Source organism: Eurytemora carolleeae, unplaced genomic scaffold (genome assembly GCF_000591075.1).
Source record: "Eurytemora carolleeae unplaced genomic scaffold, Eaff_2.0 scaffold552, whole genome shotgun sequence".
Classification (NCBI taxonomy): Eukaryota; Metazoa; Arthropoda; class Copepoda; order Calanoida; family Temoridae; genus Eurytemora; species Eurytemora carolleeae.
The window spans coordinates 69,955-194,853 of NW_019396455.1; the positions used below are offsets into that span (position 1 = coordinate 69,955).

The following is a 124,899-nucleotide window of genomic DNA, read 5'->3' on the forward strand; positions in this document are numbered from 1 at the left end:
GGGGGGGGGGGGGGGGGGTAAGCTTGCATAACATGGACACCCCCACCCCCTTCCTCATAAATAAAATTGATAACAATCACAAAACGTATAGTTTAGGATTTTATAAATTATTTTCTGATAAATTCTGATCAAATTTAATCAATTCAAATAAACATCCATGTTATTTATTGTTAATTTAGGATCCACTGTGGATCCAGGATCCATTTTGTGAATCTAGAATCTAGGATCCATATTATTCATTGTGGATTTAGGATCCATTTTATTCATCATGGATCCAGGATCCATGTTATACATAGTGGATTCAGGATCCATGTTATTCATTGTGGATTCAGGATCCATGTTATTTATTGTGGATCCAGGATCCATGTAAATCATTGTGGATCCAGGATCAATGTTATTCACTGTGGATCCAGGGTCCATGTTATTCATTGTGGATCTAGGATCCATGTTATTCATTGTGGATCCAGGGTCCATGTTATTCATTGTGGATTCTGGATCCATGTTATTTATTGTGGATTCAGGATCCATGTTATTTATTGTGGATCCAGGATTCATTTTATTCCCTGTGGATTCAGGATCCATGTTATTTATTGTGGATCCAGGATCCATGTTATTTATTGTGGATCCAGGATCCATTTTATTCACTGTGGATTCAGGATCCATGTTATTTATTATGGATGCACGATCCATTTTGTGAATCTAGAATCTAGGATCCATTTTATTCATTGTGGATTTAAGATCCATGTTATTTATTGTGGATTTAAGATCCTTGTTGTTCATTGTGAATATGAGATCCATTTTATTCATTGTGGATCCAGGATCCATTTTATTCATTGTGGATCCAGGATCCATGATATTCATTGTGGATCCAGGATCCATGATATTCATTGTGGATCCAGGATCCATGATATTCACTGTGAATCCAGGATCCATTTTATTCATTGTGGACCCAGGATCCTTGTTATTCATTGTTGATCCATGTTATCCATTGTGGATCCAGGATCCATGTTATTCATTGCAGTAACAGGATCCATGTTAATCATTGGGGATCCATGATCCATTTTGTGAATCTAGATCCGCTTGAAAATGAAATGAATCCTAGGAACTGTTTAAAAAATTCAAATGTATCTAAATAATCTAGACTAAATAGTTATTTAATGAGATTAATTATGTGGATAATTACCAGCTTAGGAACCTTTTTCCAGGATATTTATAAAGTTAATTACAGGCTAATTAAAGGATTTCAAGGGATATACAGGTCTATTGTACGGTACAAGGGGTTAAAGTACGAAGTAAAGGTTAGTGTAATGTACACTGTACAGTTTACAGTACAATGGGAAGTCTGCAGTACAAAGAGTAGTGTTCGATGTACAGTATAAGGGTTAGTGTACCGCCGCGCATGTTCAAGGTTTAATGCATAGTACATGGGATAGTTAAAAGGAATCTTTGTACAGTACAAGGAATAAATATATATATATATTTTTTTTATTTTTACTTAAAGGGGATGTTAAGAAAAAATGAAAGGGGGTATAGGCTAAACCCCAAGCACTCAAGTGAAACCTATACGAGTTCTATCTGATGTTCCTATCTCGAGAAATTGATATATAACTGTGTCAAAGTTATACAAAAAAAAAGAATCTAAGTTTTAAACAGACCATATTTAGCAAATATGCAACCAATCTGAAAACTACGATAACCAGGAAGAGCCTGAATAACTTAGGTGAATTTACGCAGCAGAAACAAATAAAAATTTGACAGAATTTCTCTTTTTTCAAGAAATAAAAAACTCGACAATAGACAGATAAAGGTTTAAAGGGTACCGTTGTGAACCGGGTATGGAACTCTTTAAATGGATGGTCAGCGTTCACTAGAAATTACGACCCCGGTCCCTTTACGGCTCATTTTTTTGTAGTAACCCCTGTTTATTTAACCTACTTATAGACATTCAAGTGTTTTAAATCACACTCAATTGACGTAATTTAATAAATAGATATGTTTAAACATATTTTATTATTATATTTCTAAAACTTAGTTTTTTATCAGAAATCTCAGAGAAGCCCGATAAGAGATAATTTCTAAAAAAATATATAATTTTTTTGTTGGTTTAACATGCGGATAGTTTTAGTAACATTAAGTATTTTTTCTGGCCTTTAAGAAGTACCACAACATTAAAGAAATTCAGTCTTGTATCTTCTGTCAAAGTCAACATTTTTATAATTTTAACCCTATAAAGGTTGGGGGGTCTGAACCTATGAAAAAAAAAGAAAAAAAATGCTGATCAAAAATCCTTAAAAGTCAACAATTTCACAGTGATAGTGTCAAAAATGAGAGTGCTAGGGCAAAACAAACGACAGGTTGGGGGGGGGGGGGGGGGAGGGGGGTTTCCGTGAACCCCCCCCCCCCCCCCCCTCCAAGAATCCCTCCTGCCTTCCAGGCTACCTCCTCCCGGCCTACAATGATGCCTCCTTCCCCTCCTCCCGGGATCCCCTCTTTTCCAGGCCTCCCCTCACCCAATTTAAATAATTTTTCCTCTCCAAAATGTTTTTTTTACAATAGGGAATTGTTGATTATTATTTTTTATGGGTCGTACAAATTACTTTTAATAAAATTAACTTTGCAATATTTTTATTTTTTAGAGCAAAGAAAAGAAAAACTCATTCACTTTGCCGGAAGGCAAAACGGGTGAGGGTCGGTTGGCATAGAGGTAAGCGCTTGCCGGAAATCCCATTTTGTTACGTCATCTGTGGGTCGGAGGTAAAACGGGTGCAGGTCTCCTTCACCCTCTGGCTCAGCGCTCAAACAATTGAAGTTAATTTGTAAAAATATTCTTAAAGAAAGCTGGCCTGTAACATTTTTTTAACAAATATGTATTAAGAAATTTGCCGAAAAGCAAACGGGTGAGCGTATCGAGGGTCGGACGGCATAAGGGTAAGTGAATGCCGCAAATTCCGTTTTTGAAGTCATCTGAGGGACGGCCAGGTAAAATGGGATTGGGTCGCCCTACTTCCTTCGCTAGGCAGATTTTTAAAAAACTTTCAAAGTAAATTTTTTTAAATTCAAGAATATTTTGTTTTGTTGTGAAAATTTACAAATGTGTGAAAATTTTGCCAAAAAATCAAAAACCTTTTTTTCCCCGCTTTTTAACAATTATAAAAGAGTTTGAAGAGAGTCTAAAAATAACAGTAAATAAAGAGTTCAGAAAAATAAAATACTTAAATGCAATGTTTAATATACGACGGAAACAGAGAAATTTTATAAATAGAAATATAACGTTCAAAGGATTGTTAACAAGAAAATAGAACGTTCAAGGGAGTGTTAACAGAAAAATAGAACGTTAGACGTTGTTAGCAGGAAAATAGAACGTTAACGGGAATGTTAACAGGATAATAGAACGTTAAAAGGATTGCTAACAAGAATATAGGACGTTCAAAGGATTGTTAACAAGAAAATATAACGTTAAAGGGGTTGTTAACAGAAAAATAAAACGTTAAAGGGACTGTTCCTGGAATTGTTAGAAAGAAAATATAACGTTACAGGAATTGTTAGAAGGAAAATAGAACGTTAAGGAATTGTTAACAGAAAAATAGAACATTAAAGGAATTTTTAATAAGAAAATAGAACGTTAAACGGATTGATCCGATAAGAAAAAGTGTATCATACCATAATTGTCTAATCCTAAATAACAAGTTGTTAGTCTTTTTAGCTTCGTTACGAAAATGCGATGGATATTTTCGCTAAAATTGTAGACCATTCCGGGGCTTAGGAACTTCTATGAACGGTGAGATGGAAACGTGTTCCATAATCCCAAAAAATGGAGGGAATTATGAGTATGAGTGGAGAAGGAGAGGGGGACTATATATATAAAGTTGAAATCTCTGTTTGCTTGTTTGAATTACCGAGCATAACCAAGAAACTCCTTGACCGATTTGCCTCAAACTGTACTTAAGGAACTCTGGAGAACGACGGAAAAGCTCTTATCTTGGTTTTGAGATTCTAAGTGAGTGCAGGTTCACTTTTGTAGTGAAAAATCGTAATTTACGACCGAGTGCGGGTAAACGGCGGGAATAACAATGAGTAATCTAGGCAGCGCCGGGTTCCCAAGCTAGTATGAAACTACAAGTGCTAAAGCATAGAGTAAAACGAGGATTTAAAAAATCATATAATATCTGATTAAATGTGAATAAAAAGGCTATAATTTTTTAGGTTTAAGATTTGTTCTGTCTTAGAAACTTTTTACAAAAATTTGTGTTTCAATAAACTAAAGCTAAAATGAACAGTTTAGCCTTAACAAGAAATCATTAATAATTCTAAATATACTTTTTACTTCACAGGGGACGTTCATTAATGATTTAATATTATAAATAATAAATATGAAACCCAGCTTTGCCTGAAATAAAAGTCCCCGTAGAGTTTTAAAACCAAACTAAGAAGATTCCTGTGAGTCTACCAAGTTCTCCAATCAAAATTTGAGACAAATCAAACAAGGGGTTTATGAGTTATGATCCAATCCCATCCAATCCAATCCAAACATACAGAGATTTCTACTCATAGATACAGAAAAAAGGAAAAAAGTAGAATGAGTGAGAATTAATAAGAAATATCCAAAACATTTCCTGAACTTACTTTTCCTGATCGAAGTTGCGTGATGTTTAGGATGTATTCCTGCCTTATCAGTTAATGCATATGAGTAGGTCCCTTTCTTATATTTGTGTTTATTTAAAAGAGTAGTAGGATATCGTTGAATTTGATTAAATTTTCACAAGAAATGCACAACAAAGAAGTTTATGACATCGCTTATCAAAATACAGTGATAAAAGACCCTCTTTCATTTGCTTATTTTAAAAAAATGCGGCCTTCAGTGGTCTTATAAATCAAGAACAAACTTTTTTTTACAAATGCATGCTTTATTGAAACAAAATTTATTTTCATTTTTAACAATTTACTTGTATTCCCTCCATTCAAAAAATATTTTCTTTTCTTTAGAAGTTGTCCGTAAATTTTATTTGAATGAATGACATTTTTTCTCTTATTCTTTGTCAGTTGATCTCAGTTTTTCTCAAAGGATGAAACTTCAGAGACGATTGTATAGGGAATTAACGAATTAAGTTTTTTTTCTTATATTTACATTTCTTTCTTTCACTTTCAAATAATAAAGATAAATACCTCTTTAAAACTAGGCTTTTTTTCGCGCCCATCTTCTATTTCAACTTTAAATTGTGGTTCTGTCTGTGAGCATTTTCTCTTCGAAAAATAATAACAAATTCGCATATTTTAACAAATTTTCTCGTGGATTTTCATAATTTTACGAAAACCATTTTTTTGGCGACACATTTTTGTAATTCTGAGCATCAATTAACCTTCCTTGGGATCATGTTAGGTCCCACACAAAATTAGGGCCTGATAGATTCAGTTGGTTTGATGTTTATTGGACAAACAAACAAGCAAAGTATAATTATATATATTTATATATATATATATATATATATAAAAGAAGAAGAAGGCAGAGAGTAAAATTTTCCCTCAGTCAGTCATATTCGACATTAAAACAATGAACCAGGTTTTAAGGGCGTTCTGAACATCTGAATCTCTGGAAAATTATGATCAATAGGATAATTACTTTTTAAATATTAACCTTGTCCTAAGTCCTTGTATGATGTATGGTCTAATAAATGATGTAACTAGAAAAATAATTGTACAGCTGCAACGAACTAGAGATGGGCGCCTTCGTTGGTTCATGATGTAACTAGAAATATAATAGTGTACAGCTGCAGCGTACTAGAGATGGGCGCATTTGTTCGTTCATTGTTCGTAAATAACCCATTTCGTAGTTCATTTTTCAATCATTCAAAAAAATAGTATTTCGTTAGTTCTCAACATTTTCGTTCATTTTTCATTTATTTCGTTCGATTTCTCACTGAACGATTGTTCATTATAAAAACGGTAATTATTAAAAATGTTTTTAAAAAAACTATCGTTTTAAAAGTTTGTTAAAAAACCCTTTCGTTTATTAACAACAATTGTTTTCTTTTTTATTTGTTTGAACGATCCAAGTCATTCGTACATCGTTAGTTTCATAGCGACCCACCCGATTGTACACAAAAAATGCCTTTATCATTTTATTGTTGTAGAAACTTTCTACTTCTGATTTCGAATATGTAAAATTCATCAAATATTTTCGGAAGTGAGGGGGAGCTTTCCCTAAAAGTATAAGATTCGTAGTTTCCCCATGACTCAGATTCCCCCTGTTCAGCTTTCCCTGGATTCTCACACTGCTGGGAATTAATTTTAACATGAGAAATAAGTAAAAAAATCATTTTTTTTAAAAAAGTACTTTACATTGCGGTATGTTGATGATCGAAGCGTGGCTTAAAATTGCACAAAAAACGGAAATTGAAGCGTTTTATGAAGCTATCATTATGGCTTAGATTTTACCGCTCTCTTTCAATTATGCTTTTCAGTAGCCCTTACCATGTTCCTTGTTGGCAAAAACTGCTTAATCATTAAATAAACCAGCAAAATACCTAATTAAATGCAGAAACCAAAAATCAATTTCTTATTAGTCATATTTTTTGGAGTTTTGGATCGTCTTCATAGTCTCAACCTTTGTGGGTAACCCTGTATATATATATATATATATATATATATATATACACATATATATAAAAATGTTTTTTTCATAACTTCACAGAACATCATTAAACTGCAAGGCACACTCTGCTCCAGAAACTAAAATTTACCCATACTTTAAAAATTTATTTGAAAAACAAGAAAATTAGGATAAATCTAATATTGCTGGATGTCATGACACGAGTTTTGTTAAGGAGAAAAGTAAAGGGTACATAATATAGGGGGGGGGGGGGGAATATCCTTTGATCATGGAACAACAAATATCCATGCCATTGAGATATGAATTTAAAGATCGCAGAAAAATTATTTTGAAATAGACCCATTTTTTCCAATTGATAAAAGATAATATCAAAACTAACATCTTTTCATGATGTCCTATATGTTATTTATTAATAAATGATAAATCAATTCAATTGAATTATGAGTTTGTTTGAGGTTCTGTTGGATCTTCCTGTTTGCTTTCTGAAACCATTATTCACATTTTACAAGGAAAAAATTGTTAATAAAGGGACTGTAAGCGAAATTTCAAGTAAACCTCCCATGTCCGATTCAAAACAGTACCGCTGAAAGTTTTGTCTGTTCAAGGATAAATTATATATAAATGTTTAATTTTGCAACCTGAGATGGAATTTTAATATTAAATTTAAATTTCTCTACGTGAGTGATTTGCACATTCAACTGAAGGAAAACTTAAAGGAATTATTATAAATTCACGTTGAATTTATAAAACGGTACCGTTGTGATTTGGGCGTTGATATCTTTGCAGAGGGTCACTTAAACATAACAATTACAGTCTTAAGTATTTTCTCCAAAAGACACTTTTTAAAAACCTTTTCTCTAAAACTGTGGAATAGGAAGACGACTTTCAGACAATGAAGATGAAGAAAAAATCAATGTGTCAATAGGAAACTGGAAAGTTGATATTGAGAAAATGCCTGTGCGAGAGTAACTAAAGTCAAAAACGTGAGTTGTCCCTTTTTTGTTGATTGATTGATTATGTGATAAAAAGATCCTCGGGTTCTTCTACTTTACTGTCTAGATACAAAACACATTCATTTTCAGTTTTTTCTACAGTTTCACCCAGTACCATGGAGACATCAAACGAGTTTATAAAATGTCGTCTCGAACATTTTTTCCTGGGTTTTATACTTTAATATCTAGATCTCAGTAATTAAAAAAAATAGCACTGAAATATGCGAGGACAGTTCTAAAGCGCTCTAAACAAATATTTAATTAAAAACTAAGTATCTTCAGCATTTCATTATCGGTAGTTAAAGAATATGACATCTCATAAATTATTTCAATGACTCCAAAGTTCCGAGTTAAACTGTAATATTCTTCAAATTGAACTTATCTTAACATTCAAATATTAATGTAAATCAAATCAGAATGTTAGGGACTTCCTACGGACCATTTCCGAAACTGTAGTGCCGATACTAAATCAGCATTGAAAGTCTTATAGCAGTTATGGATTTTTTCTAATTATGTCAATAAAAAATTTGACATGTTATTAAACGCAATTTTAATATTTCTTTAAAATTTGTTCGTGAATTATGCCACAACGGACGTCCGACAGATATAAATAATTACATAAATGATATATAAACAGTTTTTGTATTTTGAGATTCAAAGAATAGATAAATAGCTTTTGTTTTTTTAAATGATCCCATTTGCTTTTAGATGGATTTTTTTAATTAATAATCAGAAAGTTGTTGAATAGATTTAGTATTCAATTTTGATGTTAAATGATTTTATTTCATGGAGTTTAAATCGTGTTGATAAATGTATTTGAATGTATTAAATTCAAAATGCGGTCAAATGGTTTTAATTTTTAGAATTTGAAATATGTTATTTTATCTACCTTTTCGATTATGTATTTGATTTTTTAATTTTTTATTATTTTAGGGTTTGGTTAGGTAAAGACAATATATGGACCGAGTGCTGCGGCTAGGACAGGCTAGGGAGCCGAGTTCTGCGGTTAGGACAGGCTAAGGGGCCGGGCACTGCGGCCACATGACCAATTACATCTATGTGTAACATATGAGATTCATGTACAAAATTGATAGGAGGGGGAGGGGGTAGGGCGGAGCGGGGCCCCCGTCCAAAAATCGTTCTCTAGGAAATCACCAAAAATCACCCTCCACACCCGATGTTTGGTATGTTTGCATTGAGAGGAATTGTCTATAAGGTTTTATTATTGTTGGGTAAAAAACCAAGTAAGATCCGGATCTGGCTTTAAATCCTGATCCTAATCATCAAAATGTGTTAATTGTTCTAGACTATGTGAATGATGTGCCTAAAGAGAATGGCGGAATCCTGCAGTCGAAAGCATAACCATCCTCTCTCTCCATTCTAAAGGTTCCCCTGAAAAAAGGTTTAATATGTTAGAATTCAGATCCGGATCCGGATCCGTCCCCCCCCCGCATGATCCGGAAATTCTAGACTAAAACCAATTTAGTTACGAAAATATATTTTTCCGGATTGATTTATTTGGAAATATTGTTGAAGACAATTCCGAAATAAAATAAATACGTAACTAACCAGACTACATTTAGTCAACTATTACACGCCCCACCGGTTTATACATTTGAATATCCGAGCTGGGTCAACCTTTGCAGTCCTATTTTGGACTGTACCGCCAATTTACAATCACTAAAGCGGCAGAGAAGTGTGATTACATAACGTCAAGTGATATATTAGACGCCAATGTTTGCCAGGCTGATACTCCCAAGAAATTAAAGAAAGCTGACCAAATTTAAAGCAATTTTGACATTGTCACAATTGACGTAATGAATGAAATGACTAAAAGTAGTTATGACGAAATATAAATAGGCGAAGTAAATGGGCGAGATGTAAGTTGTAAATTGATGACATGTGTTGTAAATTGACGAAATGTAAGTTGTAAATTGACGAAAACTGAGTTGTAAATTGAAGAAATGTAAGTTGTAAATTGATGAAAAGTAAATTGTAAATTAATGAAATGTAATTCGTAAATTGACGAAATGTAAGTTGTTAATTGACGAAAAATGTAAGTTGCAAATTGATGAAATGTAATTTATAAATTGAAGAAATGTAAGATGTAAATTGTTCAAATGTATGTTAAAAATTTACGAAAACTAGGTTGTAAATTGACGGAAATGTAAGTTGTAAATTGATGAAATATATGTTAAAAATTTACGAAAACTAGGTTGTAAATTGACGAAATGTAAGTTGTAAATTGACGAAATGAAGTTGTAAATTGACGAAATGTAAGTAGTAAATTGACGAAATGTATCCATATCTCCCTCGTAACTAACCACATATGTCCAGAGGGAGCCTGCAGACTAACGTGAGAGCTGTATTGGAAAGCTGGCTGATCCCTGAAAAAGAATAAAAAAAGGATCTTCAACGTAATTTAAATTTTAGTAATTAGTATCAAATCAAATTTTAATGAAAGACTAAGTAGAACCCTTTAAACCTTTGTCTTAAAAATGTGTTATTATGAATATTTTATGTTTATTTACCTTGATAGAACTGGTTCCTGACCAACTACCCCCTGACTGCAGTACGTTATGTTTATTTACCTTGATAGAACTGGTTCCTGTCCAACCAACCCCTGACTACAGTACGTTATGTTTATTTACCTTGATAGATCTGGTTCCTGACCAACCAACCCCTGACTGCAGTACGTTATGTTTATTTACATTGATAGAACTGGTTTCTGACCACCCAACCCTTAACTGCAGTACGTTATATTTATTTAACTTGATAGAACTGGTTCCTGACCACCCAACCCCTGACTGCAGTACGTTATGTTTATTTACCTTGATAGAACTGGTTCCTGACCACCCAACCCCTGACTGCAGTACGTTATGTTTATTTACCTTGATAGAACTGGTTCCTGTCCAACTACCCCCCTCCCTCTCACTGTTTCCAGTGTACCAGATAAAGAGAAAATTCTCCAATTTCTTTCTCTAAATCAAAATAAACAAATGTTACATGTATCATACAAAGAATTAAGTCTTTGCCACAAACTCCGATTTTCTAATTTTTTAATGTTTGAAACCCAATGTCGTATGACCTTAGATATTTCAAACTAAGAATTTTGCTAGATCAAATAATATAAGTGTGAAATCTCAAAGGTGTACACCATCAGAGGCGGAATTTAAAGAATTTCAGCCGTGACTTAAATTTGAGACGCGGCTCAAGTATGGCTGGTTCCACTTAAATTGTATTCAATGTTTCAAGATTTAAGCCGGCGCTCGACTGAAACCAGCTTTTGGCGGATTTGAGATGCGGCTCAAATTCATTAAATTCGGACTCTAGTTGAATTGCGTTTGTGGCGAAAACTCAATTCCTTTGTTTTACATGATTCTTTATTTGAAAAATGGAAAAATTGAAAATTTTTATATTTTTCTGATCCTTTTCTTAAAGGGATTTTTAAAAATAATTTTAGCATCAACAGTTTTATTTTGAACTTGTTTGATTGAAAGAATCGTCACTCTTTTTGGATGAACTTGAAATTTAGAGTTGAATCTCGGGGCCGGGTTCGAAGAAAATTTGTAAATTAAGTTAATTCTGAGAACTGAACCTGAGTTGAACTGTAGCTTCACCAAGATTCTCCAACCTGGAAAATTCAAACTTAAAGGAACTGTTAAGGTAAAATGAAAGGGGTGCAGGCAGAGGCGTATTCAGGGGGGGGGCTTTGGACCAGTGAAATCTATTGATTTCAGGGGGCTTTCAGCCCCCAACGGGCGCTTAGCCCCCACATCAAAAAAAAAGTAAGCCCCCCTGGACAAATTCCTGAATACGTCCCTGGGAATGGCTGAAACCTTAACGCTTTAGGAGTTGACCGCAACCTCTAATGTCTCTGTCTCGAGAAATTGATGTAAAACTGCGTCAAAGTCATACCAAAACTCTGAAAATTAGGATAACCCAGAGTTGCCTTAATATTTTAGGTACGCTCCTATTTTAATTTGAACAAAATACTAACTCTTTTTTAATAGATATAATTGATAATATAATTGGTTAGTCTGTATCACATGACCAGAATTGACACCAATGACAGTGTAGTGTTTGGTCACGTACTTTTGTCTGTATCACGTGACCAGAATTTCTACCATTGGCAGTTCAGAATTTGGTTACAAGGCTCCGTCGACCAGATTACGTTAATATGAGTTTTAATGTCTCGAGACTGGGACATCAGACAGAATATTTACGATCAACTCTTAAAATGTTTAAGCTTCAGCTTTTACCCCTTTAATTTTACCTCAACAGTCCCATTAAAGGAATGAGAGCGTAATTTCAAGTGACCCTTCATGTAAAGAGTTGCATACTTGATTTACAAAGTTATCCCTTAACCTTAAGTTTGAGCAAATTATTTAGTAATAATAATAAGATTATATAATAATAATAATAAGATTTACTATTAATCCGGTCACATCAAAATGTTTTAGACGGATTTAATTATGATGAAATAGCTGAAATTATTGACGATATATGTAAAAGCTAACAAGTTTTTTTTATTGTTTTCGACTATACATTAATAATATACTTATATGTTATATATCTCATTCCTCGTTGATTTTGAATTGTACCATTATAATTGTGTAATAAATAGAATAATAATAATGTTAATCTTGATTTTCAATCTAAAACTTGATTATTTTCAATCTCGGATCTGACTTTTGGATTTGTCCGGCAGACAACATAGAAAATGTAAAAAAATGTGTATCTTATTATGAAAGAAAAACGACGATATCTCCCTTACTGTTAATCCGATCAAGGGCTAAAGGACAACGTTGTGAATCCAGCATGTAACTTTTTATATTGAATATAACTTGAAATTCGTCGATTTAAAGGAACTGTAATTGCAAAACTTTATGTAAGAATTAAATGAATTGTAGGCAAAACTTTATGTAAGAATTAAAGAAATTGTAGGCAAAACTTTATGTAAGGATTAAAGGAATTGTAGACAAAACTTTATGTAAGAATTAAAGGAATTGTAGGCAAAACTTTATTTAAGAATTAAAGGAATTGTAGGCAAAACTTTATGTAAGAATTAAAGGAATTGTAGGCAAAACTTTATGTAAGAATTAAAGGAATTGTTGACAAAACTTTATGTAAGAATTAAAGGAATTGCAGGCAAAACTTTATTTAAGAATTAAAGGAATTGTAGGCAAAACTTTATGTAAGAATTAAAGTAATTGTAGACAAAACTTTATGTAAGAATTAAAGGAATTGTTGAAAAAACTTTATGTAAGAATTAAAGGAATTGTAGGCAAAACTTTATGTAAGAATTAAAGGAATTGTAGACAAAACTTTATGTAAGAATTAAAGGAATTGTAGACAAAACTTTATGTAAGAATTAAAGGAATTGTAGACAAAACTTTATGTAAGAATTAAAATAAAGAGAATGTAAACCAGAGATATGGGTTCTTTCCATATGTTTTTAAGTATTTCTTTAAAATTTTCCACACATTTTATTAACTATTTTTTTCAAAATTAACCTGATGCAGTATCTCCACCAGTAGACATTATTCTAAAAAATAAAATTATACACATTTTTTTTAAAGTATCAATTATATTTTAATAATATTTGCAAGTGTGTGAATAATCATTAAATCTAAATATAAGATCTAATCTGGTTTTTGCAAATGTTATTTTCAGGTTAATTCTAATTAATTTTAGGTTAATTATACTGCTCGATTTACAACAATACATTAGCCTAGCTACAAGTGTAAAATTTCAAGCAATGCGCAAGTCACTTTTAAAGAGAGACGAAAAGATACAATAAGTTTTCATAAAGCAAGACGTGGATATCGTTGCGAATCGGATATGTCACTTTAACAAAAGAGGTAGAATTAAAATCACTTTTTCAGTCCCTTTAATATATATATAAATTTAGCTTGTCTCTCTGTTTGTTTGTTTGTTTGCTTGTATGCAATAAACGTCAAAACGGCTGAACCGATCGGGCCCAAATTTTGTGTGGGACGTTACGTGACCCCAGGGAAGGTTTATGAATGATAAAAATTTAAAAATTTGTTTTAAAAAGTTTTTTATTTTTGTAAAATTTTGAAAATGAGCGAAAAAATATTATGAAATCCGCAAACTCTTATTGTTATTGTTTCATACTGTCCAAAAGTGAAGATGCTCACAGATAAAGCTACAATTAAAAATTGAAATAGAAGATGGGCGCGAAGCGCTCTAAAAGCCTAGTTACTATAAACAGTACCTGCTGGTTCTCTCTGAACCCCATATAGAACGGTATAACTGTTACCCTGGAATACCAAAATGTCAGTTAAAGATAAATTTCAATTTCAACTTAAATCTTGGTTAATACTAATGTGGCACCCATAAAACTATGTAGAAGAGACGGATAATAAACTCAAGTTCTGATTCTAAAAAGTCCAGTGAAGATGAAACACAGTGTTTGTACAGAACTGTCTCAGTTGATTTTCAAGCTACTGGTAAACTAATTAACGACATCAAATACTCGATTAGAAAAATTCCCTTTCTAAAGTTATATGTCTCTCACTGTATATCCCAGGGGTGTAAATTAAAAGAAATAACCAACCAATTAAAACTGATTGGTAGCAGCAGTTTGAATCTTGAATACGAAAATAAAATAAGTCACTTTTTTGTTTAACATACCTAATATTCTCAGTCGTTTCTTTGTGAACATCACTTAACTCAAGCCAGGGGTGATTCTTTTCCTAGGTAGGTAGGTAGCTAGGTAGGTAGGTAGGTAGGTAGCTAGGTAGGTAAGCAGGCAGGTAGGTAGGTAGGTTGTTAGGTAGGTAGGTAGGTAGGTAGGTAGGTAGGTAGGTATGAAGGGGGAAGGTTGGTTGTTAGATAGGTAGGTAGGTAGGTATTTAGGTAGGTAGGTAGGTAGGTAGGTAAGTAGACAGGTAGGTGGGTAGGTAGGTAGGTAGGCAGGTAGGTAGGTAGGTAGGTAGGTAGGTAGGTAGGTAGGTAGGTAGGTAGGCAGGCAGCAGGCAGGTAGGTAGGTAGGAGGGAAGGTTGGATGTTAGGTAGGAAGGTAGGTAGGAAGTTAGACATGTAGAAAGGTTTACAGTAGGTAGGTAAGCAGGTGGGAGGGTAAGTAAGTAAATATATTTATTTGTAATGAGGATGGGTAAGAAAAATAGAAAGATAGAAATATAAATTATTCAGTGTTTAAAAGAAAGGAGTGTTATCTATATAATAAAACAAGACATCCGTATGTATGTTCCTTATAGCCGGTTAAACGGCTGGACCGAATGAACTGACATATTTTGTGGACACTTATGGATAGCCTGTGAGTGACAGACTAAATTTTTTTTTTCACGGGCAAAGCCGGGCCTTTCAGCTAGTCTATAATAGAAGACATTCCTTACATTATATTAGACGTTCCTTACATTATATTAGATTTTTTTTCAAATTTTTTCACGGGCAACGCCGGGCCCTTCAGCTTGTTATTTATAAATACTAACCTGCCATGCTTTCAAGGTATCCTGAGCCACGAATGGAGGATCTAAAAAATAAATAATATAATAAATACTATTTTCATTATTATAATAATTAATATAACTAAAGAATTATTATCATTTATGGTAATTATTTGTAAGCAACATGACATGATAAACTTTATCTGAACGATATATAAGCCTTCGAGTGTCTTTTTATTATCTGTTTGTGGTTTGTTTTCAAATATTCAGTAAACTACAATCCTAATCACATTCCAATAATTGTCATAATCCATTATTTAAAACAATTAATTACAATAAATCGCTAATTACGAGGATATTAATGCAACATCTTTTGTCCAACATTACCAACCTATGATTCCCCCAACTGAGGGAGATTAACTTCTGTAAAAAAAATCAACCCCTCTGCGAAGTTAAATTCGCGCATTTTCATCTCAAAAGACGATAAAATTGTGTACAACTACTTTTTTCGGGAAATTAAAAATTTTACTTAACTTCACTGTAAAATAGTTGTAAATAATTATTACCGTCTTTTGACCAACATTGCCGACCCGTTATTCCCCCACTAGCGGGATGTTAAGTTATCTAACTGTCCCTGGGGACATAAAAAAAATGCAGTTTTCGTAAAAAAATTCACGCATTTTCACCTCAAAAGAAGAATTTGTTTGGGATATTAAAAATTTCATGAAGATGTACGGGTTCCCTTTCTACGCTTTGCATATTTTGTAGGCAAAATGGGTCTTGGGAAAATTCCATTCCTTCCGTAAAGAAATAGAAATAAAATAAAAAATTCATATATTAAAAGCAGAAGTAAGCCATTTTATTTTTCATGTATTTTTTCTAAAAAATATCATTAATATTTACTAGAAAGTAATGAAGGGACTGAGTGAGGAAGAGAAGGGGGGGGGGCAAATGGTTAACGAAGTATAAGTATTTATGAAAATGAACCATGATTATTTATAATTTATATTGTTTGCTTGATGTTCCCCCAGGTTTGATAAACTACCTGTCCCTAAACCCTATTCATCAACTTTACTTCCCTTCTCTGGATAAATAAATCATTTACATTTAAATATCATAGATTTTCTTTAACATTTTTCTTTTTACTTCCAGGACCGAATTTAACGAATTTGAATGAAATTCGAAACACCGGTTCAAATCCTACCTTAATCTTCTACGTTAAAATCGGAGGTTCACATTTGAACCTGCTGTAAGGTGTTCAGCGAGGTAGCAAGAACTAATTAAATTCGGCCCCAATTTTGGTTATTTTTTTTAAATAAAGAGACTGAAGTCGTTAATTAAAAACCTCAATATAAAAAATGTCCGAATCACAATTCAGTTTCCTTTAAAGCTCTGTCTCATCATGTATAAAGAAGATATCCAAAATTTCAACGGACTTTTTGCTGTAAAAAATGAAGATAATTTTGAGAATTGAACAACTTGAAAAACGACGAAATCTTCCACATTAATGATATGATAAAGAATTACAGGGTACCGTTGTGAATCGGTCATGACTCCATTTACAGAAAGACGTAAAAACGTTTTGTTTTATTTAAAAGATTTTCAGAAAAAATAAAAGCCCCCCCCCTCCAGTAGATTTAGANCATATCTCTCACATGACTTAAATTACAAATTTCAACTAAATATATATATATACACAACATACATAAATATTTAATATATTAAAAATAATATACTATACATACATAGAATTTAAAACAGTTGTTTCAAGCCCACAGGCAGATAAGCCTGCATTGATTATAGTATTAAGAGACTGTTCTTGCAATTAACATTAAACTGCAATTGTAATTTTAATTTTTTTCCATGATTCATGAACGTTTGTCAAGATTTTTTTTTAAATTTAGCAATTTGAACAGTGATTTCTTTGCAAGGACGAAGACAAAAAAGTCTAATATTCGAGAAAAAAAGTGCACTATTTATAACAAAATAATATTGTGAATCATTGATGTCCCATGAAATAAAATGTTATGCAATGCTTTGAGTCCATAGTTTTCAGAATGAATACATTTTGTGAATGAAAATACAAACAAGAAAATCTTCCAGAATGGATTTAAACTTAATTCTGGATGGGTTTGGACTCTTAATAATAATATGGCAGGTTAAACGTGTTTATATTCCAACCCCCCACTTCATTTTTTCCTTTTTAAAGGACTGTTCCGTAATCGTAAGTGATCCCCAATTTAACAATTTTTCAACGGAAATCTTGAAAACCTAAACTTGATTAATAAAGTGTTTTTCTGTGTTTAATTTTAATAATTTTTCATTTGTAGTGAAAGCAAGAAATGCGCAGGTCACTTTTGCAGAAAAACCGCAAATGAAAAAAAGTTTTCTCATTCATTCCTTATCAGACAAAGCTTTTCACTTTTCTGTATATTTTACAAACTAACATGAGCAAACGTTTAAGAAATCCTACTATTATTTCACATTTATTGCTAAAAAAGGTTTATTTGTAAAAAAGCAAGTTTTTTCCTTTCAAAAAGCTTGTTTGTAAACCAAATAAAATAGTTACAATACTTTATTTTCTACTAGCTTGGGAAACCAGCATAGCCTGAGCTGAAAACTTTAGAATGGATAAACTTTAATCCTGACTTCTTGATTCGAATATCCACTGTGGAAACTTTTCATTTTAGTCCTTAATCCACTCTTTTTCTCTCTCCTTGTATATCCTTGTTTTCTCCAATGAGAATATTTCTGTTCTCTCATTGGTTGCCCGCTTTTCTCTGATTGGCTGCTACAGTTTCTCAGATAATTAAATATTAATTTGAATTTTATCGTTTTTCATACACTTTTAAGATAATCTTATCTTGCAAGATTATGTTAATCTGGAGATTAAGGAAAAGAGTGGATTAAGCCTTAATCCCGATATCCACCATTCAAAAGTTCCCAGCTCTGGATTCTTTCAAGACAACCAACTCAATTAAGAATTTTTAAAGAAACCAATGAGCTTTTCTCGTGATTCTCTCGAGTTCCCCACAATCAACATTTTAGGAAATCGGTCATTTGTTATGATCGGACAGACAAACAGAGATTACTACTAGCTTTATATATATAGGTAATGTTTTTATTTCTATTATTTTGTTTAGATAGTTTATTTGTTCGGCTGGGCGTTCCTCTGCACTATTGGTAAATCATTAACTAAAGAATTAAATAAAACAAAAACAAAATCAGTTGATACCTCCAAAATATCAACATAAACATAGGAAAAACAAAACAAAACAAAGATTAAAAGTGTCAACTAATGAGAGATCGTAAAAAAATCGAGTTCCTACAAAAAAATAGCAAAAAAGACAATTTTGAAAATTTTTCAATGGTAAATGAAATTAAGCAAAACTTAAAAAAAGTTGTAAGTTGCAGATTTTTTGTAGGACACTGGTTGGTATTTTTGGTAGCAACTAATTCCTGGTTTAAATATGATCCTAAAGGGACTGAAAGCATAATTTGAAGTGACCCTTCATGCAAATATGGCGCTGGCAGTTTCACAACGGTAACCTTAAACTTTGTCTGATTAAGTATGAAATAGATATTAATGTTTTATCATTTTAAAAACAGATTTTTTATCATTGTTGTTTCTCTTTAAAATGACTTGCGCATTTCTACTGCAGGAAAACATCTTGGAATTATCAGAATTAAACACTTTTGAACCTAGAAGATCGACAATATCTTCCAAAATATTTCTCAGATAAAGGGATTATTTTCATCCTTGCAGTAGGGGAGTCACTTGAAATTACGCGTTACTAACTTTTTGCGAACACTCCCTTTAAGTGGACACATGTCAGCTGGTTCCAACCTTAATTATCTATGAGCACGGAGTAGCAATAACATCAATATTCTCATTTATAGGTAATAACTGAACTTAAAGGGACTGTAATGGAAACATGAAAGGGGTATAGGCTGAAAGCTAATCACTTTAGCTCTCGATCGCGACCCATGAAAGTAAATCTGATGTTCCTATCTCGAGAAACTGATTTACAACTTTGTCAAATTTATACGAAAATTAATATATATACAATTTTGTATGTAGTGGGTTTAAAAAGATCAAATTCAGCAAATATGCAACCAATCTGAAAACGATGATATCCCAGAGAAAGCTAATTGTAACTTAGGTTTACTCCAATTCTAATTTTATATTTGTTATTTCTATTTTTTATAGATTTATTTCATAATATTATTTATACGTCCGTATTGCTTGACCAGAAATTCTACCAATGGCATTGCAGTAAAGTAGTCACGTGATACAAGCGGAGACACGTGGCCAGTATACTGCTCTGCCATTGGTGATAATTCTGGTCACGTGATTTAAGTTTAAGATTTTCTAAATTTTACATATATGAACTTTCGTATAATTTTAACACAGTTTTATATCAATTTCTTGAGACAGGAACATCAGATTAAACTTTCATGGGTCACGATCAAGAGCTAAAGTGATTAGCTTTCAGCTTATACCCCCTTTCATTTTTTCCTTTACAGTCCCTTTAAGAGAAGCAGTAAACAATAAAAAGAATACTACTTATATATCTAAATTTCAACTGCAAACTTTCATGCTAAAATAAAATAACTAATTAAAAAATCATTTCTTTTTAAAAACCTAGTTTTCTGGAATGAAACTATTTTTTATCGAATCCCGCTAATTAAATTTATTCATGCAGGACACTGCAGGTCTATGTTAAAACCAGCTTTTTAAAAAGAAATGCCATTTACTCACAGAAAAATGATGACCAATAGAAATACAAACCCCATCTTTATTCAATGAAATGAAACATTTTGTAAATATATTCCTAATGCATATTTCGCGTTTCTTTTCAAACCCCTGATTAAATTTTTTTTTGCAAAAAATCATTTCAGGTATACAAATAAAATAGCGCAGTTCAGGGTGGGTCGTTAATTAAATTATTATTTTTTAAATTTCAGAATAATTTCTTTTTAGCATCTTTGTATCCAATCATAGTCTCAGATCCCTTGGAGGTTAATTTCTATAGTTTAGAGGCTGATACAGGTTAGTTACTACAGTTAAGAGACTGATACAGGTTAGTTTCAACAGTTTAGAGACTGATACAGGTTAGTTACTACAGTTTAGAGACTGATACAGGTTAGTTACTACAGTTTAAAGGCTGATACAGGTTAGTTACTACAGTTTAGAGACTAATACAGATTAGTTACTACAGATTAAAGGATGATACAGATAAGTTTCTACAGTTTAGAGGGTGCTACAGGTTAGTTTCTACAGTTTAAAGACTGAAATAAGTTAGTTTTTACAGTTTAAAGGCTGATACCAGTTACTTTATACAGTTTAGAGGCTGATACAGGTTAGTTTATAATGCTACAGGTTAGTTTCCACAGTTTAGAGGCTCATAAAGGTTAGTTTCTACAGTTTGAGAGGCTGATACAGGCTAGTTTCTACAGTTCAGGCTCATTAAGGTTAGGTTTAACAGTTTAGAGGCTGATACAGGTTAGTTTCTACAGTTTAGAGGCTGATACAGGTCAGTTTCTACAGTTTAGAGGCTGATATAGGTTAGCTTTCTACAGTTCAGTGGCTGATAGAGGTTAGTTTCTACAGTTTAGAGGCTGATTCAGGATAGTTATTACAGCTTAGAGGCTGATTCAAGATAGTTATTATAGTTTAGAGGCTGATTCAGGATAGTTATTACAGTTTAGAGAATGATTCAGGCTAGTTATTATAGTTTAGAGGCTGATTCGGGATAGTTATTATAGTTTAGAGGATGATTCAGGATAGTTATTACAATTTAGAGGCTGATTCAGGATAGTTACTACAGTTTAGAGGCTGATTCAGGTTAGTTTCTACAGTTTAGAGGCTGATACAGGTCAGTTTCTACAGTTTAGAGGCTGATACAGGTTAGTTACTACAGTTTAGAGGCTGATACAGGTTAGTTTCTACAGTTTAGAGGCTGATACAGGTCAGTTTCTACAGTTTAGAGGTTGATACAGGTTAGTTTTCTACAGTTTAATGGCTGATAGAGGTTAGTTCCTACAGTTTAGAGACTGATACAGGTTAGTTTCTTCAGTTAAGAGAATGAAACAGGTTAGTTATTAAATATACAGGACAGATTTTTCTTTCTTTAAAATTGGTAACAAGCAAGCTAGAAACTGTGGCTTTTCAAGAACACTTTAACAATTAACAAAAATTAAATAACATTTAAGATAGAGAAGTGACAATTTGTTTACTATTTGTTAATTATTAAGCTGAAGGGTCATTGGAAATTACAATAACAATCCATATAAAGTAAAATTTTAATAGTTACAATTATTAATTGTTATTATTTTAGAATATTATGGCACTAGGCCTCACTCAAACAAATACAGAAATGATCAAAAAAAAGCGACAACGTTAAATATAATTTTTGGCAGAAAAAAGAATAACTTATAAAATTTTCAGAAACTGATAACGGACCAGAGAAAGTGGACGAGGGAAAAGATCCGAAAAAAATTGAAGAAGACGAAGAAAGGAAAAGTGATGAACGTGATGAGAGATTGAGAAAACAAGGGTTAGAAATTAAAGATATCTATAAAGACAAATTAATTAAATAACTTTAAAATACTGTGTGGAGATAGCCTAAACATTGATGAAAAAAATGTAAAACAAAAATTTAGGAATGAGGTTCTTTTAGAGGTATCAAATATTGAGAAAGTACAACGAGGAAATCATGTTCAACATCTCGATCATGTTGATCATGTAGATTATGTAGACAACAGGAAAGGTTTCTTTCTATTATGAGTATGCAGTATGCTATGTTTCTTGAACAATAAAAATATAATTTCGTAGATTTTCATTTCAGATTCAAATCAATGACAAAATAAATTTAGCAATTAATTTAAGCAGGGTCTTAGTTAAATCTAGAAAACCTCTTTTCGTACAGGGATGATCTTGATGGTATAAACACAGTATTATTAAGGTAAAAACACTAATAAGGAAAATAAAATTAACTTTTTAAAGTGTGATAATCAATTTTTAATCATGTATGTATACCCTATTTAAAATTTTTTTTTCACTCCCTAAAAATTCAACCAATTTATTCTGATTTTCATATTTTTTTTACATAAATGTTTTTCTTCTAAATCCTTAATATTTTTGAATATTCTAGACCGAGGGCAAAGGTTTCAAGGAAGGAGACTAAGATTACTCAGAAGATCTCAATCATCTCACAAAAGGCAGGAATCTAGTTCAATTCTATTTTGAAGGTGGGGTGGGGGGTTCTAATGAATTTCAGACATGATTTTGGCTTGAAGTAAATGAAAATAAAAAGCAAAATTTTTTTAATTGATGTAAAATAAAAATGTGTAAGATTGCACGAGCAAGTTCTATTTTCATGTTTTCCAAAAAAAGATGAAACCCTGAAAAATAAGTTTAACAATTACTACGACCTAAAAAGTGTTAACATATTACATATCTCATGTGCCAAGGCTTTATCCCCACAAACAACTATGTTTCTCTAAATTATGTTAACATATTACATATTTCTGTAATAGGCCAAGGCTTTATCCCGACAAACAACTATCTATCTCTAAATTATGTTAATATATTACATATTTCTGTAATAGGCCAAGGCTTTATCCCGTCAAGCAACATATGTATCTCTAAAATTGTGTTATCATATTACATATATCTCTGTATTAGGCCAAGGCTTTATCCCGTCAAGCAACATATGTATCTCTAAATTATGTTAACATATTACATATCTCTGTATTAGGCCAAGGCTTTATCCCGACAAGCAACATATGTATCTCTAAAAGCTGCTCAGGCCAAAGACCAAGAAGATCACAAGGGGCCCAAAGATGTTTTACAAGAACGGAAGATGGACGTTTTATTTCTAGGTTAGTTTGTAAAGAAAACCATTTCTGTCAACTTTTTTCTTAACTATGTCAGTCCCCTGTTATGAGAAACTACCAGGGGGAGGGAGAATTTTCTACACCCCTGCACTGTATTCATCTGTGCTGGTTACTTACAGTTCCTTTATCCTATTCATTAATATTCATCTAATAGGTATATTCATCTGTGCTGGTTACTCTACAGTTCCTTTATCTTATTCATTAATATTCATCTACTAGGTATTCATCTCTGCTGGTTATACTACAGTTCCTTTATCTTATTCATTAATATCCATCTACTAGGTATTCATCTGTTCTGGTTACACTTCAGTTCCTTTATCTTATTAATTAATATTCATCTACTAGGTATTCATCTGTTCTGGTTGCTCTACAGTTCCTTTATCTTATTCATTAATATTCATCTACTAGGTATTCATCTATGCTGGTTACACTACAGTTCCTTTATCTTATTCATTAATATTCATCAACTAGGTATTCATCTGTACTGGTTACACTACAGTTCCTTTATCTTATTCATTAATATTCATCTACTTGATATTCATCTGTGCTGGTTACACTACAGTTCCTTTATCTTATTCATTAATATTCATCTACTAGGTATTCATCTGTGCTGGTTACTCTATTGTTCCTTTATCTTATTCATTAATATTTATCTACTAGGTATTCATCTGTGCTGGTTACTCTATTGTTCCTTTATCTTATTCATTAATATTCATCTACTAGGTATATTCATCTGTGTTGGTTACTCTATGGTTCCTTTATCTTATTTATTTGGTGGTTAGGTTCTACTTTCATTAGGTATTCATCTGTGCTGGTTACTCTATTGTTCCTTTATCCTATTCATTAATATTCATCTACTAGGCATTCATCTGTGCTGGCTGCTCTACGGTTCCTTTATCTTATTCATTAATATTCATCTACCAGGCATTCATCTGTGCTGGTTACTCTACGGTTCCTTTATCCTATTCATTAATATTCATCTACTAGGCATTCATCTGTGCTGGCTGCTCTACGGTTCCTTTATCTTATTCATTAATATTCATCTACCAGGCATTCATCTGTGCTGGTTACTCTACGGTTCCTTTATCTTATTCATTAATTTTCATCTACTAGGCATTCATCTGTGCTGGCTGCTCTACGGTTCCTTTATCTTATTCATTAATATTCATCTACTAGGTATATTCATCTGTGATGGTTCCTATACAGTTTCTTTATCTTATTCATTAATATTCATCTACTAGGTATTCATCTGTGCTGGCTGCTCTACGGTTCTACAACTTTTATCCCTGTCTTCTTTATCTACAAGATGTATGGAGAGGGACTAAGGCTGCAAGAGACAAAGTAAGTCATTCGTCTTACTTAACATTTTCATTGATTTAACCCTTTATAAAATCTATTTTTTAAATAGCGCCATTTAATTTTTATTCAAATATAACCTTTTTTTTAAAATTTCATTCAAATGTAAAACTTAAAAAATACTTTTATTCAAAAATAACCCCTCTTTAAAATTTTCAGTCTAGTAAAACCTATAAAAAAAACCTTCCGTAAATAAAATAAAAATTATAAATCCTGAGAACGTACACACTACACACATTGGACGTTTTGATCAGAGGTCATAAGTTATCATAAGTTTAATAGTTGTTGTTAAAAAACAAAGCCAACATTTTTTGCTTTTAGGAATTGTAAATCTCCAATACATTTTTGGTTCTACTTCCTCCATATTCTCATCGGTAAGATTATATTTACTATTTAAAAATATTTCTATAAAGAGGATGTACCATGATAAAATTCCCCCCCTCCTACCTCCCCCAGGGCCCTTTTCAGAATAATTTAGCCATATGGCATCGCTTGATTTGGCAAACTAATGATTTTAGAAGAAAATTTTTGTTGGAACAGACATTTAAACGTTCAAATCTTCATCTTCCTGCCTAAATCTTTTAAAATTATTTGTGGTTCTTTATAAAATAAGTTCAGAGTTTTTTTTATTAAAATACTATGCATTTCCATCAATTTTAATCCAATCTAAACTTTCTTGATTACATCTCTGTTATAATGCAATAAATCTTTAAAAAATACGCAGCTATTGCTGATGTTATGAGTAACTTATTGAAATACTTGATAAGTGGTCTCTTTAAAATACTATTTCTAGAATGGTTGCTAGTTGTTGTGCTCCTAGTGTTCGTCTACACTGAGTCAAGGAAGAAGATGAAAAACAGAAGATTGGAAATTCAAACTTAACTTTTTATACTTATTAACAAGAATATAAATATCATTTGCAAATGTACGATTTTTTTTGAGATAGGTTCCAATTTGTTTAATTATTTTAAAAAGGGGGTTGAATCAAGATATTTAAACATATGTTGAGAGAGGTTCCAATTTGTTTATTTATTTTAAAAAGTGGGTTGAATCAATATATTTAAACATATTTTTATCAACTGTCTTTTGGATTTTTAAAGTCGAAGCGAAATCATTTTGATTAGTGGGTTGCCTAACGTAGAGAGTTTTGAAATTTTCTGACCTATTGGTGGATACTTATTTAACCTGTTTATTTTTATATCTCAATCTGCAGACAGAATAATTCAATAGACAGACATTTTAAAAATACAAATCATCTTTGTTTTTCATGGATAATGCAGATTATCTCAAACAATTAAATGTTTACGATTTAAATACTGATTTCAGGCTTTGTAGGTAAATTGTACTAGCTCATTCAAAAGTTTCGAACTCATGACTATTACTTCATTATCCCTCTAAATCTGATACAAACGATGGACTCTTTAAGATTTAACTAGCACTTTATTTAGTTTAAAAAGCAGTATTTTCATCTTTTTCCCTTTATAATCAAACTTGCTTTAAAGCCCGGCGTTGCCCAGGTCTATATTATTATTCATAGTCAGGTTACTTTAGCAGTTTAACCCTGCTTGGTATTAAATCATAAATTTTAAGTCTATGTAAACAGATTAATTTTATAATAGCAATAATGATAATAATAATATCTAAAATAAAAATCAACATTAAACAGTATAAAGTATGATCTCAAGTATTACTGCACCAAAGTTTGACTTCAGAAATGGATGAACAATCAAGTCATACATGAACTATTACATTTTATTCAGTATATAACAGAACATGTACAACAACACAAACGCTGAACATTCCATATATGTACCAAATTTCCGAAGTAGCCACCATTAACTTTGACACATAGTTCAGCTCTCTTCCTGGTAGAGCGTGCCATCTCGATGTGCTGATAGTTATGTGCTCATGTGTATCCAGAGGGAGTTTTTTTTTACATAAATCAAATTGCTCTATAGCAATGGATAGAAGAAAACTGAATACAGTTTAGTGGATATCTGATGTCAAACTTTGTTCCAATATTATTTAAGCATACTGAGTCCAAATTTAATGAATTTGAGCCGCGTCTTAAATCCGCCAAAAACCGGTTTCAATTGAGCGCCGGCTTAAATCTTGAAACATCAAATACCATTTGAAGCGGAACCAACCATATTTGAGCCACGGCTTAAATTTAAGCAGCGGTTCAAATTCTTTAAATTCGGCCTCTGTAGTAATATATTAGTTCCTACCTTGTCCCTCAGCATAAAGAAGAAACTTATCAAACAATTCATGCTGCAACGGAGCTGTTTCCTAAACAACAAATTTAGCTTAGAAATAAGGAAAATGCAATTTCTAGATTTTAAACTTTTTTAAAGAAACTAATTTAAAAACTAGTTTTAAGTTTCTAAATTGTTTAAGAAATTTAATGAGAAAATTGTCGGATAAATCAAGAGAAGGGGGGTTATTGATGAATTTTAATAATTCAAGAAAAGTTACCCAGAATGAATTTTCATCATTTAAAAATTAGGATACCATTACCCGATGTTTCATATTTCTAATTTCACTTGATATCATAATTTGCTTGGCAAGTTGAAAGACGTCACTCATAAAAGTTTTGATTACTGCTATGTTAATTTGAAAAGAGAGAATAATTGTTTTAAAAAATTGACGAAATCAATTAAACTTCGATTAAATTCCCAGATGTGACGATAACTTGCTTTATTTTGAACGTGCAGAGTGTCCCACAAAACATAACGGTAGAGAAAATACTTTAATGTTTTTGATCTTTGAAAAAATGTCCGCCATTCATTTACTGACCTAGTTATTCTTGAATTAATAATCGATTCTGAACACATCTCCGTTTTTTTTAAGCACATAAAAGGCTTACCACATTTTGGAAATACCAGGACTATGGAATTTTTGTGAAAATTATTTCAAGAATTTAACTTCCAAAATTAGACTGACAAATAAATGCAGCAAAATGTTTCAAAGATAGACGTCTCTTTAATAGCATAAAATTCGCAATTAACTTAATCATAACAAGAAATTTTCAATTTGAGAAAGAAATAAGAGGATATTTTCATAATTTTTACATGGTACCGCTGTGAATTGCACATGCCCGCCTTTAATGAAATAACAAGTGCAGTCCTTATAAATTATACCTTGTTCGAAAATACTGTGCCATCTGTGTGCAAAAAAAAAAATGGATAATGGTGTGCGATCCCCTTATGAATTTAGTTAATTGCAAGAAGTCAATGAACTACGTAACCGTCTACTTAAACTTTGAATCAGTGATTCAGTGATCCTATCAGCACTTGAACCGGCGGTGGGTAGTTCAGCGACTTCTCTCTAATTCATTAAATCCTGCCCCTGCTGTATCATGATTCCTGACCTGAGTTGAGTAAGGTAGAATATCTTCATGAGCTACATAATCCAGCCCTGGTATAGCGTACAGGTTCCTACAAAAATGATCATTTAGGCACATTTTTACAGTGATATGTATTTTTCTTAAAGAGACTGTTATGGTAAAATGAAAGGGGTCTCGAGAGATTTGAGAAATTGATGTAAAACTCATATATAAGGATGCATAAGGAAGTGAAATCTGCAAGAGGCCCCAATGTGGACCCCCAGATATGGTGTTTATATAAAAGTTTTAACAGATCATATTAAGCAAATACGGAACAAATCTGAAGACTACGATAACCAAGAGGTTCCTAGAAATTGTAGGCATGCTCCTACTTTAATATGAATGTTGTACTTCTTCATTTAAATTGGAGATAAATAGATTTACTAAAGATTTTTCTTAATCACATGATCAGAATTTCTACCAATGGCAGTGTAGTTTCGGGTCACGTGGCTCCGTTTGTATCAATTGACCAGAATGTCCAACAATGTCAATGCAGTATCTGGTCAAGTGGCTCCGTCGACCATATTAATAATATAAGAGTTTTTGTATTAGGAGTTACGACACAATTTTATTTACTTTCTCGAGACAGGGACATCAAATATTATATTATAAAGATTTATTCATACACAAAGATATAAATACATATATAAATGGTGTAGTTTAAATTTGTTTAAATAATTTTTTTTTTGAAAACACAGGTTTCCAAAAGAAAAGAGAAAAAATATGCAAAATTATGCACAAATAGAAAACATTGATTTTTACTCACTATATAACATATTTATTATTTCAGTTATTACGTAATCATCGAATCCTTCAACATATAAATTATTCATTCTTGTATTTAAAAGTTCTTGTAAAACCGGAACTTTCCATGCATGTTCCAATGGGACATCAAAATATTTCAATTGTTTCTTAACTAACATTTTACTAAGATCCGAAGGATTTACAGAACAAGGATTTGCAATAGAAAATAAATTTCTGCCAATAACTGTGTTGAGGTCATTTTTACATAAATTAGAAAGAAATCTAATGCAAAGCTTAGAACTTGCTTCAATAGTCTCATAGAAAGACAAACATCTGCTAGCTAACATAGTTTTTACATGTAAACATTGTGAAATACTTTCAATCAAGTACCTATGCGTATCTCTAGGTACATTAAAAAGAATTCTAATAGCAGTATTCCATGCTGTATACAACACTGATAATTTCTAGGCTTTAGCCTATCCCCCTTTCATTTAATCTTCACAGCCTCTTTAAGAATTATCCCCCCCCCCCCTATCTACAACTCCCTCAGAAAATAATTTCTCCCACAGATATTGGCGAGTGCAAAACTTTGTCGGATCAAGATATGAATATTTTTCCTTGTTGAAACCTGATTATTTTCAATTTTGGTTTCTCTATAAAAGTAACATGCGCATTTCAACAACAGGAACAAATATAAGATTGATTAAAATTAAAAACTTAAAAAGCTAGAAAAACGACAATATCGTCCACATCATTGATCAGATACAGGTTTCAAGGGTAGCGTTGTGAATCGGGCATTGTCATTTGGGCATGTAGGGTAAATTCAAACTAATCTTACAGTCCCTTTAGCCATGTTCTGTCGGATACCCTACCTAGTATTTTCACTGTGGTTCCCCAAGAACGTCACTGATTCAGTTTGTGCACGGTGGGTCTAAAATTTAAATATGTTATTTATCGAGATGAAAAAAATCTAAAACAATATAAATTACTTAAATATTGCTATTGTTATTAAGAAAAACCTAATTATCTCCTAGATTAATACTTTTTAATTCGATCCAATAAAGCTTAGGGGTAGGTAATGACTGAGTCCGAATATAGGAAGCCCCAAAGTTACAGTTCTAGAAAACATAATTTCTGTGTTGTGGATCACAGGATCAAGCATTAATCTCCATTTTATTCAGATCTACGGATTAAATAAATGTGGGTCTCAGGATCAAGTATTATCTTCATCTTATTCAGATCTACGGATTAACTAAATGTGGATCTCAGGATCAAGCATTAATCTCCATCTTATTCAGATCTACGGATTAATTTAACTCCACTAATTTCATATCCCGTAATGGTCATACCCTGCTGGGATAACTTTATTTGATTTGTCATGCATTGATCCTCAAAAGTGCTCACATTGGATATCGAGTATTCAAGATTAACAATTTTCACATATTCCGATTTTAGGAACCACTAATAAAAACCTTAAAGTTCTAAAATGACTTTATATCAAAGAAATGCTTCGTTAAAAAACTTAAAATTAAAAATACAATGACAACATAAGTTTTAAAATAAAAATACATTCTGATATTTCTAATCCAAAATAAATCGATTATTAACTTTCCCCAATTGAGCGATAAAAACATTTTCAAATCGGATAAGTACTTACAATATATGGGCAATCCCTTCCATCAATTAGAACCTGGTAGTAAGTATGTGTTCTTCCTGAGATTACAACAAATCTTAGTTTATGAGAATTCAAATTACTTTTACAAAAAAACACCCTTTTTGATACTTTTCATCCAATCATACCCAGAGACTCTCATTTCTTACACAAATATTGATTTTTAGAAGAGAATCCAGTGGAAAATAAAATAATATTGATTTTGAGAAGAGAATCCAGTGGAAAATAAAATAATATTGATTTTGAGAAGAGAATCCAGTGGAAAATAGAATAATATTGATTTTGAGAAGAGAATCCAGTGTAAAATAGAATAATATTGATTTTGAGAAGAGAATCCAGTGGAAAATAGAATAATATTGATTTTGAGAAGAGAATCCAGTGGAAAATAGAATAATATTGATTTTGAGAAGAGAATCCAGTGGAAAATAAAATAAGTTTTGTTCCTTTTATTTCTTTAGCCGGTGCTCCTACATTGTTGGAAAATGTTGGCAGATCTGGCTCTGGTAATTTATCCCTTAAATAGTAAAATAATAATTATTTTAATTTGATTGATTTAGCAATTGATTAATATATTGATCAGGCTCTCATAATTTACAATTTATCCCTTAAATAGTAAAATAATAATTATTTTATTTGATTGATTTAGCAATTGATTAATATATTGATCAGGCTCTCATAATTTACAATTTATCCCTTAAAAAGTAAAATAATAATTATTTTATTTGATTGATTTAGCAATTGATTAATATATTGATCAGGCTCTCATAATTTACAATTTACAAGTGATCATGATCATGATCATTAATCATGATCTTGTAGTTTAATCCTAAAATATAAAATTGTTTTAATTTTGATTAATTTAACAGTTGATGTTTATCCCTTAGAATAATAAAATGATAACTATTTTGACTTGATTTAACAGTGTATTGTTCGATAGATATATTGATCAGGCTCTGAATGTTTATTCCTAGAATAATTTAATGGGATTATGGTATATAGCTGTATATATATATATATATATATATCTGTTACCCCCTCACTCCAATCCTTATATCTACTATTCCTTTACCTACCTCAACCCAACCTATTTGTTACAAACAGCATTTGGAAATAAATTCTTAGTGGACAGATGTTGTGGGCCCCATTTTTAGGAACACTCGGCGGAGCTAGGATTTGGACACAAACTCAAAGTAAAAAATAAAATTTAGAACAATTGCCTAAACCTCTGCACTTGCTAGCCTGGCCAACTTTTAAGGATTAACATTTCAGGCAAAGGCATAAAAATTTGCAAACTAAAGAAAATAAGTCTGCCGAATCTGACACCTACTTGAGCAGAGTTGAGTGTCCATAAAATACCGGTTTCGACAAATTTTTTTTTTCTTCAAAATTATTAGGATCGAGGACAGTCAACAGAAGAAAAAGAAATAAAGGAAGAATGAGAGAAATGATGGCAAGAATAATCAATTTTTCTATATTAACTGTACCCAATTTATAAAATAAAAAATAAAAAATTGTTAACAAATTTGACTTCTATCCCTACCTGATGAAGCCCAATTCCTTCTTGTTTGGCAGGTCTCGGTCATAGACCCGGGCAAGCCAGGGGAATAGGATAACACCACGGTAACCAAACACCTAGGTTCCAAAAATAATTTTAAAAATCAAATTATCAAAAATTTAATTATTTTTATCTTTTTAAAGGCAATTCCCTTTATGAGACTGTAGTGTGTTCAGGGACATGATATTTAACAAAAAAATATTTCCCCTCATCCATTTCTGAAAATCACTTTTTTCTCCACATCTTTGGAAAGTGAAACTATATTTTTGGCGATATTATTATCTGAATTGGGGAAAATAAATAATTTTTAGGTGAAAATAGATCAATTTTAGGGGAAAATAGATCAATTTTAGGGGAAAATAAATCAATTTTAGGGGAAAATAATTAAATTTTAGAGGAAAATAAATAATTTTTAGGGAAATATAAATAATTTTTAGGGAAAAATAAATAAATTTTAGAGGAAAATACATAATGTTTAGCCAAAAATAAATAAATTTTAGGGGAAAAGAATAAATTTTAGAGAAAATGGATAAATCTATAGGTAGGTCTAAGAGTCAAAGAAGGCGTTGCCTTTGATTTTCCTTTTTGCTTACCTTGTGAAGGAAGAGTTGTCCAGTATCATAGTTGCCTCCAAGCTTTGGGGTGTCTAGTCGACCAACCTCAGATAAACTAAAGAAAACAAAAACAGAATTAAATTCCTCATTTAATTTTTTTGCAATTACGACAATAATAATCATAACTTTAACAGTACAAGTTATGTTATGCCTATAAATCATTTACTCCATCCTTATAAATTAATTCTGACCTTGCCTTCCACCCTAATAAACTAATTAAACCCCTTTTTAACTTAAATCTTTAGATCCACCCTTTGAGACTGATTTAAACACTTCACTTTTTTAACCTTTCACTCTACAATATTAAATTATTTAAAACTTTTACACATCACCCTACTAAAGTAATTCAATTCTTTCACTCGACTCTATCCTCCACCCCTAGAAAATACTGACTTGTTAGATAAGCATCTAAAAGCGGGAGAACAAATTCCAGTCAAATCTCTATTCAAATAGAGAAACCTGCGCCCCCACAGCGCCATTTTCACAATTTAATTAATCTATAAAATATTTAAACAATTAAATTCAACAATTTAAAAATTAATAATAAAATAAATATAATATAATGAAATAGTAAAAAAAAAACTTAAGTAATTTTTGGGACCCCNGTATTTGAACTTAACATGTGGCCTATAGATATTTGTAAATAGACCAGAGCTGAAAACTTTAGAATGAAATATCCAGATATCCCGTCGGATAATTATTTAAGTATTATATTTGATTAATATTTAAAAATAAAAAGAATACAATTTAAATTTTTTTTTAAGAATTAAAAAACTCAACCCCATATATTCTGTACCAATCAGTTCAAAGTCCCAAAAATTGTCGAAATTTTACCAACTCCCTACATTTTTGATTACGCCCTGAAATTGAGAAACATTACAGATTTTATTGACTGTACTAAACCCAGACGTCTCGAGTTTGTTTTTGATAGTCTCAAGTGTCATCATCTTTTTTTAGTGATACTACGCATATTATTGCAATCAGCTTTTTAATGAAAACAGCAGAATATATGAAAATATATACAGGTTTTTTCCTAGACGAACAAAATCCTTGCGTTTTTTGTATTTTCATCGGTCTTATGAAAAGTTTTTTTTTCCATCATAATGATCATCATTAATAACTAATCACTGTTTAATGATTATTGAAATTGCACATTTTAAAACGTTAGATAAATGCCAAAAAGAGTTGTAACAATTTAGCCATGGTTCATCTCTTCCAATAATTGCGCATACTGCCTTAATTATAGCATTGCATAGCTGTTTAGTGTTTTAAATTCCAAATGGATTTTACATTGCTGAACTCGACAGCACTAACTGAATGTAGATGGGTAAGATCTTGTTTATCTTTGTATTTTCAGATGATTGAATATTATGTAATGGATTAGAGCAAGAAATAAAGGATGGCTGTTGATTTCGCGGATTATTTCTGGGGGGAGAAGCATGAAGGCTTTCAGGTGAGTGAAGAGAACATTTTGAGGACCCCCATTCTATCAACTTCATGTACATGTCATTGTCAACAAATTTAATAATATTTATCTAGTATTACCCGGCTTTTAGGGCGCTTTGCGTCCATATTCTATTTCAATTGTGAACACGTTCTCTTTGTATACATTGTAAAACAAAAACAAATAAAAATTTCGCAAATTTAAAAAAGAAATTTTGTGGATTTTTTAAAGTTTTCAAAAATCGAATTTGCTTTGCTAGAGACAAATATTTGAAAATTAAATCATCCAAAAACTCTTACTTGGGTCACGCGAGGTCCCACATAGAATTAGCAGAGGTTTATTCCTAGAGAACGAATTTTGGACCCCCCCCAGGCCCCCCCTCCTATCAATTTTGTCCATAGGTCTGACAGAAAGTGCATCTACTAACTAACCTTACCCGTGGCCGCAGCGCTCGGCCCCCTAGCCTGTCCTAGACACGGCGCTCGGCCCCCTAGCCTGTCCTAGCCGCAGCGCTCGGCCCGTAAATTGTCGTAACCTAACCTAACCTTCAATAATAAACAGTCGGGGAGGGGGGTTCCAAATCGTTCTCTAGGACGGACCCAATATAACTCTAATTGCACGTGAGTCTATACAGGAACAAGGGAACTACAGAGAACCTCGGTCTGAAAATTGGGTTCCATAAATTGAGCGTAAATGCCGAGATTTATTAAAGTCCTGGCGATATCTTTTGTCGATAAAAACTTTGCAGACTCTACGAAGTATAATTGAAAATTTACGAACATTTCGGAACAAATCGTCTAATATCTAAGGTGAGAAAACTAGCCATTAATAAATATTTTAAAAAAGAATTTTTTTTTAAAGATAATCAAATAAAAAAATAAAATAAAAACTGCGTAGAGACTGACCACCTTAAATAAGGTCTTATAAATATAAAAATATTAAATATACAGAAAAAAACCATCTTTAATTCATAAAATATATATATATTTTTTACATATTTTAAAGCTCTAAGGCTGAAATTGCTTTATATTCCGTTCACTTTAAGGATTAATGCTAAAAAAAATAGATTTAATTAAAATAAANTCCAAAAATCGTTCACTAGGACAGACCCCCTTTTTGACTTTATTGGATACAAACAAACAAACAAACAAACAAACAAAAAGACTAGCAAAGTATATTCATAGATTTCAGGGTTATCTTAGGTTAAGACAAATTCTGGGCCGAGCGCTGCGGCCAACTTTGACCATGTGTGTAACATTTGAGTTCTATGTACAAAAGGGGGGGGCAATTCGGCACATTGTGACACCAAATTTTGTACAGGCTACATTTGGTCCTAATAATTGAGATAGAAGGCTGAGATTTTGCATGCAGCCTCTAATTTTAGCCATCTACATGGATCACGAAAAAAAATTTGAGATTGGAGGTCATCGATCTCCATTTTGGCCTCCATGAATTCAGAAAATACGGGATAATGCCACTGTTTTCCTCTTATTCAATTATTTTAAGTAAATCAGACATGTTTTCATATTTTTTTGCTTCCCCATAAATCATGTGCTGATATTGACACATATATCCGACCTCCAGTTTGGCCTCCCTTCAAAAGCGACCTCTAAAAAGGTCAAAATATTAAATCAATGAAAATGGGTCATGTGAAGCATCAACTCATAGGTTTTTGGTGTTCTGATTCCATTCTGAGACCTTTTTTTGATCTCAGATGACGACCTCCAAGATCTCAGATTATCCTGGAGGTCGTGACATCCAAATATCAATGACCTCCGGAGTTCCAAATATGAAATCAATGAAAATAAGTCATGTGGGGTATCAAATCATAGGTTTTTTTGTGTTCCGATTCCATTCTAAGATGCCGTTATGATCTTAGATGATCCCGGAGGTCGTGACCTATAGATATTAATGACCTCTGGAGGTCAAAATTTGAAATCAATGCAATTAAGACATGTGAGGTATCAAATCTTGTATGTTGTTAATTCTCACATGTTAATAACACTGAATCAACAACAGCTTCATGCTTCAGAGAGAAAATTTTCAATGGATTTGTTGTTAATTGGTTAAAAGAATTGATCATTATTTAAGATGTTTTATTCATATCCTTTCAATTCTAGTTTTTTAAGAAAATCCGCGAAAAAATTGAGGGGAAATCTGCCAGTTCTGTATTTTCTCCATATGCAGTTTAAACATCTATATTTAAATTTGGCTTGTCTGTCTGTCTGTCTGTTTGTATCCAATAAACGTCAAAACGGCTGAACCGATCGGGCCCAAATTTTTTTTGGGACATCTGGGGACCCCAGGGAAGGTTTATGAATCATCAAAATTTCAAATATTTGTCTCCATCAAAATTCGATCGTCATTAAATTTTTAAAAATTTTGAAAATCTGCGAAATTTTTTGTGAAAATCCGCGAATTATTTTTGTTTTGTTTTACGATGTACACAAAGAGAACATGTTCACAATTAATTTAGAAGATAAGGCTAGAAAGAAGGGCGCGAAGCGCCTTGAATTTCTAGTACCTATATAAACTACGTTGTAAGTTGTCTGAGGATCTAACTGCGTTAATCCTTAAATGCGCAAAACTTTTTATGCGACTAGACTAGCTACGTATTGTGATTAGCTTAATATTGTGAAAACGTATTTGAACTTAACATGTAGCCTATAGATATTTGTAAATAGACCAGAGCTGAAAACTTTAGAATGAAATATCCAGATATCCCGTCGGATAATTAATCTGAAGATTAAAGTCATGAGGAAAACAAGCAATATTTAATCTGGAGATTAAGAAAAAGAGTGGATTAAGCCTTAATCCTGATATCCACCATTCTAAAGTTTTCAGCTCAGAGTGTATAGAAACTCTGCTTTTACAGTGTAAAGTAATTGCGTCCTTATTGAAACATACGGGCTGAGATTGTACCTCGGTATTTGGTACAGATTGACTAAGAGATTGTTTGATAGCAGATTGTCCCTTTGTGGCATTTAGAGCTAACGAGATTGTGACCAGTGGTGGTGGCGTTGATAGATCACTGGATTGTAGCCGTGTAGATCATGTTCTGATTGAAGCATTAATCATTTAATTGCTAGTGGCCGTATTGACACCGATAGCTAACGAAATCTCACCCAGTGGTAGTGGCGTTGATAGTTCATGGGAGTGTAGCCGTGTGGATCATGTCCTGTTTGACTTTTATAGCGGACAGGTTGTACCTGGATTGATACAGTTCGGGACGAAGTTTTAAGAGTACGGCATTTACTACAACTCTTCTTATGCATATTTATGTATTTATCCATTTAATTATTTATCTAATCTAATTATTTATGTATCTAATCCTTTATGCATCTATTCACGCATCCCCCTATATCTAGGTGTTGATGCAGAACATGAAGGCAAGTCTGCTGGCCTCTAAGGAGCTGGGGGAGTATGTTAAGGAGGCTTCAGTCATACAGGAACACAATACAAAGGTAGTCTTACTCTTACAGGGAGAGTTCGTAAAAATGGTTTTTTTGTAAAACAATATCATGGGTGATTTAACTCCTGGGGGGGGGAGGGATTTTTTTATTTGCTAGGGATAAAAATATGACAAATTGGACATCCAACGGCAAGTTGGGGTTTTTCATCCTTTCTGATACTTTTTACCCAAAAAGTAATTTTTTTAATTTTGAGGGAATTTATCACACCTAATATTTCCCGTTGTAGGGTGATTAAATGACTTTAACTTAATTTCCCCCAATACAGTGAATAAACCTTGCCAATAACTTACCAAACATATAAAGAAAAATTTTTCAAAGAATGATTATTATTTACATCCCTGACTAGTGACTGGACAATAATTTAATTAGGAATCAACAGTTTATATTTTTATCATCTTTTGGCCAACATTACCGAGGTTAGGCTACTTAACGTCCCTTCAGTTAGTATTAAGGATAGAAATGTATATTGGCGTTATGAGGTCATAATGAAGCTGGTGGACTGCTTTTTTAGCCGCTTAACACTGGGCTACACTGTTGTAGTTAACGGTGACAAGAAGTAGGGACAGAAAAAAGATTCAATACCTATTTTGTGACCAATTTCGAAGAGCCAGCCTAAATTTGTCTTATGTCTTATGTCTTATGTTAGGACTTAAAATATCAAATTTTTAAAAAGATGTCTCAAACTTTTAACTTTATCGAAAGCTATAAATCATCAGTTCAGAAACAATCATTATGTGTTATTTTTTATGGTGAGGGGACAAGAGGTGGGGGGGGGGGAGGGGGGCTGTTTTCTTCAAAAACGTCTCCGTTAAAATTTGAGTGTTCTAGGCCTATGGAAAATTGAGTAGACAGCTGGGAGGGAATCTATACTATGGAACATTCTCTCCTATTATTGCAGGAATATGTCAATCAATCATTCAACTATAAATTAAACAATTATTCAATTAATTATAAATCAATCAATTCATTACAAATCAAACAATTAATTATAAATTAATCCATTAGTTATAAATTAATCCATTAATTTTAAATTAATCAATTAAACATAAATTAATCATTTTATTAATAATCGATCAATTATTATTTTAATTAGTCGAATCATTTGATAATTAATGAATCCGCCAATAATTTGATCAATTAATCAATCGTTTATTTTCAATTGATTTTTTAACCAACTTTCTTAATTTATCAGATCTTTCCCTTATCTTGCTATCAATACATTTGTTTATCTATCCAATTTTATAATTTTATAATTGAACGAAATAACGTTTCAAAAACTATATATATAAATATCAAGTCACTGATTTATTGATTGGAAAATTAAGAAAACATTTTCAAACATATTTTAAACTAATCTTTAATCGATGAATCACATTGACTTGTGCAGCTATGAAAACCAGTTCTGAGAAACTAAGCCAACTCCATCAATCTACCCTCACTAGAATTAATGACCTTCTGAAGGCAAGAAACAAAACTAATTGATAAATCAAAAATAAACAGAATTTTAAAACAACAACGACATGTTTTCAGTATTTAGAATAGTTGAAAGGCATTTTTGAAAACTGGAAAAAACTTGGATTTTTCTGTAATTTACTTTTTAAAAACATTTTTTCTCTTTTTTTTAAATTCATCATTTAAAACCGAAATCTAAGAAATATTTTCCGTTTTGGATCCAAATTCCTGAACTCAGGAAGAAAAGTAAATTTATTTTAATTCAGGATATATTGAAATATAATGAGGAAATGAATAAGAAACATAAACAAATGAAAGGTAAGTGTTAAAAAGTTAAAGGAGAGGAGAGTGCAATTTTGAAGTTACATAATCGATGCACAACGGTATCCTTTTATCACTTGGTTTTTCGGAAAAAAGGCACAGTTAGAGAAATACAAATGTTCAGACAGAAATATCATAGATTTGACAGTTGTGGTTTGGTTACGACTTTCAGGGGATATATTTTAATAGAACTAAATGAATCGATTAAGGGTAGGAAAAAAGAAAAATTTGACCCAAGCATTGTTCTGATTTTAGGTCATTTTCTCTCCCGTTTTTTTGAAGAAAGGTCAGTCGGGGATTTTCTCCTTCAGATAGAAAAATATTTATATAAGATAGGTCAAGGAAAAAATGAAAAATTTGACCTAAGCTGCTAGATTTAGAGGTATAATGATAATGTATAAACTACTTTGCATAAGATAAAATCGCACCCTGATCTCTAATAGTTCTCCTCAACTCAATTTAATTGAAATTTGTTGTTATCATTATTGAAATTAGGTGGAAAAAATTGCTGTAGTAATTGTAAACTCGTTCTGTATACAGATACATGTATTTTAGCAATAAACTTTATCTATCAATCTATCTATCTATCTATCTATCTATCTACCTCTGGGCATTCCTTCATTAAAGGGCCACTAAAAATTGCGGTAATAGTCCCTTTAACCAGTAACACAACTAAAAATTAAAATTAAATTTTTTTCAGATGAAGAATCCTCGACTGCTGATTGTGTAAAAAGTTTACAAGATATTGGAACTTTACTTCACAAACAAAAAGAATTTTTCAAACAAAAAGTAGCGGAGCTAGAGAAATTAAAAAGGTAAGTTGTCAATCGGGTTCTTCAAATCAATTTTCTGCTTAATCTGTTGATTTATTTCTATAAATTAATTTTGATATTTTTATTAAAAATTGGTTAGAGAAAATTTTTATTCTAAATCCTTTTTTGAAAATTTTATTTACTTTATTTATATTCTTCGCTGATATAATTTTAAAGTCTAGATTTTCTTTTAGAGTAAGTTATCGCAAGCAAAAAAATTCTTTAAGATTTGTATCACGCGCTTTATCCAATCATAAAATTTGGCATTTTCTGTTCTGTGAGAATTGCAAAACTAAGTGTACATTATGTTGTTTTATTGATTGATTGATTGATTGATTGACTGATTGATCTGTATTTGTCCAGGGACAACACGAACAGCAAGGATATGGAGAAGGCCGAGTCTAAAGTGAAGAAAGCCCAGGAGGACTACAGGGATCAACACATCAATAACTAATAAATTGATTATTTTTATCTTTTTAAGATGTATTATCTTTATTTTGATTAATAACTCGCTTTACCCATCAGCACCCCTTCTACTGAGATGTTAGCCTCAACTTAATTTCACCTCCTTAAATTTTTGAGCTTCCTCAATCCTGATTCACACTTTTCATTATCTGAAATCTGATTCACACTTCATTATCTGGAATCTTATTCACACTTTTCATTATCTGGAATCTGATTCACACTTTTCATTATCTGGAATCTAGATTCCGGTACAACACTTTCCGGATCCAAATCCGGATTTCAGTGAAATTTTTATCAAATAATCTTAAAATATATTGTTTTAGTAGCGTGTAAAGAACATGAAGAATAAGAAACAAACAAATTAACAAATTATTTGATTTAACTGCCTGATAGCTGATCTTGGTTGATGATGATATTTTTTATATTGTTGATCTGGTTGATACATATATATCTGATGTTGGTTAAAGTTGTTGATCTGGTTGATACATATTTATCTGATGTTGGTTGATATTGTTGATCTGGTTGATACATATATATCTGATGTTGGTTGATCTTGTTGATACATATTTATCTGATGTTGGTTGAGGTTGTTGATCTGGTTGATACATAAATATCTGATTTTGGTTGATGTTGTTGATCTGGTCTAGGAACCTGGTGGATAAGTATTCCAGTGTGCTCCAGGAGTTTGATAAGAAGATGGGAACATCCTGTAAACATTTCCAACAGGAACAGAACATTTATATTTTGTGATATTTATCATTTTCATGATTGGTTTACCACCCCCTTGATTCCGGTCTAGGGGTTCCAAAATGGGGATCTTTCATTATCACTGTTATTATTATTATTATTAATGAAGAACGAGAAAACAAATTTTTCAATTTAAAAATATTTCTTGTTCAAAAAATTTGGGGACCCTGCCGTCAACGGTTCTAAAAATATCGCAAATAAAGACAGAATAATCTTGATTCATCTTTGAACCTACAGTTACGATTGAGTTTAGACTTGATTTCCACAATTTCTTCAAAATAGATATTCCCTAGGTGGCATTTTCTGAAAATTTAGATTATATCTCAGAAGCCTGCATATTAATATTTTCCGAAAAATAAAATTAGGTGTTTTGACTTGAAACCTGGTGGTTCATTTTCAGCAGTGTACGCACCAAAGTCTTTGGGGACTGGGTGGTTCGTGCGCATCGTGATTGGTTATATTTGGCTTTAAGGAGCCCCCCCTGAAGATGCCATGGGGGGGGGGGTTATTTCGGATCTTATATTTATTACTTAATGCCAATTTTACAAGGCCAGTTTCACATGTGGGAATTTAAAAATTTCAAAGAAAACATATGTTAGTTGTTACGCTACTTGAATGTTCCAAAATTTGCTAGCAGCCTCGTTAAAACCTAATCTTACCTGGTATAAACGGTAAAATGCTTACCCCTTCACTGACAATGATACTTTAGAAAACATATCTGATAAATGTTAATTTTGACAAAGTTTATTTAACATAAGAGTTTTCCTCATAATAATGAAGTAAAAGTTTGGACAAGAAAAATATTAAAACATAGATGACTGTTTGTTAACCAGGCTGAGACATTATATTTAACACAAATGGCCGACTTTATGCAAACCTACTTGGAGTGTATTGATTCAACTCACAATGAAGTTGGAAAGGTAAATTTTTAAAGATTTAATAAATGGATTTTGTTTTATTGTTCTATTGTTTCGGTTTTACCTAGATACCATTTTTGGTAATAGAAAAGTGATTCTGTAACTGGACTTTTTTTGCAATTTATTCTTGACAATTTTAATCATATCATGGTTATCATAACTGTTATTAACATGTTTAAGGATTTAGACCTACTTTATATAGTCTGGCTAAAGGTTCAACGGGTTTATCACTCTCACAGAAAAAGATATTTTTTTGTTAGAATTGAATTTCTTCACATTTAGATTCCACATGAAATTATCGTTAGTTGTTCTAAAAAAAGCAGTTTATGTAAATAAATACATGGACATTTTTTTTCCAAAATCAATATAATTTGTTTTACTACATAATTTGTTTTACTCCGCGCAAACTTTCGTAATATGATTAAAAAATCAATAATTTTTGAAGAAGGTATGGGGAATATGGGGGGGGGGGAGGGGGGTTATAAAATTTTAATCTAGGTAATACTGATAAATATCTAGGTGAACCTTGAGCTTGAGCAGCATCTAGCTCATAACAGTGTGGAGAAGTTACTCGAGACTTTTGTGCTTCAAAAATACACAGGGCTAGAAAAACCAGGTATTAGCATTTAAATAATTGATCTTGTTCCAGCTTTCATTAGCTGATTGTTTATTTCATGCCTTAATTTGATTATTTATCTAGTTTCATGCTTCAATTTGATAATTTATCTGGTTTCATGCTTCAATTTGATAATTTATCTAGTTTCATGCTGGAATTGGATAATTTATCGAGTTTCATGCTTTAATTTGATAATTTATCTAGTTCATTGCTTTAATTTGATAATTTATCTAGTTTCATGCTTTAATTTGATAATTTATCTAGTTTCATGCTTGAATTTGATAATTTATCTAGTTTCATGCTTTAATTGGATAATTTATCGAGTTTCATGCTTTAATTTGATAATTTAGCTAGTTCATTGCTTTAATTTGATAATTTAGCTAGTTTCATGCTTTAATTTGATAATTTATCTAGTTTCGTGCTTGAATTTGATAATTTATCTAGTTTCATGCTTTAAATTGATAATTTATCTAGTTTCATGCTTGAATTTGATAATTTATCTAGTTTCATGCTTTAATTTGATAATTTATCTAGTTTCATGCTTTAATTTGATAATTTAGCTAGTTTCATGCTTTAATTTGATAATTTATCTAGTTTCATGCTTGAATTTGATAATTTATCTAGTTTCATGCTTTAATTTGATAATTTATCTAGTTTCATGCTTTAATTTGATAATTTAGCTAGTTTCATGCTTTAATTTGATAATTTATCGAGTTTCATGCTTTAATTTGATAATTTATCTGGTTTCATGCTTTAATTTGATAATTTTTCTGGTTTCATGCTTCAATTTGATAATTTATCTAGTTTCATGCTTGAATTTGATAATTTATCTAGTTCATTGCTTTAATTTGATAATTTATCTAGTTTCATGCTTAAATTTGATAATTTATTTAGTTTCATGCTTGAATTTGATAATTTATCTGGTTTCATGCTTGAATTTGATAATTTATCTGGTTTCATGCTTTAATTTGATAATTTATCTAGTTCATTGCTTTAATTTGATAATTTTTCTAGTTTCATGCTTGAATTTCATATTCATATTAATTCATGCTTTGATTAAATTATTGGTAGGATGTCGGCTGATAATAATAATAATAATAATTGATTTAATATTTTACTTAAATTGGATTATTAATTTAAAAATTCAGGTCCTATTGAGTTCAGTGAACTTCTTGCTACTGGAGGGCCCCCTTCAGATATATCAGACAGGTATGCTCCAACCCTGAATTTAGGATTTTAATTAAGATAAAGGACTTAATTTAAAGTGACTTTAGATTGGGCCATGGACTTGCCCTTAACAAATTGAAATAGTGGCTTGGTTGGGTCACTTGAAAATACATCGACACTCCCAATGTTAGTTCATTAAACCTCCAAGTGAAATTAATAAATATATCATTATACTGAAATTAATAAATATAAATATCATTATAGTGAAATTATTAAATATAAATATCATTATAACCTTATTTTTAGATCGGGAAATTCTGATAAAGTTTCTGTCAGCTCCTTACCTAAAAAGGAATCCAGTGGAGGTAAAAATAATGCATTTTTTCTTCTTTTCCTTTTCAAAAGTACATGCTGTAATAAAGGGGGTCTTCTTGACAGTTGATAGAGTGAATTAATATCAAATTATGATTCAATAGGGAATCATGTAATGTGTATTTTGAAATCCAATTACTAATTGTAATCAAATCAGAGAAGGGTCAAGATGACGGGTTTATTAAGGGTCATTTCACAGAAGAAGAAAAAAATGAAATAAACTCATGCCACTTGTCAACTGAATGTTGTTTCACAATTGTATATTAAATCACCCTGTAACCCTCCTTGCAAAATTTTTGTGTCACTTCACATTTTGGATAGAAAAATCAGATCTTAATGCTTGCCCTTGATGATTAAAAATATTCTTATGCACTCCATGATAACTCTTCTTTTATATTTTCCATATTCTTTTGATTCTCAGCATGTACAGTTCAGTCTCTTTCTCTAGCATAGTTCCATCATGTAGTTAGTTTGACTCTACGTAATCAAGATCAGTGATATCTACCCTTGCAGACATACCTGGGATTCTTTTCAAGTTTTAATGTTTACATGATTTTTACATTTTTCTTTTTTTAAGGTTTACATGTGAATTATTTTATGTGTAATTTTGCTTTATTGTAAGCAGGTTGTAATACAATTTTAAAATGGTAATACCAGTGCTCAGGATCCGGATCCGTTGGATCCGCAAGATTTTGGCTTCCTGGATCCGGATCCCCAAAAATATGCGGATCCACGGATCAGGATCCAAGGGGTAAAATATCAACCAAAAACCTGCAAGAAAAACTTATTTACTCTTTACTCCAAAAACCCAAATCTGAACTTTTGAAAAAAAGAGAGATTATAAAAATTTCCTCATTTCTGAATGGTTTAACAAGTTTTAGGATGAAAATAAGCGAAAAAAATAAAACAAAAAATTTGAAAATTATTTTTTGTTAAAAAAATTCAGTAAATCTTAAAGAATGACCTGGATCCGGATCCGTTTTTTTCCAGTGCGGATCTAGGATCCGGATGCGGATTCGGATCCGAATCAAAATTAAATGGATCCTAAGCACTGTATACTACAATTGTATTAAGTTTGGTTTCATCAAGCATTTGAAGCTGGAAAGTCTGGTTTTAACCCATAAATTTGTTCTTGATGTCATCTTTAAATTGATGCTGTTTTGACTAATCACAGCATGGGAAAACAAAAGCATAAATGGTTGATTGAAAGCAACCAATAAGAGACATATCTCATATCTCACAAATTATTCAATTTTTATACTACATGCTTTGGTGTTATGAAGCACAGGTGTCTCACTGGGTATTTCAAGTGCATGGTCTGCACCTCCTCTTGCTACTAGGTTGTCCTGTAGAACTGGTGTTAGAGACGGACGACGGAGTTCAAGATCTTCCTAATACCTCTTTACCCCTGGGGGAACTCCCCTCCCCGGGGGGTAACCCCTCCCCCGCATCCCTTCCTAGTCAAAAGGTTGAGAATGATAGGTCTCCGTATGCTAGTCTGGCAAACTGGAGTGTACCAGGTGAAGGGACCTAGAGTAACAATTAACAATTAAAGAGAGTGTACTGGATTTACATTAGGGGGTAGAAGGTGAATCAGAATTAAAATACCAGAGGCCAAATTTATAGATTTTAAACTTTAGTTGCTGAACCGCCATAAACCGGTTCCAAATGAGCGCCGGCTCAAATCTCGAAACAATGAATACAGTTTTAAGTGGAACCAACCATGTTTGAGCCGCATTTCTAATTTGATTAAATTGATTAAATTCGGCCTTAGTTGATTTAAATGAAACTTTTGAAGACGACCTTTTCACAGCAGGTCTTCCTAATTCTTGCTCTGCACAATTTGACTGCTTCACTTGGTTGATGTAGTTTTTCTCAAATATATTGAAGACATGTTGGAACTTCCACCATCAAGATTGGTCAAATAAACTTTAATTTTAATCATGACTTTGCCTCTACCCCTTTTTAGAATTTATTCACACACTTGTTAAAGAATACCTTAAGCATACACAATAGAATCGCCATTTTGTCAACAACAAAATAATGACCGATTTTTGGTAACCCTATCAAAGAATCTACCATAATATCAAGTTTACTTTATCAAATCATGGTCATTAGTTTTAGTTGATAAATACACAGGGTATTTTCTGAAGGTGTATGGTGTTTGTTGATTGAAAAATCTTTCTAAGTTGTTAAACTACTATAGATTTGAACAGCTTTAAACTACTATAGATTTGAACAGCTTTAAACACTTAATTTAGAAAAGCACTTTTCAAAAGCTAGCAAATATCAGAGGTACAAAAAATCACCCCCATTTGGCCTATTTAAAGAAGTCCACTTATCTCTCTTTACATTTTTTCTTTGGACAATTATTCAAAGGTTTTTCTTCATTATCATTTGTAATAACCAAGAGTTGACGCTAACAAGTAACAATAAACCTCACCTGAGTTAACATATCACTCACCTGAGTTAACGTATCACTCACTTTAGCTAACATATCCCTAGAGTAGAATTAGGACTTTTTCAACCCTTAAAATTTTTGATTTAAGATTTTTTTTAAGTAAAAGCAGTAATTTTAGGTAATTTTTTATGATAATCTTTTTAATGATGGTGACAAACCACAAATAAGAATTTTTTGTGGTGTCAGTAGTATTATATTTTAGAATTTTTTTTCTGTGTGTTATACCGCAATTGTGTTACTCATTAAAGTGAGTGACCGGCAATGTATGGTGGTTGAACTGAGAATGTAGTATTGTGGAGAAATTTCTAGGATTCATTTGAGACATATTAAACGTTTTAATTATGTATAATTACTGAGTTTGAGCGCATAGTCGACGTTCAAAATCATCCATTTGGGTTGTTACGTTTCGAGAATCAAATTTTAAAGTTATTAAATAACAACGGCGAAGAATGTATAGAAAATTCTACAGTTAACTAATTAGATGTTAAGGAACATATTTCTCAGAAGAAATTTGTGAATAAATCAATGTTAGAATCAATTATTTCTTTTTCATCATTATATTGAATTTCTTATTCTTTACGAATTTGTTCGCAGATTTCTACAAATTCTTCAAATGTCGTCTTTTCAATAAAAATTCCGGAAGATCTACAGAAAATGTTTGTCAACAATGAGAGATTAAAGAAACTAATAACTGAATTAGATTACTTATTTTCGATGCTAAGAGTTAATTTTTATTTTCTCAACCTGTTCCTAAACAACTTATTAATTTAAAAAAAATTTATTTTCAAAACATAGGCATCCAAATGGATGATTTTGAAAGTCGACTTTGCACTCAAACACAGAAATCATGCATCATTAAAACGTTTTATGTGTCTCAAATTAATCCTAAAAAATTTCTCCACAATACTACATTCTCAGTTCAATCACCATACATCGCCGGTCACTCCCTTTAAGGGCTTTTTTAAAGTAATAGATAATAGATTATATGTGATATATGAGCATGGATCATGTAATTAATACATATGTATTGGTAAACATAGGTACAAATCAGAAATATCTTCGAGAATTGTCTTAGTGTGTGTGCAATTTTGAATTTAGACCCTGATGTAGAAACTAAAATTATTCACTCTCCAGTTTATTTTTTTATTTTTAATCTTATTAATTGGATACAGTTGATAAAGAAAAGTTTTGATTTGATTCTTCTTCTTGTCATCGTTTCTCTCCTTTTTTCTTTTCCTTCTGTTGACTGTCCCTGATTCTGATTCTGCTCAATTGTAATTGTCTCTTCTAAGCGGAAATGCTCGAACCATTTTTATTTAAAAGAATGTATCTAGAATCAATAAAAAATCTTTGCATTTCCTTAAAAAAAATCTGGTTGATCAATAAATTTTTAGTTAGATAATTAAAGATATCTGCATCTTTTATGGCTAGAAATAGGGCTAGGCACGTTCACACTTTTTTCCAGCTGTTTGTCAAGGTTAAGTAAAAAATAGCTAACAAGTATGGGTATTAACTTACCAGGCAGCCGTGAACGGTCATTTTGTTTGTTAATAATTTTAAAATTAACAGTTTTTGAAGTTCGTTAACGAAACTCTGTCTTTGCTAATTCCTGGATAGAACTAAGATTTAAGAAAAACTACTGTAAAAAATAATGGAGGTTTTAATCAAAGAGATGTTTTTATATTGAAGAAATCATGACGAATATTTTACAACTGGATTTGAGGATTTGAAACCAGAAGAAATTGATTTCAATAATCTTAGCCAAGAACTTATTTCCAATTATTAAAGAAGTTTGTAGGAAAATTTAGAATAGAATACAGTAGAGTTTGTTCAGTATTAACTTCTGCATCTATATATAAATTTGGCTTGTCTGTCTGTCTGTTTGTATCCAATAAACGTCAAAACGGCTGAACCGATCGGGCCCAAATTTTTTGTGGGACATCTAGGGACCCCAGGGAAGGTTTATGAATGATTGAAATTTTAAATATTTGTCTCCATCAAAATTCGATCGTCATTAAATTTTTTAAAATTTTGAAAATCCACGAAATTTTTTGTGAAAATCCGCGAATTATTTTTGTTTTGTTTTACGATGTACAAAAAGAGAACATGTTCACAATTAATTTAGAAGATGGGCGCGAAGCGCCCTCTAAGGCTAGTGCTTTTAAATTATTCCACTGTGTTATTTCTTTGCATGCCAAATATAATATTCTTTAGCATGCTAAATATACTATTGTTCTGCATGCTAGATATACTATTGTTCTGCATGCTAGATATACTATTGCACATATAAAATATACATGAATTCACAGCATGATATATCAATTAACAAATAACCCTGTTTTTATCGCTACATTACCTGTTAAGGACTAGACATTAGACAGTAAAAAAAACAAGACATGAACATGACTTCTTATGGGATTTTTAAAGACTAAAAATGTGCATTGTACATCGCATCATATTTGTATAAAAATCTAATCGTATTTTTTTAAGTGTTAAAGCTTACTTGTAAAAGACAGATATCTACTCCTATTTATAGTAGACCTAACAAACATCCGATCTTCTTAATAGACCAAATATCCAATTTTATTAATGATCGAGCAAATATCCAATTTTATTAATTATAGACCAAATCTCCAATTTTATTAATGATAGACGAAATATCCAATCCTTTTCATAATAAGCCAAATATCCAATCCTTTTCATAATAAACTAAATATCCAATCCTTTTCATAATAAACCAAATATCCAATCAGACGAGGCTGTGTCCCCAACCTCCAGCACTTCACTCTGCCCGCCTGGCCGGCGGATCCTGTAGATCCTGATGATACCGACGATATGGCACCGCCTTCGGAGCCCGCCCCTGCTCCTCCCTCAGGCAGCCCGCCCCCTGTTCCTTCTTCTTTACCGCCCTCTGTCTCTGGTGAGCAACCACCTTGGTCAGATGCAGCGTGGACGGAAAATTCGAAAAAGGTGATTTTTTATTTACCAAGTTTGTGGATTTATTGTCCTAAACTTACAATCTACATACAGGGGAATATAATTTCAAGAATTACCCTCCCCCTGGCGGGAAACTACAAAAAATTGAACACTAAAAAGCAAGTTTTTTATTCTTGTTGACACTTTTTACCCAAAAATAATAGCAAGTATTAGTGAACATCGCTCAGAATTAAAAATAGTTTTTTTGTAAGATTCTGTATTCATAAATATCTTTGGTACAATCCACAGTAGACTAGGAAAACGATCGTGCATTGTGCAGTTTACACAGACAAATTTTACTTAATAAATTAATTTTCCAACAACTGGCAAACTATTTGCTTTTAAACAGTTTAACCGACTATATGCGCTAATGAAGGCGATGAGGTCGGGTAAATAATTCTGGATTTCAAATGTTCAACATCATTTTGCCGGAGACAAAATGTTTGCTGGGACAATAAGATTCTGAAATGTCGTCTTCATAATCAAGGGTTTTATTGTTTTTCTTGTAAAAAGGTCAATGAATTGGTTTTTGATAATTTTTCTCTTCAGGAGGAAATATCCTGGGCTACTGCGTGGGAGGAGCCGGTACAGCCCGCCCTTCCACCCAAACAGAATGCCCGCCCCGCCTCTGTTCAACGGGAGAAGATAGCCAGCAGTTTAATATCATTACCTAGACCTCCTTCACGGGCACGCCCAGAACCTAGGTAATAGACCAAATATCCAATCCTATTTATAATAGTCGAAATATCCAATCCTATTTAGAAAAGACCAAATATCCAATTCCATTCAACATTGACCAAAATTTCAATTTTATTCATAATAGACTATATATCCAATTTATTTGTACATTACAATAGATTTGATATCCAGTCCTATAGATAGATATATAATCCTACACATAATAGTCCAAATGTCCAATTCAAATAAACATAATCAAATATCCAATCCCATACATAATATTAGACTTAATATCTATTAAAATTTACAAATAAAAAGGGACCAAAAATGATCAGCAAGAAGTAGTGGAACTACATTGACTTAGTTGAACCCATTCTCTAGATTTTTAATTTGCAAACAAAAGAAGGGGTTTAAATTAGTTTAAGTAGTTCAACAACTTCTGCTCAGTCATCAAATCTGGCCCCAGATATTCTGATATTCATTAAAACCAGACGTTCACTGACAAAGATATAATTTCAGCTAATAATTATCATTTTAATATTATTATTTTAAGATTAGATGTTAACTATTAAAAAGTAGTTTTTTTAGGGTTTTAGGAATTTAGACATTTTTTTAACAGTAATTCCAAATTTAATGGATTTGGTGTAGGAATCTTAAAAACTATGATTTTGTTTTTACAACTTCTGTTTTCAGGGTTTTTGAAAAGTCGGAAGAAGAAAGAACGAAGTAAGAAAGGGAAAAGTGGAAAAGAGGACGGAACAGAAAACGAAAATAAGGTCAGATTAATTCTCAAAATTTATTTTATAAATGAACTCAAAATTATTTTCATGTTTTAAAAAAAGGTTGTTTATATATTTGTGATTAGTGTGATTTATTTTATTTTATCCGAGTTCAACGGAATTTACCATTATCTCATAGAATTAATTATTGGTACTTCCATTTTACTGAAACAGTCCCTTTAAGCACTGCCTTAAACTTTTGTGTTTCAGGAGATAGGAAGTGATGGTGAGGAACGAAGACGAAGTGAAACCCCAACTCCTGATCAGGTCTATCTCAAACTTTAAGTTAACTGTAAAATCCGAATTGGTTAAAAGCGTTCTCTTTACGTAGAATACTTCAACGTAGGAAGTATAATTCGATGTTATATTGCATCACCATCAGTCCTAATAGGTTATTAAGTATTCGAATAGACAATTATAAAAATATTTGGAAAATTAAAAGATAATATATTTATGAGAAAAGAAATTTAAAATATTATTAGTCAACCTTAAGATGGGAAACTTGTCTTAAACAGTTAAATATAACTAGATTATGAAGAGGAATGGGGGGAGGGAATTTCGAAACATGAATAGCTGACAGAAAGATCTGAAGATTGAAGGGACGGAGGGGGGGGGGGGGGCGGGTGTAGCCCCAAGAGATAATTAAGAAATTATTAAAAAGATGGGCAATTCATTAAAAAAAGGCAAGTTTGTTCCTCCTTTTTCATACTTTTTGCGCCAAAATTTCTTAATTTTAGCCGAAGAAAATTCATTTATTTTCCCGATTTAAGGGAATAGAACATTCCTAACTTCTGATGGAAAAATGATTTTTTAGGAAAAATATTCGTCCCTGTCATCTTTCCGTATCTAGTGTAAATACTTCTCGTCATTCATTAATTCTAACCTCTGATTTATTTAGACGGAAGAAGGATACAGTGAACCCCCGCCTGGACCAGTAGATACGGATCCATGGGCGGATTTTCATCAACCTCAGAAAAAAAAGTTTTATTCAGACTCAGATTCAGATTCAGGTCAGTTTTTTCTAAACCGTGCAAAAAGAAAAGCATTTTTAACTTTTCTAACCATTAAGTTATGCTGATTGAGATATGTGTTGGATTAATTTTTATCTGCATTTGGGGCGTACACAGGAATTCTTTGTGGGTTTATAATTTCTATTCCAGACAAAAGATTTTTCTTTTGACCACCCAACTATGCATTAACCTTCCCTTGGGTCAGGCGTGTTGCTACAAATAATGTTGGCCTGATCGGCTCAGTCGTTTTGACGTTTAATGATTACAGACAGACAGATAAACAAACCGGAGTCGGTCTGGGGATCCCACATTGGGGGTCTTCCACGATCTTTTTCATTTATTTATTTATTTATATATGATTTATTTAATTTTTTTATTTTAAAGGGACTGTAAAGGAAAAATGAAAGGGGGTATAGACTGAAAGCTGATCACTTTAGCTCTTGATCGCGACCCATGAAAGTTATATCTGATGTTCCTGTCTCGAGAAATTGATATAAAACTTTGTTAAAATTATACGAAAGTTCATATATATGTAAAATCTTAAACTTAAACCACGTGACCAGAACTATCACCAATGGCAGAGCAGTATACTGATCACGTGTCTCCGCGTGTATTTCGTGACCACTTTACTGGCCATTGGTGGAATTTCTGGTCAAGTAATACGGACGTATAAATAATATTATGAATGAAATCTATTAAAAATAGAAATAACAAATATAAAAGTAAACCTAATTTACAATTTACAATTTCTCCGGGATATCATCGTTTTCAGATTGGTTGCTTATTTGCTGAATTTGATCTTTTTAAACCTACTACTTTTATACAAAATTGTATATATATTAATTTTCGTATAAATTTGACAAAGTTGTATATCAATTTCTCGAGATAGGAACATCAGATATGACTTTCATGGGTTGCAATCAAGAGCTAAAGTGATTAGCTTTCAGCCTATACCCCTTTTCATTTTTCCTTTACAGTCCCTTTAAAATAATTATGTTTTATCACTGTTGGATAGGGTTTCCAATACTTGCGTGCAAGTGACTTTAATTGCTCGCAACTCCGTAATATTTGCGCGCAATAAACACAACGGAATTGCGTTGGTGTTTCAAGTTTTTGATAATATTCAATTTAAACCTTATGGCACGCAATAAATGCAATTAATTATCGCGCAATTCCTTTAAACAACAAAAAATTCACAATGAAATTGCGCAAGCGAAAGCATCAATTACGCGCAATTCCGCGCAACGGAATTCCGATTGGAACCCCTACTTTTAGATGATGAGATAAAGAAAATTAAAATAAAGATTCGCCCAGTAACAGCCCAGAATAGGTTAGTTAATTTTATTGATTTTCCTTTCATAGATTTATGACATTAGTTAGTCATTCATTTTTCTTTCATCCTTCCACTTATTCATCTTTTATACATTCTTTTATACATTCTTTTATACATTCTTTTATACATTCTTTTATACATTCTTCTATACATTCTTTATACATTCTTTTATACATTTTCTTTTATACATTCTTTTATACATTCTTCTATACATTCGTTTATACATTCTTTTATACATTCTTTTATACATTCTTTTAAATATTCTTCTATACTTTCTTTATACATTCTTTTATACATTCTTTTATACATTCTTTTATACATTCTTTTAAACATTCTTTTATACATTCTTTATACATTCTTTTATACATTCTTTAATACATTCTTTTATACATTCTTTTATACATTCTTCTATACATTCTTTAATGCATTCTTTTATACATTCTTTTATACATTCTTTAATACATTCTTTATACATTCTTTTATACATTCTTTTATACATTCTTTTATACATTTTTTATACATTCTTTTATAAATTCATTCTTTCATTCATACTTATTTTAATTCTTTCCAACTTTTATTCATTCATTTACTCATTCATCCTTTCATTCATTTATTCACTTATCCTTTCAATATTACTATCGATGTTAAATTAATAACGACAAAATGTCAAATCGATTGACTGATGAATTGGCTGATTGATTGATTGATATATCGACTTTTGGATGACTGATTGATTGAATAAAGTTTAACTTTATTTTCTCTCTCCAGATCTGCGACTTCAGCTAGCGTGGATGAATTACAGAAAGCTATTGGGGGAATAGATCTGATGGTGGCGACACTACCGGTAGGTTTTAAAACTAATGTGTCAGGGGTACATATTTCTTGTAAAATAATTCCCCACCCCCCTCGGGAAAAAATTAGTTGTTTTCCAGAAAATGAATTCAGAAAGTATCAGAAAGCTTGACATTGATGTCCAATTTTTCATTTTTCTCCATAAGCATCAGAAATCAAATAGGGGAGGGAGGTATTCTTGAAAACATATACTCCTGTAGTAAATTAATAATAATTAATTTTCAATGAGGAGCAAACACAGTTTACTGTAAAATAGGGGGTATATCTAGTATAGTATAGTCTGGGAGACGTTGGGTTCCTTTTCAGATTTAAACTTGATTTGATTTGATCTGAATACAGCTATTTAAAGGAAAATAAGTATTCAACACAAGATTTGAATATTTTTTTATATATATTATATATATCCAGGGAAATATAGCTGGCAAAACGGCTGGACCAAATGGAGATTAATAATAATTATAATTGTGGTCCAGCAGAAATATTCTTCTCATTTTATCTTTATCTCAAGACAAAGGGAAGATCGAAGAGTGTGATGAAAGAAATGATCGGTAGTCATACTCTCAAGTACAAGGTCTTATTAACTGTTTAACATTCATCAATCAATCAATCAAACAATCTAACAATTGTTTAATTAAAATTTGATTGGTTGATCTAATCAATCTGTTCTGTGTTAGATTAATCCAACATAATTTTCTTTCCTCACTGATTTCTAAATAACTTTTTTTCTAATGCTTATTTATTTTTTTTGTAGTTATTAACCATTAACCAAAGTTTGTTTTTAATTTCTGTTTTTCATCTAATTTAAATTTAATTATCCACCACCCTTCTCCCTTCTTATTCTTGGGAAAGGAAAACAGAGTTGTAATGTTTTAGCTTTAATGTTAAATCAGATTTACAAATATATTCTGATAAAAAAAAAAATTGACGTACGACGGATGTCCACAATTTTTGCATACTTTAAGTAGTGTACTAGGACACAAATGTTAAATTTTATTCAGTTTTAAATCGGTTAAAAATTATTACAATTGTCTTGGGGTTCCACAATTGCTGCTCTTTTTGATCTTACAAGTTTTTGTGTATAGTTTATCCATCAGAGAAATCTTGAGAGTGGTAAAAAGGTTTTTTTTTATCCCAAGAAAAATTCTTTAAGTGTACCTGAACCCCTGCATGTACAATTAAAACCACAGTTTTTATAGAATGTGAATTGTACATACGTTACACATACACCATGTACAAGTTATCAGCTCAGCTTTACATAGAATGTACATTGTTCATACATACAGTATACTCCATGTACAATGTACTAGGGTGACACAGGAAGATGAAAAAAAAATAAAAGTTGGGTGGATAGGTTGTTTGGGTGATGTGGCATTATGGCTGCATTTTGACAAAATTTTGGTAGGATAGGACCATTGCATCAGGTGGAAACAGTTTCTGCTTTTTTCAGAAAATTTCTTGATTTTGACGAGTCTGAACAAAAACATGATGAATATTTATAAAACTTGTGCTGATAGAGAAATTAACAAAAATGGGACCAAATAAAAAGGGGAAAACTGATCTTCATCCACTCCGTGTCATGAATTACAGTCAAAGAAGACCACTTTATTTGATGAAATCCCCTCTGTCAAACGTCAGTTCAAGTAAACTGCCAACTAATGGAACAGTTCTTAGGTACTTCCAGTATGTAATCAGCGGCAAAAGTGTCAGGTTTAAATCTACAAGTAACAACTTTTCCTGTTCCATGGCTAGGAATACATCTGACATGATCTGTAAATATTCTGATGGACCCTGCAATGAAGTTACTGGAGAAGAATGTGTGCTTAGGAAGATTGTAAACATCTGGGTATCTTGCGGATTTGGAAGTTAAATCATCACAGAGCAGTCGATTAAGATTAAGTTTGAGAAATTACACAAACATTGGAATAATCTCAGCAAGGTACAAAATATTCTGAAGAAGAGAACAACCAAGCCAGCACATGAAGTTAATATTCAAAAGTTTAAGGATATGAAGAATGGGTTTTTTGATATTGCCTCTCCCAACTATGAACAAATGCTGAGAAATGATAAGCCTATGCAAAGATCCAAGGAGAGTATCATGGAGGATATGCAGTTTTTTCAGGATCAAAGATCTGCTGGGAAAATGGGGATGAGCCATCAATGTGATATGGAGCTTGAGGAAGTTATCAAGAGAAGAACTGAGAAGTATAGGAGGCATGATGAGTATAGAAAGAAGATTGCTGCTGAAGGTTTCTGTGATCCGTTCCCAGATGAAGCCAATGATATCTTATATGATCCTGCCCCAGTTAATAAAGGTTTGTCACTGCAAGAAGCAAAGTCACCATTCGATGATGATGATAGTGATGATTCTGACATCAATGATCATAATGAAACCCAAACATTTGTATCAGAAGTCAACCTAGCAGGTCCTTCAAATACATCTATTTCAAGTACATATATTAAAATTTGCATTACATATTTTTTTTTTAAAATACCAATCTTATCAGAATTACATTTGGTAAGCTGCAAACCCAACTTTTAAACTATTTGAAATGTTTTCTTTATCTTCAATTTTAAATAGGTTTAAATGAGACTTCCAGAAAGATAAGAATTGAGAAAGGTTCAACTCTAGTTACAGTTGAGAAAGATATCTCACTAGAAGGACTAGTGGAGGCAACAACTTCCCTCAGCGTAAGAAGTGGGCTAAGCTATAGAGACCAAACAATGTTTTTTGCAGCAATAGTAAATTATCTTGATATCCCTCTCAAACAAGTTGGTCTAAACAGAGAGACTGTGAGAAGAAAGCGACTTGAAATTGTTCAAAGAGAAGGCGTGGGTATTAGGTCTGACTATATGAAAGAAATGGCCGGTAAACATTTAGTTCTACAGTGAGAAAAGTCAAGGTTTTTCAAAAACTGTTTCCACCTAAGAGAATAAAGTTAGAACCATAAATTTTTTTGGATTTCACCACTAAGGTTAGACATAACACATAGAACCTATCCACCTTTTGATTTTTTGATTTTTGATTTTTTGGTGATCTTCCTGTGTCACCCTAATGTACATGGTACAAATAATCAGCTCAGCTTTATATAGAATGTACATTGTATACTTATGTATAGTGTACAAACAGTTTTGCATGTTTTCAGTTTTTGTTGTAGTCCATTGTACTTACAATTTACAATAATATAATAATTCTGTTTTAAACAGTAAGAACCATAAAGTTGTGGAAAAGGATGACAACATGTTAACAATGTTATGTGCAAATAGTTAAACTAGAAGCTTGAAAATCTTTTTAAAACTAAATATTTTTTATTTTCGTGAACATATTTAATTTTACAATATTATACATATATTGTTAAAGAGTTTACACGAAAAAAGCATTTACAATATAGGGTTTGCTATAATGTGTTTATAGCTAGTGTTACAGTTGAACTATTTAAGATATTAAACTCTGTGTGTCTCATTACACAGAGACGTTTTACATCATGGAATGCCAACCAAAATTATTTTTTTTTATTGGGTTCCTTTAAATCCGTAAAAAATCAATAGTGAACATAGTGAATTCCGAGATCAGTCTGTAATTTCGATAAGCTGAGTTGCTATGAACACTGATCAGGGTTGTATAATTTTAAGAACGTTGGGATTCTAGTTAATCCAAACAGTTAAAGAGAACAATCCGAGTTAAAACCCGAAAATTAACAAATATTCGCTGAAATATGAATGCGAGGAAGGCTAACACTGAGGGTAACCTCTCGCATACAGTTGACCGATTTTAGATCAGAATGGTAGAGATAGATTTTCAGGTAGTGTTTGGCCCTCCTTTCAGTCCTTAATTGTCTTCATATCCTTGCAGCCGGGTGCGAAGCTTGAAAATCAACTTATTAAGTGAAGTTGGTCTGTGTTCACTGCACAATTTCAGTTGCAGGGAATATCTAAAATCATAAGTTCAGTCTTGAACAGTCGTCCTTTTCCACACTATTTTAACAGACAATATTTTAGAAAAAATTACGAAAAAATAAAATCCAACAAATTTGATTGTTTGTTGCCACTAAACTACCAAAACGTTAAAGGCTATGATTTTGTTTAGAAACGAATGACCCCAACAGTAGATTTTGATGGCGGAGTGAAGAGATCTCAATCGAGTAATCTTGTTTCCAAACATTCTCACGACCTTCTGGGACTCTTCAATACACAGGATCCAGGTGAACCCATTGTGCAAGTACCTAAGGGATTGTCCAAATGTCTGATTTGCAATGGTTTCTTTAAAATTGATACTTACTTGATAATTGAGAGGTTATTCTTCATATTCTGTCAATGTTGAGAACATCTTGATTTCTTCATGTGTGGTCTTCTATAGATCAGATGTAGCTTAAGTTTTTTTCATATCAACAAGCACTCCATTCTCAATGATTCTTATCATACAGTTGTTTAAACTGTAGTGGAATTTTGCATGTTTAACATCATGAGTCCATAAGTCAATAACTCGGTGTGAGAAAAAATTCTTCCTAATCTGGAGATGAAGATATCCTATTTATTTTTAATTTTCCATGGCGGATCTATGCAGTGAATTCAGGTTTGCCATAAGTTTTATTTTCTAATGACCCTCCTTGACTATAATAATGATTATAATAATGATTATAATAATAGTGAGTGATATGAGCGGAGAACCCCCTGGAGCTATTTTCTAATGACCCTCCTTGACTATAATAATGATTATAATAATAGTGAGTGATATGAGCGGAGAACCCCCTGGAGCAGAGTCCACTAGACTAGACACCAGCAATAATAGTAACGAGGTAAATTCAAATTATAAAATACAAATATTAAAGAAAAATTTGTTGAGTTATTGATTGATTTATTACTTGGTTAATTGATTTATACTTCATACATTTATGACTTTCATGTTGAATCCTATAAATCCAGGTAGGATGATACCAGGAGATTTAGTGTGGTATTTTGTATTAATTGATTGATAGTTTGATTCATTGATTGATTAGGTGTCCTCTATCCTGCATGATATTCATGATCTGAACGCGGCCTCTAAAGACGAGGCTGTGTCCCCAACCTCCAGCACTTCACGTGACCCGCCTGTCCGCCCCGCCCCCTAGATCCTGATGATACCGACGATATGGCACCGCCTTCGGAGCCCGCCCCTGCTCCTCCCTCAGGCAGCCCGCCCCCTGTTCCTTCTTCTTTACCGCCCTCTGTCTCTGGTGAGCAACCACCTTGGTCAGATGCAGCGTGGACGGAAAATTCGAAAAAGGTGATTTTTTATTTACCAAGTTTGTGGATTTATTGTCCTAAACTTACAATCTACATACAGGGGAATATAATTTCAAGAATTACCCTCCCCCTGGCGGGAAACTACAAAAAATTGAACACTAAAAAGCAAGTTTTTTATTCTTGTTGACACTTTTTACCCAAAAATAATAGCAAGTATTAGTGAACATCGCTCAGAATTAAAAATAGTTTTTTTGTAAGATTCTGTATTCATAAATATCTTTGGTACAATCCACAGTAGACTAGGAAAACGATCGTGCATTGTGCAGTTTACACAGACAAATTTTACTTAATAAATTAATTTTCCAACAACTGGCAAACTATTTGCTTTTAAACAGTTTAACCGACTATATGCGCTAATGAAGGCGATGAGGTCGGGTAAATAATTCTGGATTTCAAATGTTCAACATCATTTTGCCGGAGACAAAATGTTTGCTGGGACAATAAGATTCTGAAATGTCGTCTTCATAATCAAGGGTTTTATTGTTTTTCTTGTAAAAAGGTCAATGAATTGGTTTTTGATAATTTTTCTCTTCAGGAGGAAATATCCTGGGCTACTGCGTGGGAGGAGCCGGTACAGCCCGCCCTTCCACCCAAACAGAATGCCCGCCCCGCCTCTGTTCAACGGGAGAAGATAGCCAGCAGTTTAATATCATTACCTAGACCTCCTTCACGGGCACGCCCAGAACCTAGGTAATCCCCCTCCCCTCCCCACCTAAACCTCCTTCACGGGCCCGACCTGAACCTAGGTAATGCCCCTCCCGCCCCTAGACCTCCTTAATGGGCCCGACCTGAACCTAGGTAATCCCCCCCCCCTTCCCCACCTAAACCTCCTTCACGGGCCTGGCCTGAACTTATGTTATCCCCCTCTCGCCCCCAGACCTTCTTTACGGGTCCGACCTGAACCTAGGTTTTTTCAATTAGGAAGCGGGGGAATTAATAAAAAATATAAATTTTTTTCCTAAAATTAAATATTTTCTATAAGATAACCTCGTATTTAGATTACGGGGAACCCCATCACCTACTCCTACATCCTTCTTGCAAACCACAGCTCTCTCCCTGGCAAGGAGTGATAGTATAGGTATGTAATCCCGGGTATCCTTCCTAATTGAATGGCATGTCCGATTTACAATGGTACCTCTTAAAAACGTTGTATGAGAATTATTAAGAAAGAATAAAATATAATTTTTGATTATTGTCATTGGTTCTTTCTTTTTAAACATGTCTTTTCGCATTTCTTCTTGATAAACAATGAAAGAAAAATGTCACAATTAAACATCTCAATCTAGAAAAACGGATTTATGTTCCACAATATTGATCTGATAAAGATATAAAGGGTACCTCAGTGAATCCGGCATTCCCCTCAGTAAATGTGTGATTACTGATAATATCAGAGACAGTTCCTTAAAACGCGAAAAATATTAATAATTAATTAATTAAATTTAAAAAATTAAATTTCATTAATTTTAATTTTTTTTGAAATTAAATAAGTGTTCTATGAATCTTGTAGTAGTCTGATTTCATTTTATTTGATTTACAGCCTTGCCACTCATAGGATTGATTTGATTTGATTTTCAACCTTGCCACTAATAGGATCCACTGGAAGTGATGGTAAATCAAGTGGACGAAGTGGAAATGATTCATTTTCATCCAAGTTCCTTGAATCAAAATACAGGAGTGATAGTTTAGGTAAGACTCGGAGATGATAACATATTTTCTTGTCCCCCCCCCCCCAGTCGAAAAAGATTTACATTTTTAGTTTTAATATATGATGGGGAGGGAAATTATTTTCAAAGATGGGGTTAAAAATAAAAACTTATGACTCAAATAAAAAAATAACCCACCCCTTTTTGATGCTTATTTCCCAAAAAATGTCATCCATTTTCCCCAAAAAAATCATTTATTTTCCTTAACCTCACAGAAAACATTCCTGATTTATAGTAAAAAAAGACAATCTTATATTTTTTTATAGAAATTATAATTTGCAAGTTGAAATGCCGCCCGTGGAATTTTATAAAACTTTGGGGGGAAAATTTCGAATTTAGAAAAATATTATTTTCAGGATACCATTACCCGTACCTTATGGGTTGCATCAAAAGTTATCCAATTTGGTCCCGATGTTTTGCCGGCCATAACTAACATATATATGAGTAGAGAGCTGTTCATAAAAGATTATCGTTTTTGAGCATTTAATTATTTAGCGTTTCATGAAATTCATGAAAAAAGATCCCATTCTCTAAAACGCTAGAATTATAAAAGAAATAAATAAATAATCATAAATGTATTCAGGTTCTAAATCAGACAGTTTTTCAAGATTTGAGACTGAAGGATTAAAGACTGGTAGATCAGGCCCCATCATGCCCATTCCTAGTTCAGAAAGTCCACGCCGGGCGGACTCGGCCACACCCCCTTCCGGTCCCGCCCCTGTCCTTCACTCCTTCGCCACCAGTCGGGGTCCTTCCCCCCTCACACTGGGCGGGGCAGAGGTGGTTCCTCTAGCTGTTGCATTTCAGGTCATATTATTAAAGAGACTGCACGCGAATGCAAAGATTGCTATGCCCGATTCACAACGGTACCCTTTAAACCTTTATCCGATCAATAATGTGGAAATTATTGTCGCTTTTGTAAAAAAAAATCGGTTTTCTTAAATTATATATATTAAAATCAAATTAATACTTGATCAGACAAAAGAGAGAGTCAACCCAGACCGAAATATATTTTCAACAAATGTGGAACTAACATCCACTTTTTTACTCTACGGAGGTTTGGTCCATCACAACCACCGAATTTTAGATCAGACAACCGTTTGAAGGGAAACATAGTGAATCGGACATATGCCACCTGAAATTACGCCTGAATCCCCTTTAAATTATTGTTTTAAGGCGATCTTCTTCATTCTTGAATTAGAGTTATTTTCTAGGAGGTGGTACACGCGGCGTTTAGGGGAAGAGATGAATCCAGGTAAAAACATTTTAAATTTTTTATTGTCAACTATTAAGATTAAACATTATTATTATCACATTTTTTGATTGGTTTAGTGCAACAGTTATGTTCACCTATTCTTGTCCCAATCCTAAGAAGTTCATAACCATTTTATGAACACAGTCCAAATCCTAAGCAGCTCATAACCATTTCATGAACATAGTCACAATCCTAAGCAGTTAGCAGTTCATAACCATTTTATGAACACAGTCCCAATCCTAAGCAGTTCATAACCATTTTATGAACACAGTCTCTAAATCCATTTATTTACTTGGTTCGTTTATCCATTTTCTGAAAACAGATCCTTGCTTCCCAACATTTATAAAATCCTTTTTTTTATCCCTCTTATTTTTTATCTAGACACGATAAGAAAACAAAGCCTTTAAGTTCTGCAGATCGGCCACACGAAACATTAATTTCCATTATTATTTGGCCTGACTTTGTTATTTTTTTTTTGTAATTTTACTTCTTCTGTTATTTGAGTTTAGTTCTGTTTACACTGTGTCTGAGAAAACAGATATCCTTTTTTTCTATTGTTAACTTATACATCAGGTTAAAAAGTACCCTCGTTAATCCTACACGTAATTCTAGATGCATCACCTGAATCAAAACATGAATTGTTCAGGTGTTTAGTAAAGCAACTAGGAGACATGATGCTATCCTTCCCTGCTGGTATAGTAGCAGTACTAGCTTCTAATCCATACCCAGCTCCTCTTCAGTTTAGGTAATTCTAGACATGATGCTCGCTTACCCTTACCTTTATCCTTACCAAGACCTTTATCCTTACCCTGACCTTTATCTTTACCATGACTTTTATCCATACCCTGACCTTTATACTTACCCTGGCCTTTATCCTTACCCAGACCTTTATCCTTACCCTGACCTTTATTCTTACCCTGACCTTTATCCTTACCATGACCTTTATCCTTACCATGACCTTTATCCTTACCCTGACCTTTATCCTTATNGCCTTTATCCTTACCCTGACTTTATCCTTACCATGACCTTTATCCTTTTTACGACATTTATCCTTACCCTGGCCTTTATCCTTACCCTGACTTTATCCTTACCATGATCTTTATCCTTTTTACGACATTTATCCTTACCATGACCTTTATTCTTACCCTGACCTTTATCCTTACCCTGACCTTTATCCTTACCATGACCTTTATCCTTACCCTGACCTTTATCCTTATTACGACATTTATCCTTACCATGACCTTTATACTTACCATGACCTTTATTCTTACCAGAATCTTTACCTATCACCTGTGCACTGTTTTAAACTTGGTTTTGACCTTTCCTTGATCTTCACATTGATCTTGGGCAATATCTTGACATTGATCTTTCCTCAATCTTAATCTTGACTTTCACCTTTCCTTGATCTAAACCTTGATCTTAGGAAATATCTTGACCTTGATCTTACTTCAAACTTAATCTTGATCTTACCTCAATCTTAATCTTGACCTTGACCTTTTCTTGATCTTAACCTTAATCTTAGGCCCAATCTTGAACTTGACCTTACTTCAAACTTGACCTTGATCTTACGCCCAACTTGACCTTTACATGGACCTGGCAATGAGTTTTAAATTGACCTTGACCTTAACATTGACCTTGACCTTGACCTGGACCTGGACCTTAACTTTGACCTTGACCTTGACTTTGATCTTGACCTCGACTTTGACCTTGACCTCGAAGTTTACCTTGACCTCGACTTTGACCTTGAACTCGACGTTGACCTTGACGTTGACCTTGACCTTGACCTCGACTTTCACACTGACCTTGACATTGACCATCAATCCATTACCTTATCCCTGAATAGAATAAAGAATGCTGCTCGGCTTGAATCTGTTTTACCGAACAAGCAGTTGATTAGCAAGGTGCAGAACCTCTCAACCATATCAACACTCGTCTTCGAGTTCAATATGACAAACCTCCAGGTTAACACTTTATCTTTTCATTTTAAATTTAATTTTTTCTTCTCTAATTGAAGTTTTTATTAAATTTTATATCTTTTTTTAAAGTTTATCTTAAAATTTGTTTGAAGATCCCGATAAAATTATTTAATATCCTGAATGTGAAAGGAAAACCCTCTTTTTAAAAATTTAATAGAAAATTTAGTGCAACAATAAGATAAACTAAACTGGCAATATAAACTATCTCTGACCACTTCCGAACAAGAATTCTATCCAATCCATTTGTACAACGGTATCCCTCAAAGCCTTAGCTGATCAAGTATGAATTAGAACTCCCTGTGTTCGTTGTTTTAAACTGTTTGTTTTCATCTGCGGGTTTCTCCTTAAGTGGCTTGCACATTTCTTGCTTTGAGTGAGAAAATTTTTTGATTATATTAAGGTTTCAAGGGTACTGTTGTATTTCTTTACATGGAGGGTCACTTGAATTAAGCTTTTAGTTCCTTTAAGTTTTTACGAATGCCCAATGATTAAATCATACTTTTGTAGGACCTGTTAAATAAACAATCTCAGATAAACCCTCATGCTAGTTATTTCAATATAGACATTCTTAAATATCAGGTAACTAAAGATTTGCATAATTTTAGAATTTTGATTTATCATTTCCAAACTTTTTTTCATCAGATTTCACCCTTGCCAGGCGCCGCTTCTTGTCCCTTCCAGGTTAGATTTTAAATACATTGTATATTGTTTTCAATATCTAATTTGATTCCAATTCTTTTTCTCTTTTTATTAATTCAACAGTTTCAAGAATTTCTTTTTTGCATTTTTTTACATGGAATTGTGCATATAGATTGTTTCCTACTGAAAGTACAGGGATAGGGGGGAAATTTTTGATTGAAATATATATCCCTGGTTTGTATAGATGGTTTCCTACTGGAAGTGTGAAGATGAGCATACAGACTTGAGGCTGGACTTCAAGTACAACCAGCACGCCATGGCCAGGTAAATTTAAATCAACGTTTAAAAATAGAATTAGTATGAAACCATTTCAAATCCAATTCTAAACTGAGCTCTGTAGCTCCCCACCAAGCATAATTTTCATAAATAAACCGCTATTTTCTTTTTAAGTTTTTGAAAATTATATTATACATTTCTGTCGAGCTTGTTCGCTAGTTTAATTTTTACATAAAATCTCGAGAAAATAAGTTGATCTGGATTTATTTGCGATCCATGATCCGGTGTTTTTGTATTTGTGCCAAAATGGATTTTAAGCACTTTATTTCAATGAACAGTTATAACAACTAGTTCAATTTTGCAAAAGTGAAAAAAACATTTTATAAATCTTGTAATAATGTTAATGTTTAGGCCAACTCCGTTACTGAATCTAACATTAGCAGTTCCAGTGGATGGAGGAGTTCAAAATATGACAAGTCAGCCTAAAGGAACCTGGTGAGAATATATACATGGTTGGTTGGTTGGTTGACGTCAGCTTGAATAGAGTTAAAAGCTTCAGGTCTAAATTAGAAGTGATTTAAATCCTCTTAATGATCCATTTCTCATTGCAAGAGAGGGGTTTTGACGGATCAGAGACCAATCGGTTAGAGCATGGTTGATTGAGGGTGTTTTGACGGATCAGAGACCAATTGGTTAGAGCATGGTTGATTGAGGGTGCTTTGACGGCTCGGAGACCAATCGGTTAGAGCATATTGAGGGCGTTTTGATAGATCGGAGACCAATCGGTTTGAGCATGGTTGATTGAGGGTGCTTTGACGGCTCGGAGACCAATCGGTTTGAGCATGGTTGATTGAGGGTGCTTTGACGGATCAGAGATCAATCGGTTTGAGCATGGTTGATTGAGGGTGCTTTGACGGCTCGGAGACCAATCGGTTTGAGCATGGTTGATTGAGGGTGTTTTGACGGATCAGAGATCAATCGGTTAGAGCATGGTTGATTGAGGGTGTTTTGACGGCTCGGAGACCAATCGGTTTGAGCATGGTTGATTGAGGGTGCTTTGACGGCTCGGAGACCAATCGGTTAGAGCATGGTTGATTGAGGGTGTTTTGACGGATCAGAGATCAATCGGTTAGAGAATGGTTGATTGAGGGTGCTTTGACGGCTCGGAGACCAATTGGTTAGAGCATATTGAGGGCGTTTTGATAGATCGGAGACCAATCGGTTAGAGCATGGTTGATTGAGAGTGTTTTGACGGATCGGAGATCAATCGGTTAAAGCATGGTTGATTGAGGGTGTTTTGACGGATCGGAGACCAATTGGTTAGAGCATATTGAGGGCGTTTTGACAGATCGGAAACCAATCGGTTAGAGCATGGTTGATTGAGAGTGTTTTTACGGATCGGAGATCAATCGGTTAAAGCATGGTTGATTGAGGGTGTTTTGACGGATCAGAGACCAATCGGTTTGAGCATGGTTGATTGAGGGTGTTTTGACGGATCGGAGACCAATTGGTTAGAGCATGGTTGATTGAGAGTGTTTTGACGGATCGGAGATCAATCGGTTAGATAGATAGTACTGTGCACTAATAAAATTATTTAGCCTTCTAACGGCATTTTACTGTCTCATTTCATATCTGGATTACACACTGAATCCTAAAAAAAATGACTAAAACCCTAAAATACTAGTTAACGTTCAATGTGACAGACCTCAATTTAAGGGGAGTGTTCGCGAAAAATGAAATGGGGTATAAGCAACCTACTGAAACGGACACTAGAGTGTATGTCGAATGAAAATAATAATGTTAATAATTATAGATAATTAAATGAAATCTGTCTTTCAGGAATGGTGAATCTGGAAGAGCTTTGTGGAGATTCCCTGACTTGAGTGCAAATCAGAATGGAGGAGTTGGAGCAGTCAGGTAAAGACGGAGAAGGGTTATTTTAATTATTGATGAAACAGGAAATTTTAGCAGTAAATATTTGAAAGAATTACCTATTCTCCCTTTACCTTGAAATGGGGGTCAAAGATTAGCAAGGGTGTTTACAGGTGGGGGGGGGGCAGTGCCTCCCCTAGACCTGTAAAGGGGGGAGGGTGTGGCGTGGATAGCTAATAGGCTATATGGTTTAACCCTCAAATAACCCAAATAAGTAAACAGTCCCTTTAAGTGCAATTAATTTTAGTTTTACGCGAAAATTCCTTTAATTACTAATGAATAAGATTTACAGTACCCTAAATTTAGAGCGAGGTTTCAGCTCTCCCAGGGTCCAGGCTCTCAAGGTTCTATAGCAGCACAGTTCAACTGTGAGGTAAGAAATCATGATTTTTGATTTTATTGAAAAACAGTCGTTGGGCCGGCTTTAGGGAACACATATACACATATCTTGTTTGCTTAAAGAAGACAAACAATAAAGTATAGATTGAAGAAATAGAAGAAAACGTATAAATTAAATATATATTGTCTAGGGTACTACACTATCTGGAGTAGAATTTGAACTGTCTGGGGTAGGATACAGGGTCTCATTGGTCAAACGAAGATTTGTTTCAATTTTCTTCTCAAAAATTCATTATTTTATTTTAACCCGAAAAGCCAAAATTAGCAACAAAAATTTAAGATAATTCAGTGCTTAGGCTCCATTTCATTTTGATGCGGATCCGAATTCAAGAAGCCAAAAAGTTGCGGATCTAACGGATCCGGATCCGAAGCACTGGAATAATTATAAAACTTGCAAACATAATGATTGTGAGACGGCTTTATTATTTCTTTGGCGAAAAGTATGTACATTGAATAATATCTATACTGCAGGGTTAAGATATAACTTATTCTTAAACTAGCTTGGGAACCCAGCTTTGACCGAAACTTATTTTTTCCCTATTAATGTCAACTCTCTCAACTGAGAGAATTTTTAAACCAAGCTAAGAACATTCCGGTGGTTCTACCTAGTTCCCCAATTAAAATTTTTGATCCGACATACAATCAAACAATCAATTGAGGATTAGTAGGATTATTTTTGTCTTAGTTTAATCTCCTTATTATGTTTAAAGACTTGGGCAAATTTTACTCAAATATAAATAGATGTGTTCCTGAGCTTGAAGCTATTGTGTTGGATAATGGATACCCATAATCCCGATAGTTTGACCTTTATATCCACAGTGGACAGTTTTCAATTTTACGGAGAATCTGATTGAATACTTGATTTTGGATATCCCTGCTTCTTCTGTTCTCTAATTGATTAAAACCCAAAATACCCAAACTTCCGATTAGCCGCTTGTTTTGATATTTAACGGGATATCGAATAAAGATTAAGTAAATCATCGGATTAACAAAAGATCGAGATCAATCTTTGATCCGAGTTTATATTCCAGGCAGCTATGTCTCTAAACCTGAGGGTGCTCTGCTTATATCTAAAGTCTAGGTCTTATCTCAGTAAATTTATCTGTTCAAGAGACTGTTACTGTTTTTTTAAAAGGGTCCAAAGAATGCAAATGAGGTCATTGTTAATCCCCATTAATTCGAAGTCGATCTGATTGTAATTAAAGGGACAGTAAAGGAAAAATGAAAGGGGGTACAGGCTGAAAGCTTATCACTTTAGCTCTTGATCTCGACCCATGAAAGTCATATCTGATGTTCTTGTCTCGAGAAATTGATAAAAAACTGTGTCAAATCTATACGAAAATTAATATATATACAATTTTGTATAAAAGTAGTAGGTTTAAACCGATCATATTCAGCAAATAAGCAACCAATCTGAAACGATGATATCCCAGAGAAAGCTAATTGTAATTTAGGTTTACTTTTATATTTGTTGTTTCTATTTTCAATAGATTTCATTCATAATATTATTTATACATCCGTATTGCTTGACCAGAAATTCCACCAATGGCAGTGCAGTAAAGTGGTCACGTGATACAGGCGGAGACACGTGACCAGTATACTGCTCTGCTATTGGTGATAGTTCTGGTCACGTGATTTAAGTTTCAGATTTTCAAAATTTTACATATATGAATTTTTGTATAATTTTAACACAGTTTTATATCAGTTTCTCGAGACAGGAACATCAGATAAAACTTTCATGGGTCGCGATCAAGAGCTAAAGTGATTAGCTTTCAGCCTATACCCCCTTTCATTTTTCCTTTACTGTCCCATCAAGAGTTTTTTTTAGATAAACTATCCGTAACGTACAGTTCAAAGTAAACGACTTAAGATTTAAATTTTTGATTACTACCAAGCTTTTAGACAGCATGGACACACATACATTTAAACATGTCAATTAACAGTTTCTCTTTGTTTACTTGTAAACTTTTAATTTGTAAAAGCCTTGTTAGAAATCAAACTTAAATAGAAAGTCGTCTTTTGTCAATGCCGACCATGGTATACAAAAATTCCGAGAAACCTCTCTGGTAGCCTATGCTGGTAGCCTATGCTTCCACTGTCACGACCTTCTTATTGACGATGTTTATTCTCAAATAATCTTCTAGGAAAATTGGAAAATCAAATAAATTCATCACTAAATAGGATTTGTACTTAGGACTCTTTTTCAAAAACATGAAGATTCCCTTAAGTTCAAGGACTCTGGTCAAAAATCCATTTCTTAAATCAATGAGAACTTTCAGTATCCTTGATATATCAGATAAATCTACTGTCTAGTGTGTTGAATCCTTTTAGAGAACCCAGTAATCAGTTTTTATTAATAATCATATCTATCTATCAATCTATCCATCTATAAATCTATCTATCAATCTATCCAATCCATCTATAAATCGATCTATCTATCTGTCAATCTTTTTTTTTAATTGTCCTTTAATCTTTTATTCTATCTCATCATGTATTTCTCCATCTAACACTAGGTTAAATATACTATTATTATTTCCATGTTTATATGGAAATAAGTTTTTAAATAATTGTATTTTAATTAGAAATATGTAAATTTTGTTCTTTACTAATAAATGGCAGAAGTGCTGTTATCCCTTTTAAGTTAGTTTGTAGCTTTTTTAAGGTTTTACTAACAACAAACTAACTAAAGGTTTATAATTAGATTTTCGCTAGATTCAAGTTAATTCAGTTTAATTACAATAAAGTAACTTTTTCTCAAATACTCAAATCTTATTAACGTATTTTTTTATTTAATAAACTTTCATTATTTTTAAATGTTACTTAAAACCGGTTACTTGAGATAAGAATGATGAAATGATACTAAAAAGTGATATTAAAAGTTCATGTTTGAAGTGAAATACTACTGAGCCGACTCCTGGTCTTTTATGAATTTTATAATTTAAATTTTTGTATATTTTAGGAAAATATGTGAGTGAACCTGATGTTTCCCTGGATACGAATAGGTAAATATTTTACATTTTGTATATTTTCCTACTATAGCAATTGAGAGACGGCTTGAAGGTCGTCTTTGACATTTTTAATTGTTTTCATTCGTTAATTTGTCAATCATCATTTTGACAGGGTAGCCAAAATCTGGTTTGTTTTCTATGTTCATTCAAAATCTATATTTTTTTTAGACTACAATTTTATTAAATAAAAAAATCGTCTAAATTTGAAATTCTTTATAACTCCGATAGTCTTAAAGCCCTAGAAGCCAGGCCAAGATTTAAATGCCTGGACAAAAAGAAATTTTGAATAAGTTTAAAAATTGAGCTTGTTAGATTAATTTTACTGATGAATGCCGCAAATAAGTTCAAAGATCTTAAAGACGTCTTTAAACTGGTATGCTCGTCGGAAACCCTGATTTATTGAGACCAATGTGAATTTTATTAAACCAGTTTACTTAAAGTACTTCTAAAATTGAATAAAAATTGAGAACTTACTTTTTGCCAATATCTAGAAAGGGAAATTTCAATTTTAAATGTTCAGTCTCTCAATGAAACTGATTTCTTGCCTCTTAAAGGGTGTATCTTGCTAGACATGGTAGGGATGAGAATGCAGAAAATTTTGTTTATAACAAATTTAAATCCTCCTTGGATTGTCCAACCCACCAGGCAGGCGTGTAGGGCAACACTGAAATCTAGACAACTCTAAAACTTTATCATCAAATCATTAGACAGCCTCGACTTTTAAGTGTCGCACCGACTTTGCATTTCTTTTTACCTCACGAACTCACTTATAATTTTTGTATCCCTAGAATATACATTTCATAAATGCAAAGTGCTTGTTTCTAGCTTAGGTTTAAAAGGAGTAATTGGCTAAATACTGCTCGATTTTTGTTTGAGCCATCTACCCTGCAGGCCTGTCTTGCATCGACTAAGTGGGCAGTCGGGTTGGACAATACAGAGGGTCAGGGATTTCTCTACAATACTACATTATCAGCTCAACACCCATGTCTAGCCACACACTCCCATTAAACTAATATTTAAAACCTGTATCTGAGTAGTGTGTGTACTTGTAGCCTTATGATACTTCAAACCTCGACCATTTGATTTTTTTTTATAAAATGTTAAATATCTAAGATCTACAACGTCAGGTTGCGTAGATATGAGGATTGAATTTTCAACAACAACAAAATATACTAACAAAGTTTTAAAAGAATATTTTCTGTTTCAGATACGCGGCCCCGTCTTCTTTTGATACAGAGTACTGAAATATTTATCTTGTGTGTAAACAATAAGCAACATGGAAGATAGAAACTAGAAAACATAAAATTATTTTAGTTTTCAACTTAGGAACCTCGTTATACATTATTTTCTTCAAAAATGGATCATCAGAATTACTTTTATCTTTAAAAATCCTTAGAAAAGTTGAAGATGAATCTTTGACAAGATATTCTAGATCCCTAAATCTCTTCCATTAAAAATTGACGGACGCCTTAATTTTTTTGTAACTTTGAATAGAGATCTGTCATTATTGAGTTCTTTTAAATCTACATTTTCTTGTTTTTATATATTTAATGAGTAAATGCTCGGATGTAATTATTCCATATATAATCAAAACACATTTTGCATTTCATCTTCTTAGAAATGATTCTTAAGTTTGCTTAAATTTAAATTAAACAGCAGTCAAGTAAAAAGTTCAATTTTCAATATTAAATCTAAAATACCCGCCCCCCCCCCTTCCTCTTATCTAACTGTGAAAAACATTTTTATTGATTTTATTTGAGATCTGATCTGGCTCGAAAATATATAACATAGACAGTAGCTGTTTCATTTAAAAAGAAACAAAATAATATTAATTCAGAAGTGACAAATCAAATGAAAATCTAATCTGCATTATTTTTATGTCGATCTTTAATTTCTGGATCTGGAAATTAAAGGTGTTTTTGTCAACTTAAACATCGATTTTAGATTATTTTAGATCAAATAACATTTGATTTGATTTTTTTACCTCCCCCCACCCTCTCTTCAAATTAATGACTATTCCCTTTGCACGTTGCAAAGAGGGATGGATCGTTTTCATTTTATTTTCAAAAACGATCGTTTCGTTATGAAAACGATGACGAAAAAACGAAAGATTAAACGATAATTTTTAAAAAACGATCTTTTTAAAAAAGAAATCGTTTTTCAAAAACGGTCGTTATAAAAACGATCGTGTTTATAAAGTATGTCTTTTCGTTAACGACAACCCTTTGTTTACGATCGTTAACGACAACCCCTTGTTAACGATCGTTAACGACGAAACTTTGTAAACGATCGTTAACAAAGAGAGAAGGAGAGAGGAAACCGATCTGAAGGGCGTCGGAACTTATCATTGAGTAGTTTTAAAGGAAATATATAGAAGTTTAAGCCAGCTAACTACCGTTTTTATAAAGTTCGTCGTTTCGTTAACGAGCGGTAATGATAACTCTGCATTAACGTTCGTTAACGATGACCTTTCGTTAACGAAGACCCTTCGTCAACAATGTCGTCGAAAAACTCCTATTTTCTTTAAAAACTATAATTTTAAAAAACAATCATATAAAAACGGTCACTAATAAAAACGATCGTCATTCATTTTTTCAAAGTTCAAAACGGGTGGGTCGTTTTCAAAAACAATTGTGTTTTCCGAAAACGAAAAAATCGTTTTTGAAAACAATCGAAAAACGATTGTTTTCGAAAACGACTAACAACCCTAGTTAAAAATATGGCAAGTTGTAGAAATTATGTTTTAACTATCTTCCAGATTTATTGTCAATGTAATTAGGGTTAAAAAATATTATTTTTATTAATGTAAAATTGCAAACAGTTCGACTGTGTAGCTACAATTTTTATTCAACCAAAAATCTAAGAAAACATTTTTATAGAAACGGATTATTTCCTCACAGAGTGAATTATTTTTTATCTTTTGAAGTGATGTCAAACCCATCTTTTTAGTTCATGTTTAAAAGAATTTATTCGTAATACACATAGAATCCTAGTAAATTATTTTATCAGAAGATACTTTGCAATGTTTTAAAAATTTAGATTAAAATGATGTTTTTGTAACTTGTAAGATCTTTTAATTACTGTTTATGTTTGTTCTTCAGATTGTACTGTGATACAATATTTATTACGGATAAATATATCAATGGATAAACTTGGATAAGTTATTTATTGTAAAAACTATTATTTCTTCAAATTGGACAGGTTTTACCTCTAATAGGGTTGGATTGTTTTTACTTTTCTGAAAAACGAACCAATCATTTTTATTACGACGTAGTAAAAACAAAAAAAATTATTGTTTTAAAAAGGATCGTTTTTAACAATAAAAAGGCGGACGTGGGTTTTTAGTTTGTAGTTTTGTTAGCGAAGGTATGTCGTTTTTGATTTTTGACGATCATTTTATAAACAACCCTTTGTTAACGACCATTATAAATGGTGGAACCTTACATGGTAAGTATGCAGCAGAAAATTTCCCTTAGTCGAGGGGAAGGTATCCAGATATAGAAAACGGGGGAAGTATCCAGAAAGGGGCTCTCAATATAGAATAAATACGATCAAGGAGCTGGAGAGGAAACTGTCCGAAAAGGGCATCAGAACTTATTGAGTAGTTTTTAGAAAAAAATATCAAGACTTAAAAGGAGTTTTCGCGAAAAATTAAAGGGGGTATAGGCTTAATGCGATAAAAAAGCGCTTTTGATCGCTACTAATCTTACTTCTAGATAATCGATGACTATAGGTTGTAATATCTGAATGATTTGTTTGAAATTAAATTGATTTTTTACGTTCTAAGTCGTATGTTGCAATTTTAACAATTTTCTCCATATAGACGCAACAGATAGAAGTAAGATTAGTAGCAATCAAAAGCGTTTTTTAATCGCATTAACCCTATACTCCCTTTCATTTTTCGCGAACACTCCCTTTAACTACCTGCGTGGGTTATGGTTTTATCCACATTTATCCACCATGTAAATACCGAACATACCCGTTATCAAACTCAACCTGCTATGGAAACGCCTCACCACGGAACTACCTAAGAACGCGGAAACCCCTCAGAATTGACATTTTTGAGTTGTTTTCGTGATTTGGGTCCGTCTTAGTATATGATTTTTTTAATTAAAAATTAAAAAAACATCAAAAAGATTTTTCCCTTCCAAACTAAAGTTTTTTTTTCAAAGAAATAAACATATCTTCGTATCTCGTTCAAAATGATTGATTAGTTAAATTTGACCTATATTGTTTTCGCAGGGCTCTAAACCATCCCGGACAAAAAAGTGAGTTTTGACAAAAATTACAGGAATTACACAATTATACGTAATTACGTAATTAAGTAATATTGGAAGGATAGAAAATATTGTAAATGTAGAATTAATTTAGTATTCTTTACAATATTTGAAAATATTATCAATTTTAAATATATTAAGCAATATTTATTTAAAAACATCAAACATTATCTTATCGTGTTACATATTTTGTAAAAAGCACAATATTTTCTTTTCAATTTACATGTATTTGTGTTATTTATCACAAAAAAAAATGTTTTTCGGCTAAAATCTGATGATATCAGAATCAAATTGAATAATGTTTTTTTTCTTTTTTCTATTTCTTGTCTAGTAATTCAAACCATTTTTGTTCTGTAATATTTACTCAACATAAGATGGCAAAACTGTCTAAACTTAATATTTACTCAACATAAGATGGCAAAACTGTCTAAACTTAATATTTACTCAACATAAGATGGCAAAACTGTCTAAACTAAATATTTTGAAGTCCTCTTCCATTTATAGAGTGGTATGTCCAAATCACAGAAATCACATTGGCCCCTCCTCCTTTCTTTGATCGTCAAGAACTAAGAATTTGAATGTACAGTTTGAACACAAAAAAGGAGGGAGTATCACATCCCTATTTTAAACAATTACCGGATTTCAGCTTATGTCGCATTTTCGGAACAAATCCTGGTTTTGAGACATTTTACCGGAATTCATATCAATGTCAATTTTCAAGTATTTATTCACTTATGAAAAAAACAAGATTTTTTTGATAAAGTAAAATAGAAACAAAATAGAAAATAAAAACAAACTTTTCTTTTATAATTTAAAAATCATTACTGCAGCATTTACAAATCAAAATATTAATATCAATATTAATATTAAGAAAATCGTTCAATTTGTGCCCATTTCTAACACTCAGTGTTAGAAATGGGTCAAGTGTTAGTTTTGGAACTACTGTCCCCTGAATCAATTATGAGAAAAATATTTAACAGTGAATTTAGAGAAATATTTTAACAATGAATTAATAGAAATATTTAACTATGAATTGACGCACATATCATTAATTATAATTGGGGATATCAGTAATACAGGGTGTCCCAAAAAACATGGGAATTCAGTGACGAATTCGATATCGTCTTTGTTATGAATTAGCATTGTAATACATAATTTCAAAAGACATAATATTATTATGTCTGCTAGAGTTTATTTAATGAAAAGGGTAAAAGACTGAAAAGATGTGTCTATAATGTCTCCGCAAGATGAACAGTGAATATGGACAAGTTTACTCTGTATACTGTAATTTTCTTGTTTTACTAAGTACAACCGGTTGAAGTCAAAACATAAACAAACAAAATGTAAACATAGCAGACGAAACTCTTACAGATTACAGCTTTCTCAGTAGGTATCACTATACTAAATCAAAGAATTATTCATAAAGACGATATCAAATTCGTCACTGAATTCCCATGTTTTTTTGGGACACCCTGTATATAAAAAACATTCTGATATCAATCTTATTCGTTGAAATATTTTCAAAATCAATTTTTATTCTCTGCTTTAATGTCATTCATTTTTCATTACAGTGGCACTCATAAAATGTGTAATAGGTAGACGACATTTAAGCAATTTCATGTGCATTTGATGTTTATATAAAGCAAATGGTTTCCACAGTGCCTTGAAAATCAGCGTAATAAGTGAAATGGGTCTGTGTACTCTGCTCAAATGCTTTGTTAATTTATACATATTTATTAATTTGGACTAATTAAATCCATAACTTAAGTCTCATTACTAAGAATAAGTTAAAATTATAAAAACGTTTTTAATTGCCTGTAATTTCAGAGTGGCATTAAAGTACAAATTGTCAAATTGTTAACTGTTAAAGTGTGAACTGGTAAATTGCCACATGGTGCATTGTCAACTGGCAACTAAGTCAAGTGGCAAAGTAGTCACTTGGCAAGATGGATACCTGGCAACGTTGTCACATGGCATAGCGTCAACTGGCAAAGTGTTGCCTGGCAACTTGTTACATGGCAAAGTGACACATGTCAAATAGCCGCCGGGAAAGTGATACATGGCAATCTTACAACAATTTACAATATATTAAGAAAGTTTTTTTTAATATACACTATACCACTGCAAGGTCAAATTTATGCGACATTAACGGTATAACTTTTTGACCTCGTATCTCCTCCTGTTTTGATTTTTACGCACAACTATGGGGAAAGCTATTTTTATTCGGTTACATACAGGGTGTCCCATGAACCATGACAGTTGGTGAATAGTTTTGAATGTCTTCTTCCACATACTGTATTAGATATTAAAGACTTTTTTCAATTTATTTCTTTTAAAAAATGTTTACTCATTTATATTTTACTGTGAAATCAATTTTACAATAATAAAACTGTCATATAAAAATGTTATCAGTCTCTTCAGTATCAAACAACTTATTAAATTATGGAAGAAGACATTTTAAACTATTCACCAACTGTCATGTTTCGTGGGACACCCTGTATTAGAAATTAAAAACACATTTATTTTTCTCAATAGCTCTGTAATAAGAGGAATTATGGTTGAAAACAATATAGGAATACAATCTTATGTGGAATTTACTTTAGTTTAACCTACGAGGTGTAATCAATAAGAGGAATTATGATTGAAAACAATATAGGAATACAATCTCTTTAGTTTAACCTACGAGGTGTGATCAATAAGAGGAATTATATTGAAAACAATATAGGAATACAATCTTATGCGGAATTTACTTTAGTTTGACCTACGAGGTGTGATCAATAAGAGGAATTATGATTGAAAACAATATAGGAATACAATTTTATGTTGAATTTACTTTAGTTTAACCTACGAGGTGTGATCAATAAGAGGAATTATGATTGAAAACAATATAGGAATACAATCTTATGTTAAATTTACTTTAGTTTAACCTACGAGGTGTGATCAATAAGAGGAATTATGATTGAAAACAATATAGGAATACAATCGTATAATGAATTTACTTTAGTTTAACCTACGAGGTGTGATCAATAAGAGGAATTATATTGAAAACAATATAGGAATACAATCTTATGTGGAATTTACTTTAGTTTAACCTACAAGGTGTGCTCAATAAGAGGAATTATGATTGAAAAAATATAGGAATACAATCTTATGTGGAATTTACTTTAGTTTGACCTACGAGGTGTGATCAATAAGAGGAATTATGATTGAAAACAATATAGGAATACAATCTTTACTTTAGCTTGACCTACGAGGTGTGATCAATAAGTTTCGCTAAAATTTTCTTATGTGTACTTCTAGAAGTCTCAGCTCTAAATTTTTTTTTAAATTTCACTATACTTGTATTGGATACATTTTTGGCCAGTTGGAGTCAAGCAGATTGTTATTGTGATGTAAGAAGTGTTCTCCTGAAGGTGGAGTAGCTTCGTTGTCACAGTAAAGGAATGTCTATAATTTTAACCAGAGAAAGGGGACACTCTGGATCTTTTAATAGACGATGCAAATACCAAATCCAAAAATGATCCAGAACGCATTTTAAAACGATTTTATGAACTTTAATGGTGGTGTTATGGGGTTAAGAAAGAAAAATAAATATTTGAAGGATTATGACATGTCTGGGCGGGAAAAGACCATCCAGACCAAAAAATAGTCCAAGATATTGCAAAAATTAGCAAGGGTTCAAGAAGTATGTTTGCCAGATAGCTTGAAATATGCTTTTACATTGTAAACAAAGTTGTGAAGCAAGATTTAAAAATGACAAAGATCTGGATTAAGGTTTGAGACCATTCTGAAAATTTTCTTGCAGTGACGAACTAAGCTGATAACTTTCGAGAGAACACTTCTTGCATTACAACGAAGATCTGATTGATACCAACTGATCTAAAAAATAATCCGGTTTAAATAAAGTGAACTTTAAAACAATTACCGGGCTGAGACTTCTACAAGTTCCCCTTAAAAAATTTGTTTGCGAAACTGAATTATCGCACCTCGTAATACATTCCAAAACACATTCAGGGTGTCCCACGAAACTTGACATCTGAGAGACGACATAAAAGTGGTCTTCTATCTTTGAAAATATTTTTGCAGCAATTCATCAGTACTCAGTATCCAGACTAGTGGTAGAGCATTAGTTTGGAATCGTATGATAAACATTTTCACATGAAATAATATAAACTTGAAGTCTATTGTTTCACTTATGGGAACGTTGTCAAGCATTATGGTTGTCATAATATCTAGTGACGCCATTAACAGGGTAATGTTCCTTGATAGCTTTCTCTCACTAGTGTTTTGATCTTCTTGCTGATTTCCAACCCCAACTCCATGAGCTGCTGGACCTGGATTTCTAACCCAACCTCTATGAGCTGCTGGACCTGGATTTCCAACCCAACCTCCATGAGCTGCTGGACCTGGACTTCCAACCCAACCTCCATGAGCTGCTGGACCTGGATTTCCAGCCAAACCTCCATGAGCTGCTGGACCTGGACTTCCAACCCAACCTCCATGAACTGATGGACCTGGATTTCCAACCCAACCTCCATGAACTGCAGGACCTGGATTTCCAACCCAACCTCCATGAACTGCAGGACCTGGATTTCCAACCAAACCTCTATGAGCTGCTGGACCTGGATTTCCAGCCAAACCTCCATGAGCTGCTGGACCTGGAGTTCCTATTGATGGTACAATAAAGGCAATCGGGATTTGCACAGGCACAATGTTTACTCTTTGCTGCCAAGCTCTGTACTGTTGCACAATGAATGAAGTTGACTCTCCAACAGTCAGAATAATTATTAGAAACCAAGGAACAGATTTGAACGTAGACATTGTAACTTCAACTCCAATTTCATTTGCTAGATGAAAGGAAAACCTAAAAAGGCAATAATGGCCATTCAGTCCTGTGTGAATACAAATGTCAGCCGCTATGACTATCAGTGTTAGACCTATGCCTGCTCTGATCCACTTTTCATGTTGTAGATTAAAGAACTTGTGTGGGAACAAAATTAGAAATGTTTTTGATATCGTAATCCAGCATAATGTTGTAAATGCCCCTAATAAAATCCAGCGGGGAGTAAGTATACTACATATCAAGGTTGGATGCTCTATAAACAGCGCCTTGAAGATGTTCACAAACACATTTATTGCTATTGATTGGATGTAGTGTTTTATCACACCAAGGAGGACAAAAAATACAAACATTTTCATTAGTCCAATGATAACAGTTTGCTGTGTATAAGGTCTGGATTTGAAAAACATGTACATTATATAGAGTGCAAAAACTGATACTACTAAAGCTACTGTATCCATGATAAAAGTTAGAGGTCCACTCCCGAAATAAATACATGTCAACAAAGTGTAAATTAAAACACATGCTTTAAGCTTTAGATTGTTCACCATCTTATAATACTTTTTTTAAGTAGACCCGAAACTACCAAGTGTAATGTTAAAATGATTCTTGCAAGTTAATGCGCTGTTTAATGATAACACTCCTCCTGCCAGTTAATAAGTTAACTTCTCTGTCAGACGAAATTCATCACATAACATCAATTGTTGAATGATCCAAACCGATAACAGGATACAGGTCAAATTTTTACTTGTACCAGCCCATCTAGTTTACCCAGTTTGTACAGCACTGATCTGTATTGTGTTCCAATAAATATGTAAATTACTTAAATTTTTTGGATAGATTTTTGAAGATATCTTAAAGATTAACAGAGATGTTAAATATTTAGACATTTTCATTAAATAAACTTTTGATATCTCCGTTTTAAGATTAGTTAAATGTGAACCCATATTAAATAAATCCAAAGACTTGTGGTTAAATCAAAGTTTATTGGGACACCCTGTATGTGAATGAAATGTAATTTTCCTCCAATTTAGAATTTTATCTTCTCCTTGTAAACTATCTCATCTAACTGATGGTTACGCTTGAAGAGAAATTTAGAGAAAAATGGAATCAGAGCAAAAGAGAGAATTAGGAGAAAACCAATTAAATTTGAAAAATAAGCTAAGGATCAATTTTAACATGCAATTGAGAAAGACTCCTTCAGTTATCATCAATTATTTGTAATGACTTTTTTCAGGTGTAATTTCATATAAAATTATTTATAAGATGGTAAGCCCACAGATTCAGAAAACTATGAAAATTCTGCGTCAATTATTGAGACAAGATCAACATTGATTTGATTTTGTTGGCATTTGCTTTTCGCTTTAGATGAAAAGTAGTAATTAGCCAAATTGCACAAACATCCAGGCCAAGGATCATACAAAATGAAATCAGAGCAAAAGAGAGAAATCCCCCATCCAGCTGCTCAAAAACTCTGAACATAAATATCTCATTTGGATGCTCCCAGTTTGGACTTATTAGAGCAGCTGCCTCATCTTTATCTAATTGTTCCTGTACAGGAACTATACTTTATTACATGGTTCTGGAGTGCAGCTGCCTCTAACTCCAATATATCCTCTAGTACTATCTCCAGACTAGGAGTCCTGGGGTTTGAAGATTCAGAAGAGCAGATATCGTCCTTCAACTAAGGAAGCAGTCCTTCCATTGAAGTACAAGTCCCCAGGCCTTAAAGGGGATAAACATGAGCTAAGGCTCAAGCGTCTATCCTGTGTAAGATCCCGGAGTGTACTAATCCTATTCTCCAAGTTCTCTAACATATTCTCAGACAAAAAAGGTTGAGGGTTTTGCATCGGGTCATTAATTAATACAACATACTGCAATGCAATTCACCCCACTGCACTCGAAAAGTTGCATGATGCAAGCCGGTACAATGTGTACTTTAAATACATACACTGGTACTATCCAGTCTGGACTACCAAGCGTAGAGTCGAACCATTAAGTTTTTCTAACAAATATAGCCTGGTGCAATATTGTATAACCTTTTTTGTGCAACTCTCCTGAATGGTGTTTTTTAAAATATTTTTCCAGAATTTTTATTTTTTTTAATACTCCAATGGCCCAAAAATGTGTAAATAAATTATTTCTATCGAAATCTAAAATCTTAAAAAGATTGAATCACAGAATCGCAAAACAATTTGCAAAATTGTAATAAGAAATTTTGCAATTTTCAGTTTCGTCTAATTTTTTAGGAAAAATTGTTTTTAATGGTTTTTAATGTTTTAACTAAACAGCGTGTATTAATACTTTTGAATATACTAAGGAAGAAATGGAACTAGAGAATTTAAATAAATTTTCCTTACAAAATTAAACCAGAACTTAAAATTGCGCGAATTTTCTGTGATTCTGTGATTTATAAACAAACGTAGGTTGACAAAAATTACGAACTTCTATCATTGGAACCACATAAGTTATTTTAAAATCTCGCAGGTTTATGCAAATTCTTTCAGCTAGGTCTCCTCTTTGAGGTTTTCTTTATTTTTATTGAGAAGACGACATTTGAAAAAATCTGCAAAAATATGTTTAGAAACAGTGATTATCGATTCTACGCTTCTACTATGGATTTCGATTACTTCTTTTAAGAAATATGTTTCTATGTTCCTAAACAGCAAATCAGTATTTAAATCATTTTTTTACGTGTTTTGTCCGAGTTATTGAATATAATTGTAAAAAACGTCTCTCCAAGCAAGCTGAAATAACTGGTAAAATATTACAAACGACTTTACGCTCTTGTTTAATAATTGTACACTGTAAAAATGTATCATATTGACCTATCAAATGAATCCTAAAGTTTTTGTCTACAATACTGCACACTTTCAGCTCAAATATGTTACATAGACGTTCTCTCCCTTGAAAGTAAAATTAAGGTTAGGTATAAAAAAGTTTTGTTCTTCTAGATCTAGCAGAATATCTTGTAGTATATATATAATAAATCGATATTCGTGAAAAATCTTATTTTTATCAATATATCTACTTTCCAGTTAGTTTGCCTTTCATCTCAATATAACCTGATTATCAAACTATATAAACTAAACAGAAATATCTTTTGAAATTTGAATATTTTCTTTTGCATTTACATTCAATACATCTATTTCTGATCACATAGATCCATACTTATATTTTTGTATTTACATTCAATACATCTATTCATGATCACATAGATCCATACTTATATTTTTGCATATACATTCAATACATCTATTTATTTTTGCATATACATTCAATACATCTATTTCTGATCACATAGATCCATATTTATATTTTTGCATATATATTCAATACATCTATTTCTGATCACATAGATCCATACTTATATTTTTGCATATACATTCAATACATCTATTTCTGATCACATAATCCATACTTATATTTTTGCATATACATCCAATACATAAATTTCTGATCACATAGATCCATATTTATATTTTTGCATATATATTCAATACATGTATTTCTGATCACATAGATCCAATCCAGCCTCATATTTTTTGCCTCAATTGTCAGAACTGAATCGATTTTTAAGTTTCGCAACGCGACGCCTTGATTTTACATCAAGAACTCACTGGTTTTCAGATTTTTAAAGTAAGTTATTGGCAAAATTCTCATCTAATTTTGCGCGAAGGATTGCATCCTTTGATTCACTGTGGGATGAATTTGAGATTTGTTCAGATGTAAATATACAACATTTTTTATTACCCATTGTTTTTTTTTGTTTTTTTACCTTTCCTGTAACCTACCTGACCTCACCTCTTTCTGCTTAACTTCCCTATCTTCCCTACCCTTTCCTTTGCATAACTCTAATATATTCTTATATTCTTAACCCCGATTACCCCCTCTGCACCCCTCCTCATGTTGAAATCCATTTAATCTCTAAATACACCGAATGTAAAACATGGATTAACCTTTAACATCATAGAATTACTTGGAGCTTCTAAACCTACCATATTCTTCTCCCCTTCCATCCTCTCATAATCTTCTCTCTCCCCCCTTCCCTTCCTCCCATATTCTGGTCTCTTCTCCCCCTTCCCTTCCTCCCATATTCTTCTCTCTTCTCCCCCTTCCCTTCCTCCCATATTCTTGTCTCTTCTCCCCCTTCCCTTCCTCCCCTATTCTTATCTCTTCTCCCTCTCTTCCTCCCATATTTTTCTCTCTTCTCCCCCTTCTGTTCCTTCCATATTCTCCTCTCTTCTCTCCCTTCCCTTCCTCCCATATTCTTATATTCAATATTTTTCTCCCCTTCTTCTTTAACCATCATTTCATTCTTCTCTTCTCCTCCTTCCCTCTAATATTCTTCTCCCTTTCTTCTTTAACCATCATTTCATTCTTTCCTTCTCCTCCTTACTTCCCTCCAATATTTTGCTCCCCTTCTTCTTTAACCATCATTTCATTTTTTTCGCTTCTCCTTCTTCCCTCCAATATTCTTCTCCCCTTCTTCCTTAACCATCATTTCATTCTTCCTTTCTTCTCCTTCCCTCCATTTTCTGTTTTTTTTGTTTAACTCTTCTCATTAGATATTAAATAAAAAAATATACAAGAATTATTTATTAACATTTTTTTATTGCTCTCACATTTAAAAAATTTAAATATTTTATGAATGACATTGTATCATAGCTATTCTATAGTTTTATATTTGAAGAAGATAAAGAAAGGTATTTAAAATATTGCATTAATCTGGCTTCATTCCTTTTATTTAGTAATAGTATTTACATTTCCTTTAATTCCCTTGTAAGCTCTTGTAAGCCGTAGAGGCTTCTTGTTGCACCCTTCTATAGTTCAATATTCAGCCAATAGGCCAACACCCGTATTTTTAACCCCTTCCCTTACCAAAAGTACCAACCCCTAATATATGTAGAATGAAAATTTAATGATGACCAAAAATTCTTTGAATATGACAAACATACAAATGTTTAATTTAGACTTTTGTACTTTATAAAGTTCATTAAAGATGAGTTCAAAGATCTGGCAAAATTGAAAAAAGTTTGAACCTGCAGAAAACTGCGGGTTAAAAAAAGATATTTTAAAAAATCATAAAATGCCGACAATTTTCTCTGAAATCCTGTCATAATCACGCAACCTCTTTATCTTCTAAATTCAAGCAAATGGATGCATTTCTCATCTTTACATCTCATATATACCTCAACCTACAGGGTTACCCACAATGGAAGAGACTGTAAAGACGACCACAAAATTAAATACTAGTACAATATCATGGTTAAATTAACGCTTATTTATATAAAATTCCATACAATCGTATCTCAAGTCTCATCCTTTGTGGGTGACCCTGTATATCTTTCTCCAATAAGCTTTTTATTATTTTCTATTTATCTAGAAATAATTAAATTCAATGGATTGAAAAAAGAATTAATGTTTTCTAGATTTAATATTTTTGGTTTAAAATATTGTAAAGTTGACATAATAGAGACAGCTGATAGATAGATGTAAATAATATTGACTGATTGGTCAGCATATCACCAATATTTTACCAGATTTTTCAGATTTTAGTTCGGACATTTTTATCAGTTTAAGAAAGAAAAATAAATATTTGAAGGATTATGACATGTCTGGGCGGGAAAAGACCATCCAGACCAAAAAATAGTCCAAGATATTGCAAAAATTGTTCAACCCATATTAGCAAGGGTTCAAGAAGTATGTTTGCCAGATAGCTTAAAGTATGCTTTTACATTGTAAACAAAGTTGTGAAGCAAGATTTAAAAATGACAAAGATCTGGATTGAGGTTTGAGACCATTCTGAAAATTTTCTTGCAGTGACGAACGAAGCTGATAACGAAGATCTGATTGATATCAACTGATCTAAAAAATACTCCGGTTTAAATAAAGTGTACTTCTACAAGTTCCCCTTAAAAAATTCGTTTGCGAAACTGAATTATCGCACCTCGTAATACATTCCAAAACACATTCAGGGTGTCCCACGAAACTTGACATCTGAGAGACGACATAAAAGTGGTCTTCTATCTTTGAAAATATTTTTGCAGCACACTCTCAGAAATTTCAAATTTTGTTGGAGCACCGGCATCAAATTCACCTTAGCAGAATCATTCAACAAAATTTAACGAATGATTCTGCTAAGGTGAATTTGATGCCGGTGCTCCAAGAAATTTTGTTAGATGAAAATTTGAAATTTGAGTGCATTCAGTTTTCCACTTTTTTCATGAGTTAACTTCTTGATTTAATAATCAAGAAATGACCCTTGTCCTTGCATTTTCAAAATGGGAACTTTCTATTTTTTACTTTCAAATTTACAGGAAGTGTAAGAGATTTCATTTAGATTTCCACAATTTGGTTTTATTCAATTTAAGTTGAAATCCGAACGAAATTTTTAATAACTACAGTAGATTGAAAAACAAAAAAAGCAGACCACATTTTGAAAATGCCAGGACTATGAGAATTTTTATTGTGGTTTTAAGAATTGTACATTTAAAAGTAACTTGACGAATGTATGCTCCAAATTATTTCAAATAATTAACGACAACCTTCAAGTCTTCAATCAACTGTTGTGTTTTGTAGGACACCCTGTATAACTAAGGGGTGTTAATCGTTTTTTAAAACTAATATGAAATGTATAAATGATGAAATATATAACAATTCTCCGTGTTTTCACGTTTTCAATTTTATTTCAAAGTTAAATTTCTATTGTAGTTTGCCATCAATAAAATTTTAAAGGTTTAAAGAAAAGTAATCTCTAATTGCTTGAGGCCAAAAGTTTAAGTTCAACATTACTCTACACTGTTGAAATGCAAATTCTAAGGTTTCATCAGTACTCAGTATCCAGACTAGTGGTAGAGCATTAGTTTGGAATCGTATGATAAACATTTTCACATGAAATAATATAAACTTGAAGTCTACTGTTTCACTTGTGGGAACGTTGTCAAGCATTATGGTTGTCATAATATCTAGAGATGCCTGTAACAAGGTAATGTTCCTTGATAGCTTTCTCTCACTAGTGTTTTGATCTTCTTGCTGATTTCCAACCCCAACTCCATGAGCTGCTGGACCTGGATTTCCCATCCAACCTCCATGAGCTGCAGGACCTGGATTTCCAACCCCAACTCCATGAGCTGCTGCACCTGGATTTCCCATCCAACCTCCATGAGCTGCTGGACCTGGATTTCCAACCCCAACTCCATGAACTGATGGACCTGGATTTCCAACCCCACCTCCATGAACTGCTGGACCTGGATTTCCAGCCAAACCTCCATCAGCTGCTGGACCTGGAGTTCCTATTGATGGAACAATAACGGCAATCGGGATTTGCACAGGCACAATGTTCACTCTTTGCCGCCACGCTCTGTACTGCTGCACAATGAACGAAGTTGACTCTCCAACAGTCAGAATAATTATTAGAAACCATGGAAGAGATTTGAATGTAGACATTGTAACTTCAACTCCAATTTCATTTGCTAAATGAAAGGAAAACCTAAAAAGGCAATAATGGCCATTCAGTCCTGTGTGAATACAAATGTCAGCCGCTATGACTATCAGTGTCAGACCTATGCCTGCTCTGATCCACTTTTCATGTTGTAGATTAAAGAACTTGTGTGGGAACAAAATTAGAAATGTTTTTGATATCGTTATCCAACATAATGTTGTAAATGACCCTAACAAAATCCAGCGGGGAGTAAATAAACTACATATCAAGGTTGGATGCTCTATAAACAGCGCCTTGAAGGTGTTCACAAACACATTTATTGCTATTGATTGGATGTAGTGTTTTATCACACCAAGGAGGACAAAAAATACCAACATTTTCATTAGTCCAATGATAACAGTTTGCTGTGTATAAGGTCTGGATTTGAAAAACATGTACATTATATAGAGTGCAAAAACTGATACTACTAAAGCTACTGTATCCATGATAAAAGTTAGAGGTCCACTCCCGAAATAAATACATGCCAACAAAGTGTAAATTAAAATACATGCTTTAAGCTTTAGATTGTTCACCATCCTTTAAAATTTGTTTTAGTTTAATGTTAGAATGGTTCTTGCAAGTCAATTGGGCTGTTTGATATCAACACTGCTCTTGCCAGTTAGCAAGTTAACTTTTCTGTCCAATATAACTAGCTCATGTAACATCAATTGTTGCCAGTCAAAAATTTTCCTTGTACCAGCCTGTCTAGTTTACCCCGTTTGTACTGCACTGCAGCTGGATATTTCAGAAGTCCAAGCTCAGGTTGAATAATCATCTGTTTTCACTGATCTGCATTGTGTCCCAGTAAACATGGGAATTATTTAAAGATCATGAGTTTTTGCCACAAAATCTAAGTTTTCCCGCCTATATCTTAGCAACCCGATTAGTAGACCTGTGATATTTCAAACAATGATTTCTGTTAGATTAAGTAATCTAATTTTGAAATATCATCGGTTTACACCATTAGGTTGCAAAAATTTAGGGCTTAGAAAATTTGAGCTTGTGGCAAAAACTCAAATCCTTTGTTAGATAGGTAAGAAGGTATAAAAAAATTAGATATTTTAAAAAATGGCCAATCTTTTACTTATCGTAAAGACAGAGATTTTAGAAATTTAGACATTTTTATTAAATAAATTTTTGATATCTCTCTCAATTTTAAGAGTAGGTAAATGACAACCCATTATACGTAAATCCAAAGACTTGTGTTTAAATCAAAGTTTATTGGGACACCCTGTATGTGTATGAAATGTAATTTTCCTCTAATTTAGAATTTTATCTTCTCCTTGTAAACTATCGCATCTAACTGATGGTTACGCTTGAAGAGAAATTTAGAGAAAAATGGAATCAGAGCAAAAGAGAGAATTAGGAGAAAACCAATTAAATTTGAACAATAAGTAAAGGATCAATTTCAACAAGCAATTGAGAAAGGCTCCTTCAGTTATCATCAATTATTTGTAATGACTCTTTTTCATATTTCATATAAAATTATTTATTAGATGGTAAGCCCACAGATTCAGAAAACTATGAAAATTCTGCGTCAATTATTGAGACAAGATCAACATTGGTTTGATTTTGTTGGGAGTTGCTTTTCGCTTTAGATGAAAAGTAGTAATTAGCCAAATTGCACAAACATCCAGGCCAAGGAGCATCCTGATTTCTCACAATTATAAGTAGTTAAATTTTTATCAAGTATATTTCTGAAACTTGTGAATTAAATCTCATTTAACAGATTTTCATCCAATTACAAAACTGTTCAACCTTCCGGGATTCTATTCAAGTCAAGAAAAAAAGGCTTTTAGTTTGGCAAACTTTACTGTCTAGGGGCGGGCAAAGTTTTGTTAACAACAGCAACACAAATTAACAGAAAGTGATGTTAATGAACAGAAATAAATCTGCTAATCTACTACAAAAATTAACAGAAAGTGATGTTAATGAACAGAAGTATATTTGCTAATCTACTACAAAAATTAACAGAAAGTGATGTTAATGAACAGAAATATATTTGCTAATCTTCTACAAAAATTAACAGAGAGTGATGTTAATGAACAGAAATATATCTGCTAATCTTCTACAAAAATTAACAGAAAGTGATGCTAATGAACAGAAATATATCTGCTAATCTTCTACAAAAATTAACAGAAAGTGATGTTAATGAACAGAAATATATCTGCTAATTTACTACAAAAATTTAAAGAAAGTGATGCTAATGAACAGAAATATATCTGCTAATCTTCTACAAAAATTAACAGAAAGTGATGCTAATGAACAGAAATATATCTGCTAATTTACTACAAAAATGAACAGAAAGTGATGTTAATGAACAGAAATATATCTGCTAATCTACTACAAAAATTAACAGAAAGTGATGCTAATGAACAGAAATATATCTGCTAATTTACTACAATTAACAGAAAGTGATGTTAATGAACAGCAATATATCTGCTAATTTACTACAAAAATGAACAGAAAGTGATGTTAATGAACAGAAATATATCTGCTAATTTACTACAAAAATGAACAGAAAGTGATGCTAATGAACAGAAATATATCTGCTAATTTACTACAATTAACAGAAAGTGATGCTAATGAACAGAAATATATGTGCTAATCTACTACAAAAAGGCACTGCACACATATCTGACTCTTCATTTAAAAAAGTCACCTTAAAATTTTGATCTAATAAATAGTGTCGAGATATTGTCGGTTTTTTATCTGAAAAAGTTTTGATTTTTTCTCCCTTTTATAAATAGACAAACAAAATTGAAAAAAATGAATTATAAGTTAGAAAATTAGGTAAAACTCTATCATTTTCACTCAGACTAACACAAACACGTTTTCAAATATAACTCATCACAATAAGCTAGAGGTCCTGGTTCAAGGTTTAGGGAGTCTTAACATTAGAACCACTTTAACCCATTTTTTTATTTGCTATTTCATAATCTCTTGGTGGGTATATTCATTCAAAGTTCACATAAGAAAGATTTTGTTGTAATTTTCTTTAGTTTTTAATGATTTATCCTTGTTGACAGCAAGGCATGTTCAGAACCAAATTGTTCTGGCTGAAATTAAGGACTATATGCTTAACCCCTGAAGGGGAGTAGGCAACATAATCCTACAATAGGGAAAGAGAAAAGTGAAAGAACACAGAATTTTTTTTACAATTTTTTGAATCAATGATATTTATTTTATTTTTATAGCTGCCAATCGATACAGATTAATATTTCAATTACTTAAAACAATAATTTAGTCTTAAACCCCCACTTTAATCATCAGGATCATCAGGAACCCCCTCATAATCATGGCCATCTGGAATCCACTAATCATAATAGTCATCTTAAATTCCATGACTATTAGCGTCATCTGGATTAATCCCATCAACATAATCAGATTCAGGAATAGCACTTATTTCTGAAACAAACACATTGTATTGATTATCTGAATCCAGTGAGAAGCTGAAGCCTTTTCCAGCAGTAGACAGAGTTATTTTCATTAGGTGATTCTGCCTTGGCTCTCCTTTGATCTTTGCTTTTATTGGTGATATAGCTGGGAGCTGAGGAATACTGATAGTCTCTTCTATTTCAAGAATCATGCTGCTAAGGTCCATGGTTAGGTTACTGGATATTGATACTCCTTTTGCTGATAAATCCACGTTGAAGGTGTTCAGCCTTCCTTGTGTGTAGTAGGGCGCAAAGTCCCAGTTCACATTTGCCACAACTCCATACATTTCTATACTAACGTGTTTTTCAAATAAACAATATTGATACGTTGCAATATTAAGACCATTCAGAACAAGATTCTTCCACTCTCCTTCTGTTACAATTTCCAAAGATTCAAAGCCAAAGAAATTGTTTGATTTGATGCTTAAAATGTTTCCATCAGCTGGGTTGGATAAAATTTCTATTTGACTATTATCTGGCATATCTAAAGTAAATTCAAAGTTTGCAAATTGAGGATCACACTTCAGAACAAAATGCTTTTGATTGATTTCTACCTCAAAACTATCTGGAGAATAAATGCCAGACATGACACTCATGAAGGTCCCAGTAGCAGGATCAATATCAATGTCCAAATATGTTTGATCTGGCATTGGAGCACTCAACTTGAATTGATAGGGCCCAAGTGTATTCAGTTTCAGAATTCCAGAAGGAAAAATGTTGGATGACAGATTTCCTTGAAGATATAAATCATGAAGTGAATTCATGTCAAGCTTTAATTCAAAACTTTCAGATAATTCAATCTGAAAGATATTGAAAGATTGGTTTCCACCTGCAACTATGCTAAAATAAATTCCATTGTTTTGAACTGTAGCGTGACTGTTCCATTTAAATAATGGAGATCCCCCAAAGACAGTTCCAAATCCATCAATCTCAAAGGAATCCTGAGATGTTTTCCTTACTTCCAATGAAACTTTCAAGTCAGTTTCTAATTCTTGAAGAAATACTTTCACTTTATTGTATCCATTTACCAGCATTAAACTTCCAGACCTGCCAGAATAATTAGATGTGAAGAAATTAACTTTATAAACATCTAGGTTTATATTTCTGCTCAGTTGCTTTCTGCCTGAGATTCTATTGACATGGTGCCCGCCCCAAGATATATCAAACTTTCGAAGATTACGTTCAACATCAATATCAAAACTTCCATCTAATCCTGTCAACCCACTCACAATAATCTTTTTTTGATTAACTTCTATAAGGAGTGGTTTGAGATACAAACCATCAATTGATGCTTCTACTTCAAGTCCTTTAGTGAGATTGTAATAATCCGTATAGAACTTGATCTTCATTAAAGATTTGAAATCTATCAATTCAACAGTTATTTCCCCCCTTTCCAGTTCCTCTCCTTCTGATTGTGTTACAGCATTCAACTCAAAATGTCTTTTCTGATTCATTTCAGCAAACAAATGCAAAGAATGTTTCGGCATATTCCCAGAGGTTAGTCTGGATGTGCGAGAACTTTTTGGGAATTTTCTTTTTTTATGTGATGTTGATGCACATTTAACCACAAATCTACTATCAAAAATAGGAGAAAAAAGTTCCATTTCATCAACTTCAGTAATGTCAGTATATTCTTGCCTCAGAGCTATTCTTAACAGAGGAAGATCAATAAAAAGATCTTCAGGATCTTCAAGATCTTCAAGATCAAGATCAGTTCCTGCAAATATTTCAAATGCTTGATATTCATCCATATTCAGTAAATATTCAGGAATTTCTCTGAAATGAAAGGACAAAATCTTTTGTCCATTGTGGCCAATCTTTAGATGAAAAAAGAAGTTCTTCAGTTTGTTTGAAACATCTAGATTAAAAGTGAAACCTCCTAATTGATGAATAAGTAGGGTCCCGCCTACTTGAATGCTCTCTTTATGATATACAGATAAAAGTTCTACGTAATGAAGATGACTATCAAAATACAATCTTGATGAAAATGTCTGCATGTCAAATTCAAACTCTATGATATTACTTTTATTCTCTGGATGTTCAACAATCAGGAATATTTTGCTATACAATTTCTTGATCGTAATTGGGCATCCATGATAATCCTGGTCTGTGTAGCTTCCTTCTATTTGACTGAACTCTGGATTGAACTCTGTATTTGCTAATGTGAGAGTAAATGGATGAACAAATTGTTTCTCTTTGTCTAAGGATGTTTCAACATCAAGTTTAAGAGTATAATGTCGGTCATTGTCTAGAGATATCACCAGAGCTAGTTTTCCCTTCTCAACATGGTCATGATGAAGTTCATAATCAATCTGCAGATCAAAGATGCTATCTTTGGAACCTTCGCCTCCCACAAGGACAATGAAAAATTTAACAAAACCTATTGTTGTATAAGGAACTAGAACTGACAGATCTTTGATTTCAACCTCAGCTTCTACTCCTTTAAATGGGTTATCCTGATTTTTTAACTCTAAGATGACAGTTATCCCAAGATGATCCCAAGTAAACTTCTGTTTACTGGTATCTCTACGTATCCTGGTAATACCAGCTAGGTCTGCAATCATGTCAGGCTGAAGCAGAAGAGATTTTGCTAGGCTAAGTATGCTTTCTGTGTCATCAGTGATTTTTGCACCTGCAATCAAAATATGATGATTTCACTGTCTAGTCATGCAAAAAAAATGAAATTCAAATAACATCATAGTCCGAATTAAATGAATTTGAGCCGTGTCTCAATCCGCCAAAATCCAGTTTCAATTGAGTGCCAGCTTAAATCTTGAAACATTGAATACGATTTAAAGTGGAACCAATCATATTTGAACTGCATCTCAAAGTTAATCCACGGCTCAAATTCTTTAAATTTGGCCTCAGAGTAATTTTTATATCCAGCAAATCCAGCCATGCAAGGAGAAGAAATCAATTGAGTTTATAAATAAGCCATTAAAATTTCAAAAATATACCCAATTTAAGTTGTCTGAGTGATCAAGAGGGTTTAAAAAATGTCAAAGATAGGGAAAATCGAGCCTGGGCTGAAAACTTTAGAATGGTGGATTACTTTAATACGCATTCGGTATCCAAGAAAGAAGCATAAAATTCAGCCAATCAACGTATCATGTTAAGATGTACTCTTTATTTTTTGTAAAACCGGTTTTTTTCTAGTGTTGATTGTGTCATATCAACTGAACTAATTACATCGATTAAATAAATGTAAATTTTGGATTAATGTTTGTTAAGACTCGTTTAAAATGATGATAGTCCTAAAATCTGATAAAATATATTTTTAGTAGCTGTTCATACTAACATGATTAAAATTATATTTGCTCAATCGCTCTAAAAGCCGGCTTGTGAACAGCTAAAAATTTAATTCAATTGGATATTAGTTCAATCGATGAAGCATTGTATCTGTAATTGTTATCAAACGTAACTTTTATACAAGTGATATAAAAAAAAGAGGATTAAGAATAAAATCAAAAGTGTGTACATTGGATACTCAGATTAAGCGATCAGGATTAAGGATATCTCATTCTAAAGTTTTCAGCTCTGCATACTTGAAAAAGTGGGTAACATGCTATAAATGTGAAAAGTAGATTTTATCCTAACAGAACATAAACCTACCTTCAGAAATGGAGACTCCTATTAAAATGCTCACAGTAAGGAAGGTAATCTTCATTTTGGTCTAAATATCAACAAGATGAAATAGTTTGATTCAAGATTAAACTGTAAAACTGTGAACCTAAAGTTGGAAAATAAACAAAAAAAATAGATGATTTTTTGAAATTAAAATTTAATTGAGACTAAATTTTGAATTTTGATAATTCATGTTGGGCACTGTCTCATTGTACTCTCAATAGTCTAAATGCATCTTGTACTTCTTGTTTAAGCCGATACAGTATTTAAAATAAATCAGAATTTTCAGTGAATGGGCCATATAACTTTTGCTTGGGTCATTTGACTCAGATAACATGGTAAAGAAACTGAGTTGTTGACAGTAATTCAAATAGAATAAGACCTATATCTTAGATTATTTGGCAAAGAAAGGCACACTTTTACAGTTACGGGGAATCATGAATGTAAAGAAACAGACAGTATACATTCTGTACAGTCGTCTCAGAAGTCTCATCCTTTGTGGGTAACCCTGTAAAATAAATCAATGTCTACGACATTGGGTAGCTCAGATATAGGGATTAGAAAATCAGAGTTTGTATCAAAGATTCAATTTCTTTTGGCCATATGAAGTTCATTGGATATAAACACACTTAAAATTTAACGCAGAAACATTCAAACTTGAGGAATTGAGTCTTTGCCACAAACTCTGATTTACTAATCCCAAAATCTTTGAAACAAAATGTCGTAGACCTTAGATATTTTAAACTCTGAATTCTGGTAGATTAAATCATCTAGGTTTTGAAATATCAAAGGTTTACGCCATCAAGTTGCATAGATATAAGTACTAGAAAATTGAAGGTTTTGACAAAGACTTAACTTATATATAAATCTAATTAAGATTTTCTGTACGTCAGATATAAAATAATATTAATAGAAATGTAACTTACCCCCATCTTAGCTCAAAGTCATCAAAATATGTGTGAACAATTAAACTGAGTTTTTATATTAAAGATAAAAATCAAGAATTTAGGAATGAATATATTCTACATTGATTTAAACAAATATTTACTGTATTTATCTACAATAAAACATTTAATTAAATACTTAATTAATTCTTATTTAGAAGACTCTGAATTAATTTTTTCAAAATTGTTGCAAACTCGTTCAAGCCCGGATTAAACTGGAAATATTTAAGAAAAAACAAACTATGCATAGCTATAACGCAAACATTTTACAATAGTTTTTATTTACCTTGAAAATTGTATAAAACTCAAAAAGTCAGGTTTGATGTTATACAAGTATTTGCCATTTTCTGTTGTGCGCACATGCCCCGTAAATTGAATTTTGTAGATCCAGAAAAATAATTAAATTAGTATTTATTTAGGGTTAGGTTTGGTTAAGACACTTTCTGGGCCAAGCGCTGCGGCTAGGACAGGCTAGGGTGCCGAGCCCTGCAGCCACGGGTTAGGTTAAGATGACACTCTCTGGGCCGAGCTCTGCGGCTAGGACAGGCTAGAGGGCCGAGCGCTGCGGCCACATGTCTTACATTTAAGACCCAACCAGCTGGCAGTCTCTACGCAGGCATCCCACAGATATTTGTTGACAGAAAACAGCAACACGCTAGACAAATCAGGATAATAGGCCAGTTAGGATTCTTGTGGGGGATGTTTATTTTCCCCGGACAATTCTTTCCCGATAGGCCGCACAAAATACACACAACAGAGTAACCCCGTCTCAAAAATTCGATAACAAAATCTTTATTTCCTAAAAAATAACATAAATTATAGGTCATGGTTACTTGTACAATGTTATAATGAATATTAATAGTAGAAAAAATCTTACGAATTATTTAGGGATGGTCGGGGGTGACTTATTGTTGATCAGTATTGAAATACGTTTTTTTAACTTCTGAAAAATTACAGTTGAATATTTAACGAAATTCACTAATGCTTCTTATGAAAATATTTTGCTTAACTTTAATGATTTCACAACAACGAAAATATTTTAAGCTCCGTGGGAGAAGTACAAAGGGAATTGCGGGCTGAAAATTTGGTTTGGCCTGTCTCCGAGAGGAAATTTTACGTTGAAGACGACATTATCCGGAGTCTTAAAGTTAATGGTTAACAATATTATTTTTCTGTATCTACAAAATTCAATTCCCCTCTATCTGTTTTGGAATTCTACGGGGCATGTGCGCACAACAGAAAATGGAAAATGCCTGTAATACATAGGCACGGGGAACAAAATAGAGCAAAGCTCTGTTAAGGGAGCGAGGGAAGTTGCACCAAACCAGTTTTTGTTTGGACCAATAATGGCGTCAAAATTCATGATTATTTTGTCTCTCCACTTTTTCGCCCAGCATTGATTATTTTCTTTTTAAGCACTTTAAAGTATTTTATTATAATTTTGAGCCATGTCATTGTGTTTATAATTGTTCAATATGTTTTATTCTGTTTTTTTTTTAAAGAAGGAACCTATTATGAAGGTACAGTAGGCATAAAGCAAAACATTATTTTTTTTATTTTAAATCTCTCAAGCAAATCAAAACCAATTACTATGTTCTTTAATAATAAAATGTAATTCCTAAAAATCCCAGCTTATACTATCACATAAAAGTTGCAGTTTAGTAGTAAGATAAGAAAACATCATTTCTTTGCTTACCAGTTTTGATCCCAAATCTATCTTTTAAAAAAAGTTATTTCCAGGTGAAAACAACCCATTCATTAATCGTAGTACAGCACATATACCACTATTTTAAGATTTTTTTTATGGATTCTAAGTGTTTGGAATAGGATAAAAATCATTTAAATTCTTTAACTTATATAATTAGTGCCAGGGGTGATTAACATCATCATTCCAGTAAAGTAATTGGTGTCATTACTGGTTATTATCATCCCATCAGTGAAATAATAAGTGTCCCCATTGTTATTATTATCCCTCTGGTGGAGTAATTAGTGTCCTTAATGGTTATTATCATCCCTCCGATCGAGTAATTAGTGTCCTGAATGGTTATTATCATCCCTCTGGTAGGGTTGTTAATCGTTTTTGAAAACGATCGTTAAACGATAGTTTTTTCGTTTTCCTTTTTTTTGTTTTTTTTTGTTGAAAAACGAAAAAAAACGATCGTTTTAAAAAAAAATTAAAACGTTAACATCCCTACCCTCTGGTGGAGTAATTAGTGTCCTTAATAGTTATTATCATCCCTCTGGTGAAGTAATTAGTGTCCTCTATGGTTATTATCATGCCTCTGGTGGAGTAATTAGTGTCCTTAATGGTTATTATCATCCCTCTGGTGGAGTAATTAGTGCCCTGAATGGTTATTATCATCCCTCTGGTGGAGTGATTAGTGTCCTTAATGGTTATTATCATCCCTCTGGTGGAGTAATTAGCGTCCTTAATAGTTATTATCATCCCTCTGGTGGAGTAATTAGTGTCCTGAATGGTTATTTTCATCCCTCTGGTGGAGTAATTAGTGTCCTTAATGGTTATTATCATCCCTCTGGTTGAGTAATTAGTGTCCTTGATGGTTATTATCATCCCTCTGGTGGAGTAATTAGTGTCCTGAGTGAAAATTACTATCCCACCAGTGGGGTAATTAGTGTCATGAGTGTTAATTACCATTCCTTGGGTGGAGTAATTGTGTGCTTAGTGTCATTATTCATACTGTGGAAAATTTAGTGCTCAGGGTGATTTGCAGCATCCCTCCAGTGAAGAAAATATCCCTCCAGTGAAACTAATATCCCCTAAAGCCCGAAAAATAAATGCTACTTTTTTCTTCCAGAACCCGTACTAAATGAGATTTCAGTTTCGGCTAAATAGTCTTGAACTAACCATATTTACTGTTCCTTGGAGAACATTCTCCTTGAAGGTTTAAAGTAAGAAAATATAAAAACTAAAATCTGTACCGAGTGGCCAATAATTTAGCATTTGCAAATTTTTTTATTTTTGATATTTGATTTTTTTCGCGGATTTTTAGAAATTTTCTCACTTTCATAATACACTTTCCATTAATATTTTCATAACGGAAATATTACAAAAATTTAAAAGTTATAAAGTTTCAAAATTGACAAGATTAAAAAACACCCTGTACATGTAATCTATATTACAAATTCGAAACAGTCGTCTCTGAAGAATCTTCCTTTGTGAGTAACCCTAGACAGTTGGACGTGTAACATGTAGAAAAGGGCGCTTTAGTTTAGATTTAATTTTTGGAAAATTTCAAACCGATCGTTTTGAAAAGTTGTCGTTTTTAAAAATTATGAAAACGAAAATTTTAAAAAGCTTTAATTTTGAAAAATCTTAAACGACGTCATTAAAAATTTTGTTTTCGATAATTTCAAAACGGTCGCTTTGAAAAAAAAAATATTCTTTCAAAACTTATCAGTTAGTTTGTAGCAAAGATTAAATTATTTTTTCAACCTTTAAATATAGCAAAAACTGAAATGATTTTCCATCTGCGTTATCACGAAAAATCTTATAAATTTCTAGTATAAAATTGGTTCATGGTGGTCCTTCATTTACTGTCTTACATTCATCACGTCTCATTTTTAGTCATTATCTTAAAATTTTCTTTTTATAATCAAAGCAAGAATTATACCTAATCACCAACAAATGAGGAGACGGCAGACATTTATTTATTTCAGTCAGAATTTCAACATTGGTTATCTTAATCTCAAATCCATGGACTAGTAATATCTTCGCTTCCTAGATCAGATCCAAGTGTAAAGTATATACACAGGACAAAACATCAACCAAGACATGCAACCATGTTTTGATCTCAAGAAAGCTAGAAAAATAATCTCAGGGGTGAACTTTACCATAAAAGCTGAAGATTTAATACATCCTTAGCACTGATTTCCAATATACAAAAAAACTTCTACGAACACTTCGACGTATTGCTAAAAACATAAACAAACTTGATTTTAAGATCTCATTGCATACAGTTAATGTATATTTCACATAATATATATAATATAAGATTTATATTTAAATAATTACAATTCCTAAACCTGGCTTGGAGTGTACTATCAAATAAATGCGACTCGACTAAACTACCCACCCCTTAAGATTGAACCTATTTTTGTCAAATTTTCTATATTTGGATTGCTCAAATAAACAAACAAGAATCTGGAAGTTGAGTCTTTAACAACATTTCGTCCGAATTAAAACTCCGGAGTGACATCCGTCCGTCCATTTCGTCTTTCTTGGCCGAATTCTCCTCTTTAATAATCGTCCAGATCAAACTCTTCTCCGTCCAGATCATTCAGCTGTAACGACTAAAAAACACAAAAAATACTTTTTTTGAATGGTCTAAGTATAAGTTTTTAACACAAATGTCAGATTTCCTTAAATCACAAAATAATTCTAATAAATTGTAAATAAGAAGTACCTGGAAATCGACTGTGTACCGAAGCATTCCTCCGATTCCTCCGAATCCTCTCACGTACTGGGATCCCTCCTGCGATCTGAAACAAATACAAACGTTGAGCCAAATAACGCAAATCCATACGACTCCAGGGCACAGATATCTCCAAGAAATTCTGACAACATTGAATTTCACCATATTTCATTTCTACGTTCTTCATCCCACATCCATCCACCGAGGGAGGGGCTGCAGGGACGCCATGAGCCCCGCGAAATGATTTCCAAACCTCCGGATTCGCAATTAGGTATTTAATATGACCCGGAACTGTCACCATTCATTAAGATTAGATATTTAAGAAGTAACGTATAAATTTTATAATTCTTTTCTTTGAAAAATGATTTTTTGTCTTCCATTAACTCAATTCATAAGTGCAGGACTGCTGCCAGGTTATTTTAATACAGAGGTTTAACCACAATTTTGTGGCGCTCATGAAGGCTTTATCCCCCCCCCCCCCCCCGTCCCCACCCCTCACTACTCCAGCTTAGCCAGTGCAGTTATGTTTCAACCTATCCTAACCTGTCCGTAATGATTTCTAGTTGAGCTCCAAAGGTTTTATAATTATTAGCCAACCATTCCAGGAGAGGCAGGTTGTCTTCTAATTCCATTTCAACTCCAGTCTCCTTTAAGAAAGAACAACATTAGATAGTGACAGACCAAAACGATGTGGGGAAAAATCACAGGGAAAATAGAAAAAGATTTCCCCCATTGCATAGCCAAAATATCTTATGAGAAATAAAAAATATTAAAAAACATTAAATTATAAATCGACATTACAATCAGAAATAAGAGTTACAGATTTTTAACCCTTCTCCTAAATAAAATTTGAAAGATAAAAAATTTAAAACTGGCAGTAACCCACATCCCCCATTTTCTAGTCTAATATACCTGATCCATGAAATGAGTTTTATCCTTCTCCTGTTCCGAGTTTAAAAACAATATCTTCTCCTCTCCCGTAGAATGGTTTTTCAGTGTCACTCTCTAAATAAACAAATATCCTAGTCCGATATAAAGAATTAACTATACAAATATCATTTCAGAAATATGGAGATCTCCTAACACTTTCACAGTTTGAAAAAAGTGATTAAATTACCCAGAAATATAGTTCAATTTAAACCAAGTCACTGAACCGCCAAAAAACCGGTTCCAATTAAGACACGAATCGAAATCTTAAAATTCGGCCTCCATACTAACCTTTAAATTTTTAATTAAGTATACCTTTTATAACATATTCATCTAAATATACCCTGACTAACCTTTACATTTAGGTATACCCTTACTAACCTATATATCTAAATATACCCTGACTAACCTATATATCTAAATATACCCTAACTAACCTATATATCTAAATATACCCTTACTAACCTATATATCTAAGTATACCCTATATAACCGTTATATCTATATATACCCTGACTAACCTATATATTATCTAAATATAACCTAAATAAACTTTATATCTAAATATACCCTGACTAACCTGTAAATCTAAGTATACCCTGACTGTTATATATTATCTAAATATACCCTGACTAAACTTTATAGCTAAATATACCCTGACTAACCTATATATTATCTTAATATACCCTGACTAACCTATATATCTAATTATACCCTGACTAACCTGTATATCTAAATATTCCCTGACTAACCTGTAAATCTAAATATTCCCTGACTAACCAGTATATCTAAATATACCCTGACTAACCTGTATATCTAAATATACCCTGACTAACCAGTATATCTAAATATACCCTGACTAACCTTTAAATCTATATTATATCTAAATATACCCTGACTAACCTATATATCTAAGTATACCCGACTAATATGTAAATCCAAGTGTACCCTGACTAACCTGTATATCAAAGTTTACCCTGACTGTATATCCAAGTGTACCCTGACTACCCTGTATATCCAAGTATATCCTGACTAACCTGTATTTCAAAGTTTACCCTGACTATATATCAAAGTGTACCCTGACTACCCTGTATATCCAAGTATACCCTGACTAACCTGTATATCCAAGTATACCTTGACTAACCTGTATATCTAACTATACCCTAACTGTATATCAAAGTGTACCCTACCCTGACTAACCTGTATATCAAAGTGTACCCTGACTAACCTATATATCAAAGTGTACCCTGACTAACCTGTATATCAAAGTGTAACCTAGCTAACCTGTATATCTAAGTATACCCTAACTAACCTGTATATCTAAGTTCTCCCAACAGATCAATGTTTCTACAGCACCCATCTCTAAAGCCTTCAAAGTATCCTCAACTCCAAAACAATATTTTCCAGTATCCTGGAATAAAAATTATTATTTTTAGAAGACATACAATTCTCAGAACACAAGCTTTTATTTCTTATTTGCCCAAGTTTAAAACTAATTATTAAAACCTTATATTTTCTACTAGAACATTCTGAAAGCCAACACTGATAAAATCCATGCCCAATTCCAAGAACTGCAGTGCGGCACAGAACTAGTTCACAAAAAATGATAATTTATGCAGCCTGCTTTTGATGGGGTCCATTATAACAAGGAACTTTAAACTACCTGACTGATCTCATCAAAGTATCTGCCGATCAACTTCTTCTCCTGAATAAACTTGACGTTGGAGAGGGACTCGGCAGAGAGTTCAATAGCCTGGTTAAACCCATTCTCACCACCGTAGGATACATCAACTAGTTTGATGATCTAAACATTTGTCATTATTCAAGAATCCATAATTAAGATACAAATAAAGAAATCCCGCCTGATAAAATCAATATGTAGGAAGGTTGTATGTACTATTTCACCAATTATGAAAAATTCATAACATTTTTAGAAATAAAAAAGCCTATGCTATTCCATCACACTTTGTAGAGCAACTGCTTTAGATTATTAACAGTATTTGGTACAACACAAGAAATATTATTTAATCCAAAATAAAATTAAATCTTTTACCTTGGCCTGTAGTCTCTGATCAAACATGTCTGACTGAGAGAGCTCGGTCTTGAAATCAGCTGATCCTGCCAAAATCAATCCAGAGCAGTTAGGCTTATCATTAGAGATAAACAGCGTCACAGCTGTCTCAGCGACTTTACGCACGTAGTTATGACGCTTTTCCATACGCAGACGGGCGAAACGAAGCGCCGACTGTCCTCCTCTACCGTGCTTCTTAGGCAGGTCTACAGTGAATTTGTGCAAAACCTCCCTCGTGTTCCCTTGAAGAGTTCCGAACAGAGCACCGTTTCCATCCATGATAATAAACCCGAACCTTAACATTTAGTTTGGGTTAAAAGGATGCAGAAATTAATTGAACGGTTTACTGTTTATTAGATAATACAAATGGAACGCTTAATTAGAAACTTCTCTAAGTGAAAAATCTATTTTAGATCATGAGCCAACTCTTTTAATGAACAGATTTGTTTAAATTGGATGAATGTAGGAAAAATTGTTTTCAAACCGAATTTTGAAGGGAGCAGTATCCTAAAGGGGCATGTCCAATTCAAAATGATACCCCTTAAAAGCTTTGCACGATTTTAATTTCCATAATTTTCCTTCAGCCTGTCAACTAAAACCAACGAGATTTTATCACATTGTGTCAGCCGCTGTGAATCAGATATGCTATTCTTAATAAATGTCTTTTGAAATGACTACATGAAATAAAAAAATGTTTGAAATAAATTTATTAAAATAAATTGCTACCTATTGTCATCAGCTAACAATGCTGTAAGAGCTTCTGTATGGAATTTGTTATCGCAAAGGTAGAGAGAAGTATTGATGGGTTTAAAAGGCTCAAAATCAATATTAACCTAAATAATGGTCGAATGTTATTCAATTTTCGCAACTTGTGAAAACTCCCCCCCCCCCCCCCCCATATTAACTAATAATTAACAAGTTTTAACATCCAAGTTGTACCTTTTTCTCTTTCCCTTCCTCAGTCACAATTGTTCCACAGTAAATAACCTAAATAATCATGAATTATCTAATCTTGAAATATTAAGATTAACTTCTCATCCAGAGATTCACTAAATGCGAGTTCATGATAAATAGAACTATAATGTATCAGGTAGGGATTAAGGATAGAAAAAATATATCTATTCTAAAATATCCCTCAGGAAATAATTTAGCAACATTGTCTTTGAAGGATAAACATATTCGTCATATCATTCATTGCATATGCTGCATAAGTCGAAATTTACAAATTGTATGATATAAAATTATCAAATATCATAATTGAAAGAATTGTCCCTAACTCTGCGAATAACCCCAAAATTGCATAAGCAAATGTCCCAATTCCGAATTAATGAATTAAAAAAATCCATTTAAGTTAATAACGGATACTGGATATGGTTTTATTAATTTAGCATAGTGTCTGGCTACATCCCTTATAATAAGTAGAGTAGAATTTCTCTTTGCAGATTACAAATTATTATGATGTAAAATTATGAAATATCATAAATTGAAAGAACGTTGTCCCATATTCAGCGAATAAACCCAAAAATGTAGACGCTTCGCGAAAACATTCTTTGTTACTCAAATTTCTTTATGAAATGTCCCAATTCCGAATTAAATGAATTATAAAAATCCATTTAAGTTAAGAACGGATACTGGATATGGTTTTATTAATTTAGCATAGTGTCTGGCTACATCCCTTATAATAAGTAGAGTAGAATTTCTCTTTGCATATTACAAATATGAAATAAAATTATGAAACATCATAAATTGGAAAAAGTGTCCCCAACTTTGCGACTAAAGCCTAATTTTCAAAATCAAATGTTCCAATTCCGAATTAAATGAATTATATAAATCCAAAAATGCTTAGAACGGATACTGGATATGGTTTTATTAATTTAGCATAGTGTCTGGCTACATCCCTTATAAGAAGAAGAGTAGAATTTCTCTTTGCAGATTACAAATTATTACGATGTAAATATGAAAAATCATAAATTGAAGGAACGTTGTCCCCAAATCTGCGAATAAACCCCAAATTTCATTATCAGATGTTCCAATTTAACTAAAACCTATGAATTGTAAAGTAGGAAAATAAAAAAAAGCTTGGGCATTGATAATATGAAGGTTATGTTACATCGTCGATACGCAACATCCTCCCTACTGAACTTCTGACCTACTATCTTTCCGGCCTATTGCAATATCGGATCTACACCAGCTGTTTATTTTTGAAATTATTTAAATTGGAGTCATACATTGTAAGCGACCAGTTACTGCAAATAGTAGAGAAAATTATTGACTTAGTCCAAATAGCCAATGGTAACTTAATTCTCATTTCACATTTATATTAGACGCTGAACTTACCAGACCATTTGGAGGAACCTTGGCGTAAAGTTTCAGTCTGTGTTGTACAGATGTAATGGCGCCAAGCACAGATAGACGATTCACTCGGGATTTAATATTAGAAGCAGTTCCGTATTCATCAGCCAACATTTTTGCAACACGGGATATCTGATCACCTGCATAGACATTAATCATTACAGGGGTGTATATAATTCAATTCCCCCTCCTCCTGGGGGGGGGAAAGAAATCAAAGGTCACAAAAGAGGGGAAGGGGAATGAAAGGGAAGGGAAGAAGAAGGGGAAGGAGAAGGGGAAGAAGGGGAAGGAAAAGGGAAGGAAAAGGGAAGGAAAAGGGAAGAAGGGAAGGAGAAGGAACCAAGAAAACCAGTCTCATGTCCCTGTAGACTTTTACTGTTTAATTAAGTAAGAATAAGTAAATTTTTTTTAGACGATCTATAATAAATCTAAGAAGAGTTTAACTTATGTCTTTAACGTTGTCGAGTTTGGGGAAGAAATTCAAAAAAAATTTAGAGGGGGGGGAAAAGAATCAAAAATATGGAATTATATACACCCGTTTATCAAAAAAGTAATTTTAGATATATTAAGCTGAACCGTGCCATTGAAACAAACATTTCCGTTAGCAGTTACAAAGAACAAAGTCGAAATAAAACTGACACTAATTGAAGAAAGCCAGACTCAGGTCAATTATTTATTACTACCAAGAAATCTAAATAAACCAATTTGATCTTGCTTAAACGGACATCGCTGATTTGGATACTGCTGTGAATTGGACATTCCCATATAAAGGGTAAAGTTGAAATTGGGATTTAACCCTATAAAGTCTAGGAAATCTTTATGTATATGGACCGGGGGGGAGGGGGTGTTTTGGGGTTGAAATGCATCTTCAATATTCATGACACAACTTGTTAGGGGTTAAAATAACCCGCTGAATTATAAAAACCTGAGAAGATTTAAGTGTCTGACCTGGAGGGATGATAAGAGAAATCATTGATGTTCCATTCCCCCTTGCAGCTTCTAGAGATTTGATCAGCTTCTTCACTTTCCAGATCTCAACATTTTTATCAGCCGCCTCAGTTGCCGTGGATTCAGACATTGTTAAAAGCAAGTTGTAGGATTTTACTAAATCTAAATATTCACTGAAAATAGACAAGTTGTTAAGCGAGAGTAGAGATGGATGGAAATCATGTACATAACATATTGTCAGTCATAACATCAGGCTTGCAACTTGGTTTGGCTTCAGAAAATTTACATCAATTGAAAAAGTCCCATGTATAGCATTTGCAAAAACGAAGATATTGAAATAATCAATGTAAGTTGCCTTCTAGTGCGTGTATGTAAATTTGATAAGAGAAATTTAACTGACTTTAAAAAGTTAATAAAACTTATACAAGAAAGCTTAAAAAAAGTAATGAGTTAACTCTTGCGAGTGCAACATGTAAAGGGGATGGTGGAGTTGGCACATTTGATTTAGGGGGGGGGGGCTGCCTTCATTTTTGGTTCAAATCTTCCAATTTTTTGGGTGCACGCCTAATTAGTGATCGAAATTCCTAAAATAAAATCAAATTGAATTTTAATGACCTCTAATGACCTCTAATGACCTCTAATGACCTCCAGAAATAGAAAATATTTCAACTATGGCTTTATGCACATCAAACGAAAGCTAGGGACCCAGGGAATACAGTAGCAGCAAAAAATCCAGTGTTTGACCTTCTAATGACCTCTTACGACCTCTANTGGAGGTCATTAGAGGTCATTAGAGGTCATTAGAGGTCATTAAAATTCAATTTGATTTTATTTTAGGAATTTCGATCACTAATTAGGCGTGCACCCAAAAAATTGGAAGATTTGAACCAAAAATGAAGGCAGGGCCCCCCCCCCCCTACATCAAATGTGCCAACTCCACCATCCCCTTAATATACGTGACACGGCCATATTCTTTTCACATCTTTGAAAGCCTTGATCGAGTAAGAACTATGAAATCATATTGAATAACTTAAAATTTTTCACGTGATAATAAATCAGTCACAACCAAGCAGGCTTAATAAGGATGGTCGTAATCTCTTCGCTCAGACGTTGCAATCACAAGAGATCCTTACAACTACAAGAGAAGTGGAATACGATCTCGGAAGAACTTCTTGCCTGTATTGCCGCCTGTATTGCCACCGGTCTTGCCTGTATTGCCACCGGAATGCTTTTCCACAAGGAATTTCAGGAACGCTGCAATCATGCTCAAGTGTCCTTAAAACTCCTTGAAAAATGATCGTATGGGTATGCTCAGTTGTTAGACAAAAATCCAGGGATCACCAGTTAAAGCATTAGTAGAAAATAAACTAGAGTCTTGATCTTGTTGTTTGCAGCAGGTCTGATAAAACCTTGAAGGTTATGAAAAGTTCATTGATTTCAAAGATAACAAGCTCTTCCACCAACGACTTCTAGAGCTGTCCTACTTCTATTAAACAAGTCCCCGACACCTATAGATAGTTCAATTCAATAACAAGAATGATTTAAGCGAATAAGCACAAAAAGTATTGAATCAGGATACCGTTGGTTGACATCATAGTTCAGAAGGATCTATTGTTGAAACATCACTTTTTATCAAACAACGATGTATATTCACTTTTTTTTAGTTTCTCGTAAACAAAATATTCAAAAAAAAGTTGAGTAAAATTGAAATACATTTTCATTCACAGGACATTGACCCAGCCCCACTGCACCCCCTGGTTTATACTTGAAAATATACACCCCTGTGGGGATCATGTGAAGTAAAGATATGTACCTTAAGTAAGTATCAGGATCAGTAAGCCTTCTGCGTACACATGATGGTGAGAAACTAAGAAGGAACAAGGACCAGACACGTTAACCCAAACCCTTCAGTTCCTTTCTCACGATCTCAGAGATTAAGTGAAGATCATGTGTTCTCTATAGCTTTGTCATGGATAACCTTTCCAGCTTTACATAGGCTTCTTTCATGTACACTCTTTCATAATTATCAGAATCAGGGTTAGCCTTCCTAATAGAAAATAAGTTTAAACAAAGCAAATAAATCTTAAATAAACTTTTAATGATAAAAAGAATCAGGATACCGTTAATTAACATCATAAGTCAGAAGGATCTATTGTTAAACATCATTTGAATAAAAACAATAAAAAAGGAGTTAAAATCTACCTATTCCAGTGTTCTCCCATTAAGATTGGTGAGCTTGCGACCAGGACCTCGGGCTGGATTTCCACAATTTTAAGAACTTCATAACCTCATCTAAAATTCTCGACTACTATCACGATTCCGCCAAAAAAATATTCGCCAGGATTCCTGAGTGGTCCAGATTCAGTTCAGGTTTATCTTCAAAATCAACTATGGACACATTTCCTAATAAAAAAAACTTTGAGCCAAGGTTAAAGGAAAAAATGGACGGATTTTGTGAAAAATAATCAGGATACCGTTATTTAACATCATAAGTCAGAAGGATCTATTGTTAAAACATCATTTTAAATTTAATTTTCAAATTTGTGCTAAAATCTACCTTTTATAGAAGAAAACAAACTGCGTTCAACAATCGGGAAATTGAAAACCATTTTTTCCGTCAAATAATTATCTGCAAAATTTAAATTGAAAATATTCATTTAATAAAATTGTAACAATAAATTAGAAAGTGAAAGAAAAGAGATTAAATGCAAGGAAAATAAATACATAAAATTTTGATAATAAAAGATGGAAATGTTTTTGAATTTTTGTTTGAACTTGTGAAATTGCCAACAATCTTTGACAATGGGTTTACAAGGACGATGGTTTGTCAACAAGGCCAAAATTGGCGTTATAATCGCGTAAGATGGATTGCTCAGTTTTACATTCTCTCCAAATCCGAGTGGGTTCGCAGCGTCTAGGCCAAAAGCGCTGATTTTGAAGAGACAGCCAAGTAAAAAACCAGAGCGGAGAGAGCAAGGGCAAAGTGTTGAGAGTTGAACCAGGGTCCAGCTGAAACAATATTTATTTATTGATGAACTAACAATATCATACTTCCAGTTCTTAATTTTAAATAACTAATAAGTGAGAAATCCGATTCACAATAGTACTATGTTAAACTCGTTCAATTGATAATTTTCAGTTGTGGTTTCTTCAAAACTCGATAATTTCTTAATTCTGCAGATACAATGATAAAAGAGTGTCAGAAGTGAAAACCGATATTTAACAAAATCTGATTTTTTTTTGGATACAATATTGAATCGGGCAGGTCTCTTTCATGGTTTAGAACCAATAAAATGCAAGTTTAATTTTCAAGATTATATAATTAAAACCTTTTTTTTAAGATTTTAAAATTCATACTAACAAATGAAACCTTATTGGACTATTCTCCAACAAGATTAAGAGACGGCTGATCAAAGTTTGAGAAAAAAAAAACTGCGAGAATTTCTTCAAAAAACTTACCGAAGCTTCCGGGATAGTTGACAATAATGGTCACGAGGGGTGCAACAGTAGCAGCCTCCCCCCTCTCACGAGATCTTCGCAGAGCAGAGTATCTAAATAAATAAATGTCGCCTAAAAACTTGTTTAGCAGAGTGGTTACTAGGAATAAGTATGGATACAGAATAGAACAAATTTTTATCAGGTAATGATACAAAGTATTACAGGAGAGAATTTGTTTCAGGTAGGGATACAGAAGAAATAAATATATTCATTCTGGAAATATCCCTCAAGATTTGATTTCGCAACATTGTCTTTGAAGGATAAACATTTAGGTTATATCTTTCATTGCATATGCTGCAATTACAAAAATAAAACTGACTTACCCTTCAACATCATAGAGAGCAACACTGTTATCTCCAGTCTTGGCCTTCTTAATCTCCTTAATCCAGCTCACCTAGTGATTAAGAAGTGCATTATAAAACACCAGCAGGAAAGTAGTAGTAGTAAAGCAAATCTAAAGAAACGGCAAAAGTACTGCAAATCCAGTATTATTTTCATGGGCGAATATCTATCAAGCCTAGCAGTGTTCTGATCATATGACTTGAATAGTAAACGCAAATGCTAGACTGGAACCAAGAGTCCCCTTTTCTGAAACCACCTTTAAATCTTGCTTTAAATCGTATGGGACCTGTTTTTTAGACAAATCCTGTCTATCATAAAATGCGATATCAGAGAAAAGTGTATTAGGATTTAATTGTAAATTTTTGTATTCTTTAATGTAATTTTGCTTTAGACAAATATAAATAATTTAAGCTCACTAGTTCAGGGGTGTATATTTTTTAAAGAATTTCAACAAATCTGGGGGATAAGATATAATGGGGCATTTACAGGAAAGGGGGCAAAAATAAATAAATTCATAAGAGGGGGAATATACAAATGGATTTCTCAGGAAATTTTATACCCCTGTATTAGTTACTAGTACGTTCCGAAGATTCGACGCCTAGTAGTTGACGTTAATAATTAGTGTTAAGAGGCAATTTTTTACACCTTGTATAGGTTAGGGGTGCAGAGAGGCAATGAGCCCCGCTAATAAGTCTCTAAGCCTTTAGATTCGCTGACGAGTACTTGCATGACCTGGCACTACTATCATTTAGAATAGATATTACGAAAGTAATGTAAAAAATATTAAATATATTTAATATTTTGAATAGTTGTGCAATATTTTTTCGATATTCATGTAAACGCTGAATAACTTTTAACAGATAAATATTTTAATATTTTATCCTTCAATTCTTTGAGATCTATTTAAACGTACAGGGGTAGCGCAAGGTCATTTGAACACTCAACTCGTCTACGAATACAGAGGCTTGGAGAAAATTTTGCGGGGCTCATGGCGGCCTTATCATTTGTACATCTGTTTACCTGATACTTGCTACCATCAAGAGACTGGGCAACCGGCACCAGAGCTCCATCAATATCAGCATAAAGTGAGGGGGTTTCACCGTTCCTGCAAACATCATAATTCAATAATAGCAGATTCAAATCGAATAAACTATGGAGCAATAAGTGTTTGAAATCTGTGGCAAATGCATTGGAATCTATGGCAAATGCATAACAGAAAAAGCCATGGTTTAGTGCCGATTTTCTAAGTAACAGTCTCTGCTAGGTTCGCATCAGTCATAAATAACGATTAAAGAACAATTTTAGTCAAGTCAAAAGCTAGAACGTTTGAACAGAATTGGTGGGGGGGGGGGGGGGGGGGGACGAGTAATTTTGATGATCCGGGGGGAACTGATATTATTTGGGATATTAACAAATAAACACAATTCAGCAAATGAACACATCAACAAAATTGACACTTTGCAGCTTAACTGCCTAATTTGTAGGTGAAAATTAATTGCGAAAGGTGGGAGAAGAGATGATCTGATGCAATATAAACCCAACCTACCCGCAGGTTAGACTGAATTCAGCTATGTATGGTATAGCAGCCAACACCTGGGAGTCTGCAGGAGTATAGCTGGAAGCTTGAACCTGAACAAAACAAAAAGCTTGCGAACACAGCTAAAAAAATCATAAACCAACCTAATTTGTGAACGAAGTTAAGAACGCCCCCCGTGCTTTTACTTAGTTTAACATATAAAAATGGAAGTAATGATTGTGCACACAAAATAGAGAATAGATTTATATATTCAGTTTTGTAGATTTTTCAATTGACAAAAAAGGATCGACTATTTGATAAGCATAGGTTCAAAATAAAATTCCGTCTGTAGACTTTAGGGTAAAAAGTTGTGAAGTTAAAATTTTTTCATAAGAAGTCCTACCTTAGGATCGGTGCAGACCGCGGCGGCGGTTGCAATGATAGCGGTGGCAATAATAAATCTCAGCATTGTTTTCTGAAAAACCCAGTTAGATTAGACCGGAGTAAAAGCACCGCTCCTGGCTTGTTCAGCGGAGCGGCAATGTACGGTTGCCACCGACGAATCGGCGACGATTTTCAGTTTAGTCCTCTTCATCCTCATCAGCAGCTCCAGATCCCTTCTTGGCGTTCTTCCTCTTGACACGTCCGGCCCTACAGAACATAAATATATGTTTAATATTAATTTTATATTTCTAGTTTCTCCAATTTAAGGTTTAAAACTTAAACTCGATGTTTTAACAGTTCTCAAAGAGACTGTTTCATATCACATAAACCGTCGACCAGGTGACGTCTCAGTCTGTGTGCGTCCTAATTGTCTATGACTAGACGCAAGATATTATGTGACCAAACTACCGTCGTTCATACGTTCGTATAAAGAAAACGCCTATGTTTATCAGAATACCTGTGTTCTGAATTTTTAAGTCCAAATTTTAGAAAGATACATTTTTGACGGCTTTGTCCTGATTGCACAATTATGATTTAATTTAAGAAAAAAATCTAGACAAAATCTTTAACTCTACATTATGACCCCAACAACTTCAAACATTCCGAAAATACCAGGACTAAATTTTTTAAAAACAGTTTCAAAGCCCATGTCCAAGATATACAAGCTGCATAATATTCTTATGACGATTGGCAAGCTTCATCTTAGCTGGTCATGATTCAAGGGACAACCAGTTGCTTTTCTTTAAGACCAAAGCATGTGCTACCTGCCGCCACCGAAGGGTGACTTGAGAGAGAAGTCAATGTGCTTCTGGGAGTCGAGACGGACAATGAAGGAGGGTACGTTCACAACCTGGACAATTGAAAAATATATAATTTAAAAAAGGTTTTTTAATCGAAATGAAAAGTATCAAAATTTGGTTTGATGAGCTTAAAAAATTCTATCCCGTCAAGTGTATAAAGGATATTAACACTCCCATTGTTACGGTTCAAGATACAATCTTAAAACGATTCCTTTCATTAAGTTATTTGTTACCTGCTTCCTGACCCTGATGTGCCTCTGCCTGATGAGAACACGAGCATGGTGAATAGACTTGGCGAGTCCAAGCTTGAACACCTGTAATACAAGGAATAATCAAGTTTCAAACGTCCATGACAAACATATATTTAATAAATGGCAGTATAATTAACCCTAAAAGGCTAACACTTAGTTGTTCAGAGCCCGAATATTTTCATCCGTACTTTTTGCAAACATATGACGTCTCCACTTACTAACGTCCTCAATACGGAGGAATTAAGTACTGTCTAAATGGGATTTTCTACAACATTTAGTGTCCGACCATAAACTGCAACAGCGCGCGACCCCTATAGACTAAAATAAATAGAAAGCTGTTCAATTCACTGCGTGAATACATTTTCAGGGATGCTTTTTATTGCATGACTTTCAAAAATATTAATTTCTCAAGAATTCATGGATTATAATATTTTTCGTAAAATAAAACTTCAGATTATTAAATTTTTTATTTAGTTTTTATCAAAATCGGATTAAAATTTGACTTTTTGAATTAAATTGTATTATTAAAATTGTGATTACTATTTATCCCTGTATTTATAAAGTTGTATTGTGTGCAGGTGCTGACATCTATAATAAGGTTAACTCACGGCGAAATTATGTGAGTAACCATGACGTGAGTAAGTCTGTCTGTCCGAAAATAACTAACGGGAGACATCTAGCGGAAAAACACTATAGAGTACGGAGACGTATTTAGGACATCTTAAATACGACCGTAAATTTGAAAATATTCGGGCTCAGAGGAACACTTTTACCATTAATACTTTTAAATATACATGCTTCAAAGAAAGTATTCCGACAGTAAAAGAGGCCCATAGTTTTCACGAACCTTGTACAAATATCATACAAGACAAACTACATTAAAAGAAGCATTTTACATAACATAAAATTAATATTTTACTGAGAAACTGGTAAAAAAACTTTGATAACTGAATTACGTTACATTAGAGGTTATTGTACAAAAAAGAAGGGGGGGGGGGCAGTGGGCATGAATGTTCTAGGAAATTATTTGACGCTCTGAAGTCTAAGCTTACCTGAGTCTGGAGTCGTCTCTCCAAGAAATCCTCAATCTTCAGACCGAGAACGTAATCGAGCTTCATGCGACCTTCATCGAGTACTCCAATACGTACAAGACGACGCAGAAGCGCATTACCTAGATACAAAGCTTTAGCGTGAATATCATGGGGGTGCATATCCAAAAGCTACAATCAAGATGTTACTTCACGAATACCAGTATCAAGTATTATTTATTTATACAGGGTTTCCCAATAAATATGGGAATTAAGAGAAGACTTGAATAGTTGTCTTAGATTTCTAATATCTTCAATGCATGGCAAAGAACGTATAAAAACGAAGCTGTACGTCTTACGAGCTTTTCAAAAAGTGGTCTTCCTTACTCGTGTCTTGAAATGAAAAAGATAAGATGTATTAAATCGATCAATGTTTCGGATCCATATCATTTTGATTCGGATCCAGATCCGCGTCCGTGATGATGGATCCGGATCCTGATACGGATCCGGATCCGAGGTAACTTTAGATTCTGTGAATCGGATTTTCCCTATTAAATGTTATGCAAGGTTATAATTTATAAACTATAGTAATCCTGAAGTTAAAAATGTCGTCATTACTATTATATAAATGTAACATTAAATTATTAAAGATAATTTTGAAAAATTTTCGTCATGTAAATAATACATTTACGAACCATTTTGATTGATTTATTCCAAGGTTTTGGTTAATTTTTGGCGCTACCCGGGTCCATATCAACGTTTCCTGATACGGATCCGGATCCGAAACACTGAAATCGATTTTGATTCATTAAATAAAAATAAAATAATTCAAATTCAGCAATGTCTCAAGTCAGTTTATGAAGATGCAAGAATGGTTCAATACGTAAGAAAATCTTAAGCCCAGGCGTCTTCAAAATTAATTACTTTCCAACTAAAATACTGCAGTAGTCGTATTCGTGAAAATGACGCATGGACCAAAGAAGGTATGCAAGTTGTCACTTAATTACCATTTTTATTGGGACGCCCTGATTAAGTTAAGGATAGTAAAATTCTTTAAGATTTACAATCCATTGAAGGGGTTTTTTCTTTATCTCTTATTACTTTAGGGTTAGGTTGACAATTTCTGGACCGAGCGCTGAGGCAATGACAGGCTAGGGGGCCGAGCGCTGCGGCCGGAATAGTCTAGAGGCCGAGCGCCATGGTTAGTACAGGCTAGGGGGCTGGCACTGCGGCCACATGACCAAATATACCCCCGTGAAACATACAAGATTATAGTACAAAATAGCCAGGGAGGTGGGGGGGGGAGGGGAGTCCATAAATCGTTCTCTAAGAAATGGCACATGGAAGTAAACCCTTGAAAATTTTGAGAACGGTCGTTTTAATTCTTACCTTCGAAAAGTCTCCTCTGATCCTTCTCCTCGAGGGTGAGAAGCTCCCTGGCAGCGGAACGGATCTTAGCAAGACTGTACTTAACCCTCCAGACTTCACGCTTGTTCCTCAGACCATACTCGCCTTAACACACAAATAGGTTAATACGTGCTCTAGATGCCAGTGGGATAATTTGATACTGAATTTGTCAGAAGTATTTTATTAGTTAGACTGAGCTAATATTAAAATATTTTTTAAGCAAATTACTGGACTTTTGAAAAATAAACCAAATAAATCTCAGCGGAATACCCCCCTCCCCCTCCCCCCAAATAACATCTATGTGAAGATGAAAACCCATCAACTAAAATATAATACATGAATCTACGTACCGATAAGCTTTAACTCCTGGTCAAGACGAGCCTTCTCGAAAGGTCTCCTGGGAGTGGTGTAGGTTTTACTGGTTTTGATGGGAATACGACCGTTAACCATCGTTGCTTCTTATGGCCACTTGCGGCTCTGAAATTCAATCAAGGATATCATTTTAAAATCCCTATTCACAAAATAATTATTACGTGTAACTACCCCATTAACGACATAAATTCACTTGATAACATTCAAATTGCGTCCAACCCATAATTATTGGTTACATGAATTATCACCCATTGGGTTTGTACTACTGAACGATTTTTGGACCCCCCCCCCCAGCCTCCCACCTCCCATCAATTTAGTGCATGGCAAAATTAAAATAAGTATTTACTTATTGTCAAGTAGGGTTAAGCTGGGCCGAGCGCTGCGGCTAGGACAGACTTGGGGGCCGAGCGCTAGGGGCACGGATTAGATTAGTTCAGACACTTTCTGGGCCGAGCGCTGCGGCCACATGGTCAATTATATCCATGTCTAACATTTAAGATCCTTGTACAAAATTGATAGGAGGGAGGGGGTCCAAAAATCGTTCTCTAGGAATATTCCAACAAATTTAAAACTTCACATGTACTATACATAACATGGATAACTCTCTAACTACTAGTAACTAACAAACAGACTAACATGAACGGGTGCAAATTTGCCACCCTTCAGCCTGTGACCACGGTGCCGGAAATAGTATCCAAGTATTTCAGAGAAAATAGTGAATTTGCGGCATTGCGCTCTAGACTTCGTTGGCACAGCGGGTAAAATTAGGTTTCCGGAAAAATTTTGCAAACCAAAATAATTCATTTTCTTACAATTTTTTCGACATAAGCATGATCCTTAGTTAAAAAGAAAATTATTTTTTAGAACCTATTTTTATAAATATTTTTTTCGTTTTCGCTTAACTTACCTTACTGGCCCGCTGTGCTAGAAGTTTTTCCGGATTCTGGTTCTGAAAGCAAAGACGACTCAGCGTATTGAAAGAGAAAGGGCGGCTTCTGAAAATTATTTTTAAATTGGAAAGGAATGGAAAGGAAGAAAAAGAAGGGATGAAAGGAAAGGTTATAAGGAAGGAAGGGAGGAAGGAATGAAGGAAAGAAGGAAGGAAGGAAGGAAGGATCGTTGACCCCCCCCCCTTCCTCTACCATTCCAATTTCTTATTTTTTCCTGTCATTCTTCAAAAATTATACCTTTTCCTCTTTCTACTCCTTTATAATCTTTTCCTCTTCCTCCAACTATATGATTGCTTTCCTTTAATTCTTATTTTAGTTTCATTTTGTTCAATTTTAATATAATATATGAATTTATCGCTGAAAAAGGAAAGCTCTCATTCAAAACAACCATTAATGCAGTTAGAGAGATTCTGGCTGGATTAAACTGTAAAATTGTGCCTACGTATCTGTAATTTGTATTGTTTAAATATTTAGTCAAATATATCTATCTATTTAATTATTTAAACACAGATTATTTTGCAAAAATAGTCTTTCAAGGGTAAAATTTAAACCAGAATAGGAAATGGTTTTTTTACAGAAATAGTAAAACCTACTATTTCTGTAAATAATCCATTTACTACAATTATTTAAATTTTGCCCTCGAAAAACTATTTGTGCAAAAAACGAACGACCGACTTTTTGGGGGGGTTATCGCTAATAATTTCTATGTAAAATTGTAGTAAGTAAGTAATCATTTATTTATGAAAAATAAAAAAACATACAAAATTAAGTGTTAAAGAAGAAAATATTTCCCCCCAATTAAAAAAAAATATAAAAAGTAGAAATAAAGGGACAAGGAAAGGAAAGGAAAAGGAAAGGAAAAGGAAAGGAATGGAAAGGAAAGGAAAAGGAAATTTATATTTTTATTGTTTACATTATAAAGTCATCCGAGTTTTCTCATAAATTTACTTTTTATTTACAATAAATATGGTTACAATTTACAATTTACAAATCACAAATTTTTAAAAATGTAATTACATAAGTCTCTATCAATGAACTGAAATGCTACAGGGTTATCCAAATAAAATAAGGGTTTAATGACGACCTAACGAATTTTTTACTTGATCTGAAAACTTTGAATGACAAGCTGTATCTGACGTGGGTTAACTATTTCAGATATTTACAGGTCGTTTCACATTTCAATCCTTTTTGTATGCATGGTGTCCCCCTGTAGCATCATTCTCATTCATTCATTGGAGGGACTGCAGGTGGACATAATATTAAGTAACCCTCCATTAAAGAGCGAAATGTCCGATTCACAAAGTACAGCCTTGCAAGCATTGTATCATCAAGAATGAATGATATATCCATGTTTGTTTACATTGAAAATTGCGAATTTATGCTTCAAAAACAATGTAGAAAATTGTCTGTCAGAATTAAACATTTTTCAAGACAAAATCTTCAACATTCTTGATCAGAGAAAGGTTAAAAAGGTGCCGTTGTGAATCGTGAATGGCCCTCTTGCCATGAAAGATCACTTGAAGATGCTTGTGCACTGTGCAGTCCCTTTAAAATATTACATCTTCACTTTCTTTAGGTAACAGAGCACAACATAAATACTGAGGAGGAAGGGAAAGACAAAAAAAGAATTTTATGCAATTTCAAAATGGTTTTAATCGTTACTTATTTTTATTATTGCATGAAAAATTCTCCTGAGGGACCCCCAGGACCTAAACTAGGTCCTGGACCTCCCGGAGGAGGTCCTCCGCCTCCTCCTGGTCCTCCAGGACCTCCAGGGCCTCCAGGACCCCCACCCTCAGACTCCTTTTCAAACCTCTTGGCCTCTTCTTGCATGCTTTCCTTGATCTTCAGTATCGCCTCACTCTCATTCTAGAACAGGTACTGCATACAGGGGTCATAGAGTAAACATTCATTTATTTACACAGTACACACATACATGCAGTACTCTGACAAGGGTCATGGAGTACACATACATTTATATACACAGTTATACGAGGGAGGGAAGGACACCTCCCCTGCACAGCTTCCGAACCTCAAATTATATATTTGCGGCAGTACGCGTCTCCATGCCATGTCTTTACAACGTCTCATCCTTTATTGGGTAACCCTGTAAAAACACGCATGCAATACACTTACAGTGATTTATAGACTAATGTACGGTGAAAATTCATTTTATTATGATGTTTCCTTTCATATTAATAAATAAGCATACAAATTAATGAATATCTAAATAATTGTCATTTATAATCCATTGAATTTTCAAAAATCAATTTTGTGCCATGGAAGTATAATTTTGTTTAAGTTTTCATATTGTTAAAAAACAGAAGTTTTCCCTTTAAATTGAATGGAGGTGCTATATATCGTTTGCATTAATGTCCACGGTCTGAGAATCTAAATTAAAGTGAAGAAAATCAAAATAATAAACTCAATTTAGATGTAAAAGCTTCATTGTTGAAAAATTGAAGAACATTTTTTATTCGAACTGAAAATGTCAGGTGTAAGTGAGACATATAATACCAAGTCTATAATACAGTGGTAGTCTATGAACATAAAAGGATCGAATATATTATTTCTATAATAGTAGTTTTTGCAATATTACAGTGTACTATTTCAATAACCTCCTCCCTTCCCTTCCCTTTCCTTCCCTTTCCTCCTTATAACGTCACCAAACTATTCATTTTGTAATTTATCTAGCAAAATTTAAGTTGTGTCTTACCGTGTGCCTTTTGAGTCATGTCTTTGGTTCATAACGTGCCTTTTGAGTCATGTCTTTGGTTCATAACGTGCCTTTTGAGTCATGTCTTTGGTTCTAACGTGCCTTTTGAGTCATGTCTTTGGTTCTAACGTGCCTTTTGAGTCATGTCTTTGGTTCATAATCTACCTGTTCAGTCATGTCTTTGGTTCATAACCTGCCTGTTCAGTCATGTCTTTGGTTTATAACGTGCCTTTTGAGTCATGTCTTTGGTTCATAACGTGCCTTTTGAGTATTGCCATTTGTACATAACGTGTCTTTTGAGTATTATTTTTAGTTCATAACGTGCCTTTTAAGTCATAACTTTAGTTCATAACGTACCAATTGAGTCATGTCCCAGTGCTTTCAGTAAAACAATTAAATTGTAAGAATTCTGGTTCTTAAAATATGACATTTATTTTTTATACCCCTGCCTTTTTTTCTTATGTTCTTCGCTTATGTGATCCCCATTTGACTATCCCCCCCCTTTTCTCTCTCATCCTTATTATCAAGTCTAGTCCAGTTCCCTAGAAACTATTTATTATCAAGTATAGTCCAGTTCCCTAGAAACAATTATTATCAAGTCTAGTCTAGCTCCCTGGAAACAATTAATACTGAAAGAAGACGACTTAATAATCCAAGGTAAAAGTATGACGACATTCAGAATTTGAAAGAAGAAAGACGACATTATTACCCCTGAAATGCTGGTAGGAACATTCTTCATCATGAAGAGAGGATCAGGGCCAGGATCAGGACCGTGTCCGGGACTTGGCATGATCGGGGTACCTGTATTATTATTATCCATGTGATCATTCATTTAGGAACAAATTATCATTATCATAAACAATTAACAATACCATAACCTTGCGTTGATTTAAAAACAATATTAAAAAATAGTTTTGTAATTATTATTTAATTATTATTNGAATGCAGGCACGATGTACATATCATGAGTTTCACCAAAATATTTCTTAAGTTTGTTAGTATTGCTGTGTTTCCGATCCCCAGAATCCAAAAGGAAGTGTTCTTGAATGCATAAAATGTCTGAGAACAAAGATAGCAAACTTATAAAGTTCTGTTTATCAATTCCCATACCCCCACTATTATAGCTAGTTAAGCACAAAGTACTAGCTGTATCTATCATTGTACTGCTGTTGCACCACCAGTAGCACTATTCTTCTCTACACTCTTGGTTCCATTTTTATCAGAATCTGATACACTTGTGGTTCCATTTCTATCAGAATACCGCTTCCTATAATGGATAAATTCACGGACACGTACTCGCAAGGGCCACACAGTGGGATCCAAGGCTTTCTCAAGATCTTCAGCTGGAACAGAGATTTTAAAGCTAATAACATTTGATGTTTCATTTGGTTTAGACATCTGCACAATATCGCCAACTGTTATCTTAATATCAGCTTCTTCTAAGTCATCCACAATATCCTGTTTGGTGGTACCTTTAGGAATAACATAACAGAAAATATCAGCCGGAGGGGATTTAATTTTTCTTATTTTCTATTGAGTTCTTGTACCAGAGACAACTGGCTTCCCTACATTCCTTCTTTTGTTTTGAGAGTTTATTCCATCATTTAATCCTCTCTTTACACTATAGGAGATCTTTCTCTACCTATTCCTGCTCTTAGGGGGACTGTAAGATTCTTTGGTCTTGCCCCTGTACCACTATAATCATCATTACCTCTAGTTACCGAACTGTAAGATTTTGCAGCAAAACTTGGTGCAGGATTGACATTGACCTTATCCCAGATACATTTGTTAAAATTAATTCGAAATATAAGGAAGACGATTTTTCCGACTCAAATGCCCCAGCCTTTTCTCTAGATGTATGTGTACTCAAATCCATTTCCTCCTCATGTAATGCCCACATGTCGAATCTCCGCTCATCCCAGCTCCCTCCCGGTATTCAGTCATGTTAGGACAGTTGAACTAGTAACAGCTCCGACACAGGGAGCCTCTATATTATTATCATCATTATTATTATTATCATCATTATTATTATTATCATCATTATTATTATTATCATCATTATTATTATTATCATCATTATTATTATTATCATTATTATTATATTCCACCTGGTCCCTGGGGTGGGCCACCATATCCTGGTGAATGATGAGGAAATGGCGACATTGCTGAGGGGGGCCAAGGGGGTCGGGGACCCCCCATTCCAGACATAGGGGGCATAGGTCCGGGGTGTGGACCACGCATGGGTCCGTAACCCATTGGACCGCCTGGTGGACCTCGTGGTGGGGTCATTCTTGGGCCCATACCAGGCGGACCTTGGAGATGAAAGAAATCTCCATCTAATAAATAAGACATTTTAAAAAAGTTTTTTATATTTCTGTGACCTCATTTTTTGTCTTTTTCCTCCAGACTCAATTTCTTCAAATCCAACTTTAATGTCCCGTCCGATCACTTTATTGTCCCGTCTGATCACTTTATTGTCCCGTCCGACCACTTTGTTGTACCGTCTGACCACTTTATTGTCTCGTCTGACCACTTTATTATCCCGTCCGACCACTTTATTGTCCCGTCTGACCACTTTATTGTCCCGCCTGAATACTTTATTGTCCCTGCTAACAACTTTATTGTTCCGTCTGACCACTTTATTATACCATCTGACCACTTTATATCTCACCACTTTATTGTTCCGTCCGACCACTTTATTGTCCCGTCTGAACACTTTATTGTCCCTGCTAACCACTTTATTGTCCCGTCTGACCACTTTATTGTCTCGTCTGACCATTTTATTGTCCCCTCTGACCACTTTATTATCCCGTCCGACCACTTTATTGTCCCGTCTGAATACTTTGTTGTCCCTGCTAACTACTTTATTGTCCCGTCTGACCACTTTATATCTGACAACTTTATGGTCCCGTCTGACCACTTTATTGTCCCGTCCGACCACTTTATTGTCCCGTCTGACCACTTTATTGTCCCGTCTGACCACTAATAATCAATTATGTCTCTACTCTTTGGAAATACATCTTATATTTATTAGACCTTAATGTATAATAAAAATAAAAAGGCTATTTAACACTAGCTTGAGAAACCAGGTTTGCCTTGAAACTGAGTTTTCTTTTTGAGAGTCAACCTATTCAACTTAACCCTTTTAATTCAAGCTATAAACATTCTACTAAGTTCCTCGGTCAAAATTTGAGGCAAGTTGGTCAAAGGGTTCATGAGTTATGATCGGACATACAAACAAACTGAGATTACTACTTTATAAAGAAGATATTTACCATTAAAGGGTTCTCCGCCAGGGCCCATCATCGGCATCCGCATCGGTGGACCACGTGGACCATATCTGGGTCCCATCGGAGGAAATCCTGGTCCCATCATTGGAGGACCAGGGGTTCCAGGTGACGGATTGGGCGGGGACGGGCGCAAGGGCGAGTTCTAGAAAAAAAGATTGTTTTAAAGAATTTTTTATGTTTTGTGAGACACCCTGTATTTTCCAAATAAAAAAAAATATACATTATACAATTTTTTAAAATCTTTTTGGTGCATTTATCTATTTATTAATTTTGACTTTTAACATTTAAAACCCGATGTCATTTTTTTTTCGTTGATTAAATTGACTCTTTGTATTATTTTTATTATTAATATCGACAGTTTATATTGGATGCATCAATATAGGCTAAAATGAATGTTAGTGCATTGTGAGGGAGGGGGGGAAGCACTTCCCCCATTCCCAGGGGGGAGGTTCAAATATACAATATTGCAATAAAACCATCATTATCATACGTAAAGACGACCTGAATTTAATGTACTGTAGTAAAATGAGGACAGTACAGTACAGGGTTACCCACAACGAATGAGACGTAAAGACGACCTGAAACTCTTTTAGCATAACAAATTCAAGGTTAACTAAAGTCTTCTGCCTTGCTCAGTGCCTGTAAATGGCCTATTTAATTGTTTGTCAAAAAAAAAATCAGGAAACATGAATATTAGAAAACAGACGATATAAATTCCCTACAGTCGTCTCTGACGTCTCATCTTATGTGGGTAACCCTGTACACAATTACATAACACAATTTTGTCTCAAACTTCACTGCTCCTTATCTATTATTTTTATAAAATATACGTAAATTAATTATTTTTTTGAAGGTATTATTATGCCTATTCTTAACGAAAACTATCTTGCTATCGTCATTTTATTCCAATGTTTATGGGACACCCTGTATAATAAATGTTAATTACTTACATGTAATCCGTTAGTCCCGTAACCAGAGTTAACAAATCCCTAGTTAGTAGTAGTTAGTTGTTGGTTAGTTAATGGTTAGTTATGCGGAGGTTGTAATTTATTAATAGTGAACATAGTTGAACTAGGTTAGAATAGCTTAACTACTTCTCTAGGCCGTTGTGTTGGGCATTGGATTTCATTCGTTTTTTAAGACTTTTTGAACTTATGAAATTAAAAGGTTCCATAACATTTTGAGAAGTTTTACAAATTTTAAAACTGTTTTTTATTCTTATTTCTCCTTTGTACTAAGTGACAGTGGATCGTTTAAAAAAAGATTCAAAACTGTTTGTTTTGATTAAACTTAGATCTTATCTTTATCATACAAAAAACTGGGAAAGGATTGTTCTAACACTTAATGTCTTTTGCATCGTTCTTTGCTTCGTTTTTTGCACTCGTACGGTCAGGGTCAAAATCTGGTGTAAGAAAGGCAAATGTTTAGAAATAATAACTGCTTTCTTACACTTTTCCCAGATTTTACCCTAAAAAGAAAAAACTTCCAAAAAACCAACCAGTTTAATGCCCATCCCTATTTGTACTTAAATCCTTACAATTACGATTAAAAAAGACCGATTGATGACATGGATTGTACGCTAAGAGATTACAAAAGGGATTGTACGCTGAGAGATTACAAAAGGGATTGTAAGCGTAATTTTAAGTGACCCTCCATGCAAAAATGGCAATGCCCGATTTACAACGGTACCCTTAAAAGTTTTGTCTGATCGAGTATAAACTATAAATATAAGCAATGTTTATAATTTTGAAAACTGGTTATTTTTAATTGTGGTTTTTCTTCAAAAGTGACTCATAGTCGTATATTTTTACTCCAGAATAACATAAAGGAATTATCAGAATTAAATCTTTATCTTCCACGTAATTAATCAGATAATGTTTCTAGATTGCCGTTGTGAATCGGGCATTGCCATCTCTGCTTGAATGCTTACTTAAAATTACGCTTACAGTCCCTTTAAGAACCAATGTTAAAGTCCTAACACCCTGGTCCCATATGTATAATGTGTGGTTGGTTAGTAAATAAGATTTCAAGGGATTGTTCACTAATTTCAAGGGATTTTTCACTAATTTCAAGGGATTGTTCACTAATTTCAAGATTGTTTACTAATTTCAAAATTCATGAATAATATGCATAACCATGAGCTAACGGTATAAAGAAGTACCAGAATGATGATATATGTACTTTCCCCGATGAAAAGAATTAAATCATTATAAGACCGAATTTAATGAACTGGAGAGGTCGCCGGTTTAAATCCCCATGAATCTTTATATTTGAATCTGAGATTTAAGAGTTGAATTGGCTGTTCAACTCTTTAATATTGTCTGATAGCACCCCCCCCCCCCC

The 124,899-nt window shown here is 33.1% G+C and overlaps 8 protein-coding genes across 11 annotated transcripts in view; 2 read left to right on the top strand and 6 right to left on the bottom strand.

Moving 5' to 3' along the window:
• Nucleotides 1-6,732: 6,732 nt before the first annotated feature.
• Nucleotides 6,733-34,346, bottom strand: LOC111703614 (polymerase delta-interacting protein 2). Of its 3 annotated transcripts, none has more exons than XR_002765642.1 (19): nt 34,253-34,346; nt 32,657-32,760; nt 32,243-32,318; nt 31,635-31,726; nt 30,538-30,608; nt 30,080-30,135; nt 29,295-29,353; nt 27,664-27,730; nt 26,522-26,582; nt 15,081-15,121; nt 14,260-14,321; nt 13,841-13,886; nt 13,116-13,147; nt 11,198-11,233; nt 10,491-10,580; nt 9,924-9,986; nt 8,924-8,991; nt 7,563-7,662; nt 6,733-7,089 (listed from the first exon to the last, which is right to left on the bottom strand). XR_002765642.1 is itself a non-coding variant. In XM_023475600.1 (19 exons), exons 2-18 carry the CDS (start codon nt 32,740-32,742, stop codon nt 7,622-7,624), a joined length of 1,047 nt encoding a protein of 348 aa, XP_023331368.1. In that variant the 5' UTR covers nt 32,743-32,760; nt 34,253-34,346; the 3' UTR covers nt 6,733-7,089; nt 7,602-7,621. The 3 variants fall into 3 exon arrangements, 2 of the variants coding, with proteins under 2 accessions (XP_023331368.1, XP_023331366.1); XM_023475600.1 differs by having other exon boundaries at nt 7,602-7,662; XM_023475598.1 differs by lacking the exon at nt 7,563-7,662 and having other exon boundaries at nt 34,253-34,345.
• Nucleotides 17,066-25,221, top strand: LOC111703615 (uncharacterized). 2 transcript variants are annotated; one of them, XM_023475601.1, is made up of 12 exons: nt 17,069-17,193; nt 18,179-18,218; nt 18,858-18,935; nt 20,020-20,088; nt 21,487-21,595; nt 21,702-21,803; nt 21,968-22,003; nt 22,193-22,259; nt 22,799-22,922; nt 24,179-24,278; nt 24,615-24,667; nt 25,087-25,221. In XM_023475601.1, exons 1-12 carry the CDS (start codon nt 17,110-17,112, stop codon nt 25,173-25,175), a joined length of 951 nt encoding a protein of 316 aa, XP_023331369.1. In that variant the 5' UTR covers nt 17,069-17,109; the 3' UTR covers nt 25,176-25,221. The 2 variants fall into 2 exon arrangements, with proteins under 2 accessions (XP_023331370.1, XP_023331369.1); XM_023475602.1 differs by lacking the exons at nt 24,179-24,278; nt 24,615-24,667; nt 25,087-25,221 and adding an exon at nt 23,535-23,734 and having other exon boundaries at nt 17,066-17,193.
• On the top strand, nt 33,625-73,143 carry LOC111703616 (F-BAR domain only protein 2-like). The gene is given in 39 exon segments (XM_023475603.1): nt 33,625-33,716; nt 37,076-37,171; nt 38,009-38,078; nt 38,568-38,641; nt 38,899-38,950; nt 39,654-39,768; nt 40,129-40,197; nt 40,878-40,956; nt 41,811-41,897; nt 42,414-42,510; nt 43,659-43,719; nt 43,984-44,042; nt 45,390-45,569; nt 50,858-50,940; nt 51,154-51,210; nt 51,842-51,953; nt 53,229-53,283; nt 54,055-54,130; nt 54,647-54,709; nt 58,223-58,337; nt 58,861-58,931; nt 59,133-59,243; nt 59,246-59,398; nt 59,954-60,108; nt 60,417-60,496; nt 61,009-61,104; nt 61,705-61,928; nt 62,336-62,376; nt 63,023-63,121; nt 64,220-64,337; nt 64,860-64,931; nt 64,995-65,033; nt 65,236-65,315; nt 65,679-65,762; nt 67,107-67,184; nt 67,506-67,572; nt 67,730-67,809; nt 70,556-70,600; nt 71,814-73,143. Coding segments are annotated over 39 exon segments (3,384 nt in total). The 5' UTR covers nt 33,625-33,662; the 3' UTR covers nt 71,851-73,143.
• Nucleotides 73,144-89,792: 16,649 nt separating this feature from the next.
• On the bottom strand, nt 89,793-95,239 carry LOC111703609 (uncharacterized). The gene is made up of 3 exons (XM_023475593.1): nt 95,194-95,239; nt 94,256-94,316; nt 89,793-93,275 (listed from the first exon to the last, which is right to left on the bottom strand). The coding sequence occupies exons 1-3, from the start codon at nt 95,197-95,199 to the stop codon at nt 90,541-90,543; spliced, it is 2,802 nt and encodes a 933-aa protein (XP_023331361.1). The 5' UTR covers nt 95,200-95,239; the 3' UTR covers nt 89,793-90,540.
• Nucleotides 95,240-99,174: 3,935 nt separating this feature from the next.
• LOC111703600 (eukaryotic peptide chain release factor subunit 1) lies at nt 99,175-106,382 on the bottom strand. The gene is made up of 11 exons (XM_023475586.1): nt 105,943-106,382; nt 104,980-105,134; nt 103,582-103,629; nt 103,369-103,475; nt 102,625-102,937; nt 102,235-102,375; nt 101,884-101,982; nt 100,557-100,649; nt 100,188-100,291; nt 99,636-99,711; nt 99,175-99,522 (listed from the first exon to the last, which is right to left on the bottom strand). Exons 1-11 carry the CDS (start codon nt 106,070-106,072, stop codon nt 99,469-99,471), a joined length of 1,320 nt encoding a protein of 439 aa, XP_023331354.1. The 5' UTR covers nt 106,073-106,382; the 3' UTR covers nt 99,175-99,468.
• A 1,479-nt stretch (nt 106,383-107,861) lies between these two features.
• LOC111703603 (translocon-associated protein subunit delta) lies at nt 107,862-111,786 on the bottom strand. Its single transcript, XM_023475588.1, has 8 exons — nt 111,702-111,786; nt 111,329-111,411; nt 110,803-110,887; nt 109,764-109,834; nt 109,402-109,493; nt 108,500-108,951; nt 108,145-108,345; nt 107,862-107,989 (listed from the first exon to the last, which is right to left on the bottom strand). The coding sequence occupies exons 1-6, from the start codon at nt 111,765-111,767 to the stop codon at nt 108,857-108,859; spliced, it is 492 nt and encodes a 163-aa protein (XP_023331356.1). The 5' UTR covers nt 111,768-111,786; the 3' UTR covers nt 107,862-107,989; nt 108,145-108,345; nt 108,500-108,856.
• LOC111703602 (40S ribosomal protein S9) lies at nt 111,770-115,724 on the bottom strand. The gene is made up of 6 exons (XM_023475587.1): nt 115,579-115,724; nt 115,211-115,333; nt 113,846-113,964; nt 112,776-112,856; nt 112,507-112,592; nt 111,770-111,949 (listed from the first exon to the last, which is right to left on the bottom strand). The coding sequence occupies exons 1-6, from the start codon at nt 115,676-115,678 to the stop codon at nt 111,880-111,882; spliced, it is 579 nt and encodes a 192-aa protein (XP_023331355.1). The 5' UTR covers nt 115,679-115,724; the 3' UTR covers nt 111,770-111,879.
• A 4,000-nt stretch (nt 115,725-119,724) lies between these two features.
• Nucleotides 119,725-124,899, bottom strand: part of LOC111703598 (single-stranded DNA-binding protein 3) — a gene marked incomplete in the record, with an annotated part of 8,671 nt that continues 3,496 nt past the window's right edge. The window contains 5 exon segments of the mRNA XM_023475584.1: nt 119,725-119,808; nt 119,976-120,067; nt 121,375-121,602; nt 122,542-122,698; nt 123,507-123,545. Coding sequence (XP_023331352.1) covers nt 119,725-119,808; nt 119,976-120,067; nt 121,375-121,602; nt 122,542-122,698; nt 123,507-123,545 — 600 coding nt within the window.

Bases quoted from the DNA above. Each gene is read 5' to 3' on its own strand.
- LOC111703615 (XM_023475601.1), top strand. From the start codon at position 17,110: ATGAAAATACAAACAAGAAAATCTTCCAGAATGGATTTAAACTTAATT. The intron at 20,089-21,486 runs GTTAGTTACTAC...TAAAATTTTCAG, and splicing joins TAGTTTAGAGGCTGATACAG to AAACTGATAACGGACCAGAG. The intron at 22,923-24,178 runs GTTAGTTTGTAA...TTCATCTACTAG, and splicing joins GATGGACGTTTTATTTCTAG to GTATTCATCTGTGCTGGCTG.
- LOC111703614 (XM_023475598.1), bottom strand. From the start codon at position 32,742: ATGGCGCTGTGGGGGCGCAGGTTTCTCTATTTGAATAGAGATTTGACT. The intron at 15,122-26,521 runs GTAGGAACTAAT...TTTATTTTTTAG, and splicing joins TCTTTATGCTGAGGGACAAG to ATCCTCCATTCGTGGCTCAG. The intron at 13,887-14,259 runs GTATGTTAAACA...TTGGTATTCCAG, and splicing joins GAAACGACTGAGAATATTAG to GGTAACAGTTATACCGTTCT.
- LOC111703609 (XM_023475593.1), bottom strand. The intron at 93,276-94,255 runs GTAGGTTTATGT...TTTTGATTGCAG, and splicing joins AGGAGTCTCCATTTCTGAAG to GTGCAAAAATCACTGATGAC.
- LOC111703600 (XM_023475586.1), bottom strand. From the start codon at position 106,072: ATGTCTGAATCCACGGCAACTGAGGCGGCTGATAAAAATGTTGAGATC. The intron at 103,630-104,979 runs GTAAGTTCAGCG...ATGATTATTTAG, and splicing joins AGGTTCCTCCAAATGGTCTG to GTTATTTACTGTGGAACAAT. The intron at 100,650-101,883 runs GTTAGTTAGGGT...TTGTTTATTTAG, and splicing joins GGGAGAACTTAGATATACAG to AGAGTGACACTGAAAAACCA.
- LOC111703603 (XM_023475588.1), bottom strand. From the start codon at position 111,767: ATGCTGAGATTTATTATTGCCACCGCTATCATTGCAACCGCCGCCGCG. The intron at 111,412-111,701 runs GTAGGACTTCTT...TGTTTTGTTCAG, and splicing joins CGGTCTGCACCGATCCTAAG to GTTCAAGCTTCCAGCTATAC. The intron at 108,952-109,401 runs GTAAGTTTTTTG...ATATTGTTTCAG, and splicing joins CAACTATCCCGGAAGCTTCG to CTGGACCCTGGTTCAACTCT.
- LOC111703602 (XM_023475587.1), bottom strand. From the start codon at position 115,678: ATGGTTAACGGTCGTATTCCCATCAAAACCAGTAAAACCTACACCACT. The intron at 115,334-115,578 runs GTACGTAGATTC...TTGTGTGTTAAG, and splicing joins CCAGGAGTTAAAGCTTATCG to GCGAGTATGGTCTGAGGAAC. The intron at 112,593-112,775 runs GTAACAAATAAC...TCAATTGTCCAG, and splicing joins ACATCAGGGTCAGGAAGCAG to GTTGTGAACGTACCCTCCTT.